We start from the raw sequence: 121,349 nt of genomic DNA, 5'->3' as shown, positions 1-121,349 counted from the left end.
TCCAGTAGTTGCTACTGTAGGCTACTTAACTTTTTTTTATGAATTATGAACATGGCCGTGCAGCTACTGGCTGCATGTCAGGGGGTGTGTGAGGCATAGTGGGTGTGTGAGGCATGGAGTTGAGAGTGAGTGAGGGGCGCTCTTGTCTTGTTATTGTGAAAAAGATGAAATCCCCCCAAGGCAAGAGAGAGAGTAGGGGACTCCCTGTCGGCAGGACATTCCACAGAGCTAGGAGAAGGAAGTTAACCCTTTGTGGAGCTGCCTCTGGTGTTGAAGAACAATAAAACACGTGGCCTTTTCTTTTCCTCACGTTTTTGCCATCCCAAATCAACTTTTAGCTGTCTTTTATTTCTTTTCATTTTTTTCCTGAGATTTGGAAATGTCTTGAACTGGACATGGTTGCCAGTTGGTCAAATGTTTTATTCATTTTGTAAAGCCACCATAAAAACAGCCATGATCCGGAATCAATGGGAGTCATTTTTTTTTATTAAATTATTGTCCTATAGGAATGTGACTAAAACGAAAAAAAATATTATTGAACTCAAGTCTCCATGACATGAGTAATCAATAGAGAAAAAAAGTCATTTTGGGGGTGAACTAGTCCTACTCCTTTAATGCTGTGAATATTTTGAGGGTAAATTTGAACAAGGTAGCCTAATTGTCTATAAAGTCATCTGTGTAGGTTACGTTTATCAGTAGGCTAAGTTGTGTATTAGCCTATTGGTTTATTGTGAAATGTTTTAAAATCAGTGGATTGGATATATAATATGGATTGGGATTTATTCATTCATTAATTTATTCATTCGCATGCATGTTGTCAAGTACATGTTCTTTGACAAGCCATTCTGTTGTGTAATTATGATTATGAATGGAACCGAATGTAGGCTACTGGGGGAAAGTTTGTGGAACCTTTGGTCTCAATGTAGTAAGCCTACCAGCTACCACCACCAGAGGGTAGCATTGGACTGCTTTGAGAAGCTGTGAGTGTCGTCAACCATTTCCAGTATGGTTAAATATTAGGCCTACTGTATACACAGAATACAGTTCAGAGGTTTAGAGAGGCGATCTACTGCACTGGTCCTCAACCTTTTCAGGCCGCGACCCCAAAATAATCATATTTTAACTGGGGACCCCCCCCACCCACCCTGACGAGCACTAAGGGTTGAGGCATTACATTTTGTAGGTCTATATCATGGTTCTATTGTGAAAATAGCAGATCTACACGCGTGTAGAATGTAGATTGGCTATTTTCTCAATTTCTGCCTCTAAATATTTGATAATTTGGCCAATGTTTAATTTGTCATTTTAGAGGCATTATGTGTGCAGGTAAATGTGCAGATACCCCCCATACACTTAAACTTTATGTTGGTTTGTTTACTGTTGAGAGAGAAAACAATGTTACACATTAAGTTAATCGTCTGGGGACCCCCCAAAATAATTTGGCAGCAGTGACTGGCAAGTGTCCTGTTCTCTGGCAGTGGTTCTCAGGCCGCAACCCCAAATAATCCTATTTTAACTGGGGACCCCCCCACCCTGAAGAGCACTAAGAGTTGAGGCATTACATTTTGTATAACATGGTTCTATTGTGAAGATAGCAGATCTACATGCTCAAAACACCTTGTGTTGCGAGGCGTTGTGAGCATGTAGATCTGCTATTTTCATCATTTCTGCCTCGACTAATATTTGACAATTTGGCCAATGTTTAATTTGTCATTTTAGATGTATTAAAACGTCCTTAAATTGTCACTTTAGAAATGGGCATGTAGGTCTGCTCTCTATACACTTATGTTGGCATGTTTACTGTTGAGTGAGAAAACAATGTTGCATGCACATTAAGTTAATCATCTGGGGACCCCCCAAAATAATTTGGGGACCCCCTGGGGGTTCCGACCCACAGGCTGAGAAGAGGCAGCGTGATGGACAAGGATGCTAAGTGGCTGAACAAGCTGGTGAAGAAAGCTGGCTTAGCACTGGGTGAGAGGCTGGACTCACTGGAGTCTGTCGTGGAGAGATGTTCACACAATAAGAGGACAGCCATAATGGAGTCATCCTCTCCACAGCATCCTGGAAATGTGTATACTTACAGCATCTGGCAAGACCCACATTCAGAGTGAACATTTTTAACTTGAATCTTTGCTTCTGGGGGTCCCTGGAACCGTGGCCAAATACACATCATTTAGGGGGTCCTTGACATGAAAACATTTGAGAACCAGTGATATAGCAACATAAGTGTATCAGAAAACTGACGGGATTTAGAAGACATTCGTAGAATCGGCCTATATCAGTGGTTTTCAAACTGTCATGTAAAGGACCCTCCAAATGATGCATTACACTGCAGACCCCCCCCCCATCTCAAAATATTTCGTTCCAGGGACCCCTAGAAGCAAAGATTTGATGCCAGATGCTGGAAGTATATGGTACATGAATCCTGGAAGGCCAGAAAATCAGGCGCAAGGATCTGTTCCGTCCATTGCCTTGCAATAATGAACGGTTTAAGAACACTTATTGTCCCAACAGCTATTAGGCTCTTTAACTCGATGGCCAGCCGCCAGGCCTATGAACTGGACTAATGATTTTAGTCCACTTCATAGACCCAGTTATTTATGGAGCTATGTGCAATAACAAACAACTTATTATCCCCACTGACACCTTTTAAATGCTTTTTTAAGTTTATTCCCTCTCAGTTTTTAACCTGTGTCCCCTACTCCCCTCCTCTTTTTGTGACGTGCATGTATGATCTACGGCAGGGGTCTTCAACGTTTTCAGGCCAAGGACCCCTTAGTTGAGAGAGAGATGAGGCAGGGACCCCCACAACCTTTAGTTTCATTGTTTGACAGTACAATCGTCAGTGTATTTTGGATTCATGTCAGTTTGTGTTTTCAGATATTTAACCACTTGAACCGTCAATACTTAATAAACTTTACCTTTCACCTACGTAGTCTGCTCTTTTTCCCCTCTACACCAAAACTCTTTGCCAAAAATAGCCGATCTACAAGCTCGGCTATACAATCTCTCAACGCCGTTGAGAGCTTGTAGATCTGCTATTTTTGGCTAAAGTTCTCAGAATATGGACACTAAGGTTCAAGTGGTTATTATAAAAAAGAAGAAAAAAAAACGTTTCTATCACTCAAAGATTTGGAGGACCCCCTGTAGTAACTCTGAGGACCCCCTAGGGGTCCCAGACCCCCTGTTGAAAACCCCTGAGCTACAGCATATCTGAATTTCTCCTCTGGGATTAATAAAGTATCTATCTATCTATCTATCTATCTATCTATCTTCTAGACTAGCTCTCTCGCATGACAAAGACACACACAATTGTTGTTAAAAACACTATCAGAAGCTTTACAAAATTGCAAAACTACAGTAGCCCATGCAGACACATTTATCAAGACCGTGGACCTCCTTGAGGAAATGACAGAAAACCCAGGTACCAAAGTACGTAATGATAATGTTGCAATATCAGCAGGCAGGTGTCAAACAGTTGAGCTGACTGACCACAAAAACATTGTTACCGCTTGTCTGGGACCCAAACTAGTGAAAACAGCAGATCTACAAGCTCATAACGTGTTTCTTCACGCTGTGTTATGAGCTTGTCGATCGGCTATTTTAACATTTGTTTTCTAATTTATGGAATTCCTTCGATTTCTATGTTTCTATGTATGTATTATTCGAATTACTGCCAAAAATCATTGCATTTCTATTTGATTTTGCATTTGATTTTGAATTCATGAAAATCTTAGCTTTTTGTGAAATATATTTTGAATTGACAGTGTTTGGGAACCAGTGAACTCTAAGGGGTCTGCAACTCTGCATCGCAGGATGTTGGTTAGACAACTCCAAATTATGGAACCTGACAGCTGGCCACCAATAGGCTGTTCAGATTTGTTGAGGAGGAAATAATTGAACTGTGTGAAAGATTCAGGTTACCAACATCTAGTTGAATTATTGCATGCAGGGCCTTCAAAAAGAGCAATGGGAGAATGGCCTTTATTAAATTGCACATGCACAATAATGCAGCATTTTGCAGAGTGCAAAAGGGGATTCAGCCAGATCAATTTAATCATCACCCCTGTACTTAATAATAATTTACTTCTGTTATATGAGATACTTCAATGGTTTCCTATGGAAATAAGCTTAGTATTTTCCAGGATCTCCTTTTAGTAGACCTTCTGCCAGTGAACTGTACCGTCATGAAACTGTACCTTTTCCTATGCAAACTTCTAATAAAGTCTTCAATCAATCAATCAATCAAACTTTGGGGGGTACCCAGATAATTAACTTAATGTGCAACATTGTTTTCTCACTCAACAGTAAAAAAAAAAAACAACAACAACATGGAGTTTAAGTGTATAGAGGTTATCTGCACATTTCTAAAGTGACAATTTAAGGTCTTTTTAATACCTCTAAAATGACAAATTAAACGTCGGCCAAATTGTACAAATATTAGAGGCAGAAATTAAAGGCAAAAGCCCAAAAAACTCATCTTTAAAAGAAAATAGCCGATCTACATGCTCACAACAACACGAGGCGTTGTGAGCATGTAGATCTGCTATTTTCACAATAGAACAGCGTTATACAAAATGTATGACTCAACTCTTAGTGCTCGTCAGGGTGGGGGGTCCCCAGTTAAAATATGATTATTTTGGGGGTCACGGCCGGAAAAGGTTGAGAAGTTCTGGCTTAGCAGAGGACCCAAGATCAAGAGCTGTACCCGAAAGGGTAACACTTTACTTAAAGATCGCCTCTATAATAAATGATGTAATCGCAAAGGGTTTCCACCGCGCCTCAAGCCAAGTTTAGGCTGGTCTGGTGCATCTCAGGAGCGGGACGGCTTTGTGAATGATACTTTATCAAGCAGAATTCTTTTTGACTTCAATGACTTATCAAATATATTTACAGTATTTGTCTTCAAACAAATTACAAAAAATAGAAAAATAAAAACGTATTTTACATTCAAGTATGTATATATATTTTGCTCAGTAGAGTTTACATTGTGTCAGTAGTAAATAAAGGTGTCAACAGTCACTGGCACAGGATCACACACACAACAAAAATAAACGTGTCAGTGTCTCACTGCATGTGCACAGCTCATGCAGTATGTACTGGGAGACCAGTACATACTTAGCTCAGGCTTGTGAATGATACCAGTGAGGAAATAATATCCCTTTAAAGGGATATTCCACTTTCAACAGGGAGCAGTGGTAGGGCCTCTCTCCACATACACACCCATTGTAACTTCAAACTTCATTTTAACCAAGATAGAATCATTAAAAACACCCATTATTTTTTCTGGTGACTCATTTTACCTTCCTAATGCGTGAGCAGGCCATGTTTTTTCGATAACTTTTTTCATTTATTTTTAATAATTATTTGGGAAAATGGAAACAATGAAATACAAAAGAATAATTCTTAAAAATAAATGAAAAAACACGGCCTGCTCACATATTAGGAGGGTAGTATGAGTCACCAGAAAAAAATAATGGGTGTTTTTAATGAATCTATCATGGTTAAAATGAAGTTTGAAGTTACAATGGGTGTGTGTGGGGAGAGGCCCTGGGCCTGTGGAGGGCCTGGTAACATTTACATCAAATATCTAAATATTGAATCAAGCTAATTAAAAACTGTTCAGGGTGTTCATAAAAGCCTGATTAGATGATAACATTACAAAAAGTTTTTTTGAAAGTGAAATATCCCTTTAATATTTCATTCTAGAATATGGCTTCAACAACAGTTTTAATGCACTGGCACTGCTCTGCATACAAGTTACTCCGATCAACAATATACTGGAGCAGCTCATCAGTAAGGAAAAGCTCAAGAAAGTCAAAAGGTTGATCTGAATCAAGATCAGCAGCACCATTGATAAGTCCAGGATTTGCTGTGAAAGGAATGTCTTTTGGCTTCCAGTTCTTTTCAGACCACTCAGGAGGATCTGCAACTGGAAGGCTTACACCGGGCCTGCAACCACCTGCAAATTATAGAAATACGTAATTACCATAAAATACATATTTTAGTACTGTCCATATGTCTGTCCTACAGTATGTCTGAATGAGGATGGCAACACCAGCAGCAGCTACCCAGCGCCGACGGTGATGTTGATGTTTTTATTTGTAGGCTACTAGAGGGTCGCTTACTAGAAGTTAACTCATCTGGTGCCGATCCCGAACTAGTTCGGCTTTATTTCAATCCAATACAATCTTTTTTTTATTAATTCACTTACCCCGAGCTGCTTGTAGAGTCGTGGGTGGTCCTGGCTCGCTAGCCGCTAGCCAGCTAGCCGTTCTACTCTGTCCGACGATATATTCCATTAAAAATGGTTTAAAATACATTTTTGAGCTCCCCAATGTTCACCCGATGTTCGGCGCCGCTTCCGATGAGTACACGAGTGTGCCGATCCCGAAGTAGTTCGGCTTTATTTAATTAAATGAATAAAATGATAAGAGGCCTTCTGAAGCCTGGCTTGATTTTTGTAGCTACTAGCCGAAAGTTAACAACGTCCCGGCCGGCCGTAATTTGCGAACGCAATCGCCAACCTCCGCCTAATCCAATGAAAGACCGCATCTTTAAAGGCTTATATCTCTTTTTTGTGTTTTAGGAAAGCGGCGCGAGGTTTATTTACGGCGAAATCCCCCAAAAATGATCTTTTAGATGACAAAATGGGAATAGCCATTCTGTTAGCATCTTCATCCGGGACATTTCCATGCCGTGCAAGAACGTGAGAACGTCAGGTCCTGGAAGCTGAAGTCCTGGAAGCTAAAGCGCTCGCCTATGAGAGATGCACTGGCATTCTTTGGCCCCTAGAGGGCGCTGGCGCTCAAAGAGTTAAAAAAAAAAAAAAATGGGGGGGGGGGAACTATTGTGGCGGAACTATTGTGCCGCAGCACACGTTTCCGGTCGGACATATTTGACCACCGGACGCACTTCCGGTTAGGAACTCCGTGTGCCACGTGATCAGTCCTAGCCAATTGGAGTGCTGCATTTGGTCTGTTGGTCCTACCAAACAAAAACCGCTGGCTGCAGTTCTTAAATGTATGTATAGATAACAGATCTCAATCAGATTGAGCAAGCTTTACGCTTCTCCCTACCCCTTTTTTAGGGTCTTGGACAACTGATTATAATTGATTGATATTGATTGCGACAGAAGGTCACAGTTTCGTATGTGAAATGGTACATGCTGACTCCATCTGGACGTGTATCTACACTTTTCTTTTGCGGTTTATGGGTTTGCCTCTCTCTCTCTCTCTCTCTCTCTCTCTCTCTCTCTCTCTCTCTCTCTCTCTCTCTCTCTCTCTCTCTCTCTCTTTTTTTTTTTTAATATATATATATTTGTCCAAGGAAACTGAAAGAAAAACGAAAAAAAAGCACTTAACTGAACAAATTCTTAGCGTTTTAGTACTTACCTTACAATAAAAGTGTTTTCTTCTCCTACCGCCATGTCTTGATTAACTAATCTACTAATCTGGGAGAGGAGAGGAGAGGAGAGGAGAGGAGAGGAGAGGAGAGGAGAGGAGAGGCATTTTTTAAGTTATGTAATTGCACAAAAATGTTTTTCTTTCTTTCACAACTCCTTGGAAATACACTTCATCCACCTTACCCAACATTCCAATCATTTCTACAGTATAAGCTTAGCCATTTTGGATCCTGTTTAGACCAGTGGTTCTCAACCTTTTCAGGCGAGGACCCCCAAAATAATCATATTTGAACTGGTTTAGACCAAGCTAAGCATGCGGTTTCCAGTTTAAAGCCATTCCAAAGGGACATGTTTAGACACATATAATCAAACAGGAATAATCTGTGATGAACTGTGACCAGCTCTTAACCGCTTTAACATTTTGGACAGAGAGACAAACCGACCGACCGTCATTGGCTGCATGGTTGGCTGATTAACCCCTACAACCCCACTCGTTGCGTTCACTCAGATGAGCTATAACACAGGGATGCTGACAGAACCCTTGCTAAAAACCCCAGGACAAAAATCCACTCATCCTAGACAATTCACGCCCCTCCTGGCCCCCAAACTGTGGAATAAACTCCCTGTCGCACTTAGAACGACTGACTCACTCCCTAGCTTCCACCGTGGCCTGAAGACTCACCTCTTCAGACTCCACCTAAACCCATAGCACTTAGTACAGTAATAGCACCCACCTACTCTCAATGACCATATATGAAAGCTAGATAGTATTCTTAGGTTCAGGGCTGGATTAACCATTGGGCCGATGGGGCCGTTGCCAGGGGCCCTTGGCTCTCAGGGGCCCTTCGGGGAACTGGGCCGTGTGGTAATTGAAAATTTGCTAAAATTAAATGTATATTATGTTAATTAAAAATCAAATATGTGGGCCCCTCCTCTGTTGTCTACAGGTGCTTTCTTGGCCCACAGATGATCCTCATGGCTTAAAATCTGAGTTGGATAGTACGCGTTTGGAGGGAGGGGGGTTATGGTGGAGGGTGGGGGGGCCCTAAAACAATTATAGGCCAGGGGCCCTCGCGGGGGTTAATCCGTCCATGCTTAGGTTCAGCAAAAGGTTTACACTCCTTCTCTGATGTTATCATGTTTATAGTTTGTCGACTGTTGAAAGACCTCGATGCTGCTGAAACCTGTACATAATATATTATATTAATCCTGTTGATAGCCTATATACACTATCTATTACAATATATGCTTTGGCAATAGATATATATTGCCATATAGATATAGGTATGTATAGTTTTTTGTGTGTTCTAGTGCTGTGGTATTTAGGAGGAATTGGTGGTTAAGGCGGTTTTGTCTTTTTTGGAATACCATGATTTTTGTCTAGGCTAGATTTACTGTCAGGGCCCACATATGTGAGAATTTCTGCAGGAGGTCGAGTTGCTGCTGTAATCCTTCTTTGGTGGGAGACAGTAGCACCAGATCATCTGCGAATAGTAGACATTTGACTTCTGCATTATAATACAAACTATGTGATGTCTACATCTATGTTGTGATGGCCAAGGAATACAATGATGTCATGTACAGCATCATAACTAATTAATGAATAATAATTAATGATCAATTAATTGATGTGAGAAGGAAATCACAGTATTTTATGTCTGTTGCATACAGTCTTTTGCATACATGTTGTGTAGAGGCCAATTTGTGTTTCTAAGGACGAAGGACCTTTATCTAACATGCCTATGAACCACACACACACACACACACACACACACACACACACACACACACACACACACACACACACACATACACACACACACACAGAAAATAATAATAAATATAGCTGCAAGCAGTGATAAAGTGGCCAAAAACGCCTCAAATCATGAACACAGCCTGCGATGTGCGTGAAATTTTGCACGCACATTCCCACTAGGCCAAGGAACAGATGCCACCCTTCTCACATTGGCCTGTTATAGCGCCACCAGGGGGTCAACTTTTGCATAACACATTTTTGGAACAAAATGCCTCAAATCACGCATGTAGCATCCGATTGCCATGAAAGGCCCAAGAACACGTGGCACCCTTTTCCCTTTGGCCTATTATAGCGCCACCAGGAGGCCAAAAAAACCTACCTGACCTGCCGGAGACCTGTTCTCGGTGCTCAATGCTTCCAGTTTTTCTTTGATTTCTTTTCCCACTTTTCTTGCTTTTCCTGCTTTTTTCCGCAGCTTTTTTCCTTTCCTACTTGTTCTGGCTTAGCCACTTTATCGCTGCTTGCAGCTATATTTGTTTTTTATATTTGGCAGCCTAGGACATACCCACAGGCTGGTTGTTAGAGGGATTCAACAACTTGGAATGCCAAAAAAGGGGACAAAAAAGCTGGCAAAGTATTGTGCCGTCTCCGCTATAATCGGCAGCTGCCACATAAGGCGGAGACGCTGCTACTTATACCCGTAGAGTAGGTACCAAGTGACTTGCTATTGTATCATGTAGACATACAGTATGCCATGATGTTGTAAATGTAACTTTACTGCACCTATAATATTGTATCTCCTTTGTGTGGACATAAATAAATGGTTAAAACGTGTGTGTGTGTGTGTGTGTGTGTGTGTGTGTGTGTGTGTGTGTGTGTGTGTGTGTGTGTGTGCGTGCGCACAAAGGCGCATCATGCTCCTCACCTCCCGTGGTACTCAAAGTAGCAGGGGTACAGACACAAGGGCACGTTTCTGCAGCCTGGGCAGACGAACTGCGTCTCCTTCCGTATTTCCTTACTGTACTTGCAGTGCCTGCATGGTCGGTACGGCCTCGCCTGCTTAGCGTTGGGTTTGATCGGCACCATCAGGTGCCCTGCAAAGTCCACGTCCCTCCTACTCTCAGGGTCTCTGCCGCGGGGTCCCCTAGGGGTATGGGCGGGTTCAGGTGGGGCAGGTGCAGGTGGGGCAGGTGCAGGTCGTGAACTGCCTCGTTCCTTACCCGCTGCTCCCTCAACCTCTGCTTCCTCAACCACAACAGTTCTCCGTCTGGTCCAGGAGTACATCACAGCATGGATGAACTTCCTCATGGTCCTCGGGCGGGCCCGGTTCTTTGCCGTGTAGAGGATGAAGGCGTTGACCAGGGCAATCTGGAACAAGTAGACCACAAACTTGGAACTCCACTTTTCGGTATTCCTGATGCAGGGGTAGTAGGACATCCTATGGTCCAGGCGATCCACCCCGTTCATCCAGGTGTTGTAGTCGACCACGCAGGCTGGCTTCTGCATCTGGACTCTTTCCTTGTGATCTTTCTTTTTCACCATGACAGTCTTCATCTCGTCCTGGTGGAGGGTTGTGATCATCCTGACGATGCGTTTGTCCCGCCATGCCAGGACCATTACGTCGTTGTTGTGACGAGACACCGTTTGCCCTACTGCCAGGTCAGTCTCTTTGACGTATCCGATAGATGGCGGTTCGCCCCTGTGCACGCGAAGTGTGCCGCAACAGTGCACTTTGTGACCGAGGAGGAGTCGACACATTTCCACACTATTGTAGAAGTTGTCCATCCACAAACGATAGCCGTATCCTTCCAAGCCATCAATCAAGAATTTGACTGTGTCCTTCAGATGATAGCTGATACCACAGTAGGGCTTCATAGCGTAACAGTAGCCTGTCGCCGACTCAGACAGGATGTAGCTCTTGATGCCATTATTGATGGGCTTGGCCGGGTTGTACACTCGAAACCTCATGCGCCCACGCCACCGGAGCATGCCCTCATCGATGCTGATGTTTTCTGAAGGCTGATACATTTCCTTGAACTTGGAGAGCAACAGGTCCAAGACGGGGCGGACTTTGAAGAGCGGGTCATTGGCATCTACTTGCCGATTGTCACAGAAATACAGAAACCTCCAGATCAGCTGGTATCTGTTGCGTGACATGGTCTTACTGAAGTATGGGGTAGATGTTGCTTCATCCGTGGACCAGTAAGTCTCCAGGCTTGGCTTCCACACAAGGCCGGTAAGGAACATCAAGCCAAGAAAGTTCTTCAGCTCCACCATCGTAACGGGTCTCCAGGCATTTGCCCTGGAATTTGGGTGCTTCTTCTCCAGAGCCTCGATGCAGCGGTCAGCATAAAGGTTGGTGTGGTCCACGATGTGCTGGAGCAGCTCTTGACACAGGAACAGCTCTGCGAAGTCAACCGGGTCGTCTGACTGGAGGGCCGCTGCGGCGTTACGAGGACCCGGAACTGCACTGAACGCAATCTCGTTGGGGTTCCAGTTCCTCTCGTTACACCAGCCCTCCTCCGACCGTTTGGGCCTGCCAATAACTGTAAATCATAGAAATACATCATTACCATAAAATGCATCGTCACTGTCGGGCAGTATACCGTCTCTGCATTCTATGATCCTATAGTTTACTGAGACACTACACTGTCTCTTTGCATTCTATGATCCTATAGTTTACTGAGACACTACACTCTCTCTTTGCATTCTATGTGATCCTATAGTTAACTGAGACACTAAACTGTCTCTCTGCATTCTTATGTGATCCTATAGTTTACTGAGACACTACACTGTCTCTCTGCATTCTAGGGCAGCCCTGTTGTCATACACTGCACCCCTGAATTTCTTTTTAGAACTGTATGACATATTAGCGTACATACATATGTCAACATTTCCCCATAAGATACAGCATATGTCACTGGCAAAACTTTAGAATATCAGTTGCCATTAGAACAGATTGAAAATAACTTGTTTTGCTTAGCATTCAACTCCAGCATCCCTATTCTGGGAGGGAACATTCACTAACTATAGCCGATCTACAAGCTCACACGTGCAGCGTGACGTGTTGTGAACTTGTAGACCGGCTATTGTTGGTGAACAGAGGTGGTGCACTGTAGTCTGCAAAAAAGAGCACAAAGTACAGTGTAACTCTGGTATAGAGGGCTAGGTGATTCAACTGAAGTGACATTGACACATTCCAAATATCAAAGTATTATGTGGCAGCATGGGATCAAGTGTGATGTGCAGAACAAAGTTCTCACCCCTCTTATTGGATGGAGTAGCAGGAACAGTAGGAACTGTAGGGAGGAGCGCCCTTGACGGTGTGTCTGAAATCCCAGTGAAATAGCAAATGGTAAAATAGCAAATAAAAAAATCATGTAAATGAAATCAATTTTCTATAGATGATCGAGAACAGGGGTCTTTCAACAGGGGGTCTGGGACCCGAGTTACTGGGGGGGGGCACCAAATCTTTGTGTGATAGAAACTTTGTTTTTACATTAACCAATTGAACCCTAGCATCCCTAATCTGAGGAAAACATTCGCCGAAAATAGCAGGTCTACAAGCTCACAACGCCTCGCAGTGCAGGCCATTTTGAGCTTGTAGATCGGCAATTTTCGGCACAGAGGTTTGGTGAAGAGGGGAAATTGAGTGGTTAAATGTCTGAAAATACACATTAATAAAAATCCAACATACGCTGATAGTAAGGGGAACATAAGAAAATCTGCGAAGTAAATCGTTACCAAGAAATTTCTTCACCAATGTGTTTCTAAAGTTGTGTAATAATATGTACTAAAAGGTTGAAATTCAACTCCCGGGGGAAACCTCATAAAAAAAATGATTTGTGTTTGTGTCCCATTAACTCATCTAGTGCCATTCCCGAGATATCTCGTGAAATGTACTCGAGTATCTGTAGTGCCATTCACGAGATATCTCGGGAAAAGTAATATATTACTGTAACGGCGAGTACATTACCGAGAAGAATGGCCGGCGGTCCGGAGACGAAATCCGTCGCTGATTTCGCATCATCACGGCTCCACGAGCACAAAATAGTCCCATCCATAACATTGAGGTGGACGGGGGATCTCATCTTTAATGTCCATTATCTCAAAACTACACTTTAGAAGCTAGGATGGAGGCAGATGCTCGCTTATGTTACACAGTTATAAAAGCTCCCGGTCGGCCATTACACAACTCCACGTGGACACGGATCGGTTCCGGCGCACGACCCGATGACGTCAGACCGGAAGTGATTGCGCTGTGGACTTCTGGCCTTCAAAATAAGATAACGGCGGTGATGCCAGCCTGAAGGTGGCATCGTGGACTTTATAATCCGTTAATTTCATGGGCACTAAATGAGTTAACTTTACTATACAGGAAAACAATACTACCCCTGAGCTAATGCCACCCCCGTAAGTATATACTGTGTGTAGTAACGAGGTGTAGAGACTTTATTATGTAAATTATACAAGCACTGAACAAACAGAAATATATTTTTATCTACAGGTAACTACTACAATGCAAGCTGGCCTGGGTTTATATTACCTTCAACACCGGACACTGAAGCTCCTCCATGCTGAGGCTCACTCTCCTCTGCCACCTCGGCCACCTCCTCTATAGTCACACAGTGAAAGTTTTGTAGTTTGTAAAAATCGGTATAACATGTTATAGGATGACGTAAATGATGTGCACAAAATCAAATCAATAAGAAATAAAGCATGTCAGTCTGGTCCATAACTTTTACACCAGTAAATTGGGAAATAAGCGACCGTCTGGTCGCATACACAAACTTTAGAAGGCAATGGTAGCTTATCAGGAGGGAATATGGGTATTGGGACAGATCCATGTTGATGACATGACTTTAGAGATACTGTGTACCGCTTTGTGTGATTTTAGGGCAAAGTCTGTAGGAGCACTGTAGGACCGATTCTTGCAAAATGTGTTTAGCAAGAATCGGCCTCATGGTGGCGCTAAAAGAGGGCCATGTGAGAAATGAGGGGTGGACACAGGATGGGACACACTGAACAACAGAGATGAGTTTTTTCTAGTAAAATGCAAGCTGGCTTCTGTTGTGGTTTTATTACTTATTATTTTACTATACAGTACCTTCATCACTGGACCCGAGTCGTGCACGCCGACACCCGCGCACCACCTCCCTCTCCTCCTCCTCCTCCTCCTCCTCCTCAGACTCAAACTCCCAATCTGAAAATGTGTAGTTTGTACAGTGCTTTTATTTCTTGTGATGATATATCATTTTGTTATTTTTCATGTTTTATAAATTGAACATATAACTCAAATGGAAACAAGACAGTATAGGGTTTTATTTTTGTGCTTCCTTTTTTAGACTGGAGTGTTTGACTGTAGTGTTACGGTTTGCATTTCTGCCTGATAAAGTATTCAATTCAATAAAACGAAACCAAATTGCAGGGTAGCACCCACCACCTGTAGTAGTAGGCCTGCTGCTAGGCCTACTACTCCCAATGTATTCTATGAATGATGAATGATATATAAAAACAAGAAATCCTTCCTACGATCTAAGTGAGTTATATGTTATAATACATTCATTTGATTTCATAGGCATTTAAGTTTTGAAAAATATTGAACATTTGTTCAAGACTTTGAATATTCTATTATATATTCAATGAATGTCTTCTAAATCTTTCTTCTAAATCATTGGTTCTCAAACTTTTTCATGTCAAGGCCCGCGGACCCCCATCTCAAAATGTGTTGTTCCAGGGACCACCCACAAGGAAATATTTGAGTTACAAATGTTCACTTAAAAAATACCAGATCTACAAGCGAGCTTGTATATCTTCTATTTTTCAATAGTTAAATTTGATTTAATCTCAAACACGATATTTCACGATATAAATTCTTACCAATGGCGGCTTGGGACCGCTTCTTCTTTTCCACTGACATAGGGAGCCAGTCGCCATCAGCAACACCATCATCATCATCATCATCATCATCTTCATCATCCATGTCCATCTGGAGGTTGGAAGACGTCGGGTCCAGGTTATTGTAGCCTCCTGGACGGCTTGCCTTCCTGCCACTACGGCGATGCCCAGCAGGACTCTCATCCACTGCCTTGTCCGTGTTGTCTTGGTCTCGCTGACTCAAGGCTTGACAGACAGCAAAAGACATTAATTCAATATTGGATTTTGATCAGATTGGTTATTTTTGGTTGAGGTTGAAAAAGCTATGTTGATTCGATGTTTAATTACAGATACCATTTCAATAATTGAAATCAATGTAGTATGACTCTATGACAAATGACTCTGGGCCCCAACGTTGTATTGTGTTGTATGCATCTCGGTAGTTACGCCACTGAATCATATTCATTGTAACTTTATTTAGATCAGCAATATGGTATAGTTTACTATGAAAAACAGGTACATCTTGTCCGCATATCTCTGTCTGTCTGTCTGTTGGTCACGCCTGACACTGTGGTTCCCCTGACACATCACTGTGACATCACAGGTGATATCACAGGTAAAATTCCATATACAGGTGTTCCCCAGAATCCCTTGTATGCCCATATATGAAGACCCCTATATCGATATACATCACTGGTCAGATGGCCAAGACATGGCCCATATCTGTGAGGCTGGTTCAGATAGGGATCTCCATGCATGGGCATAAAAGAGATTGTATGTTGTGATGTCATGAGAACCACTCTAACAGAATCCCATTTATGCCCATATATGGAGTTCCCTGATGTCATCAATATTAAGCCCATATCCAAATGCCAGTATATGGAGGAAGACAGCCCATATCTGTGTGGCTGGTACAGACAGGGATCTCCATGTATGGACATAAAAGTGATGTACTATACGTACAGTACATGGATCTCCATATATGGGTACCAGGGGTCTCCATATGGGTAACTGGTCCGATATACTGTACATCACTGGCCAGATGGCCGGGTGAGGTCGCATGTTGCCCTGAGGCGTCTTACTAGTATTACTGTTTGGCAGAGTAATATCTTATACTACTCGTCGTTACTGTGTAAAATAATAATATTACAGTAACTTGTGACTGTCCTAGATCTGACTAGACTGGTTCTGAACGATCTGAATTCCCACAGCTTGAGGACCATGTGCTGTTGCTCTCGTACTAAGACAGAGATGTGCGAGATGCATTTTCAGGTCCAGTCTGTGTATTAACGGCATGGTGAGGATCTCTCTTCTTGTGTAAGCTCACGAAACATTTCTGCGCCCCAAGAAGTGTGTTTGCGCCTCTGAATCTTTGCATCAGTGTAAATAGGCAAACATTTGGTGAAAATAGCCGATCTAAGTATGTGTCGCTAAAGATATAAGGCTATAGGTTCATAGCGTCCATGCTGTGGTGTGTGTGTGTGTGTGTGTGTTTACCTTCCTCTCCTTTCTTTGTATCACTTTGCCATTTTCTCCTTCTGTATTGGCCGACACCGATCCGATACATCGGTCCTTAAAGCAATAAAAAATATATTATTATAATTTTTACAGCTGATACTAACCGATATGACCAGAGGACACTCACTTTCCCATAATTTGACCCCTAACCCTCCCTTATTTCGACAAAGTGCTCCTATTTTGAAATCCACCGACCAGAAGTCAAGGGTTTACGTTCTTCTGACTTGACATGTGCTAAGCTTTGACCGGCAAACCAACCACCCCATTCGAATGATATCAATGCACTGAATGGGAATTTGTCTTATCTTTTCAGAGCATTGAATGGTGCAGTAGCCGAGATACTGAGCTAGCTTGTTGTCACAACATTGATTGGGAGAAAAAGTAGCTATGCCATATGAAGTATGGGGCTGTTAAGCATGACATCATTTTGTAGGCAGAGGAGAATTTCTGCCCCCAGTTTCCATGAATCTTTTTACCATTTTTACTATTTACAATTTTTTCTTCTCTTTGTTGTTGAAAGGAAAGTGTTAGAATTATACTTTAGTCGTTATTTTTGTCTCGGATCTGTTGAAATAGCGAGGGACAGAAAATGCTCTGGGGACAGAGTTCTCCTCTGCCTACAAAATGATGTCACGGCTTAAAAGCCCCATAGTTATTGACCATGACGAGGCCAACCCACTGAGTGATGACAAAAACCTACTTCCATCAACGCATTGAATGGTGACAACGAGTTACTGGTACCTCTACCTCAGTATCTTGGCTACTGCAGCATTCAATCATCAGAAAAGATGTGACAAACTCCCATTCGGTGCGTTGATAGCATTCAAAGCCGTTGACTCAACTGGTCTAGTGGAGGTCAGCGACAGCGTACTCACCGGCGCCGTCGTAGTCATCGTAATCCTCCCGGAAGTAATCTTCCTCTGCATCATCGATCTGCTTCCATGGAAACTCCTGCCATGGATACAACTCCTCTGTCTCACACTCCATGACCAGGGAGTCAGGGTCAATGTTTCTGCACGCATGCACACGCACGCACACGCACACGCACGCACACACACAGATAACATTTAGAACACAGATGGTTACTTTGTATCTTGATTGATTGATTGATTGATTGATTGATTGATTGACTGATTGATTGAAGACTTTATTAGAAGTTTGCATAGGAAAAGGTACAGTTTCATGACGGTTACAGTTCCAGACATGCAAAAAGCCCCAAGGTGAAAAAGGTGACAACCTTTTATGGGGTTAAAATGTGCGAAATTTTGGAACTTTTTTGGGTCGGGTTGGGTGAATTTGCACGATTCTAAGTCGGTTAAACAGTGACTTACTCATACATATCATACATATACATGCAGCAAAATTGGACTTGTTGCCTACCACCGATTGTTCTAGATATAATAAAGAAAATTAAATCTACATAAAAAATATAATATAGCCTACAGATATAGTTATAGGAATATCCTAATATTTAGGGACTTGTCTTTAATAGACAGTCATAGACAGAGACACAATGCGCACAGTGAGCTTGTAGATCGGCTATTTTCACTACTTCTTGAATAGGCCTATTTGTTTTCTGAGATCATTTCTTAGATCATTTGTATTTTATTTATTCATGAAATTAGAAAAAAACATTCACTTATTTTTTTTATCATGAAATGTTTAGCTTCTTTTGGGAGGGAATGTTTTTTGAAAATGTTTTGAAATAATAATTAAAAACGAAATTTAGGAAACCAAAAATTAAGGAACCCATAAAAATGTGTCCACGACCCACACATGGGTTCCGACCCAGTGTTTGGGAAACAGTGTTGTAAATCACATGATTCATTTTAGTGGATTCTCCTGGCTGACTTTTTGCAATCTAGCTTGCCATCGTCAAAGAAAAGGTTGATCCTTTTCACTTATTAGCTCGAGCTCAGTAATATATATAATAGTCTGTTCTTGAGACCAGACTTTTTGTGACTTGTTGTCTCAGCCTCATTCTGTACTGTAGGCAGAAGTCACAACAATGGCACTCTAGCGTTAGCATGTGGCTATCATCGTAAAATCAACAAGGCTAATAACCGATAATATCACGTCACGCATCGATGCAGAATAGCGCACGACCGCGATGCAAGCGAATCAAACAGCCAACAATTGTACCGTACTGATAAAACGGACGGAGCCGAGAATAAGAAATAAACGCTCCTCTTCTCACTTCTGCTCTGACGACACAACCCCCCCACCCCCCTAAACATTTTTTTAACGAATCTGCACGATTCACACAGATGACCAATTTGGATTCAATACGGCGATTTTCACCGAAAAGCTACAAGTTTGCATGCCTGCAGTTCACTGGTACAAGGTCAACTAAGGTCTGCTTATTTGCACATGAAACCATTTAAGTAGCTCATATAACACTGAATGACAGACGAGTAGCTAGAACACAGTACTATGCAGTAGATATTGTCCGAAAAAAAGAAAAACTAAATAACAGTGAAAAAAATATATACTGTAGATATACAAAGTAGGTTCAGGGGGAGGATAAGGCTGGGCTGTTTTTACCAGTTACGAGAGGCTGCCGCCTGTAAGTGGTTTTTCAGGGCGATTTTAAAGGATGTTAGGGATTACTCCTTTAAGGCCTTCGGTAAGGCGTTCCACATTTTGGTGGTATAGCAGGAGAACGAGTTTGACCCTTTGTTTGAATTGACTCTGGGTTGAACGTGATCTGTGGCGATGCCTCTGGTCTGGTGTTGTAATTATGGACATCCTTAAAGTATGTATTTTGTAAGTATTTTGTCAGGTACAAGGGTATCTTAGTGGTGTAGTGTATCTTGTACACCAGGACCATTGCAAGATGCTGTACTCTGTCATCTACTCTGAGCCACCCACCCACCCCACTCTTAACTGGTAGGTAGCGGTGAGGTGAGTCTTGTTTTCCTCGTATTTTCTCAGAATTTAGTCACACACACACACACACACACACACACACACACACACACACACACACACACACACACACACACACACACACACACACACACACACACGCACGCACCTGTAACGGTCCCTCCCATTGGGGTGGGCATTCCTGTCTCCGCCTGTCGACTGGGCGGAGCCTCCAGCTGAGCAGTGAGGTAACTCCGCCCCCATGGCAGCAGTGGTCGCCGCCGCCGCCTCCTGTCCATTCGTGGACTTCTCGTTCCTGTGCTGCTGCAAGGTAAATGATAAAGAAGGTAGTGTCAGCATAGTGGGCGTCAGACGCCATTGATGCGCATGGGAGCCAAAACTGGAACTGGGAGTTGTGTGAAATGCATTGGAGTCTATGGCAGCCAGCTGGACCATGCTTGTGAATACATTATTTCTGAACGATTGTGTCCTTTGTCAGTTAATCAGTCCATGAATATAAAAAAATGCATATCACAGGTTGTTTTCCAATCAATAGTTTATTTTTATTTATTCTTTTATGTGCACACTGTATACATTTATTGAGGCATCTAAACAGCGGCATGTATCATTTCTGTTAGTGTTGCCAGATTCTGAGAAATAAGCAACCAGGTCTAGGAAACAAGCCCAAAAGAACTAACTATAGGGGCCAAGCACTAGGCTATTATGAGAACTTTAAACCTATATACTATTTACTGCATACATTGACAATAGCCATCCACAAGCTCACAACCCGCCGCAATGCGACAAATTGTGATCTTGTAGATCTGCTATTTTCAGAAGATTTGTATACATTTAATAACCAATACTTTTGTACTTTTACTCATGTAGCCTAAATGTTTAATTCCTGAGTTGAACTTATTATTTCTAAATTGCAGTATTAATTGATTGATTACTTGATTTGCAGAGGCAGTACAGAGATGTACAGTACAATACAAGGTCTACTAAAAGTATTTGGAGCTGTGTGCAGCTCCCTATACGTGGCTGTGTGGGTCTGTCTGTGTGTCTGTCTGTCTGTGTGTCTGTGTGTGTGTGTGTATGTAGCCTGACTTCGGCGCGTAACTAGTGCCGCACCATTTACGCCACTCGCGCAATATATACATCAAAATGTGCGGCTCGGCCGGGAATGGTGTTCTATTACCTTTCGTTCCGATCCGCCTTACCATGCCGACGTAATCGGCAAAAAACGACGCTTAATTGTCCCCATTGACTTATAATGGGACAATGCAAGACATCACTTTCAAGTATTTTTCTCTCGTAAACCATAGGAGCTACAGTTTCAAACCTCGGAGAGGAGATTCATAATGATTTTAAGAATGAATCAAAAAATAATTACATCACTCGGCCTCATGGTGGCGCTATAACGGCCCACTTTACGTTTTGCCCCGTAACTCTTGAACCGTGGATCGGAAAATTAAAATTCTTTTTTCCCTGGATTTCTTGGGTCAAGACGCATCTCCCCATATAGGCCACGCCCATTTGCGCCAGGATAGATTTTCCGCCATCTTGAATTTTCTCCAAAACACACCTTTTGCTCCTTTTCCTACATATTTTCTTCAAATGTCACAAAAATCGGTACACATGATCTACACACACACACACACACACACACACACACACACACACACACACACACACACACACACACACACACACACACACACACACACACACACACACACACACACAGCTCCACTTCACACGGGTGTGATTTTTTTTTCAAGAAAGACTAACAATGGCTTGTTTCCATGGGGTCCTTTGTACTCAATTGATCGAAACATTGATAATATTGATACTTGTTGGAGCCAAATTGGCCTTTTGGTTTATTTTGTTTTGATTGAATTTGAATTAATGCTGTGGCCTGGTTAATGACTATGATGTCATGTCAATCACAGTAGATTGGCATTGTTACTCACCATGACAACCATCACAGGGGGTGTTACTGGTTACCCAATTATACCTGTTAGTGGGTGAGTGTGGCAGGTGTGCAATGGGGAAAGCCACACAGTTTTCGACCGTGATCATGATAGCCGTGTGTTGGCTGGTGCGGCATTCAATGTTTGTACTATATGAGATCAAGTGAGTTTATGTTATCTGAAGAATGTGTTAATAAATGGATTGACATATCCAACGATACATCTTTACTCTGGACATTGAATTTATACATGCACGCGTCTGACTTAAGCCTGTACCCAGTTGCCCCTCAGTAGAACCTATTGGAGGCTCTACAATACTTTTACTCAAGTAAACACCTGTCAAAATACTTTATAAACATTAAGGATGTCCATAATTACAACACCAGAGGCAGCGCCACAGATCACTTTCAACCCAGAGTCAAAACCAACAAAGGGTCAAACTCTTTTTTCTGCTATACCACCAAAATGTGGAAAGCCTTACCGAAGGTCATAAAGGAGTGTGGATCACTAGCATCCTTTAAAATTGCCCTGAAAAACCACTTACAGGCAGCAGCCGTTCGCAACTGGTAAAAAGAACTAACCTAGCCCAACCCTACCCTCCCCTGCCCCTTCTTTGTATATACTTACTTACTTACTGTTTTAGACTCTTTTTTTGTTCTCTCATTATTTATTTTCTTTACATATCTACTGCATAGTACTGTGTTCTATTCGTCTGTCATTCAATGTTATATGAGATACTTAAATGGTTTCCTGTGGAAATAAGCTTAGTCTTTTCATGGATCTCCTTTTAGTAGACCTTGTACCAGTGAACTGTACCATCATGAAACTGTACCTTTTCCTATGCAAACTTCTAATAAAGTCTTCAATCAATCAATCAATCAATGTTGGTACCATTACTGAGAACCACTGGTTAAAACATGGTACATGGTTCTGTCTGTCTGTCTGTCTGTCTGTCTGTCTGTCTGTCTGTCTGTCTGTCTGTCTGTCTGTCTGTGTGTTGCTAACCTCTTCATGGTGGTTGCTGACCAGGAGGCCCCCGCCAGAGGCAGACTGTCCGTGTCCGTCCAGCTCCACCCTCCCAGTGGCGACAGCGCTCAGGAGATCCGTGGCTTCTTGTGCAGACGAAAAGAAACCTACAGAAACACACAATCATGGCATGGGGTGCATCACTACACATTAGCTGTCTTTGTTACAAACATAAACCCCTTAGCAACCTTTGACCAGTTCTAATCACTAGTTCAGTGGCTACTTGCCAAAGAAGATTGAGAACGGACTATTTATCGAGCATAGACACAATGTTCTAGTGTTGGGCTGGTGGGAAGTGTTAATTTAAAGGAGCTATAGTCAACTTTTTTCAATGTAGGGCCGACACTTTGTTTACATACTAGTCTATAGACTAGAATGTAAACAAAGTGTCGGTCTGACAATGGCCAAAATGATTATTTTATCATTATTTTACGCTTTTTGTGGTCATTTTTGAATAGAATGTATGAAGCTTATTTTTTATAAAATATATTCGAAACATTATTTTTATTTTAGCATCCGTTTTTCAAGAAAAGGTTGACTATAGCTCCTTCAATGGCCCGGATATTTATAGTATCTGTTGAAGATTGGCACGCCATGTTGGGTGTAGCGTTTACAACCAAGCCAAAGCTATGCATTTTACCACTAAGCAGCCATGGCAAATGTCTCCCTTCACCACAGATCATTCCCCTTTAGCAGACTGGCTGTTTTCTTTCTTTTTTTATCAATCTTTAATCGCACGATTTTTGGATCCCACTCTCCCTCTGCCAACCTGGAGAGAGCCCCGAACTGAGCTCAAGCTTCCTTCAGTGCATGAGGAGTGAACAGGCCACTTCTTATCACCTGACAGGGGGAGCTTCCCCGGTAGGACGTAGCACGTGGAAGGAACACGTTATTCCAAACAGTTCTTCCCCCCTCCATCGGTCACCAGCACTTTCGCCTATGTTTTTTTCGCCTACATGGATTTGGTCTTTTCGCGTGGCACTTTCGCCGTGGAGGAGAGTGTTTTTACCTAACCTGTCTGGCCGTTTCGCCACCGTTGAAGAGCCATTTCGCCTATGCTCAATTCTGCTGTCAGACTGTCTTATGTTTGCATATTATCCCGTTGTCATTTAAATTTAAATATTATAGTGACTGTGACAGTGGTGTCAAAGGGACCGTACCTAAAACTAATGCTGTGATGTGGGGAACATAGAGAGGGGAACATAGAACCTGGGGAACATAGGGTGGACCCCGTGTCAAACAGGGTAACATGTCTGTCCTTAGGTCGAACACCCTTAAAGTTATACCATGTAACTTTTTTTATAAAACAAATCTTAAAATTGTCCTAACTGTTAAATCGCTAAAGTTTTAGAACACCCACTCCGTTATTTTCAGCTTCTGAAGCCTTCTCTTTATATGTTTTCTTCTTAGCAGTGACAGGGGCGGGATTTCGCGGCAAAATGACGTAATCTGCATCATCTGTATACGTTGTGTATACGTTGACCAATCACATCGCAGATCATACACACATGATACACTACCGGCCAATCACAGCTTATCTGCTCTGGTCTTCAGGAAGCGCCTCCGCTCAGCTACAGTGTTTACCATGGTGAAGGATTTTAACCTCTTAATCCCCAAATCCTGGCCAGAAAATTACGTTCTACCATGCGTTCTACCCCTCCACGGTTTACTATCGGTCGCGGTGGTTTGCGGCGCCGCTCCGGTGGTCCGCGGCGGTGGTCCGCGGCGGTGGTCCGCGACGACTCCGGCCGAAAAAAGCAATACCGCTACTGACCACTAGTTTAGCAACTTACACAGTATAACTTTAAATTGCTTTGGTCCGACCACCAAAACCTAACCTTAACCATAACCTCAGTAAAACTATGCCTAAACCTAATCCTAACCCTAACCTCAGTAACTGTGACGCGGGTGATTATCTAATCTGGTGATTATCTAACCTTTTTAATTATTTGGACTCACCTGATTCCAATAGCTCTAATCTGTATTAATGTGATTTCTATGGGGTGTTTAGGATAGCCATGTGTAATGGTCACCGTTTGACAGGTGAGGTAACACCACTGTCATGCAAACATGGACAATCTAAGGCAGGCGAAATGGCTCTTCAACTGCGGTGAATGGGCCAGACAGGATATGTGAAAAGACTCTCCTCCACGGCGAAAGTGCCATGCGAAAGGACCAAATGCATGCAGGTGAAAAAAACATAGGCGAATACGCCTGACACCCCTCCATCAGGCGTCATGGGCCAGGGGACGGGGAGAACATGCAAACTCCACACAGGAAGGCTCTTTCGCCAACCCCACCGGCTGCTTTTTTTTTAATCTCCCACTTTGCATACAGGAGCAATTCAAGTAGAAAGAAATTAAAAAATCACACCCGTGTGAACCGAGCGGTGGTCGTTGAGGCTGTGCAACAGCACTACTGGGTGGGTGCAGCGGGGTTAGTGTGCTTTACAATGCTGTAGTTTCTTCACACACTCTAATTTATTTGACCCTAAAACATTCAGTTTGTTAATAATAATAATAAAATACTTGACCACACATGCTGACCCACCCTTCCCCCTTGTGTGTGTGTGTGTGTGTGTGTGTGTGTGTGTGTGTGTGTGTGTGTGTGTGTGTGTGTGTGTGTGTGTGTGTGTGTGTGTGTGTGTGTGTGTGTGTGTGAGAACAACAGCGCCCCTCCCTTAACATGTGTGGTCAGAAAAGGTACTGCAGGCTTGAGGCTACATACACGGACGGCCGGACGGACGGCCGGACGGATACCCACACACACGGCCACGTATAGGAGACGGTGTGACCACCGCTCAAAAAGAGCAGGATGTACCTGGGAAATTACCAAGCAGGGAGTTGGATGGAGTAGCAGCCGCTGGGGGCTGGTCACCGGCCGGCAGGTCCGGCTGTGTGTAGTCCCAACTCTGGTCGTTGTTGTATTTGACACTGAGGTTGACCTGCTTGGAGGAGGAAATGCGCAGCGTGCAGCACCCGTTGTAGATGTTCTGACCGTCCAGGATCTTGTGGAGAGGGGAGAACATATACAGATACTTGTCTCAGATTTGGTAAAGTTCATTAAAGAATGTATCAATCAGAATGTTATTTTTTATTATTTGACAAGATGTCAGTCACAACATTGATAATTAGTGGTCTAGATCTAAGACTCTCTGAACCCGGCATTGGTCCCAAAGACCTGGCATTGGTCTGGCTCTGGTTCCACAAGACAACACCACAAGACTGAACTGAATGAGGTTGCATTGGTAGCCAGGGTGAAATGTGTCTTACCAGTTTGGACCTTTGGGCGTAGCTGGGATCGCTGTACTGGAGCAGGGCTTGGAACTGATTGTTCTCGGTGAAGGTGATTATTTTCATGACTATGCCAAACTTGGAAAAAATCTGGGAACAAAAAGGATAACAAAATCAAACCCAGTTTGAAGTGAGCGGTGCATTTGAGCAGTACAATACAAAGGTTTCCCCCTTGTGTTTAATGAATTACTACTTCTTCGACGCTGAAATGCATGGAACCAAATGGACCCATATGTGTTGTGTGCGTGCAGCTTTAATTGTCCAGGGCACTGAATGCTTGTTCCACATGAGCGAGAGAGAAGGAAATGAAGGAATTTGCAGGCGACGCTGAAATGCATGGAACCAAATGGACCCGTACGTGTTGTGTGCATGTGCATTGTGTGTTTGTGCATGTGCATTGTGTGTGTGTATGGCAAAACCGGTGTCGTGTCATTTCATCACTCCCATCAGAAATGCTATACATACATACGTTCATACGTTCATACGTACGTACATACACACACACACACACACACACACACACACACACACACACACACACACACACACACACACACACACACACACACACACACACACACACACACACACACACAGTCAAGCATCTGGAGCATTTGCACCGCTCCAAAAACATCATTTCAATCATTTAAACCATAAAAACAGTTAACTGGAAGGTGCGTTACAGAGCTCAACAGTGAGGATTGTGTTACCTCATTCAGTAAGTCCAATGTGACGGGGTGTAACATGTTGTCAATGGTGATGTGGAGCACTGGGCTGGGAGCTGCAGACAGGTCCTGCTGGACATCAGATCTGGGAGAACCACCCGAGTGGACCGTGTTGCCAGCATCAGTGTTGAGCTCTTTGTGGTTGGAGTACTGGATGAGGACGGGGACGTTACGGACGTGAGGTCTCACTGTGTCAGTGGAGTAATAATTCATCATGGTGATGGCTGCCTCCACTGTACCCATCTCCAGAAACGCCTTAGGCGGGGAGAAAACAAAGAGACCAGATGAAAGAAACACAAATGTAAACCATTTCCCTCCATGGTTTGCTTTCCTTGAGTAAACAATGTATATCTAAAAACTCATCAAAATGATACATACTTGGAACGGATTGCAATTATTTATATAAACACAATTGTTTTCATTCATCTGTATGAATGTTATACATATACAGTATATTAACTCTCTCGTTGCTATCAATTAAATCTCTTTGAAGGTCCAAGTTGCCATGGTCCCCATAGACTTCCATGTAATTCATAGTGCACGGATCATGCACGCCCATGCCTAATCATGCACCACGTGTGTGCACGCTGTTCACAGCTTTCAAACAAAAGAATCCGCTTGGAAATCCGTTCAGGCATTCATGAGAAGGCAGCCATTATGTTTTCTTCAAATGTAAACAAACATGGCTGCCATGTTTGAAAGATGGGGTTGGTATGGGGGTTAAACATGCAATTTCGCAATCGCGATCATGCCTAATACATTTTTTGAGGTCCAAATTTTTTTTGTGAAAAAAAAAATGTGTTTGAAAAAAAGGCTCAAACTCGGGAAACTCGGGGTTGGCACAGGGGGGGTACCTATACAAACTCAGGAAACTCAGGATTGGCACCATATGGGTTTAAAAATAATCTCAAACTTTCCTAGTTTCCCTTTAATCATGCATTTTCAATTTTCAACGATCAATTGTGTCAGTCTGTCTCAAGAGACTAGACAATACCTAAACCGATTGTATTTCGGAGCCTTTTTTGGCTCGTCATCTTACCTGATTCTTTCCCTTGAGTGTAAGGATGTTGGTGACCTTGCCAAAGGGCTGCGCCAGGGCTTTGATCTCCGTCTCCGAGGTGTCGTTGGGCAGCTCACTGATGAGTAGGACACGAGACGGAGGGGCCTCCTCCACCCGCAGCTTTTTACTGGCACCGTCGTTGGAGGTTGCATCTGCAGGCAGTGCAATCATCACACATCACTAGCATTATGGTGTCGCTTGATTTTCCCAGATTAGATCGTCCACATTCGGCTCTAGCCTACTTGAACATTTGTGAATGTATACATTTAGACAGTCTATGCTCTATGGTGTGTTTCAATTACTTGTCTTCTTTGTAGATTTCAGTGAATAGGCTTTATTATTGTTATTTGTCATAGCTGGCCTGGGAGATTTTTGTTTACAGAATGTGCATGTTCCACTGTTCAAAGATATATTAGTTTGACAACTAACAAGAATATATTAGTTTGACAACTATCAAGATTTCATGATCATGACAGCCTAGGTATTCATGCAAGGCAGCCCCTCCCTCCCTCCCTCCATTCAGAGTTGGTCGGAACAAACTCACCACTCAAACTGCTCATGCCAGAGTCGGGAAGCTCATCTGATCCTATCTGCAATGAAAATAAGACAAGAGACCCGGTTGTCAAGTGAGATGTCAAGTGCCCTCCCATCTAGTTAACCTTGCAGCTGCAAACAACTTTATTTGAGACGGCCAGAAAGCATGCTAAGTTCACTGTACTACATTTCTGGTGTGAAATGGCACGAGGGACCCGCACAAAAAGACCACCCTAAAAGTCGGCGTGAGCTCTGCGTGCCCTTTTGCGAGGTTGGAGCCGTGAGCACCTGCTGACTCAGTACTCTCCGCACGCCCCTGCAGAATATATGCATTTAATAGGTACAATTAAAGGAGCAATACTCACCGCTTGGGTGACTTGTCTTTTCATCGTCTCACTCAGGATTTCCTCAAACGCAAGCGAGACTCCTAAGCTCTCTGCCTAGAAGAGGAGGACAATAAAGTTGTTTCCTCAAAACAATATTTATTTTGTTGTGACTTGGGGCTGCTCCCCAGGCCAGTGTAATAACTGGATGTAAACTGAGACCTTCGGTCGCTATAAGGTTTCTGTTGAAGCATGAACTGGCACACATTCACAATGAAGACAACTATTCTACTCAGTCAGTTCAGTAATGATATGGGTTATTGTGGAACATCTTCCCTCCATTAGCATAAGACGTGCAACGTACATAAAAAGTAGGAACTAAAAATTCCCAAAAGGTAGCACATCCAAAACTTTAAATCAGTAGAGGACAAAGTACTCACTCATGTACAAACTTTCTGGTGTGAAATTGCTGTAACCTAACTGTAGGCCTAAGCAGCAGTTTTATGGAGGGGGAAAGAAATCTCGATTTTGGTGCTCTGCCTCACTCCTTCAAAAAAAAAAAAAAAAACTACAGTGCTCTTCCGAGATGAGTTTTGCAAAGGCCAATGTGAAAAGGGTGGCATTTGTTCCTTGACCTAGTGGGGATGTGCGTGCAGATTTTCTGGGAAATCACAAGCTGCGTTTATGATTTGAGGCATTTTGTTCAAAATTGACCAATCCTGCAAAGTTTGGAAGCCAATGATAGCCAATCAGGATGGAATGTGGAAAATCGGACAGATCCATGTCGATCACCTGACTGTAGAGATATACTGTCTACTGATTTGCGTGATTTCTGGACAAAGGAGTGCTGTCCAAAAATGAGAGAGATATTCTATGATTGACCGCTAGTTGCGCTGTTTTCCCCCCGTCAGGTACCAAAAAGATTTTTTTCTCCATTGGACCTCATTAATTTTCCCCTTTGATTTTCTAACCTTAATAAACATTGTCTTAAATACATTATGGTTCCTGTCGCTAGTGAAAAACTGCCTTTCAATCACCATTCACCACGATATGCGTTTTGTGCAAATATGGTCTCATTTATGTTAAAATTGATGATAAAGTTGCGGGGGGCGTGGCCAACTAAACTGGCTCTGTCTGAGACGTTCTTCTTCGTGTGCTTTATTTCGGGAGGCTCTACGCCACATTCTCCCATGTAGCCCTGCGGTTGCACGTGACAGTTGGCAGTCAATAGCATTCGAGATGGTACCTTTTCTCAAAATGCTTCATTTGCGCTGCATAGAAACCAATGGCTTCGTACTGTCCATATATTTTTACAGTCTATGGCTCAGACCTACTCTAGATTGGATACTTTTTGGTACCACGTTTAGTACCACTTTCACACCACTCTAGCCAGGTCCTTGTAGTGGAAAACCTGGCACAAGTGGGTGGTGTGGAGTGGTGTGGTGTTGGGCCATGTCAGTGGAAAAGGGGCCTTCGGCCTGGCGGAGACAGTAAATCAAATATTGTCATGGCAACGTGCATACCAAAAAGCCAAGGAACCAGGCAAATAAACATGGCCGTGGCTGCATGTCAGTGGGTGTGTGAGCCTGTGAGGGGAGCTCTTGTTGATACACAACAAAAGGTTAAATCCCACATAAGGCATGAGACATGGAGGCGCAGGACTCCTGCAGGAGAAATGAACAATTATAAAAGAGGTCTCCTGCAATGCAAAATGCACTGGTAGGCATATGACAAAACCATTATTAGTTGGTTAATAAAAGGACTAGCTGACGCTGTGTTTATTTCATTTAACACCAATGAGTGAAGCGTTGTGTTGCACTGTGTTGTTACTAGCCTGCTACTACAGGAGTGAAGGAGTCTGTTGTGCAGGAACCGAGCAATGAAAACAAAACAACCAAAGATAGTAAAAAATGAAAACGCTGCTGCTCACTGACTGGAAGAGACGGGACCTCCGTATCTACTGCATAGTACTGTGTTCTATTTGTCTGTCATTCAATGTTATATGAGATACTTTAATGGTTTCCTGTTGAAATAAGCTTAGTCTTTTCATGGATCTCCTTTTAGTAGACCTTGTACCAGTGAACTGTACCGTCATGAATCTGTACATTTTCCTATGCAAACTTCTAATAAAGCCTTCAATCAATCAATCAATCAATCCGTCTCTGGACGGCGACCGAGTATTTCCCATAGGGTATTTCCCGGTGAATCTGTGCGCAAAGGTGGGAGCCGATGGGCAAGGAGGGTTGCGAGCTTATGAGAAACAACTAAAATAAGACCTTAAAACCTGGCGAAAACAGTTGCGTGCATTAGCGGAAGATGACGATAAAGGAAATCATTTAATGGAAAACATTAAATTAACTTCTGAAAAGCACACACGGCCTTAAAACATGGCAAAAACAGTTGCGTGCATTAGCGCAAGATTAGATGAGGATAAAGGAAATCATTAAATGGAAAACATTAAATTAACTTCTGAAAAGGCTTCACCCACCTCGAGTCTATTTCAGCCTACTAAAAACTAGTGAACCGCGATCTTGCCACACGTGAATAATTGTGGTTGTAAACAATAACACAGACAATATAAATCCTTGTTGTGGGAAGAAAGGATTTCATCATGGCCCCAAATAACTTTTAAATATCTTGCAATTGGCGACGAGTCTCTTACCAAATCGGCAAGATTACATTACATAACAATCAGTGTTGCCGTGGTCTTGGGTCGCGCGCCCCCGGCGACCCATATCTTTTTTCAGCCGGGGTTTGTTTTAACAAAGAAACGAGCCTATATGCATATCAATAGACCTGTATAGTAGGTGTTGAGCGACTTTGCGACCCCCCAAACATTGAATCACCACTGCACCACTGCATAACATAATACATAAAAGCTAAGCTATATAACCTCTCCATCATCAGCAATAGTCAGTGGTTTATGTCCCCCACATTCCCAAGCCCCCACCGTTGCGCACAGATTCACCGGGAAATACTCGGTCGCCTCTGGACGGTCTGGCAGGCTGGCATGACAAAAACATTATTAGTTGGTAAATAAAACAACGACTCACCGTGTTTATTTCATTAAACACCAATGCATGCAGAGTTGTGTTGGACTGTGTTGTTACCATAGAGTATATAGGTTGTTACTAGGAGTCTGCATGCAGGAAGTGGAACGGACGGAGAGCCATGAAAAGGGACCTCCGTATCCGTCCACCGCATGGTCCGCATCATTGGTCGAAACTGAACGTCAATCATTTTGTAGCGCCGTTCCTATTGGATGTCGTAGTGTGGGAAGGCGGGCTGTAGGGAGCTTTAACTTCAAACTGTTGTTATTGTTTAATAACACGTGAATAACAGAGAAGTATATTGACCAGTTGTCAATGTTGTTTGATTGAATAGTATAGTAGTTTGCAAAAAAAAAAGAAAAGAAAAAAAGGAAAGTAGCCTACAGTTCAATATAGCACATACTTTTTGGTTTCAAAGTAGGGAGATTTAGACCATATATTTAGACTCCCTGTCGGCAGGACATTCCACATCTTTTCCAAATGAAAGCTAGATAGCATTTTTAGGTTTTACAAAAAGTGTTTTAACCTACTGGTGCGTGATCTGATATAGGCCTATATTATTGTTTTCTAGATTGATTGCTATGCATTTGTTGTAGCCTATTATTGTTGTTGATGTAGGCATTGACATTATTATCTTTGCTTATTATCTTGCTTATTGTATTGATGTATTACCTGCTTATTGTAAATCGCGCTGGATTAAGAGAGTCTATGCCTAAATATGTAAATAGCAACGAATTTAACCCTATGTGGAACTGTTTGAGATAGTTTCTCTACTGAAGAGGAAAAAAACGTCAATAAATGACCCCAGATCCCCCCCAGAAAACAGCACCACTGTTGTGTATGAATCGAATGGAACAACTAGTTATGCCTGGAGCAACGTTGGAGGAAAGTTTGGCTCAGTGTAGTAGCCTACCACCACCAGAGAGTAGCATTTTACTGCTTTTAGGTGTGTGTGTGTGTGTGTGTGTGTGTGTGTGTGTGTGTGTGTGTGTGTGTGTGTGTGTGTGTGTGTGTGTGTGTGTGTGTGTGTGTGTGTGTGCGTGTGTGTGTCTGTGTGCGCGCGCGCGTGGGTGCGTGAATGTGAGCTGAGGGAAGACTGCATGTCTCCCTGCTGCTGACCATTCTGTATCTCACTCTGTATTCAAAAATGTTGCGATAGACAAATGCATTGTTATCTTTACTCTGAAAGCGAGGTTGCAGGTTTTACCATCTAAACGTAACCTCTCCATCTGGTTTCCAGGCAATCATGCTCCCTACTGTATACATCATGGTCACGAACAAATAGCTGAAACCACGTCCCACATCTTAAATGGGTGCCATGTATTATACAGATGTATTATACAGGGGCCTCTACATAAGTAGTATAGGCATGACAGAATAGTGGATTTGATATCAAAAGATATCTCTTCCATCTTCAGGTCCTACATCATGCTTTATAAGCGCTCTACTGTGAAGCCGAGCATGTTTAGCCTGTGTAATGATGATTCAGTGTTCTCTAACATTTCAGCTAACACCCCTGATGTCATTGTTGTTAATGAAACCCATAGGGAGGTGTTCATTCTCGAGGTCGGCTGTACCTTTGATTACAGCTTAGAGGAAGCTTAACCAAAGTGTTAAAATATCATCAGTTAGAGCAGACCATCGCACAGCTAGGCTACAGATGTAAACTTTTTGGTTTTTATCAAAAACTTGTCTCTCCCTCTCTCCTCTCTCTCTCTCTCATGGCTCTTTAGCCTTTGTAAAGTGTCTTGAGATAACTTGTTATGATTTGACACTTTAATAAAATTGAATTGAATTATCTTTGGGAGCCTAGGACACGTGCACAAGTTGGGAGGGGCCTTCAAATGGCCGGCCTCTCCAAAAGGAGGGCCAAACAATTAGCAAGGTACTACTCTGTATCAGCTGTTATAGGAAGTCGCTCTATTTGGAGGAGGTGTTGTTATCTTTACCCATGATTGTTGTCTGCTGTGCTTGAAATGTATGCCAACAGTATTGTATGTAACAATGTTCTGCCCTACATGCACTTTGTAACTGTCTGTTTTCCTAATGATCTGACTGCACTGATATTGTTGATGTCCTTTGTACGAGGCATTCTTGTACTTCTGCTTAAGTGGACATAAATAAACATTTCAAGTGTGTGTGTGTGTGTGTGTGTGTGTGTGTGTGTGTGTGTGTGTGTGTGTGTGTGTGTGTGTGTGTGCGCGTGTGAATTAAATAATATGACTTTGCATTCCTTGGGCTAAAAATGTTCCCCACAAAACTGTGAAAAGCGATGACTCATCACTAAACCATCATTTTGTGGGGACGTTTTTAGCCCAAGGAATGTTTTGTGCAAAACAAATGCTTGCAATGGATTCAGAATCATGACAAACCCCAAGGTAGACCCCTCACATGCTACTTAAAGCAGATTTAATTCTGGGTATTTTCTTCCTGTAGTAGGCCTATAGTGTATAGAAAGTCAATGGGAGCCCAACTTGCAGCTGCTGTAAAAAAGGGGTCCCCTGTTGATGACTGGGACCCTACAGATTATGGAATAACATGGAATAGATACCATCACTTAGCACAGTGGTTCTCAACCTGTGGGTCGGGACCCCCAGGGAGGTCCCCAAATGATTTTGCGAGGTCCCCAGAAAATGATAAACTTAATGTGCAACATTGTTTTCTCACTCAACAGTAAACAAACCAACTAAAGTGACAATTTAAGGACGTTTTAATACCTCTAAAACGACACCATGACATTGGCCAAATTGTCAAATATTACAGGCAGAAATTGTGATGTGACGCGTTATGAGCATGTAGATCTGCTATTTTCACAATAGAACCGTGTTATACAAAATGTAAAGACTTAACTCTTAGTGCTAGTCAGGGTGGGTTGGTCAGTTAAAATATGATTATTTTGGGGGTCGCAGTCTAAAAAGGTTGAGAACCACTGGCTTAGCAGAGGACCCTAGATCGAGAGCTGTACTCGAAACAGTAACGCTTTACTTAAAGGTCACCTCTATAATAAATTATAGTATGTATAATCGCTAAGGGTTTCGACCACGCCACAAGCCAGGTTTAGGCTGATCTGGTGCATATCAGGAGCGGGACTTGAACATGCCTTTTTGAATGATACTTTATCAAGCAGAAAACCTGATATTTTTATTTTTGACTTCAATGACTTCAAATCAAATAATATTTACAGTATTTGTCTGTCTTCAAACAAATTACAAAAAAATAGAAAAATAAGAACTTTTTTTTTACATTCAAGTATACATGTTTTGCTCAGCACAGTTTACATGTGTCAGTAGTAAATAAAGGTCTCACCAGTCACTGGCACAGGATCACACAAAAAGAAACAGTCAGTGTCTCACTGCACGTGCACAGCTCAGTTTTCATAGTCAAACTCTGTGTGATAGTCAGTTGAATGTCTATGCCTCTATTTCTCCTCAAGGTACCACAAACATGGGTTTTCAGATCAATTAGATGTGCACACTACCCATCTACAATCTATAGCCATGACCTGCTAGGCGATCAAGAAGAGAGTGGGGCAGCATTGGCTCAGGGGTAGAGAAACCGTCATTAGAACACTAGGGTTCCCAGTTCGAATCCGGGCTCCCCCAGAGTTAGTGTCGAAGAGTCCTTGAGCAAGACTCTGAACCCCTAGTTGCTCCCGGAGAGCAGGTCGGCGCCTTGCTTGGTTTCCTCTGCCATCGGTGTATGAATGTGTTTGTGAATGGGTGAGTGTAATGTACAATCTATGTGCGCCTTGGATAAAGGCACTATACAAATTTACCATTTAGAGACAACTGTGTCTCCAAGGGCAACACGTTCTCCACAGTAGGGCTTCATGTTCTAACAGTACCCTGTCTCAGAATCACAAAGGAGGTAGGATTTTATGCCATATTTGACAGGGTTTTTGTGTATGTGTACTTTAAAAGTACACATACTTTAAAAGCTAGGCGCCCACGCGTTTGGTTGATACATTTCACAGAATTTGGAGAGTAAGTAGTCTACGACTGGGCAGACTTTGTACGGCTTAAGACAATCAACAACCGTTTGAATGCACTGCATTCATAGGAGTTAGTCCGAACAGCAATATACTGGAGCAGCTCATCAGTAAGGAATAGCTCAAGAAAGTCAACAGGTTGATCTGAATCAAGAGCAGCAGCACCATTGATAGGTCCAGGAGTTGCTGTGAAAGGAATGTCTTTTGGCTTCCAGTTCTTTTCAGACCACTCAGGAGGATCTGCAGCTGGAAGGCTTACACCGTGCCTGCAACGACCTGCAAATTATAGAAATACGAAGTTACCATAAAATACATATTTTAGTACTGTCCATATGTCCGTATGAGGATGGCAACACCAGCTGCAGCCACCACGCAGTGATGTTGATGTTTTTATTTGTGTATATGTTGTAGAGAGAAACAGATCCCGACAAGCTTTATGCTTCTCCCTAGCCGTTTTTCAGGGTCTTGGACAACTAATTATACTTGATTGATATTGATTGCAACAGAAGGTCGCAATTTAGTATGTGAAACGGCACATGCTGACTCTGTCTGGACGTGTACACTTTTTTACAGTTCATGGGTTTGCTTCTCTGACATCATGTTCTGACATCACTGTTAGAGTGTCAGGGGAACCACTCTAACAGAATCCCTTTTATGCCCATATATCAACAGGACTTCATATGGGAATGCCCATATATGGAGGCCACATCAGCCACATGTACCACACTAACAGAATCCATACATGGCCAAGACAGCCCATACTGTATCTGTGTGGCTGGTTCTACAGACAGGGATCTCCATGTATGGGCATAAAAGGGATTGTATGTATGATGTCAGATGGCATAGACGTCATAGGACTTTTCACTTAATGAATAACTGAGTATGCATGTTTGGGCTCTCACAGCATATCTCCATATACAGTACATGGATCTCCATATATGGGTACCAGGGGTATCCATATATGGGTAACTGGTCCGATATACATCACGGGCCAGATGGCCACGACATGGTGCGACCTCGCCATTTAGGGTGAGGTCGCCCTGAGGCATCTTACTAGTATTTATGAGGATTATGGCTATTATTATTGTAAATAGGCTATGTAAACCACATGAATTGTATGTGTATATATATTTACATATTTTTATATTTGTCCAAGGAAACTGAAAGAAATAAAGAAAAAAGTACTTACCTTTACAGAACAAAGGGGTTTCTTCTCCTACCGCCACGTCTTGATTGCCAATGATAACTAATCTACCAATCTGGGAGAGGAGAGGAGAGGAGAGGAGAGGAGAGGAGAGGAGAGGAGAGGAGAGGAGAGGCATTTTTTAACTTATGTAATTGCACAAAAAGGTTTTTCTTTTATTTCACAACTCCTTGGAAAAGCACTTCATCCACCATACCCAACATTCCAATCATTTCTACAGTGGTTTTCAACCTTTTCAGGTGGCGTCCCCCAAAATAATCATATTTGAACTGGGGACCTGGGATTTTACACTCCTTCTCTGATGTTATCATGTTTATAGTTTGTCGACTGTTGAAAGACCTCCCTCCTACACTCAGGGTCTCTGCCGCGGGGTCCCCTATAGGGGTATGGGCAGGTGCAGGTGGGGCAGGTACAGGTGGGGCAGGTGCAGCTCGATGCTGCTGAAACCTGTTGACACTGTACATAATATACTGTATTATATTAATCCTGTTGATAGTAGGGGTGTGAAAGAATATTCTTTATTCGAATATTCGTTCGAATGTTAACAATAAAAGAATATTCGAAAGTAAAAAATTGAGCTTCTAATTAATTTATATTTAATTAAAACAAATCTACCGCACTTCTCGCGAGATTCTGGGCGCATGGAACGTTAAAAGGTGGCTGGTCTCGCAAGGCAGAAGTCTCCATTCGCTGCTGCAAAAGTGTGCTGATCTACAAGTCCACAATGCGTCGCTGATCCAATACGTTGTGGGCTTGTAAATTAAGGGTGCCTATTTAGCAACACCGTCATACGGCGAAGAATAAACCTCCAGCTGCTTAACTTTCCCTTCACACTGTCACTGGCCGTCCGCCTCGCAGTGCACACTCAGTGCTTTTAAACTTGCTTACGTTGATTCAGAATGATTAACGAGTCAAGCTGAAACGGGCGACTCATTTGGTAGTGACGGGAAGGCAGACAACGAGACTTCTCCACCGAAAACACAAAGCATGGATTTCTTCTCTCACCGAGTCAGTCTCCCTCTCCCCGCACGCAGCCACGGTAACGGTAAAACTCCCTCCGTCACACTCTTGTAGACTAGGCCTACCTAATTTGGTTCAAACCAAAACATAATCCATTGGTGTGATTATAATTGCTCGTTTCATGTCGTGGCTGTTCCAACTCCATCACAGCTGCTGTGACGCTTCGCAACGACGATGCGATGCTGGCAGCTGCTCTTGCTTTTACTAACGCCAGGCACGTGCACACAGACATCAAACGGGGCTTGAGCCCCTGCCCTTTTAAGAGAGAATTGTCCACCAAAATGCCCTTTTAGAAATGTCAGCCCCTGCTTCTCTTAACATTCTTTGCACGTCCCTGACCAACGCAGACCTGCACGACCGCCAGTAAAGCGATAGAAGCGACTGTCTACAGTTTACAGTTTAGGCATTTAGCAGATGCTTTTAATCCAAAGCGATTTACAATAAGCAGATAACACATCACAATAATAAACAAGATAATATGTCTGTACACCAACAGCAATATAACAATGCAAATAAAAGAAATAATTAAAGAAAAAGGTTTCTTAAAAAAGAAAAAAAAAAGATTAGAATAAACAGCTTCGAAGTGCGAATGCTTTGAATTATTAGAATTATTTGAATATTCAAATTTATTCGAATCAACGGTGGATTTTAGAGGGAATATTCGAATGCTATTTTTGGCAAATTTTGACAGCCCTAGTTGATAGCCTATATACACTATACAGTATCTATCAATATATGCTTTGGCAATAGACATATAATCATTCATAAAGTATTGGTATTAACTGGTCGTATACTGTACATGTTAACTCTGTCTCTCCGAGACCAAGTGCAGTTGTCCTGTGTCCTTTTCTTTTTTATTGCATTTTATTATTTTCTTTTTACAAAATAAAATAAAAACACATTTTGTGGGTGTGTGTGTGTGTGTGTGTGTGTGTATGTGTGTGTGTGTGTGTGTGTGTGTGTGTGTGTGTGTGTGTGTGTGTGTGTGTGTGTGTGTGTGTGTGTGTGTGTGTGCGCGTGTGTGTCTACAGGTGCAGACTATTTGTTTATATATTTGGCAGCCTAGGACATACCCACAGGCTGGTTGTTAGAGGGGTTCAACAACTTGGGGTGCCCAAAAAAAGAGGCAAAAAAGCTGTCAAAGTATCATCCGCTATAATCGACAGCCGCCATATAAGGCGGAGACGCTACTACTTATACCTGTAGAGTACCAAGTGACTTGCTATTGTATCATGAAGACATATGCCATGATTTTGTAAATGTAACTTTACTGCACCTTTAATATTTATGTCCTTGTATGCATCTCCTTTGTGTGGACATAAATAAATGGTTAAAATGTGTATGTGTGTGTGTGTGTGTGTGTGTGTGTGTGTGTGTGTGTGTGTGTGTGTGTGTGTGTGTGTGCGCACAAAGGCGCATCATGCTCCTCACCTCCCGTGGTACTCAAAGTAGCAGGGGTACAGACACAAGGGCACGTTTCTGCAGCCTTGGCAGACGAACTGTGTCTCCTTCCGCATTTCCTTATTGTTTTTGCAGTGCTTGCATTTGCGGTACGGCCTCGCCTGCTTAGCATTGGGTTTAATCGGCACCATCAGGTGCCCAGCAAAGTCCACGTCCCTCCTACACTCAGGGTCTCTGCCGCGGGGTCCCCTAGGGGTATGGGCAGGTGCAGGTGGGGCAGGTACAGGTGGGGCAGGTGCAGGTCGTGAACTGCCTCCTTCCTCACAAGCTGCTCCCTCAACCTCTGCTTTCTCAACCACAACAGTTCTCCGTCTGGTCCAGGAGTACATCACAGCATGGATGAACTTCCTCATGGTCCTCGGGCGGGCCCGGTTCTTTGCCGTGTAGAGGATGAAGGCGTTGACCAGGGCAATCTGGAACAAGTAGACTACGAACTTGGAACTCCATTTCTCTGTCATCCTGATGCAGGGGTAGTAGGAGATCCTTTTGTCCAGGCGATCCACCCCGTTCATCCAGGCGTTGTAGTCGACCACGCAGGCTGGCTTCTGCATCTGAACCCTTTCCTTGTGACCTCTCTTTTTCACCATGACAGTCTTCATCTCGTCCTGGTGGAGGGTTGTGATCATCCTGACGAGGCGTTTGTCCCGCCATGCCAGGACCATTACGTCGTCATTGTGACAAGACACTGTTTGCCCTACTGCCAGGTCAGTCTCTCTGACGTCTCCGATGGATGACGGTTCGCCCCTGCGCACGCGAAGTGTGCCGCAACAGTGCATTTTATGACCGAGGAGGAGTCGACACATTTCCACACTATTGTAGAAGTTGTCCATCCACAAACGATAGCCATATCCTTCCAAGCCGTCAATCAAGAATTTGACTGTGTCCTTCAGGTGACAGCTGATACCACAGTAGGGCTTCATGGCGTAACAGTAGCCTGTCGCCGACTCAGACAGGATGTAGCTCTTGATGCCGTATTTGATGGGCTTGGCCGGGTTGTACACTCGAAACCGCAAGCGCCCACGCCACAGGAGCATGCCCTCATCGATGCTGATGTTTTCGGAAGGCTGATACATTTCCTTGAACTTGGAGAGCAACAGGTTCAAGACGGGGCGGACTTTGAAAAGCGGGTCATTGGCATCAACTTCCCGATTGTCACAGAAATACAGAAACCGCCAAATCAGTTGGTATCTGTTGCGCGACATGGTCTTACTGAAGTATGGGATAAATGTTGCTTCATCCGTGGACCAGTAATCCTGCAGGCTTGGCTTCCACACCAGGCCGGTAAGGAACATCAAGCCAAGAAAGTTCTTCAGCTCCACCATCGTAAGGGGTCTCCAGTACTTCGCCCTGGAATGTGGGTGCTTCTTCTCTGCCAGAGCCTCAATGCAGCGGTCAGCATAAAGGTTGGTGTGGTCCACGATGAGCTGGAGCACCTCTTGGCACAGGAACAGCTCCGCAAAGTCAACCGGGTCGTCTGACTGGAGGGCCGCTGCGGCGTTGCGAGGACCCGGAACTGCACTGAACGCAATCTCCTTGGGGCTCCAGTTCCTCTCGTTACACCAGCCCTCCTCCGACCGTATGGGCCTGCCAACAACTGTAAATCATAGAAATACATCATTACTTTCGTAAATGACACACAAAAGTAGTGAAAATAGCAGATCTACAAGCACACAATGCCTCGCGATATGAGGCGTTGTGTGCTTGTAGATCTGCTATTTTCACTATTTTAAATCATTTTTAAAATAGAGGGCTCGGTGATTCAACTGAAGAGACATTGACAAATTCCAAATATCAAAGTGTGATGAGCAGAATAAAGTTCTCACCCCTCTTACGACAACTGGATGGAGTAGTTGGAACAGTAGGCAGGAGCGCCTTCGATGGTGTGTCTGAAATCCCAGTGAAATAGCAAATGGTAAAAATCATGTGCAACAAATCAATTTGTAATAGATGATCTAGATTAGAACGATCTACAAGCTATTTTTGGTGAACAGACGTGGTGCACTGTAGAGTGAAAAAGAGCGCCCCAAGTACAGTGCAACTCAGGTATAGAGGACTAAGTGAAATGCAGCAGTTATCCTACTATAGACTGGGAGCAACTAGGGGTTCAGAGTCGACACTAACTCTGGGGGAGCCCGGATTCAAACTGGGAACCCTTCGGGAACCTCCGTGTTCTAATGGCGGTTTCTCTACCCCTGAGCTAATGCCGCCCCCATAAGTATATAATGTAGTAACGAGGTGTTGCGACTTTATTACGTAAATTATACAAGCACTGAACAAACAGAAATATGTTTTTATCTAACTACTACAATGCAAGCTGGCCTGGGTTTATATTACCTTCAACACCGGACACTGAAGCTCCTCCATGCTGAGGCTCACTCTCCTCTGCCACCTCCTCTATAGTCACACAGTGAAAGGTTTGGAGTTTGTAAAAAATCAATATACATGTCATAGGATCATGTAAGTGATGTGCACAAAATCAAATCAATAAAGAATAAAGCATGTCATTCTGGTCCATAACTTTTATATAAATGATACACGCATTGAACAACAGAAATGTGTTTTTTCGAGTACAATGCAAGCTGGCTTCTGTTGTGTTTGTATTACTTATTATTTTACTAGACAGTACCTTCATCACTGGACTCGAGTCGTGCACGCCGAGACCCGCGCACCACCTCCCTCTCCTCCTCCTCTTCCTCAGACTCCCAATCTGAAAATGAATAGTATGTACTGTGTTTTTATTTCTTGTGATGATATTGAATTTTGTTATTTTTCCTGTCATGTTTTATGAATTGAATACTAGAAAATCGCGGCCGCAGCGCGGCCGCTCATATCTAGAAATTGCGCCCTAACGGGCGCTCATATTTTTTTTTAAAAAGTTAAAAAAAAAAAAAAAAAAAAAAAAGGAAAAAAAAAAAAAAGTTGATGGTCAGCAAAAAAAAAGAAAGAAAAAAAAAAAAAAAGGTGATGGTCAGCAAGGAACATGCGTTGTTGATTTTTGTATTATGTTTTTTAGACAATTGAACAACTGCTGAACGTGGAGTTGCAGATGCAAGACATACAGACATACAGACATACAGACAGACATACACACTACCGCGTGATTACAGGTCCAACTGGGAAAGATGGATAACCACGCCCCGGACTCATTTTTGAAGCTTGTGATTGGCTGAACCGGACGTAGGGAGCGCTCCATTGTAGTCACTTGGACCGCGCGAGGTGCACCAACACCCAATTATCATGGCGTTTATCGTGCGCTTGCCCAGGCCTTACGGCCTGGGCATAAATATAACGATTGCATTCACCACGGCTTCGTAACTCGCGCGGCCGGCGCGGCCCTGGCCCGCTCTTCGCGGCCACTCGCGCCTGCGGCGCTCGGGGGCGAAGAGCAGGACCAAGGTCCGCTGGCCTTCGCGCCGCTTGCAATGTCGTGGACAATAACTGTGAAAACGAGCGCTCTATGCCGTTTCCATCCATCTTTCCCAGTTGGATCCGTAATCACGCCACACTACCCCATTCTGATTAGGTTGTGAGGATATAACCCATACGGAAACAAGACAGCATAGGGATTTATTTGTGCTTCCTTTTTTAGACTGGAGTGTTACTGTTTGCATTTCTGCCTAATAAAGAATTCAATTCAATAAAACTAAACCAAATCAATATAATGGATTGCAGGGTAGCACCCACTACCTGTAGTAGTAGGCCTGCTGCTAGGCCTACTACTGCCAATGTATTCTATGAATGATGAATGATATATAAAAACAAGAAATCCAACTTAGGATCTAAGTGGATCTAAGTTATATGTTATAATACATTTGTACAAGACTTTGAATATCTTTGACACGATTATATGAATGTCTTCTAAATCCTTCTTCTAAATCAGTGGTTCTCAAGCTTTTTCATGTCAAGGACCCCCAGAATTATATGTCTTTGGCCGCGGACCCCATCTCAAAATGTGTTGTTCCAGGGACCACCCACAAGCAAATATTTGAGTTACAAATGTTCACTTTTAAAAAGATATATTCAAAGACTTGAAAAAATAAATCTAGATTTTTCAAAAATAGCAGATCTACAAGCTCTCAGCATGGCACTCGGTGCCACGCTGTGAGCTTGTATATCTGCTATTTTTCAATAGTTAAATTTGATTTAATCTAAAACACGATATTTCACGATATCAATTCTTACCAATGGTGGCTTGGGACCGCTTCTTCTTTTCCACTGACTTTGGGAGCCAGTCGCCATCACCAACACCATCATCATCATCTTCATCATCTTCATCATCCACGTCCATCTGGAGGTTAGGACACTCCAGGTCCAGGTCGTTGGAGTGTCCTGGACGGCTTGCCTTCCTGCCACTACGGCGACGCCCAGCAGGACTCTCATCCACTGCCTTATCGGCGTCTTGGTCTCGAACACGCCGACTAGAGGCTTGACAGACAGTAAAAGACGTTAATTCAATGTTGGATTTTGGTCAGGTTGTTTATTTATGGTTAAGGTTGAAAATGCTATGGTGATTCAAAGTATGACTGTCTGTACCCGCTCTTATGCCTTAACTTAAAGGCCTGTCCATATTGTCTCCGACCACCAAACTTTTCGTCAGAGTTTTTGTAGTTGAACCGGACCTTTCCGACAGAAGGTTTGGTGGTCGGAGACAGTATGGACAGGCCTTTAAGTTAAGACATAAGAGCTGGTACTTGAGACAATCAAAATAAAGCCCTGTGACTCTATGACAAATGGGCCCTAACGCAATTGCGTTGTATGCATCACGGTAGTTACGGCCACCAGGCCGAAAGGCATGGGGAGAGACTATATTTTCGCCTTCGTCCGTCAGCAGTTCGTCCGTCCGTCTGTCACCAGCTAATCTCCGGGGGCCTTGGCCAGGTCTCTGCCAAACTGTGCACACACACTCCCTGGATGCCAATTTCCAATAGGTCAAGGAACAAATGCCACTCTTTTAAAATTGGCCTGCGCCACCATAAGGTCCACTTTTGCCAAACTCATTTTTGGATCATGCATGCAATCATGTCACATTGCCGTTAAAGGCCAAAGAAGACATGGCACCCTTTTCACATTTAGCGCCACCAGGACCTAACTTAACTGGTGGAGACCTGTCCTCGGAAGAGCACTGCTTCTAGTTGTAACTTATTTAGATCAGCAATATGGTATAATATTACTGTTTGGCAGAGTAATACCTTATACTACTCGTTACTGGGTAAAATAATAATATTACAGTAACTTGTGAGAAGTTGTGACTGTCCTAGATCTGACTAGACTGGATCTGAACGATCTGAATTTCATCAGCTTGAAGACCATCTGCTGTTGCTCTTGTACTAAGACAGAGATGTGTTCACCGTTTTCAGGTCCAGTCTGTGTATTACCGGCATGACGAGGATCGCTCTTCTTGTGTAAGCTCACAAAACGTATCAATTCTGCGTGCTTTCACCTATGAATCTTTGCATCAGTGTAAATAGGCAAACATTTGGTGAAAATAGCCTAAACAATATCTAAGTACGAGTCGCTAAAGATAAAAGGCTATAGGTTGATAGCGTCCATGCTGTGGTGTGTGTGTGTGTGTGTTTACCTTCCTCTCCTTTCTTTGTATTGTTTTTCCTTCCCAATCCATATTGGCCGATACCCCTACCGATCCGATACAGTCCTTAAAGCAATAAATAAATATATATTATAATTTTTACAGCTGTATACTAACCAATATGACCAGAGGACACTCACTTTCCCATAATCTGACCCCTAACCCTCCCTTATTTCAACAAAATGCTCTTATTTTGAAGTCCACCGACCAGAGGTCAATGGTTTACGTTCTTCTGACTTGACACGTGCCAAGCTTTGACCGGCAAACTCAACCACCCCATTCGAACGATATCAACGCACTGAATGGGAATTTGTCACGTTGTTTCAGACCATTGAATGGTGCAGTAGCCGAGATACTGAGCTAGCTTGTTGTCACACCATTGATTGGGAGAAAAAGTAGCCACGCCATATAAAGTATAGTTATTGACCAACCCACTGAATGATGACAAAAACCAACTTCCATCAACACATTGAATGGTGACAACGAGTTGCTGGTAGCTCAGTAGCTTGGCTACTGCAGCATTCAATCGTCTGAAAAGACATGACAAACTCCAATTCAGTGCATTGATAGTAGGGGTGTAACGATACATTTTAACAATGGTACGATACGCATCACGATATATGGTTAACGATACGATACATGGACAATTTTGGTTCATTCATGGCAATACGATATGATTAGATTCGATGCTTTAAAAGATATGGTAACTATTTGGCAAAGAAATGAAATCTCTAAAACGTTTAAAAAATCCATTATTATGGAAGTAAACGCTGTGATTATCTAGCAAATACATGGACATTATATTTCACATATGGACAAATCCACCTTGACATGAACACAGATTTATCGATTGACCAAGAGTAGCTACTGTAGCCTATATGGAGTGGAAAACTAATTAGACCCATCTTTTCCATTTTCCCTCTTAAAATTGCCAAATACAAGGCACGAATACTTAGTTTCCAATACAATCAATTATTTGCATTGCAAAACGATTTGATACTGATTACTGCATTTTAAAATGATACGATACGAAGGCCAAAACAGTACGATATTTTGCTTTTGCAAATGATATAGTAGATCGTTGCAAATTAAAATTTGCTCACCGCCGTCGTAGTCATCGTAATCCTCCCGGAAGTAATCTTCCTCCGCGTCATCGATCTGCTTCCATGGAAACTCCTGCCATGGATACAACTCCTCTGTCTCACACTCCATGACCAGGGAGTCAGGGTCAATGTTTCTGCACGCATGCACACGCACGCACACACACAGATAACCTTTAGAACACAGATGGTGACTTTGTATCTTGATACCATGAGTTATTTGTTTTCCTCATATTTTCTCAGAATTTAGTCATACACACACACACACACACACACACACACACACACACACACACACACACACACACACACACACACACACACACACACACACACACACACACACACACACCAGTGTTGTTTTTGACAGAACATTTTGATTTAGTTTTAGTCATTGTCTTTTGAATAAAATGTCATTCAGTTTTAGTCATAATTTAGTCACCTGAAAAGTATTAGTTTTAGTCAAAATTAGTAGACTAAATGTCATATGATTTTAGCCGACTAAATCTACAGTTGATTTAGTCAACTAAAATGTATTTTGGCAAGCCTTGATGACATCGTAATTAGGGATGTCCCGATACCACTTTTTTGCTGACCGAGTACGAGTACAAGTACTTCATTGTGAGTACTCGCCGATACCGAGTACCGATACGAGTACAATTAATAATACAAAACAATGTGTTGTCATCCTCACAAATCTTAAAATTAGGGATGTTCCTAGCGACCGACTAATTTCACTGACATGTACACGACAATTTTGAAACCTATTGGGATAACCGAAAATTAATTGATGCATTTATTTATTGACATTAACAAGCAGAAAATAGCCAAAATCTAGCACATTTCAATCTATTAGGCTAAACCTCATTTGAAAAAGATATCAAGAGTATATGAAAGCCTTTTAATAATGTTTATACTATTGGAATCTGCTCCAAAATAATTGATTACATCACCAGTGAAAGACGTAAAACTAGGGCAAGTAGCCTACCAATTAACTCCCCAGCACAGCGCACAGCAGCGCAGCTGGACTGACAGGACTCCTCGTTAAGCGACATCTCTCATCTCGCTCATCTCTCATCACTGTTAGGCCTACTTTAAACCATTATTTATGGCATTCGCAGCCAACTTATGACTGAGACTACTTTCTCCATGTTCTCAAAATCTCACTCAAAATGGATTATTCTTCAGATGAGCGGATCACACTGATGCAACAGGCTCGAGCCGAGCTGCCGAGGTAATGAGTGAGTGATTCACATCCAGTCGCCTTTTTTGGATTTGAATTCTCCATCTAAGGCAAAGCACTCAGACAAACTTTGCATCGTAGCAAGTTTTAAGATTAATGAATGATGAATGATGCTGCTAAATCACTCAATGTAGGCCTACTCATGTTGAAGCTGCAGAAAGACAGACAGACAGCCTGCTGCCGCTGAATGCCAGCGTTCACTCCGCTCAGCGTGCACCAAGGGTGTCGCACCAAATTCTGGGCCCTGGGTACAAGGATTCACTGCTGGCCCCCCATGAATGTTCTTCATGGGGTATTTAAAAAATAGCAGATCTGCAAGCTTGCAGTGCGGCACTGTGAGCTTGCATATCTGCTATTTTTCAATAGCAAAAGTATAAAATAATTAAGGCCCTGGCTTTCACCTTGAGCCCCAGTAACCCAGTCCCACTTTTCTCCCCCTTGTGACGCCCCTGTTCGGTATCGGCCGCTGCCGGCAGAAATATCGGGCGAGTACGAGTACAGCAAAATAGGGTTGTATCGGCGCGAGTACCGATACCGCGAGTACCGATACCGCATCCCTAATCGTAATGACTGATTTTACACTTGGTTGCATGCTGAAAATAGCCGATCTACAAGCTCACTTGAGACAAGTGAGCTTGACGCGTCGCGCTGTGAGCTTGTAGATCTGCTATTTTCAGCACGCAACACCTGAGAGCAACCAAACAGTCGACAAACATTTTTCGTCATAGTTTTAGTCGACAAAATCAACACACACAAACCTGTAACGGTCCCTCCCATTGGGGCGGTCCTTCCTGTATCCGCCTGTCAACTGGGCGGAGCCTCCAGCTGAGCAGTGAGATGACTCCGTCTCCATGGCAGCAGTGGTCGTCACCTCCTGTCCATTGGTGGACTTCTCATTCCTGTGCTGCTGCAAGGTAAATGATAAAGAAGGTAGTATCAGCACCTTAGGGGTCGTGGACCCCTAGGGTCGTGGGGTCGTGGACCCCCTGTTGAAGACCTCTGCTTTAGAAACCATTTTTGTGCAAATCATTGAATATATTTATATATATATTTAAGTCCCGGAGAAGACGAACTGTGATTGGCCTGTACAGTCACTTTGATTGGCAGTTGTGGCGAATGCTCACCTCATCATTTATGAGATTGTGGTGGCTTCTGTGGGACAACAAAGGCATTGGTGTGTTTCTAATGACAACTAGTAACACATTCATGAAAAAGAAAATCACTTTTGACCGCAAAACAAATAGTGTAAAAGCGATAGGCTTATAGGCTCCACTCTATGCTATGAGGGCGGCTGGGTTCTGCTGGGGTAACTGGACAACAGGGGCATTTCTGCCTCTGCATAGACCCCATGGACAGTCATTTTGGATCAATGTAAGTAGAAAAATTAGCCTATAGTGTGTGCCAGCGGCTACGTCATTGTAGTCCTTAGCGGCCATCTTTTGGGACAAAACACAGGTGTTTCAATTGTTTGATTGCATAGAACTAATGCTTTACTCCAATCAGAACACCTGTGCAAGGCTGTGTTTACCCAAGAAATGGCCGCTCTTAGAACTACATTTGGCACACCCTATAGATGTTATTTAGGGCAGAGTTGTCCTTAAGTTGTTGCCTTACTGTGTTGCCAGCATCAGTGTTGAGCTCTTTGTGGTTGGAGTACTGGATGAGGACGGGGACGTTACGGACGTGAGGTTTCACTGTGTCAGTGGTGTAATAGTTCACCATGGTGATGGCACCCTCCTCTGTACCCATCTCCAGAAATACCTTGGGTGGGGGAAAAACAGATGAGATGAAAGAAGCACAAATAAAACCATTTCCCTTCATGGTTTGCTTTCCTTGAAGCTGTGGTGACAGACAAAAACATGCTAAATCAGGCTATCTGTTTGGCTAATATTGTTGATGACGTCACGCAGCGCCTCTACTGTACTAACTGTATCTACTGTCTGTTGCCGGAGAGAGCTGACTGCAGTACAGTGAGAATGCGAATTGTGATAACAAAAATTAAAACTAGCATTTAGAGGTGTAAAAAATGATAAAGATTCCGCAACTTCATGGCATATGTACAGCTAAAAATGTACATGTGTGTGTGTGTGTGTGTGTGGCTTGTCTTACCTGATTCTTTCCCTTGAGTGTAAGGATCTTGGTGACCTTGCCAAAGGGCTGCACCAGGGCTTTGATCTCCGTCTCCGAGGCGTCGTTGGGCAGCTCACTGATGAGTAGGACACGAGACGGAGGGGCCTCCTCCACCCGCAGCTTTTTACTGGCACCGTCGTTGGAGGTTGCATCTGCAAGCAGTGCAATCATCACACATCACTAGCATTCTTTAAGACAGGAACTCTATTCTGTTTTAAGCCTCATATTCTGTCGCATTGCGGTGTCGCTTGATTTTCTCAGATTAGATTGTCCACATTCGGCTATAGCCTACTTGAACATTTGTGAATGTATACATTTAGGCAGTCTATGCTCTATGGTGTGTTTCTATTACTTGTCTTCTTTGTAGATTTCAGTGAATAGGCTTTATTATTGTTATTTGTCATAGCTGCCCTGGGAAATTTTTGTTTACAGAATGTGCAATGTGCATGTTCCACTGTTCAAAGATATATTAGTTTGACAACTAACAAGAATATATTAGTTTGACAACTATCAAGATTTCATGATCATGACAGCCTAGGTATTCATGCAAGGCAGCCCCCCCCCTCCCTCCCTCCATTCAGAGTTGGTCGGAAAGGAACTCACCACTCAAACTGCTCATGCCAGAGTCGGGAAGCTCATCTGATCCTATCTGCAATGAAAAAAAGACAAGAGACCCGGTTGTGAAGTGAGATGACAAGTGCCCTCCCACCTAGTTAACCTTGCAGCTGCAAACAACTTCATTAGAGACGGCCAGAAAGCATGCTAAGTTCACTGTACTACATTTCTGGTGTGAAATGGCACAAGGGACCCGCACAAAAAGACCACCCTAAAAGTCGGTGTGCGCTCTACGTGCGCAGAAGTGCCCTTTTGCGAGGTTGGAGCAGTGAGCACCTGCCGGCTCAGTACTCTCAGCACGCCCCTGCAGAATATATACATTTAATATATACAATTAAAGGAGCAATACTCGGAGCAACTCACCGCTTGGGTGACTTGTCTTTTCATCTTCTCACTCAGGATTTCCTCAAACGTAAGCGAGACTCCTAAGCTCTCTGCCTAGAAGAGGAGGACAATAAAGTTGTTTCCTCACAACAATATTTATTTTGTTGTGACTTGGGGCTGCTCCCCAGGCCAGTGTAATAACTGGATGTAAACTGAGACCTTCGGTCGCTAGGTTTCTGTTGAAGCATGAACTGGCACACATTCACAATGAAGACAACTATTCTACTCAGTCAGTTCAGTAATGATATGGGTTATTGTGGAACATCTTCCCTCCATTAGCATAAGACGTGCAACGTACATAAAAAGTAGGAACTAAAAATTCCAAAAAGGTAGCAAATCCAAAACTTTAAATCAGTAGAGGTCAAAGTACTCACTCATGTACAAACTTTCTGGTGTGAAATTGCTGTAACCTAACTGTAGGCCTAAGGGGCCCTAAAACAGCAGTTTTTTGGAGGGGGAAGAAATCTAGATTTTGGTGCTCTGCCTCACTCCTTCCAAAAAGTTTTTAAAAATAAACTACAGTGCTCTTCCGAGATTAGTTTTGCGAAGGCCAATGTGAAAAGGGTGGCATTTGTTCTTTGACCTAGTGTGAATGTGCGTGCAGATTTTCTGGGAATTCACAAGCTGCGTTTATGATTTGAGGCATTTTGTTCAAAATTTACCAATCCTGCAAACTTTGGAAGCCAATGATAGCCAATGTTGATCACTAGCCTCGTACCCGCCCTCTTCCGGAAACCAATGGAAGTTGGTCGTTTACTAGGCTAGTCGATCACCTGACTGTAGAGATATACTGTCTACCGATTTGCTTGATTTATGGATAAAAACTATAGATGCCTTAATGGTCCACGTCACATTGATATAAACCAGTATGCGCACGCCGGTTGGCACCAAATGAACCCCACCGTTCATAGGATGCAATGGATGGCACTCGTGTTTAAAAATGCATTCCATCAAACTTTCAGATGCCGTTTTTCTCCCAGTGTGGAGGAAGAATGCGTAGGATTTTTACTGTAAATTCTCACTCTTGAAATATATAATCCTTAGTTTCTGTTGATTGTAAACAATAATAGCGATTCAAAACAGTTGTCCTTCAAACCCCACCTCTATTCACCGTCATCAGAACAGAGGGAGCGCTCCTCTTGATCACCCACCCGATCCACTGGATCACAAGCGTCTACAGCTCACCCAGCTGCAGTCCATGAAGCCTAATTTATGCTCCGTCCTGCGACGGTGTCGCGCGCAGACCTCCAAGCTCAGAAGGGTTGCATTGGTGACGCGATGTGAGTTTGTATATCAGCTACTCTTGACGCGGAACACCGTTGCGCAATGAAGTATATATGTCTCGATAAGGGCGCTCCCATGGGAGCACCTCACTAGCACACAAGAGGAGGTTGAATAACCAGTGCTCCCCAAAACAACAGGTTTGGGGATCTGTTGGGAATTGATTACATGATACAGTCAGCTGTGCATTCAGTCTCAATGTTTGTAAACAAATAATTGGCCTATAGTACTGTCCAAAAATGAGTTTTGCCTTTTAATAGCCCCATATAGAACCTCACCCGTCGCTGCGTACTGTTGTGCTCCGAGATGAGGTCCTAGAAACATGGCTGCTGGAATCGGGCGACAGCCTCCAAATCACAGTTGGGAAACACACAAAACGAAATGTTGTCTAAAAAGTAACGGTAGTTCCGAGCTCCCAGACTGTAAAAACCTCACATCGGTACATAAAACATGAACTGCGGCATGAAACAACCCCTTAAAATCGCTAGTTTTGTCAGCCGGTAATGTTTACAAGCCTGGAAGTTGCAGCTGGAATGGTAGCATTAGCGGCCCCTCTGGTCGAATGTCTGTTCGAATGCAGCGACGGTTGGGGCTACGTTTGACCAGAGAGGCCGCTAATGCTGCCATTCCGGCTGCAACTTCCAGGCTTGTAAACATTACCGGCTGACAAAACTAGCGATTTTAAGGGGTTGTTTCATGCCGCAGTTCATGTTTTATGTACCGATGTGAGATTTTTACAGTCTGGGAGCTCGGAACTACCGTTACTTTTTAGACAAAATTTCGTTTTGTGTGTTTCCCAACTGTGATTTGGAGGCTGTCGCCCGATTCCAGCGGCCATGTTTCTAGGACCTCATCTCGGAGCACAACAGTACGCAGCGACGGGTGAGGTTCTATATGGGGCTAGCCTTTTAACTGTGATTATATTACAATATAAATTTGTATTACTAACTATCCTAATTATAAATTAATACACTATAACGGAATATAACTGTTTATATAATAATATAATATACTATAAAGTATTAATGTATTACTGTGATAACTATAATACAGTATAATAGATTATAATAGTGGTTATAACTAGTTGCGCTGTCCCCATATATTTTTAGGGGAAATCCTGTTTTTCCGACGTAGCGATAAGGCGAAGTGTACTAATAGGGGCAAATGTACTAAGGGGGTCTCCTACCGTACTGATAGGGCGACATGCAAATTTCCATTAATTTCCGTTCAACACACATCACATCATTCAAGTAAATCCTGTCTTTTATACTTCTTCATCGTAGCGTGTTCTGTGACAAAAGTGTCTGACAAGTGTCTGATCTACAAGCTCACATCGCCTCGCAATGGCTCGCATCCATGACACGTTGTGAGCTTGTAGATCTGCTATTTTCCAGGCACAGAAACTTGCAGAATGAATGAGCGAGTCACTGTGTCAGATGTCCAGCGCAGCGCAGCGCTGCGCAGCACAGCGCACGTTATTATTTTTATTATTTAATAATCAACATAGCCTACAATTGAAACTCTTTCACAAGCCACAGTGTGGCTTAATATTCACATTAAGGGTAACAAGCAGGCACGCTGCATCACTGCACATTATTAGAACAAGTTTGCTAGTGAGTGTAAATCAGTGGCTTCCTTAAAGGGGTACTGTCACCTAAAGGTGTTGAGGGGCTGTAGCAACTCATAATGTAATAACGGCTCATAATGTAATAAGGGCTCATAATGTAATAAGAAAAATGTAATAAAAACTCATAATGTAATAATCAGCTCATAATGTAATAAAAAAATGAGCGCATAACGTAATAATGGATTTTTCAATAATGTAATAATGTAATAATGTGTTACATTAAGAACCTCCACATAGGAGGCTCATAATGTAATAAAACTTCATAATGTAATAATGTATTTTTTATTACATTATGAGCTGATTATTACATTATGAGCTTTTATTACATTTTAATTATTACATTATGCGCTTGTTTTTATTACATTATGAGCTGATTATTACATTATGAGTTTTTATTACATTATGAGCCCTCATTACATTAGGAGTTGCTTGCTACACACCTTGCCAACTTTGTTGATGAAGAATGGAGCAACTATCTGCTAAACATGCAGCAAATTAATACATATGGGGATCATTTAGCTGTACAAAGAGCATCCACAATGTTCAACATAGGAGTTCGTGATTGTATCGGCACTGGGTGTTGATGCAACATCGATAATATCCCCATGTGGTCAGTATGACAGTCTGCCATTGCTAGTTCCGGGCCACTTTGCCGAAGGTCATGGGGATCATTATGTAAGCCTTGATGGACCTGTCACACACTTGATTCAAAGAGTCCAGGAAGCAGAGGATGGCGCACACTTCGATATGTCCCTCACTTTGGCCCTAAGTCTAGCCTTCAGCCCTGACTCGGTACCTCACTCTGGCCCTGACTCGGTCCCTCACTCTGAGTCTGGCCCTAAATCTGGCCCTCACTCTCGCCGTAAGGCCCTCACTCTGGCCCTGACCCGATACCTCACTCTGGCCCTAAGTCTGGACAGATCGAAGTGGTGCGCTCTTTGAATCAAGTGTGTGACTGGTCCATCAAGGCTTACATAATGGTCCCCATGACCTTCGGCAGGAGTTGACACTAAGGTCTAATAGGCACTTGCCCGTCGGGCAAGTACAGGTCATGTTCTACTTGCCCAAAGGTCATGTACACTTGCGCAACACTCGTCCATTATAAAATGATAGGTAAGATTTTAATTACCACTCAATTTAACTTGATAGCAATTTTTAATCATACCTCAATACCTCCAAATCCAAATACCTAGGTAGTTATGATTGCTATGGTTTCACACTTTGTATTTTTATATATTTTTTTATGGCCACGTTCAGGTGTTTAGACAGATATCTCGTGTCGTGTTTATAGACGGTCGTGTCCCCTCTCAAATGAGCACTTGCCCGGTTGGGCAACCTGAAAGCAAACTTCACCTGCCCCAAAGTTTTATTTACCGGGGGCAGGTGGGCAAGCCTTAGGGTCGTTTCATACCGTTATAAGGACCCTAACTAATTTCGGTTCGGGAGTGCTCCCCGACCCGAAATTATTTAGGTTCGGGGGGAGTTCATCCATACTTTCTTAACGGCTATAGTGCCGAAGTCGCTTAAATATTGGAGGTCCGTGGCATGACAACGTTTGTGGCCGATGAATGAGCATTGCAGGGCGGATACATATGACTTGCCCTGGCGCTGCACGTTGAATGACTTGAAGTCCAGTGAGTAGCAGGCAGCTCCAGCAGGCAGCAGCACCGGTGACGGGGACACGGGGTCTCTTCCATAGGTCTCTTTCTCTCTCTCTCACTCACTCTCACAAACGTCGAAAACATTTAATCTACAAGCTCACATTATAGACGTGCCGCGGCCGCCTCTCTTGCTGCATGCATCTCATCACGCAGTCACAACTCGTCGTGGACAACACGGAACATTAGCAAAGTTGTGTCTATGCTTTTCTTTTCTCTTTAAAACGGTCGGCGAGTAGCAATAGCAAGACATGCACCAAAGCTGCGTGTGTGTGTGTGTGTGTGTGTGTGTGTGTGTGTGTGTGTGTGTGTGTGTGTGTGTGTGTGTGTCGCGCGCGCGCCTCCCAGTCCACCACTCGTCTCCAGAGCGTGAGGCAGCCGTATGTATCCGCTCTGCGATGCCCAACACACGGCCACACAAGCATTTGGAAGTCGGCGTGTCTCCCTCCCAAACGACCGCTGTTTCCTTGGATTTACAGCCGAGAATATGCACTTGAAGCTGGGCTGAATGAATTAGAATACACCGCTGAGTACCGAAATTAAGTCGGGAGGTCACAACATTTCGTCAGCACCGTAGAGCCGAATTTAGTCGGTTGACGCCCCCCCGAACCGGGAGATGCGAACCATATTTGGGTTCGCCTACTGCCGAACCGAACTTTGTTAGGCTCCTTATAACGGTATGGATCGACCCTTAGTGTCAATGCCTGTTCGGCAAATAGTGGGAGAAATATGTGAAAAAGGTGTTCACTTCAGGCAGAAAGCTTGAAAATTTGCACCTAGGGGTATTTTTGTGCGCTGAATTAAAAAATGTACGGTCCCAAGCACTTTTCTCAAATTCACTTTTCTCTAATTCACTTACCATACAGGGAAAAAAGACCCCCCAAAAATCTTCTTTAAGTAGCATGTGAGGGGTCTATCTAGGGGGTTTTCATGATTCTGAATCCATTCCAAGCATTTGTTTTGCACAAAAAACATTCCTTGGGCAAGAAATGGACCTTATGGTTTAGTGATGAGTCATCACTTTTACAGTTGTGTAGGGTCCATTTTTAGTATATTAGAGCCACCAGATCCCATGGGAAAAGTGCTTGGGACCGTCAATTTTTGAATTCGGCGCACAAAAATACCTCTAGGTGCAAATTTTCACGCTTTCTGCCGGAAGTGAACACATTAGCCTATTTTTGTTACATATTTCTCCCACTAAAAGTGGCCCAGAACTAGCAATGGCAGACTGTCGTCATACTGACCACATGGGGATATTATCGATGTTGCATCAACACCCAATGTCGATACAATCACATTCACAAACTGTATGTTGAAAATTGTGGATGCTCTTTGTACAGTTAAATGATCCCCATATATATTCATTTGCTGCATGTTTAGCAGATAGTTGCTCCATTCTTTTTTTTTTTTTAAGATTTGTTTTTGGGCTTTTTTATGCCTTTATTTGATAGGACAGTAGACTGACAGGAAATGGGGAGAGAGATGGGGAATGACATGTGGCAAAGGTCGTCCGGATCGGGAATCGAACCGGTGACGCCAGCAGGCATCATAGCCTAGTATGTGGTATGCGCCTTGACCACTAGGCCAGCGGGCGCTCCCAGTTGCTCCATTCTTCATCAACAAAGTTGGCAGGGTGTGTAGCAACTCATAATGTAATAGGGGCTTATAATGTAATAAAAACATGTAATAAAAACTCATAATGTAATAATCAGCTCATAATGTAATAAAAAAACAAGCACATAATGTAATAATTAAAATGTAATAAAAGCTCATAATGTAATAATCAGCTCATAATGTAATACAAATACGTTATTACATTATGACGTTTTATTACATTATGAGCCTCCTATGTGGAAGTTCTTAATGTAACACATTATTACATTATTACATTATTGAAAAATCCATTATTACGTTATGCGCTCGTTTTTTTATTACATTATGAGCTGATTATTACATTATGAGTTTTTATTACATTTTTCTTATTACATTATGAGCCCTTATTACATTATGAGCCGTTATTACATTATGAGTTGCTACAGGGGCAGATTACACTGTGACATGAGCTTCTCTGAAAACGGTCTGAAACAGTCTGAAGCTCATGTCACTGAGTCTGCCCCTCGCCCCCCAACAACAGCTGACCAGTACATTAAGTAGTCATACAGTCAGGCTATACATTTGATTGGCTTATTGCGCATCCCCACAATGACATCATAAAAATATTAACTTGTTTTTTAAGATGATTCTTAAAGTGACAGTAACCCTTTAGGTGACAGGCTCCCTTTAAAGAAAAAGAAACGAGGTGAAAAAGCGTTGTTACACTTGTATTTCGCCTTATCGCTACGTTGCCAAAACGGGACGGGCCCTATTTTTACAGTCTATGGCTCAGACCTACTCTAGATAGGATACTTTTTGGTACCACATTTGGTACCACTTTCACACCACTCTACCCAGGTCCTTGTAGTGGAAGACCTGGCACAAGTGGGTGGTGTGTGGAGTGGTGTGGTGTTGGGCCATGTCAGTGGAAAAGGGGCTTAGTCTCCCCATGCCTTCGGCCTGGCGGAGACAATAAATCAAATATTGCCATGGCAACGTGCATACCAAAAAGCCAAGGAAGCAGGCAAATAAACATGGCCGTGGCTGCATGTCAGTGGGTGTGTGAGCATGTGAGGGGAGCTCTTGTTGATACACAACAAAAGGTTAAATCCCACAAGGCATGAGACATGGAGGCGCAGGACTCCTGCAGGAGAAATGAACAATTATAAAAGAGGTCTCCTGCAATGCAAAATGCACTGGTAGGCATATGACAAAACCATTATTAGTTGGTAAATAAAATGACTTGCTGACGCTGTGTTTATTTCATTTAACAGATTTAACACCAATGAGTGAAGAACCGAGCAATGAAAACAAAACAACCAAAGATAGTAAAAATGCTGCTGCTGCTCACTGAGACCTCGGCCGTACCCGTCTCCAGACGGTCTGGCAGGCATGACAAAAACATTATTAGTTGGTAAATAAAACAACGACTCACCGTGTTTATTTCATTAAACACCAATGCATGCAGAGTTGTGTTGGACTGTGTTGTTACTAGGAGTCGGCATGCAAGGAAGGTTAGGCAGGAAGGGACAACACCCGGAAGTTGGCACACCATGGGACCCCGCCTGGATGCCCGCCGCCATGACACTTTTGGGTGGCGGAAGCTATAGCTCTATGGGCGGAAGTGACGAAGTGCTCATAGACGCTAATGTTATTTTGGGTGGCACTTCCGCCACCCAAAGTGTCATGGCGGCGTCCCATGCAGCCTAAAATGACGTTGGTGACTCTTCTTGCTGAGACCTTCTTTGTCGGCATGCAGGAAGTGGAACGGACGGAGAGCCATGAAAAGGGACCTCCGTATCCGTCCACATCATCATTGGTCGAAATCGAACGTCAATCATTTTGTAGCGCCGTCCCTATTGGATGTCGTAGTGTGGGAAGGCGGGCTGTAGGGAGCTTTAACTTCAAACATGTTATTGTTTAATAACACGTGAATAACAGTGAAGTATTGACCACTTCAATCAATGTTGTTTGATTTAATCAATCAGGCTAGCCCTCGTCACGAAAGGGGACCGCCCACTTGTCCTTTTCAGAAGCGTAGCGACTCTGAGGCTGTCTTGAGAGATTAGATTGAATAGTTTAGTAGTTTGCAAAAAAGGGGGGAAAAAAGGATAGTACAGTTCAATATAGCATAATTTTTCAGAGTTGTTTCAAAGTAGGGGGATGATAATTAGACTTATCCTAGATAAAGTACTATGTTCTATCCGTCTGTCTTTCAATGTTATATGAGATACTTAAAGTGTGGTTCCTGTGGAAATAAGCCTCGGCTTTCTAGGATCTCCTTTTAGTTGACCTTGTACCAGTGATTTGTACTGTCATGAAACTGTACTTTTTTCTATTGCAAACTTCTAATAAATTCTTCAATCAATCAATCAAAGACCATATCTATTTAGACGAATACATGAAAGGTCGACCTTTTTCAAACTCACCCTTTTTTCAAATAGGAAATCTCACCACAGGGCATAGAAAAGTCACCACAGGGTTAGGAAAAGTCACCCAAGGAAAACCCACCTGGGAAAACTCACCCCAGGACCGCAGAAAACTCACACCAAGACTGCAGAAATCTCACCCAATTTATTTGAGAACGTTAGTTAATAGTTACTTTGCAGAAATACATTATAATATTAAAAAACCTGCATTAAACACTTTGTCCCTATTTTATACCTAGGCTATTTGAAAATAGTCGATCTACAAGCTCACAGAGTGTCCATGCCACGCGTTGTGAACGGTACGTTATTTTCAAATATTTTGTAGTACTTCTGGCCCTTTGAGTACATTTTAATGCCAACACTTCATCTTTACTGTGTGTGTGTGTGTGTGTGTGTGTGTGTGTGTGTGTGTGTGTGTGTGTGTGTTGTGTGTGTGTGTGTGTGTGTGTGTGTGTGTGTGTGTGTGTGTGTGTGTGTGTGTGTGTGTCCGTTTTTACTGAGAATATGAGGGACAGAATAGATTTTTTTGAATATGCTGGTGATTCGAGTTATCTTCCATGCATTCCCTCTGTATCTGAATATGAAATGACGAGTGTGCACTGTGCAGTGTGAAGAATGAGAGGATGAGAGGACAAAATATGAACTGCCAACAATCATTGTAATTATAATAATTAGTGGACGTTTCATGATGAGACAGAATCACAGTGGCTGTTATATAATCTTCTAGACTGGAGTGAAATTTCAAGGTTCCTAGACTGGGGGTGAGATTTCCAAATTTCAAGTGAAATTTCGAGGTTGGGATTTCCTAGACGGGGGGTGAGATTTCCAAATTTCGAGGTCGGGATTTCCCAGACTGGAGGTCGTCATTTCCCGAGTGGGTTTTCCGCAATTGAGGTCGACTATGAAAAAGGTCGGCTTTTCCTGTTGACCGTATGAGTCACCAGAAAAAATAATGGGTGTTTTTAATGAATCTAACTTTAAAATGAAGTTTGAAGTTACAATAGGGGGGTGTGTGTGGGGAGAGGCCCTGAGCCTGGAGGGCCTGGTAACATTTACATCAAATATCTCAATATTGAATCAAGCAAATTAAAAACTGTTCAGTTATATATATATATATATATCTTTTTAGATTGTCAAGTATAGCCTAATCATAATACCTGATGTTTTAGGGGGGACAAAATCACGGTACCCCATCTTCATTTATTGTGATCATCTAAAACGGTAAGTGGAAGCTTTAACAAGAATCATTTCACCAACTCTTTTACACCTGTATACTTGTGATGTGACAATTAAGTTCAAGAAGTTATATTAGTTGTTCATTTTTGTACTTCAATTTAGACAATGGACTAAAATGTCCAGAATGTCTTTTGAGCGGGTTAAAGTTCTACCACTATGAACATCAACCTTGGTCCAGTTATCAAAGTTCTACCACTATGAACATCAACCTTGGTCCAGTTATCAAAGTTCTACCACTATGAACATCAACCTTGGTCCAGTTATCAAAGTTCGGGCAACTGCTGGCCAAGTCCAAAATCACCCACTGTATATTTTATGTGAGGAGAAGAGGATTGAAGAGAATATTGGTTGGGAGGAGAGGAGGGGAGGGACAGCGAGTGCATTTTCCGGCAGTGGCAGCTGCCGCGGCATTGCCAGAAGTGCCGACAACAGCCGCAGACAGCAATGAATCCTTTGCCGTGGCAATTGCCGCGGCATAGGAATCATTGCCGCGGCTGTTGCCGGCACTTCTGCCGGCCCCGCGGCAGGTGCCGGAAAGTGTATTGGCTCTTTCTGGAGGAGGGGGAGAGAAAAATATTGCAATAAATGTTTCCCTTCTAAATGAGTGGCCTGAAACAAACTTGTAGAACATAACTGAAGAATGATAGAGGATGGTGTGAACAAGACAAAGCCCAGGATGTCACAACGCTACAGGTGGTCAGCATGTCCCCGTTGCTTCCATGGTTCAATTCACCAAGTTGAAGTTAATGGCCTCCGATGTCCGCCTTTCATCATTAGGTAAATCTTAATTCAAGGTGTTACATTCTTCTACAGGTGTACGTTTCTAGCATGTTCTGTTCTATACTTAAAGGAGTAGTTCTCCCCCAAAATGACTTTTTTTCTATCGTTTACTCACTGAGTTCAATAATATATATATTTTTTGTTTTTGTCGCATTCCTAAGCCAATAATTTGATTATAATAAATGTACTCATTGATCCCGGATTTGGGTCTCCATCCGGAATCAATGGGCCTACAAAGAGTCTCCCCAAATGATTGGCTTAGGAATGCGACAAAAAGTAAAATATATTATTTAACTTAAGTCTCCATGGTGTGAGTAATCGATAGAAAAAAAGTCATTTTGGGGGTGAACTACTCCTTTAAAGGCATTTGAATAAAGCTTAACCAATAATAGCCCTCTCGGGAAAGAAACAGGAGAAAAAACACACTTTTGTGAAGCTGATACTCTATCATGCAGAAAACGTTTTTATTTTTGACATCATACTTATCAGATGCAGTATATTTTCTGTAGACCCTATGTATTAAAAAAAATAATGTAAAAAATGCTTTGCTTTGTCGAGTAAATGAAGGTGTCTCAACAGTCACTGGAACAGGATCACAGACTAAAAAGAAACAGTTCAGTTTCTCACTTTGCACCCGCACAGCTCATATTTTCATAATCTAACCCTTTGTGGTACTCTGCGAAACACCCCGTGTGTAATGGCACAACACAAACGGCACATTGTTTCCCCGTCTCACCCCGTATGCCTTTTGCCTTGCAGACCCTGCAAACCAACCGTCGGCGCTGACTACGGGTGGTGGGCGGAAGGTCTTCAGGAACATGGCCACTGCTCAGATGTTCATAGTCAAACTCTGCATGGAACTTTGTGAAACAGATCTTCCTGTGCAATGGCAATAAACATACAGCACATTGGTAACACGTCTCACTCCGCATGCCTATTGCCTTACAGACCGTGCATGTCCTTCTTGCGCTCTCTCTGTTGCGGGTGGGCGGAAGTCTTATAGCAACATGGTGCTCAATAGGCCTTGGTGGGGGGGGGCTGGTCCTCCTGGTCTTCTTATTGGTCCACGCCTTGAGGGCACTTAGAATGAATGACATTTGACTTTTACAGTCGCCCTGTGGGTTTTTAGCTTTGTAAATGGTAAAAGCATTGAAAAAACAGATCTGAAACAGATAGGCTACAAATTTCTTTGACCACATACTGTTCTTCCTAACAAACGCATAGTACCCAATGTTTCGGTCCAATCTATCAAATCCTTTCATTGACTTTTTGTATGCAACGATGCAAGCTGGCGCCTGTCGTGAAACATGAACTCTGCGCCTCCGCTGGTACTTCAGAACCTCTTCCGTCTCGTCCTGGTGGAGTGTTGTAACCATTGTCTCCACTTGTCTGTCCCGCCATGCCAAGATCATCACCGTGTCATTGTGACGCACCATTCTTTCCCCAATTCCCAGGTCAGCTTTTGAAGCCAGTTGAATGTCTAGTGGTCCGCCTCCATTTCTTCTCAAGGTACCACAGACATGGGTTTTCAGATCAATTAGAGCTTCACACAATGCTACGGAGTTGTAAAGGCTATCCATGTACAATCTATAGCCATGACCTGCTAGGCGATCAAGAAGAGAGACAACTGTGTCTCTTAGGGCAACACGTTCTCCACAGAAGGGCTTCATGTTGAAACAGTACCCTGTCTCAGAATCACAAAGGATGTGGGATTTTATGCCATATTCTTTGGCATGTTTTAGTGGCAAAGAATATGGAATAATACCTGCATTAATGCAAATGTTTGCGTTTGGTTGATACATTTCACGGAATTTGGACATTAAGTAGTCTAATACTGGGCGGACTTTGTACAGCTTGTCAGTTGCATCGGCTGATTCAGTACCACTGAAGTGAAGAAATCTCCATATAATTCGAAACCTGTTGCGACCCATGTTCTCGTTGAAGTAGGGGGTAGTCATTATTTCATCTGTAGACCAGTACATGTCTAAATCAGTCTTACGAATGATACCAGTGAGAAACAACAGCCCTAGGAAGCGTTTTAGTTCTGGAACTGTGACTGCTTTCCAGGATGTCTTTCTAGAATATGGCTTAAGACAATCATTGACGATTTGAATGCACTGCTCTGCGTACACGTTAGTCTGAACAACAATATACTCGAGCAGCTCATCAGTAAGGAAAAGCTCAAGAAAGTCAACAGGTTGATCTGAATCAAGTTCAGCAGCACCATTGATAAGTCCAGGATTTGCTGTGAAAGGAATGTCCTTTGGCTTCCAGTTCTTTTTAGACCACCTGCCACCACCTGTAAAGTATAGAAATACGTAATTAGTTTTAGTACTGTAATTACGTTTTAGTACTGTCCATGTCTGACCGTATGTCCGTATGAGGATGGCAAGACCAGCTGCAACCACCCAGCGGTGGGTTTGGGTTTTATTTGTGTGTTGTGCAGAACAAACCCTTACCTCTTTTCTTTGTTTTACTGCCAACAGATGGTAATGTAGAACGAGATGTGGGCTGTACTTCCCTCCACTCTGTGTCTGAAATCACAGTAAAATGTCAAATAGTTTGGTAAATATCAATCAAAATCAATCAATTATTTACACCCCCAGCATGTCTCAGGCTGGTCCATGACTTTGACTTATTGAATGCAGGCTGGCTTCTGTTTTAAGTAACAGTAGAAAAACATTTCTTTGTTGTTCTTACCTCCATTTGTACTTCCAACAGATGGTAATGTGGCACTAGGCGTTGGCTGTGCTGATTCTGTGTCTGAAATCACAGTAAAATGTTGTAGTTTGGTAAATATGATGAACACAAACCAAATCAATTTAAAGTTCAGGCATTTAGCAGATGCTCTTATCCAGAGCGACTTACAATAAGCACCCATGTAATGCATCAGATGCACTTCTACATACAGTAGTTACCATGCATCTATTTTGAGTGACAGGGGCAGGGACGTACAGTACAGTACAATACAAGATCTGCTAAAATGATTTTTCCAAATAGCCTATGGCTTGTTTCCATTGGGGTCCTGTGTACTCAACTCATCGAGACATTAAACGAAAGACAAAAACAATACTATTGAAAAAGATAGAAATAGGATGAATGGGAAAGGACTGTATGAGGTCACTGGTAAAGTAGTATCTGCTTTGATCTAATATGGCAATGCATGGCTGTCGGCCCAATGCTGGTGCTACGTTTGGATATCCTTAACTCATACCTCGCGATCCCCGTAGAGACCGTAGATTTCCCGCTGTACCGCGCTGCCATGCCCGTAGAGCCCGCAAAGTTTAATTAGCTTTAATCATTATGAAAGGATTAAAAGTATTAGCGCAGATTTTCGCTGATTCTGGCTCTTTAGGCCCGCCCCCCTAACTGTATCCGGTCATTTCCGGTCTGGACCGGATCCAGCTTTCCGTATCCAGTCTGAGCCTGGGCCATAGTCCCGCCTCCATTGGTTTACTGTGTAACAGAAGTGGAAGCTACTGGGCGATGGAACGCTCGTTTTTCAATCGGATTCTTGCGTTTGGAAACTTTGATCCAGTCTCTACACGCCTGGATTATGATCCCCGCACATATCGTGCGTTTTGTGCGCGAACGTGTCCACGTGTTACCATAGCGCACAGTTGGCTTTTTTCAATGCTTTTTCATGTAAACACTGGCTGATAAGCAGAGATACAGCGTGGCAACGGATATGTCTTTTTCAATGGGGTTTTTTGTATTCGAAAGCTTGTCACCGAGTCTACACGTCTACTAGATGAGTCGCGCACAGATTGTGCACGATGCGTGCGCGTGCCCACGTTAAAAGGTAAGGACAATTTGGCAGCTGCTTACTACAGCTATGTTTAAAATGGCAGAGAAAAAGTTAAACCTGATAAGGATAGAGGCTCCTTTATTCTTCAAGTGACTGCATGCCTTCAATAATGAAATTCTATTTGGTTCTACTGTGATGGTTGTTAGGTTAAAACCCGTTTTGTTAACCTAGAAGTGGACTAGATAAAATCCTATTGGTAATCTAATCTAATTGGCAATTCTATATCCAAATCTGAGATCCATATAACACTGGTGAATCTGATAAGAAACTAATCTTTGAGAGATTGTCTACAAATCTCTAGGGAACTACTGAGAGATTATACCAATCTCTGGTTAAGTGTGTCAGCAGTGAGATTTATAGATGAATGTGACGTAATGCTGTGACGTTACACATCATGCTCGTTTCCTCGCCAACAACTATGCTAAAACATCATAGAATGAGTAGAAAACAAAAATTATAAACATGTACAGAGGCTGGCCGATATTAGGAAAACCACCTCTGATGTTACAGGTAGGTCAATCGTAATTCTTCACAGGTGTTACTTTCTTCTACGGGTGTAAGTTTCTAGCATGTTCTGTTCTATGCTTAAAGGGCCATGAAACAGAAAATCACTTTTTCTATAAATATATATTATATCAATGAGTCACTTGTGATAGGGAGCAGTGATATGGTTCAATTTGCCCATAGGCTTGGGGATTCAGAGCTTTCTGCTGTCTCTGTAGCTATTTCTGTGTACTTCCAGTTTCTAGGTCGAAAAGAAATATTTTGCGCCACTCATTAAATATTAGCTCACACTGTTCTATTGTGCAATGTGACGTAGTCGTAGGCATATCTAATTAATATTAACGTTTGTTTAATATAGAGTTGTATCAAGGGGGGGCGTGGTTTCATTCTGCCCTCGTTGTGGCGTCTCGTTGTGTTGTTCAGAGCATAGACTGTAGGGCTGTCGCAGTGGGCAGGCACTTGTTGATTAGATTCGGCAACTCCATGTTCTATAACCAGTTAAAATGAGCAAGTATTTTACAAACAAGCTGTCTGAGCTTTTATCCATGGACACACTTTCTCCAGCTCTGGACTGTTTACCACGGAACCGAAGAAGAAGGGACGCTAAGCTATCGCCGATAGCTATTTTCTGTGTAGTGTGTGTGTGTGTGTGTGTGTGTGTGTGTGTGTGTGTGTGTGTGTGTGTATGTGTGTGTGTGTGTGTGTGTGTGTGTGTGTGTGCGCCGTGACAGTGCGCGCACACACACACAACGTCCACACACGAAAAATAGCAGATCTACAAGCTCACAACGCGTCGCGAAAGTGACGCGTTGTGAGCTTGTAGATCTGCTACGTAGCCGAGCCAATAGCCGTAGCAGCAGTAGCTTCTCATGTAAACACGTTGGTTTCGGCTCTACGGCTATTTAGCTCGGCTACATAGCTACGTAGCTGATATACAAGCTCACAACGCGTCACTTTCGCGACGCGTTGTGAGCTTGTAGATCTGCTATTTTTCGTGTGTGGACGTTGTGTGTGTGTGCGCGCACTGTCACGACGCATGCACACGCACACACACACACACACACACACACTACACAGAAAATAGCTATCGGCGATAGCTTAGCGTCCCTTCTTCTTCGGTTCCGTGGTAAACAGTCCAGAGCTGGAGAAAGTGGGTCTCTCTGATAGTTCTAACACAATGATGTGCACGCATTACTCCGCCCCCTCCCCCACAACAGCAGATAACCACGCCTACATTTCAGATTTCTTTTCATGTTCTGAAATCCCATAAAACAAATAAAGAGGCAGGGTTTCTTATCCCTTTAACTCACTTACTGCCAATTAAAAATGCCCTCGAGTGGCATTAGTGCCAGCCCTCTCCATAGACTTCCATGTAATTTGTAGTGCACAGATCATGCACACCCATGCACAGATCATGCACCATGTTTGTGCAGGCTGTTCACAGCTTTCAAACAAAAAAAAAAGATTGGAAATCCGTTCAGGCATTCTTGAGATAATAGCCATTATGTTTTCCTATAATGTAAACAAAGATGGCTGCCATGTTTGATAGATGGGGTTGCTATGGGGGTTAAACATGCAATTTCGCGATTTCTATCATGCCTACTACATTTTTTGGGGTCCAAAAAATCTTTTTGAAAAAAAAATTTTTTTTGTTTTTTTTCTAAGTAAAAGTCGCCCAAAGTCGCTTGGCAGGGAAGCCCATAGTGAGAAAGTTGCTCTAAAAGTCGCCTGGCACTGTATGAGTTAAAGGCATTTGAATAAAGCTTCACCAATAATAGCCCTCTCGGGAAAGAAACAGGAGAATAAAACATGCTTTATTGAATGATACTCTATCAAGCAGAAAACTCACTTGATCTTTTATTTTTCAGATATATTTTCAGTAGACCCTATGTATTCAAACAAATTACAAAAACTAGAAAAGAAAATTTCGAAGAAATTTTAAGTGTGCCTGCAGCTCGCTAAGTGTGTGCAACCTTGTATGTGTTAACATTAGCATATTTGTTAGCATTAGCATTTGTTAGCATTAGCATGTGTTAGCATTAGCATTTGTTAGCATTAGCATTTGTTAGCATTAGCATTAGCGGTTACGTTTTGCGCGTTTGTGGTGCCCCTATGGGTCGAAGTGGAAATGCTTTTGGGTATATGTTCAGTATAGCGCCCCCCACTTGTGGTTAAAATTTGGTGTTGACTGGATGTTTCGTTTGTGATTTATGGCTAATTCTTACAAAACGGGCTCCTCCCGCTAACTTTGGAACCCTGTTACGGAAGAACGGTATGGACTATCAAAATATCGTTTAAATATGTTTATCGCATGAGTCCATAGATCGTGTGTATCGATTTTTGTGACATTTGGAGAAAATATGTAGGAAAAGGAGCAAAAAGTGTGTTTTGAAGAAAATTCAAAATGGCGGAAAATCTATCCTGACGCAAATGGGCGGGGCCTATATGAGGAGATGCGTCATGACCCAAGGAATCCAGGGAAAAAGGAATTTTAATTTTCCGACCCACGGTTCAAGAGTTACAGGCCGAAAGGTAAAGTGGACTGTTATAGCGCCACCATGAGGCCAACTGAGGAAATTATTTTTTATGTAATCCTTGATATCATTATAAATCTCCTCTCCAAGTTTTGAAACTGTAGCCCCTATGGTTTGCGAGGAAAAAAATATTGAATGTGAGTTTTTGCGATTCCCATTATAAGTCAATGGGTAAAATTAATTCACTAATAAATTAATATCAATTAAACGATACAACTTTTCTCTTAGAAAAGTAATAGCACACCATTCCCGGCCGAGCCGCACGTTTTGATGTATATATTGCGGCGGTGGCGTAAATTGTGCGGCAGTTATTAGCGCACCAAATTTGTGGGATCGTCATTAATTAAGTATGGCGGATTACAATAAGTGTTTTGCCATTGCATGGCAGGCACACTTAACTATATAAGTGTGCCCTATATATATATATAATATATATATAATATATATATATATATATATATATATATATATATATATATATATATATATATATATATATGTATATGTATGTATGTATATGTATGTATGTATATATATATAAAATATTTTACCACCTTTAGCTGAGCAGTGAGATGACTCCGCCCCCATGGCAGCAGTGGTCGTCGCCTCCTGTCCATTGGTGGACTTCTCATTCCTGTGCTGCTGCAAGGTAAATGATAAAGAAGGTAGTGTCAGCATAGTGAGATATATGATAAGGAAGGTAGTGTCAGCATAGTGAGATAAATGATAAAGAAGGTAGTGTCAGCATAGTGAGATAAATGATAAAGAAGGTAGTGTCAGCATAGTGGTGGGCAGACACTATTGCTGCATGGGAGCCAAAACTGGAGCCAGAAGTTGTGTGAAATGGCGTTGTAGAGGATATTATATTATCATAATTGATTATGTGTGACGTTATAAGTGATTTTTTTTATTATTTTATATTTCATATTTTTTTCTTTTTTCCCCTTTTTTTTATGAAACATAATGATACTGATATCATGATAGTTAGGAGTCGAGTGGCCTTCACCAGGCCTCAGTAACTATTGTTTTGGTAAAGCCTATCTTGTTATGGTACAGCTCGTCCCAGAGGCCTTGAAGCCTCACAGTATAACTCTGGTGTCTGACCATTCTTCTTGGCAGAACTACCTTAGCACTGACCTGAGTGCTAATGTATTTCTGACCATGATATCATGTACATAAACTTGACCACCACCTTGTCTCCTCATTTTCTCATTGATTAATGATTGATCTGAATTGCTTGTGAATACATTATTTCTGAATGATTGTGTCCTTGTTAATCGGTCCAGGAAAATATATATATAAAAAGAATACATATCACATGTTGTTTTCCAATCAATGTGCACACTGTATCATTTTATTGAGGCATCTAAAACAGCTGCATGTATCATTTCTGGAAGTGTTGCCAGATTCTGAGAAATAAGCAACCAGGTCTAGGAAAACAATTAAGCCCAAAAGAACCAACTAGGGGCCAGGCACTAGGCTATTATGAGCACTTTAACCCATTCACACATTTTAGTGTATGGGAGGGCTTTTTTTATTGATTACTCACGCCATGGAGACTTGAGTTCAATAATAATGTTTTGTTTTTTGTCGCATTCCTAAGACAAAAATTTGAAAACAAGAAATGTACCCCCATTGATTCCGGATGCGGACCCAAATGCATCTGGGTCCCCATCCGGAATCAATGGGGCTAAATTTACTATAATCAAATTTTGTCTTAGGAATGCGACATATAGAAAACACTTTTTATCAAACTCCATGGCTTGAGTAATCAATAGAAAAAAATCATTTTGGGTGTGAACTACTCCTTTTATTTGTTTAATTTTAGATTTTTTTAACACTTTAACCTAATCATTAAACTAATTTTATGCTTTGACTTTTAACAAATAGCAGATTTACAAGTTCCCAACATATCACTTTGTGCCACGCCATGAGATTGTAGATCTGATATTTTTTGTGCAAATCATAAAATATATAAATTATTTTTAAAGTGAATATTTTTAACTCAAATGTTACTTCTGGGGGCTCCCCTGGAACAACATATCACTTTGTGCCACGCCATGAGATTGTAGATCTGATATTTTTTGTGCAAATAATAAAATATATAAATAATTTTTAAAGTGAATATTTTTAACTCAAATGTTACTTCTGGGGGCTCCCCTGGAACAACATATCACTTTGTGCCACGCCATGAGATTGTAGATCTGATATTTTTTGTGCAAATCATAAAATATATAAATTATTTTTAAAGTGAATATTCTTAACTCAAATGTTACTTCTGGGGGGTCCCCTGGAACAACATATTTTGAGATGGGGGTCAGCAGCCAAATAAATATCATTTTGACATGAAAAATGTCTGAGCACCACTGACAAAAACTGTCAGACATTAGTAGAATCAGACTCGGGTCGGTTAAAAATGTCTATAATGTGATAATAACCATTGCTACACAGCAGGGGTCGTTACTGTTTTTCAGGTGTGTGTGTGTGTGTGTGTGCGTGCGTGCGTGCGTGCGTGCGTGCGTGCGTGCGTGCATGTTGGGTTGCTAACCTCTTCATTGTGGTTACTGACCAGGAGACCCCTGCCAGATCCAGACTGTCCCTGCCCGGCCAGTGCCACCCTCCTGATGGCAGCAGCGGATGCAGCAGCAGTGCTCAGTGGTTGCAGTCCTTGAAGGGGGAATAAAATGCAGAAAAACACAATCATCACTACAAACCCGCTGTCAGAAACCCCTCAGCAACCTTGGAGGAGGAATGCATTTGTTTTGCATGAAAAACATTCCTTGGGCTAAAAAACACTGAAAAGTGATGACTCGTCACCGTGATGACCATGAAAAGTGATGACTCGTCACCGTGATGACCGTGAAAAGTGTTATCACAAGACTTATCACTTTTCACAGTTTTGTTGGGCCATTTGTAGCCCAAAGAATGTTTATCGTGCAAAACAAATGCTTGCAATGTGTTCAGAATCACGAATCTAGTAAATTCACGCTCTTTTTAGTGATTTGCCAAAATTATCGTACATTTGGGCATTTTTGGAATTATTGATCGTACACCGTACAGAGGGTCAAATTATCGTACAAATACGATAATTATCGTAATCCAGCAACACTGAAGAGGCCAGCTTGTGTTTTTTTATAATTTTTACTATGCCTTCGTCACTGGACTCGAGTTGTGCACGCCGAGACCCGCGCACCACCTCCCTCTCCTCCTCCTCCTCTGACTCAGACTCCCAATCTGAAAATGTGTAGTTTGTACTGTGCTTTTATTTCCACCACCTGTAGTAGTAGGCCTACTGCCTATGTATTCCATGAATGATGAATGATTAAAAAAAGAAGAAAAAAATCGCACCCGTGCGAAGTGAGCGGTGCAAATATATTTAGGGAGATACATTGTGGACAATTTTCAAGCCTTGTTTTTCTTTAAATAACTAGACCAGGTCAACCTGGTTGTGCCAGACCCCGGTTCTGCCAACCCCCTGTCTGTCATCATCATTTATGACATCATGCTTTTTGTAGGCATGTCATCATCATGTCATCATCATATATACCCTTTATATAGAAAAGGGACAGACCGACATTTGCTTATGTAGGCCTACCCATTTCATGGGTCTGGCAATCATATATGCTTTGTGTGTCTTCAATCAAATGGCCGTCATCAATCAATAACTGTTCTAACCATGAATTAGCCGAATTCAACATGAGCAGTTTAGTATTCACAATCGCCAAGTCAGCATTTATCAGCATCGTCAAGCTAGCATTCACAATCACTAGGTTAATAATTAATATTCACAATATACATCATCAATATAAACCAATTCCATTCAATGATTTACATGATGTCATTTCTACATCACAATAGATGATATATAGGAAACATGATCAGACTTCCAACAATTAGGAAGTCTCTGAAAGGTCATGTTCAGATAATTTGAAGACAAAGTCATTCGAAAAGACAAGTCTGGCATGTAGAGTGTTATTTCTGTTGGGACGATATTTGATGTCTTCTTGCAAATGATGGCTGAGAAGCCCAAGACCAAAGAGCATGAAGAGCAGCTGGAATGTCATGCACAGTTTCTATTGCTTTACTTTAACCACAATGACAAAAGGATCTGTAGAGTTGCAGACAAATACTGGACTTGTTTGGTCGAGACTTTCCCACATCTGCTGTGGAGTGGTTCTAGACATTCTAGACATCTTGCAAACATTCTCTCTGTCACTCAGTGCTGACATCCGCAAGGATCTGCCAAACATGACATTATTATAGGTATCACCTTCATGATCACTGTCCCAGTTTAGCCAGAAGGCCGGCAAGATGAGAGACCGATTGTACAAAATTCAACAGTAGTTGCAGATCCAAAGAGGAGAAGGAGGTTCTACTGTATTTTCGCTCCCATGAAGTGTCCAGGATATGGGGTTGGTTAGGCGTGGTAAAGCTCGTACTTCGATCTACATGATAATCATAAGCTGTTTATTTATATTCTTTGAATTTCAAAATTGTCTTGAGCTGGATATCTCTATAATACATGAAAACAAACCACACTTTTAGACAGGGCCCTGTGATTAAAGCGCTCTGTCTAAAAGTGTGGTTTGTTTTCATGTATTATAGATAATACATGACTCATACAATTGAGAAATTCAAATGAACTATTTTGAAATTCAAGGTTAGCACCGCTCAATAATTTTTTATGACGTAATTAGGCGGCCTAAACGCGTTCTAAATCAGAGTTAACCAATCGGGTGCCTATGTGACTATGACATCATGGACAGATCAACAGAATCGAAGTGTTTCATTGGTCTAACGGACTTGTGTCATCATCATTTCTGACATCATGGTTTTGGTAAAAAAGCGGTCTATAGGAGCGGTTAGCACCGCTCAAAAAGAAATCATACGTAGGATCTAAGTGACTTGATGTTATAGTACGTTCATTTGATTTCATATGCAGCATAGGGATTTTTTTACTTAAAGTTATACCATGTAACCTTTTTTATAAAACAAATCTTAAAATTGTCCTAACTGTTAAATCGCTAAAGTTTTAAAACACCCACTCCGTTATTTTCAGCTTCAAAAGCCTTCTCTTTATATGTTTTCTATGAGCCGTGAGGGGGGGAGAATTTCGCGGCAAAATGACGTCATCATACACTACCGGCCAATCACAGCGAGGGTTATACACTGCCGGCCAATCACAGCGCATCTTGAAGTGGGGTCGCTAGGGCGGCCATGTTTGTAGTCTCCCGTGTGTCTCTATACTCGGGTGAACGGTGAAGCATGGGTGAAGGAGTCTGTTTCTCCGTAATGCCTGAACGCACAGGAACCAGGGACCCCTCTAAAGATAGATCTCGGCGAGGTGGAGGCAGACGCGGGGGTGTCCGCGGCGAAAAACGGCCAAAAGACGCGGACGCGACCGAGGTTTGCTATAGAGCTACTGACCACTAGTTGAGCAACTTACACAGTATATCTTTAACTGGAGTGTTTGACTGTAGTGTTAAGGCCTCTCCATACTTCGACCGAAACCGCCGTTTTCGGTCAAAAGGTCCTTTTCTACCATAACATTATATCCCTCGGGACTTCTGAAAAGCATTGGACCGAACGAGAGTTCGGAAATTTTCACGTCGGAAAACACAACTCACCGAACATTTCGGTCGAAGTATGGAGAGGCGTTTAATGTTTGCATTTCTGCCTAATAAAGCCATAAAACAAGAAATAAAGTAATACACTCATTTGATTTAATCTCAAACACAATATTTCACAATATCAATTCTTACCAATGTCGGCTTGGGCCCGCTTCTTCTCTTCCACTGACTTTGGGAGCCAGTCGCCATCAGCAACACCATCATCATCATCATCATCTTCATCATCCACGTCCATCTGGAGGTTAGGAGACTCTGGGTCCAGGTCGTTGGAGCGTCCTGGACGTCTTGCCTTCCTGCCACTACGGCGACGCCCAGCAGGACTCTCATCCACTGCCTTGTCGGCGTCTTGGTCTCGAACACGCCGACTAGAGGCTTGACAGACAGCAGAAGACGTTAATTCAATGTTGGATTTTGGTCAGATTGGTTATTTTTGGTTGAGGTTGAAAAAGCTTTGTTGATTCAATGTTTAATTGCAGATACCATTTCAATAATTGAATGTAGTATGACTCTATGACAAATGACTCTGGGCCCCAACGTTGTATTGCGTTGTATGCATCACGGTAGTTACGCCCCTGAATCACATTCATTGTAACTTATTTAGATCAGTAATATGGTATAATTGCGATTGTAGGTTGCAAGTTTACTATGAAAACCGGCACATCTTGTCCGCGTATCTCTGTCTGTCACGCATGACGCTGTGGTTCCCCTGACACATTAGTCCATGGGCTAGACGAGATGTCGGTACCATCAAAAGGGACAAAACATAATGTGGTATCATTTTGTTCGTATGACATCCAGGAGTGAGAAAATGTATGATAGCAGTTTCAGAAGGGTAGCTGAATAACATTTTAGGGGAATAATCGGAATATATCCCATCAACGTTCTATACAGGAGGAAAATACCCAGAAAGAAAATCTGCTTTAAGTAGGATGTGAGGGGTCTAACTAGGGATTTGTCATGATTCTGAATCCATTGCAAGCATTTGTTTTGCACAAAAAAACATTCCTTGGGCAAAATATGGCCCCACAAAACGATGGTTTAGTGATGAGTCATCACTTTTCACAGTTTTGTGGGTGTTTTTGGGGGCCATTTTCTAGCCCAAGGAAAGTTATGCTTGCAATGGATTCAGCATCATGACAAACCCCTAGTTAGACCCCTCACATGATCCTACTTAAAGCAGATTTTTTTCTGGGTATTTTCCTCCTGTATAGAAAGTCATCAGATGTCAGACATAATGTGGTGTGTGTTTACCTTCCTCTCCTTCCTTTGTATCACTTTGCCATTTTTTCCTTCCCAATCTGTATTGGCCGATACCGATACCATTCCGATACAGTCCTTAAAGCAATAAAAAATATTAAAAAATTAAAATATATATATATATTATAATTTTTACAGCTGTATACTAACCGATATGACCAGAGGACACTCACTTTCCCATAATTTGACCCCTAACCCTCCCTCATTTCAAAAAAGTGCAAGTCCACCGACCATAAGTCAAGGGTTTACGTTCTTCTGACTTGACACGTGCTAAGCTTTGACCGGCAAACTCAACCACCCCATTCGAACGATATCAACGCACCAAATGTGAATTTGTCACGTTGTTTCAGACCATTGAATGGTGCAGTAGCCGAGATACTGAGCTAGCTTGTTGTCACACCATTGATTGGGAGAAAAAGTAGCTGCGCCATATAAAGTATAGTTATTGACCATGATGGAGGCCAACCCACTGAGTGATGACAAAAACCTACTTCCACGTATTGAATGGTGACAACGAGTTACTGGTAGCTCAGTATCTTGGCTACCGCAGCATGCTATAGAGCAGTGGTTCTCAAACTGTTTTGGCTGCAGTACCCCCTAATACAGATCTTTCAAGCCAAGTACCCCCTTCCCTGAATAAAGCATTTTGCTTATCAAAAGCTCATCAAAAGCCCAGTTCATGGCTTTCCATGGCTTTCTATTCAATAACAGTTGTACTAGTCAAGTTATTGATGTAATTTGGGTTTACAATTTACAGATTAGTAGGTTCATACAAAGACTGTCAATATTTTGTCATTACCCATAACAGTAAAATACATCCCATTTTCTCCTGTACCCCCTGCAGTACCCCCGCGTACCCTATACAAAAATAAAGTGATTGTGGCAAAAATAATTGCGGCCAACGATATCATCGCGGTAATCAAAATATGCTCGAAACTTAGGATAGCATCTGGAGCAAGCCATCCTTGCTCCAGCTGCCACGCTCTACTGGCATAGCGACCGACGGTCAGCGACAGCGCGTACTCACCACCCTCGTAGTCACCATCGAAGTCCCAGTCATCTTCATCCTCGTCTTCAATCTGCTTCCATGGAACCTCCTGCCATGGATCGATCTCCTCTGTCTCACACTCCATGACCAGGTCAGGGTCCTTGTTGCTGCACACACACACACACACACACACACGCACGCACACGCACACGCACACACACGCACACACACACTCTTAACATTTTGAACACAGGTGGTGACATTGTACTGTAACTGTATGTTGATATCATGAGTTATTCATTGTTCTCCTATTTTCTCAGAATGTATTCACACACACACACACACTAGGGCTGCGAATCTTTGGGTATCCCACGATTCGATTCAGAATCGATTCTTGGTGTCACGATTCACGATTTTTTTTCGATTCTTTCAAATCCAAACGATTCGAATTCAGAAACGATTATTTTCCGATTTAAAAACAATTCTCGATTCAAAACGATTCTCTATTCAATTCATATCAGGATCTACTCAAGTCTGCTGGCATGAAAGCAGAGTGCATTTACGTAGCTTTTATAATTGTAAAACAAACAAAGGTAAATCCAAGACAACATGCTTGATTTATTCATGCTTGCACAAATTCTTTTAACTTGTAGAAACACAACATAATATCTAATAAATTATCGTAATAAAATAGATTTTTGGAAAATGAGAATCGATTCTGAATCTTACCATGTTAGAAACACGATTCGAATTCAAATCGATTTTTTCCAGCACCCCTAACACATACCTGTGGCGGGGCTTCTTGCCTTTGCCTTTCTTCTTGGCGGAGCCTCCAGCAGCCTCGGCCTCGGCCGTCTTCCGTGCACTTCTGGTCCCGTGCTTATGCTTATTGGCTGCCTTGGAGGGCGTGGCCACATCCATGCTGCTTGACTCCTCCCTCTCGTCATTCCACAGCCTGCGTCTAAAAGCCTTGGAAGGACCAATCATACATTTAAAGACTGACTCCGGACAAATCATGTTTTTTTTTAGTTTTTAACATGTTTTTGAAGCTTACCTATGGTGTATGGGTATCCTGGTGGTTTGTTAGCACTCTACTCTTCTCTAAAGCAGTGGTTCTCAAGCTTTTCAGGCCGCGACCCCCAAAATAATAATATTTTAACTGGGGTTCCCCCCCACCCACCCTGGCTAGCACGAAGAGTTCAGGCATTACATTTTGTAACACGGTTTTATTGTGAAAATAGTCTATTTTCACAATTTCTGCCTCTAATATTTGGCCAATGTTTCATTTGCCATTGTAGAGGTATTCAAAAAAGTCCTTCAATTGTCACTTTATAAATGTGCATACACCCTCTATACACTTAAACTTTATGTTGATTTGTTTACTGTTGAGTGAGAAAACAATGTTGCACATTAAGTTAATCATCTGGGGACCCCCCAAAATCCCGAAACCCAGAGTTTGAGAACCACTGCTCTAAAGCATCTGCTAGATGTTTACCCCCAAAAAATGGCCCCTTTGTGTGTGAAAGCGTATTGTCATCCTGTACAGCCAGGGACAGGCCAATCACGTCTCTTCAAATAGATGTGTACCTGCCCAGTTCACACGTTTATGCATGCGTAAGTCACCCTCTGATTGGGCAACATTATACCAGGAAGAGATCAGAAAGTAAATATAACACACAGAACCACCACGCTGGCCCAATTCCAATGTCCTCCCTAAGCTATATGCAGAATAGATATTCCAAATCTAGAGTGAACATTTTGAACTAAAATCTTTGCTTCTGGGGGTCCCTTCAACATATTTCGTTCCAGGGACCCCCAGACACAAAGATTTGAGTTAAAAATGTTCACTCTAGATTTGGGTCTTGGAATATCTATTCTGCATCTAGCTTAGGGGCACAGACTTGTTGGCAAAAGCTAAGTTGCAAGCCCTCAAGCCCTGCACCCACAATGACTTATGTGACGTCAGCTGGTAAGTGCTTAAGGGTGCATCCCCCTAGTGGCGAGAGAATGAACTTCTTGGCACTCATTTTGTATTTATTTTGCACATTTCTCATCCCCTTATTTTTTACTAAATATTAGGGATGTCTGATATTATCGGCCGTCTGATTTTATAGGCCGATATTAGCATAAAAGTTTATATCGGAAAATATCTGTATCGGTAAAAAATTACTGTATGGCAGTTAGGGGTGTGCCAAAAACCCCAAAGTGGAGTTTGGTCCCCAGCTAATGTTAGATAGTTAGCAACATGGGGCCATTTGGTTAAGCCTTAAACTGGTTTAAATCAAGGTTTATCTTTTAATCAGCTTGCACCAAACCTTAAATCTAGTTTTCATTAATCAGGTTTAGTTTTAAACGATCATTTTAATCTTGGTTTGAATTTTCACTGTAAACCTGGATTACTGTTAATCCTGTTGCACCACTACTTTAAACTTTGATTTAAACATCAGTAAGGGATTAATTTTAAACCTGCTGTAGAGGTGGTTTAAATGCAAACATGCCATTGACATGAATAGGGGTCCCCCTCCTGTGAGGGAAGCCCCACAGCAAGTAAGCTGCAGACAGCGTTTCACAGCTGAAAACAAACACCTCATCACATCCTTGTAGTACTGTACATCGGCTATTTTAAATTAGCGAACATTTAAATATTTACAGGGTCATACAGACATTTGTCATGGAAGCTTGTGGACTTCCCAATCAACATGGAGACGTTTTAATTTTCGAAATCGCTTCATAATTGACTCAAATGTGAATGTGATCAAAACTGTGGTCTTTTCTTGCTTCTAGCCACGCATCACCGCGCCGCACCGCACTGTAGCGTCCGAGCGTCACCGTCGTATGACGGGGAGCGTTATATTTTTGTTTTGTTTTGTTTTGGCTGCAGGCGCTCTTCTTAACATAGGCCTGCCCACATTCTCCTAGAAGTGAATACAAGAGTAACGCTAATGATATTAGGCTCAAGAGAATAGCATATTCCAGTTTGTTCCTCTATCGAAATCCAAGATGGAGGACATTTAATCCATGAATTAATGGCAGGTTATAGTTTTAATCACAGGCTAAGGGTTTAATCACAGATTTGTTAAGCAATGCTTAAATTTAAGTGGTGCAACACACCTCGATTTAAAATAAATCATAGATCAACAAAACCATGATTAACCCTAAACTAAGATTTATTTAATCCCTCATGGTGCAAGCCGCCCTGAGTGTACAAATGGAACCAAATGGAGCCATTCCATTTGTACACTCTCAATATGATTTTATAATATAAATTGGGGTCCAAGCGAGTCCTTGAAATTCAAATGGTTGAGAATCACTGCTAAATATTATATTAGCATATATCGTATCGGTATCGGAAATTAAGAGTTGGATATTATCGGTTATCGGTAAAAAAGTCAATATCGGACATCCCTACTAAATATATACGTATCTTCCATTCCGTCTCCCTTTGAGAACAGTGAGAAAGTACTACTGTTTGTTGACGTTCTAACAGCGATTCATGACCTATCTGCATATTTAAATGATTGACATTTGGAAGATTCCTCTAGTAACACTATTATATGAACTGTGGGTAATTCCTTTGCCAAAGCCTGCATAGGTGCGCACTTACGGAAACGGTGCATAAAAGGGCGGGGCCCGAGCCCTCACTGACTTCTACCCATTTCAATTGGAACAGTCCTCAAGCTAGAGGTCTTCACGGGGGCCCCGACCCCGAAATTACCCGAGGACCCGAGAGACCCGTAACGGGTTCGGTCAGTGTTTTATCATAATCAAACGGACCCGGGTCGGAAACGGCCGCATTTCCCTCGGAACACCTCGGAACCGGGACTGTAATCATCATGTGTATTACCCGAGTGGACCAGAGAGGACCCGTAATGATTGTACTGTTTGTATTTTATTTTTTATTTGTTGCAATTTTGCAAACTGTTAATACAGTATTCTATCATTCACTGTGTGTTTTTTTGTGTGCGGCGGCTGTGTGTGTGCGTGCGTGCGCTCCTGCAGCCAGCTGCATTCACTTCACTCAAGCCCGCCGGAGATTGGGGGAGGCGGACTGGCGGAGAAAAAGCAATTCGATTCAGGCTGACCTAGGATCAGTTAGTGCTGTAGGCTAGCGACTTTGCCTGGCTCCAGCCAATAGACCCGCCCACCCTCTGAGTGGACTGCGCTGGTCTGAAATCAGGCTAGTAGCGACTTGTCTCTATGTAGCCATGATCATGGAAAAAAAAGGTCTGTTTCATTTATTCCTCCAGTCCACATCTATTTACAAAGAAAACCTTTATGCATAGGCCTACGCACGCATATTAGCACGGCTGTTGCTGCGCTAATTTGTTTATTTAGCCTGGCTGTTCTGTTGTTTATTTCCTATGCGCTTTTTTGAAGGGATGTGTCTGTGTCGGGTCTCGGAATCATGGAAATAATCGAAATTCGGGACAAATTTCAACGGTACAATTAGGGTACGGGTCCTTAAAAAAGAATACAACTCGGAACGGGTCGGAATCGGAGGTAATGGTTACGGGGACACTCGGGTTTGGTTTTGTCAATTGATTATTATTTCGGACCCGGTCGGAATTGGTCAAAATGTGACTGTAAAAGCCACAGCACTGCTTTTCTTTGTTAGTTTATAGTTATTATTTGTATTATTATATTTGTGATTATTTGGTATTATTTGGCATGTTAGTCTATTAGTTTATGAGTTAATTGTTTATTGGATTATTGGTTTGGGCACCAGGGGCATGCCACTCCCAGGCCTGATTGATTGACAGGCTATATATAGGCCTGGGTGATTGGGGAAGGGCATGCACCTGGTGGACAAACGGTTTTTTACCAGTGCCACAGTGAAGAGCCTCAGAACTAGCCTGGAGAACGTGTTTGTATGACTTTATTTTGAGAATTAAACCTGCAACCAAACGGCAAGTCGCTTTGTGGACATTGTGTGCTTGTGTGCCTGCGTACAGCCTGAAACTGGGTGCATCAGTGAGTTTGTTTAGGAGGTTCATTTGGAACCAACAAGCTGCACTTTCAAAGTAAAAAACCCTGTCCTTTGAGAAGCTGGACAAGGAAAGAGCTTGAGAAGTGTTGGATTGATTTGGCATTGGAAAGCCACAACACTTAAAAGGGAGAAAACAAAAGGATATTGCGGTATGTAACTGAAACGGACACTGAAAAGCTGTACAGGAAAACGGCATAACTTTTGGAGTTATTCATTTTTGTGTTTGTCACTGCTAAAGCTCTTATTGGTGACCCGTTTGCTGCACTGCCGTCCGTTTTTATCCTTTTGTCACCGCTGGACTTTTATTGGTGATTTTTCTACAGTCCATTATTAGTATTTTTGTATGTCACTGTCGGACTTTTATCTGTGACATTATTGTTGTTTAGCCACTGCCACTGCCATTTTATTTTTGATACGTTTTTCTACTGGACCCTGTGAGCTCTGCACCGCACTTTAGGTGGGCAACATGTCAGACTGGTGGGGTTCTGATGAACCTCCTGAGCTCAGTCCAGAAGTTATTGACAAAATGTCAGACTGGTGGTATGCTGATGAACAGAGTCCAGAACCCGGTGACTGGTCGGATGATGACCCGCCTCCAGAACTAAGTCAGAAGGTCATTGACGAAATGGTGAAAAGATATGTTGCTAACATTCAGGAGGAGGACACGGTGAACACACCGCTTGCTTCCTTGTGTGAATGTGCAGCTCCAAGCCAGATGCAGGGTCTGGGGGAGCGCAGAGGGAGTTTTACCGCAAGTGTGGAGGGGAAGACACCTCCAGGAGAGGACAAAGAGACGTGGCAGGGAGAGGAGGCAAGTGTCTCACTCTCACAGTCCGGGCTGAAGGACCCACAGGCTCTGGAAAAGGTTCTGGAGCTGAAGGAGATCCGGTGGGAACAGCCGACCAGCCCTGCTGAAGAGGACATGGACGATGGTGAAATGGCGGCGGAGACGGGCGGCTCCTCTGCTGTCGGCGGCGCCCCATCCGAAACTGAAGAGGAGGACATGGACAACGGTGAGATGGCCGTGGAGACGGGCAGCTCCTCTGCTGTCGGCGACGCCCCATCCGAAACTGAAGAGGAGGACATGGACAACGGTGAGATGGCCGTGGAGACGGGCAGCTCCTCTGCTGTCGGCGGCGCCCCATCCGAAACTGAAGAGGAGGACATGGACAACGGTGAGATGGCCGTGGAGACGGGCAGCTCCTCTGCTGTCGGCGACGCCCCATCCGAAACTCAAGAGGACAGTGAGATGGCTGTGGAGACAGGCGGCTCCTCGGCTGTCAGTGATGTCACATCTGACGATGGACAGTGGTCCAAAAAGGATGGAGGCCGCAAGCGGCTGAACCAAAAGAAAATGAACAAAAAGCAGCGTGCCCAGGAGAAGAGGAAGCAGACGGAGCAGAAGGAGAGTGGGAAGGGTGAGGAGAAAGATGTGCCAGAAGAAAGGGGCCTACACGTACCTTTCTTTCTGTGGTGGCTTGAGGCCTTCATGAAGCCTTTAGCTGTCTGCTGCAAGACCTGAGCCACCTGCATCGACTACAACAGAGCTTGACTTTTCTCTCCTCCATCTTTCTCTTTCATTTCTTTCTTTTGCAGTGTCATCAAAGAAGAATCAGTCAAGACTAAATACAATACACATACCACATACCCTTGATTAATGATTCTAATGTTTATGGCTTCTTTAATGTTTTGTTTGTAATTGGTCATATAATTCCCAATTGGGGGGGAGTGTAAAAGCCACAGCACTGCTTTTCTTTGTTAGTTTATAGTTATTATTTGTATTATTATATTTGTGATTATTTGGTATTATTTGGCATGTTAGTCTATTAGTTTATGAGTTAATTGTTTATTGGATTATTGGTTTGGGCACCAGGGGCATGCCACTCCCAGGCCTGATTGATTGACAGGCTATATATAGGCCTGGGTGATTGGGGAAGGGCATGCACCTGGTGGACAAACGGTTTTTTACCAGTGCCACAGTGAAGAGCCTCAGAACTAGCCTGGAGAACGTGTTTGTATGACTTTATTTTGAGAATTAAACCTGCAACCAAACTTCAAGTCGCTTTGTGGACATTGTGTGCTTGTGTGCCTGCGTACAGCCTGAAACTGGGTGCATCAGTGAGTTTGTTTAGGAGGTTCGTTTGGAACCAACAAGCTGCACTTTCAGTGACGGTACTTTTCGATTTCGGTTCGCTTTTTTGGACCCGTGAAGACCTCTACCTCAAGCCCTCACTGACTTCATGTGAACGCGTGCCTAGTGTAAGTCAGTGAGTCAGTCAGCGAATTGGAATTGGGCCACTGTAAGCTTGTAGATCAGATCAAAACATAATGTGGCAGATTTTCAACACATGCTGTTGTCATTTTCCCTTAGCTGAGAGAGAGATGAAGCATGGACCCCTTAGCAGAGAAATCAACGTGGGCCTTGTAAAAACGGACTCCCGTGAAACAGATAACAATGAGAGGCAAAATAAAGAAAAAAATCTGATAATGACTGGTAGGAAGGAAGTCCAGGCAGGCTGTTTCTGTGTGTGTGTGTGTGTGTGTGTGTGTGTGTGTGTGTGTGTGTGTGTGTGTGTGTGTGTGTGTGTGTGTGTGTGTGTGTGTGTGTGTGTGTGTGTTAGAGCAGGGATACCCGACCGAAAACCCGTGGGGCCCGACAAGCCAGACGGGCTCGGGCCGGAAGCATTTTCATAATTAATTGTCGGACGTCGATTCGCCTCTGCCTACCTATGACATGCATCATGCACTCTCTCTGATGCTGCTCGCGCTAAACACTGCTGCAGCAACGGAGACATAACTGAGCATGGAGAAAAGTCCCACGCTGAGGTAAACACGTTGTTTTGGTTCGATTGGAAGTGGCGTGCCGCTGAATGGAACTCCTAGCTTGTGTTTCCAGTACTGTTCTTGCACTGGATGTTTATTTTCGGCGCTGAAACATAAGGTTCAAAAAACTGTCGGACACGGGTTCGGAACGGACAGAAAAAATGGGCCCGTTCCCAGCTCTAGTGCGTGTGTGTGTGTGTGTGTGTGTTGTGTTGTGTTGTGTTGCTAACCTCTTCATTGTGTTGTGTGTGTGTCGTGTTGCTAACTTCTTCATTGCGATTGCTGACCAGGAGGCCCCCGCCAGATCCAGACTGTCCCTGCCCGGCCAGTGCCACCCTCCTGATGGCAGCAGCGGTTGCAGCAGCAGTGCTCAGTGGTTGCAGTCCTTGAAGGGGAAACAACACAGAAACACACAATCATGGCATGGGGTACATCACTACAAACCAGCTGTCACTTGTTACAAACAGAAACCCCTTAACACATCGGACGCCCACGTGGTTTTGATGTCTTAATTTGCTGGTGCCCATGGCAACGCGTCATTTTACCTACCGGCGAGAGTACTGGCGAGAAAAGTAATCCGAGTAAATGTAATCCGAGTATGTCCTGTTTATTTCGCGAAAATCTTTTCTTTCAGTCAGGACCGTTTTTTTATAATTTCTAAGCCACAGTGTTTGTGTTACGGCATGTAGAAGAGGCTGCCGTTTTTAGAAAAAAATGAAAAAAGGAAGAGAATCCGGAGAAAACAGCATTTTTGTGCAGCCGCTAAACAGGAAGTCAACGAGACACACAGCACGTCCGGGTGACGTAATTGCGCGCTGCATGTTGGGAAATGGAGTTTGTTTCATCACCGCGGTAGCCAAGTGCAGTAGCTACAGTACAGTATAGTTTACTGTACAACGCGTCAAACGCGTCGTGGGCCTCCAGCGACATCAAAGAAATTGACTTGTAGACACCACGTGGGCATCCGATGTGTTAACAACCATTGACTACTACTAGTTCTAATCATTGGTTCGGTGGCTACTTGCCAAAGAAGATTGAGAACAGAGATTTATCGAGCATAGACACAATGTTCTAGTGTTGGGCTGGTGGGGAGTGTTAATATCCCCCCCCCCCCCCCCCCCCCACACACACACACACACACTTTTCCTTTTGAAGTAGAAAGAATTAAAAAGGAGCGGGATGTACCTGGGAAATTACCCAGCAGGGAGTTGGATGGAGTAGCAGCGGCTGGGGGCTGGTCACCGGCCGGCAGGTCCGGCTGTGTGTAGTCCCAACTCTTGTCGTTGTTGTATTTGACACTGAGGTTGACCTGCTTGGAGGAGGAAATGCGCAGCGTGCAGCACGCGTTGTAGATGTTCTGACCGTCCAGGGCCTTGGGGAGAGGAGAGGACATACACAGATACATGTCTCAGATGTAATATACCGTAGTTCTTTTTTGACAAGATGTCAGTCACAACATTGATAATTGGTGGTCTAGGTCTAATGCTCTCCGAAACGGGCATTGGTCCCAAAGACCTGGCATTGGTCTGGCTTTAGTCCCACAAGACAACACCACAAGACTGAACTGGAAAGACACCAAATGAGGTTGCATTGGTAGACAGGGTGAAATGGGTCTTACCAGTTTGGACCTTTGGGCGTTACTGGGATCGCTGTACTGGAGCAGGGCTTGGAACTGATTGTTCTTGGTGGAGGTGATTATCTTCGAGACTATGCCATACTTGGAGAAAATCTAAAAAAAAAAAAAAATAATAACAAAATCAAACCCAGTTTGAAGTGAGCAGTTTCTCGGCTGCTCAACAGCACCACTTGCTCTCCCAGGCTGGCCACTTGGTCACCCAGCGGTATTGCAGCTGTTTCCAGTACACTCATACATAGTTATAGTTGGAGTCTGTGAAAAGTGATGAATCATCACTAAACCATAGTTTTGTGGGGGACGTTTTTTGCCCAAAGAATGTTTTTTGTGGAAAACAAATGCTTGATTTGATTCAGAATCATGAAAAAACCCTAGTTTGACCCTTCACATTCTACTTAAAGCAGATTTATTATTATTTTCCTGTATATTAAACCCTCTCACAGCCAAATCGCCTTCCATCGCCATTTTGCTGAAGGCTGAGGTAGCCAGATCACCTTCCATCGCCTTTTTGATCATTTTTTGAATTTTTTGATATTTCTTTGACATTTTTAGAGCAAAAACTGACCATTCTAGGTTCATATGAGTCCAAGCATTGGATTTGCGATGGAAATGACGTCATCGCCGGAAACCGGAAATGGATCGTCTCTCCAACGTAAACAACATGTTATTTTCCCAATGGAAGCCATTACAGCAACGCTGCTATATCTCAGCGTCAATACGTCTATTGTGTGCCCCAGGCGATAGTCGCTAGGTTTTTTACACCATCAAGCGAGTGTGTGGCGCACAGGGTCCCACGCTCTTCCATCCCAACGCTAGCTCCGGTCCAATGTAAAGTGGATGGGCAGCCTAATATCATGAGGCCTAATAGCAAAGGCCGGAGACCTAATCGTTGGTGCTATCTAGTGGTACATTAAATCCACTACAGCCTACAATTATTTCATGCCGGCTAGAATGATGTACTGTATAACTGAAAAGTTTACAATATTCCTGGCTTATAAGCGCACAAGCATATTGTAAGTTGGCTGTGTATGAGTTAAAGTCAATGAGACCCCAACTTTGATTGGCTCCCACAAAGTTTCCCAAGGGAGTTGGGTTAGAAAATGTTCAGAGGTGATAGTAGACACCTTTATGAACATATCTGTGAAGAAAGCTATTAGTAAGCATTTAGTTCCCAGATTGGTCAAAGACTCGGCTAACTTTCCCTAACCATTACATATGCTACATTCATACATACAGTACATACATAGTTACATACACACTCAGTCAAGCATTGGGAGCGCTTGCACCTCTCCAAAAACTGTCATTTAAACCAGTGTTTCTCAAATAGAGGAGGTACTGCAGGGGGTACTCAAGATAATGCCCCCAAAAAAGTAAAATAGAAGTATAAATCATGATACTATCATTCATAGTTAGACAATTAACTACAATTGAATTAGGAAGAGAAACAACATGTTACAGTATGTTTAATGATGACACTTGGAGAAACTTGTGAGCCTGATAGTTGCCAACCCAAATTACATGGTACCAGGCAACTGGGATGTGTTTGAATGTTGTTTGAATGTAAGTTATTGACACGAAAACTGGACAGAAATGTTATGGCCACAGTGTTGAAACTCTCACTCCCTTTTTTATTTGTTGTGAAAAGGGGGGTTATCATATACCGCTAGTTATGTTAGTTACGCGGTTGGGAAATGTTGTCGGGTACAGGGGGTACTTGGATTTAAAAAAATCAGCAAAAAGGGGTACTCAAGCCAAAAAAGATTGAGAAACACTGATTTAAACCATAAAAAACAATTAACTGGAAGGAGCCACCTGACGACTTTGTGTTACAGAGCTCAACAGTGAGGATTTTGTAGTTACCTGATGCAGTGTGTCCAGTGTGACGGGGAATGACATGTTGTCAATGGTGATGTGGAGCACGGGGCTGGGAGATGCTGCCAGGGCCTGCTGAACATCAGAGCTGGGAGAACCACCCGAGTGGACCGCAGACACCTGGGCTCGCTGGGGAGGCCACAGACATTCCATTAACAGCGGAACACACCAGCATTAACAGATTAAACCCAGTATATCTTATCCTACGACAGTTTTACACAGTGAATATACGTGTATATGTATATTCTAACCTCTCTGCCTAGGAGAGGAGGACCATACAGTTGAGCTTCTTGCCTCCTCCAAACACTTTAATTCTTTTCTATTTTGGTGGAATATTTTTATTGTATTGTTTTTTTTAAAAGGTGCTGAATAAAAATCTAATCAAATCAAAGTTATTTCCTCCCAACAATATTAATTATTTTGTTTCTCAATGACAGTGAGACTGAGTTCTTGTTGTCCTAGTCTGTGTTTTTCCTCTTTCTTGGGGCTGCGCCCCATGCCAATGTAATAACTGGATGGGAGCTAAATGTCTCACCTGGGTGAAGTAGCCTGAATCGAAGCTCTCAAACTGAGTGTTGGAGACCTCCTGGTTCATCATGTTTGGTCTGGAAGCTACTGGATGAACTGGTGTTCTGCTGTAATGAGACATGCTGGGAGCCTGGAGAGGATAACTGCCATCAGGCTGCATAGCAGCAGGGAGAGAGGGGAGACAGGTCTGGGGGGTCTGTGTAGAAAGGTCCCTGTAGAAGGGTCCTTGTAGAACGGGGAGGGTCCTTGGGGGGATGGCGGGGTCATCAGTACCCATCAGGGACTCTCCTCCAGGGATGGGAATCATCTAGAACAACAAATACATATATTAGATTACAATTAAAGGACAACTTTAGTTTTTTACAACAAGGATTCATATTTTAGATTGTAATTAAAGAATATAAAAGATGAGTGTTAAAATTATTTAATTGACTTCTTTCTACTGTTTTAGAGATTCTTATTTCAGTGGTTGGGGGCATGCGTAGTGGCTAAAAATGTCATTTTCCACACAATAAGCCCGTTCCCAAGATACAACGCAACCTTTCATGGTTGGATGTGACTTATGGGGGCTAGAAGTGTTACTGTAAATAGCAATAAAGAAACTGCTGGCTTATTGTGTCTAAAATGACATATTTAGCCACTTATATATTTAGCCCCAATGCGTACGCATGCCCCACATTTTAGCACGGTAAACGTGATAAAACAATAGAACGAAGCAAATGAAAACATTTTAACACTCACTTTTTCTTTTCTCTAATTACAATCTAAAATATGAACCCTTGTTGTAAAAAAACAAAGTTGTCCTTTAAGGCTGGGACTTTAACTGATTAATTGCGATGAATTAATTACAGACAATTAACGCGATTAAAAGAATTAACGCATTTTAATCGCACTTTGTTTTTGCACCACAGAACCTTCTGTTTCGGGCATACCGATCATAGCGATGCACCAACCAAGAAGAGACAACAAACGCGAAGGGAGAAGTAGCCGATCAGAGCGCTTTGCTTGGCCCAAAGGATGCGAAATTTAGATTTAAAAAACTCACTCGTTGATTCACTCGTACAACAAAATGTGCTTTACTTGAGAAAAAAATGCTTCTCAGGTCAAATATCGATGTGCGATTAAAATGTGATTAGCCCAGCCCTAATTATAATACTAGTAAGACGTCTCAGGGCGACATGCAAGGCCATCTGGCCAGTGATGTACAGTATATCGGACCATTTACCCATATATGGAGACCCCTGGTACCCATATATGGAGATCCCTGTACTGTATATGGAGGTATGCCTTGAAAGCTCAAACATGCTCACTCAGTTATTTGTTATGTGAAAGTCCTATGATGTCTATGACATCTGACATCTGACATCATACCCTTTTATGCCCATACATGGAGATCCCTGTCTGTAGAACCAGCCGTTAGTGTGGTATGTGGCCGATGTGGCCTCCATATGGGCATTCCCATATGAAGTCCTGTTAGATATGGATTTAATATTGATGACATTAGGGAACTCCATACAGTATATGGGCATAAAAGGGATTCTGTTAGTGTGACATCACAGTGAAGCCAGAGCATGATGTCAGAGCGGCAAACCCATTCTGTTAAGAGTGGTTCCCCTGACATCACAGTGACGTCAGAGCATGGTTGTCCGAGAGACAAACCCATAGAACCACAGTGTCAGGCATGATACACACACACACACACACACACACACACACACACACACACACACACACACACACACACACACACACACACACACACACACACACACACACACACACACACACACACACACACACACACACACACACACACACACACACACACACACACACACACACACACACACACACACACACACATACGGACAAGCTGTGACCGTTTACATACTAAACTTGCGACCTATGGTGGCAATTAGACAGGTTTAAAGAACTGACCACTTGAGAAGGACTGCAGTCATCTTCATCAGTGGTCTTCTTCAACATGGGGCCCCTGTCATCTTCATGAGTAGTCTTCCTCGTCATGAGGGCCCGGTCAACGTCAGTGGTCTTCCTCACCTTGGGGGCGGGCTCGGCACCTCCTGATTGGAACAACATGCAATTAAATTGAATGCACTAGTTAATTAATTACACTCATTGATAATACACTTGTTAAATTAAGAGATTGGTTCTTAATCCTTTTAATTTCAAAGACTCTCCTAACTCTGAGAAAATAAAATGGATCCTTGTGGGTTCACTTGGTTCCATTTGTACACTCTCAGAGTTACAGTGACAGTTAAAACAGTGACTTATTCATATACAATACATGCAGCAAAATTGGACTTGTTGCGGGGGGGGGGGGGGGGTGTTTTGTGAAAGTTTTTGAATGATACAAAACTAAATGTAGGAAACCAAACATTAAGGGACCCATAAAAAAAGATTCGCGACCCACAAATGGGTCCCAACCCAGTGCTTGGGAAACAGTGTTGTAAAATCACAGATGATTATTGTATTCTCCGCTTTGAGAACTCTCTGTGACTCTCTGCATCATTCTTCTCTCTCTCTCTCTCTCTCTCTCCCCCTCCCCCTCTCCCTCTCCCTCTCTCTCTCTCTCTCTCTCTCTCTCTCTCTCATATCACGGTCTTCAGTGACGTCAGATTGAGAAGAGTGTGGAGAGAGGAGCCACTAGTTGGTTGTGATGTTCCACAGTCCTCTACATCAGCTTGTGTTTTCATGTGTTCAGTTGAGGTGCTGGCTACAGCCTCTGTCTCTCTGTCTGCATCATCACCTTCACTTCTCACTGCTAGTAATGTCAACGTGTATCCATCAGCCTCCTCTTGTAGCAGCTCCTCCTGTTCCTCTTTAATCTGTGGATGTTGTGGTGGTTCCTCTTGGTCCAGCTCCTCTTTACACACAGGGAGGGGCAGGACAGCTATGGGGGATGAAATGTGAGAAAAACCATTAAATGTTTGAACTGTACATTATTTCATGTTTTATAGCTTTGGTAGTTGGAAGACCTTCAACTCTAAAGTCTATTCTCATTCATTAAAAAAAAAATCCATTTGCTGCAAACATCCTAATTTCAAACAAATGCTTGGAGCATATTCCAGTTTGGATGTGTGTCTCTTTGTAACTAATTAACCCTATTACCAAAAAAAGAGGGGGAGAGAGCATGAAACGTACTGATGTCCAGAGAGAGAGAGAGAGAAAGAGAGAGAGAGAGAGCATGAAACGTACTGATGTCCAGAGAGAGAGAGAGAGAGAGAGAGAGAGAGAGAGAGAGAGAGAGAGAGAGAGAGCATGAAACGTACTGATGTCCAGAGAGAGAGAGAGAGAGAGAGAGAGAGAGAGAGAGAGAGAGAGAGAGAGAGAGAGAGAGAGAGAGAGCATGAAACGTACTGATGTCCAGGTGGTTTTCAGGTTCCTGTTTAACAGAAACACTCCAACTCATCTTCACCTTCAGGCTGGACTCTGCACACTGGTCTGCAATGAAGGAATACAATAAGGACTTTAATAATAAGGACTTTGATATGACATGAATAAGGACTTACCACTGACGATTACATTACTGACGATGGTTTTCACACCCATCCTTGCATATTTATATGAAAAACAAAATGGGTTGGCCGTCTCTCACAGTTCGTAGAGCACAACATTGTATCTTATTTATTAATAAATGCCTAAATCTCTGTTCTGTCTAATAAGAGGCAGATGGAACGGCATGAGCATGTAGCTAAGCTATCGGATCACCGTTGAGGAAAATCAACAAACGTAGGCTATTAATCGATTGTCACGCCACCGCATCGATGCAGAATAGCGACTGCATCGCAATGCAAGCTAATTAAAAAGTCCAATCCACAACTACACCACACTATCAATGACAACCTAGCCAAGTGTATTTACTATGTGCTCCATTTGAGCTCTCCGCTCCGTCTGTGGCTGTGTGCTGACTGGCTGCTGAGCGCTCTGCTCAGCGCTGCACGGCTGCAGGGCACTGGACAGATCAAGCATGGGTGACTGTTGACGTCACAGGCAAGAGAAAGCGAGTGCTTGATTTGTTCAAAAATAAAATGACCATATTCCCCATCCACCTTCACCACTACTGCACTGACAAAACGGACGGAGCCAAGAAGAGAAAAAAAGTGCTCCTCTTCTCACTGCTGCTCAACGCAGCCTTGATGAATAAACATCCAATGCAAGGTGAAGTAGTGGGAACACAAGCAGGGAGCTCCATTCAGCGGCACGCCACTTCCAATGAAACCACACCATTGCGTTTACCTCAGCGTGGGACTTTTCTCCATGCTCAGAGTTATGTCTCCGGCTGCAACATTAGCGCGAGCAGCCACACACACAGTGCAACACACATGGGCACACAGGAGTTGCACGCTGCGTGTATCATCAGAGAGAGTGCATGATGCATGTCATAGGAAGGCAGAGCCAGAGGCTATAGCAAAAATCTGTCCGACCCGAATCGACGTCCGACAATTTATTATGAAAATGCGTCCGACCCGAGCCCGTACCCTCGGGTACTGACGGGCCCCTAGGGTTTTCGGTCGGGTATCCCAGCTCTAACACACACACACACACACACACACACACACACACACACACACACACACACACACACACACACACACACACACACACACACACACACACACACACACACACACACACACACACACACACACACACACACACACCTTTAGGTGAAGTTAGCAACCGGAGGCTGGAGTCAGAGGTTATCCATGAGGTCATCCATTCTGGTAAATATCTTCTCTTCTTCTGTTCAGGAGAACAGGCAGCTCTTCTGTCTCCTGGGGTTGTCTAGAAACAAAAACAACAAATAGATGTTATAGCGAACAGTTCCATCTCGTGTAAACAAAAATTGGAATCAGTCTCACTGGAAAACACATGAAATGACATCAATGAAAAATGAGATCCGCAACCTGTCTATTTTTTTACCATGCTTGACCGAGTGTGTAGCTATGTACAGTATGTTTTGGGTGAGGCATACGAGTAGCAACAGCTGCTGCCATGGACGATTAAAGAGGTTAGAGGGTGACCTCTAGTGGACAGAAGGGACTTCATGTTCTGGGAGCAACATCATGGAACAAGAATTCATATATACTGTATAGCTTAATGGAATGAACTGCTCAAATGCACCGCTCACTTCAAACTGGGTTTTATTTCTTTGAGGAAACAACTTTATCTCTGCTCATTTGTTTGTACTGCATGTGAGAGTGAGACAAACTGTTTCAACAGGCCATCATTTGAGAACTGCTGGGCGAAATGACTTGCTTTTTCTTTTTTTCTTTTTTCTTTTTTTGCAGAAGCACAGAGAGAACCTCCGACATTACCAATGATCCAGGGATCGAGCTTACTGGAGATATTCGATATGAAAGATATTCGATCATTCCATCATTAAGTTAATTTGCTATTTACTGCCTTGTGCAACTTATTGTTTAAAAAGCTGATGACGCCAAACAGAAATAGTCATTTTTATGTTCCAATCATGTACAACGGAAAAACAACACGAAATCTGGAATCAGCAATTATTTGAGTGACAATTTAATGGTCAAATAAAATGCCAGGATGGCGACAGGCAGCCCTATCATACCTTAGAGACAGCGATCTGGTCCTCGGAGAGGGAGACAGGGTGTTTGTTCGTTCTATTGTTTTATTGCGTTTACCATACTAAAATGTGGGGCATTTATGCGCATCGGGGCCAGGGTTTCCGCTAGGCATTTTTGGGGCCGGCCACCGTGGCCGGCAGGATTATAGTTTACCGGCCAATCAATTAATTTATCGGCCATATTATATTGAACGTCACACGTGTTTGCAGATGAGATACTGTATGTGCATGGTGCACATAATAATTACCCCATTTTATGTGCTGGGCTTCCTTAATTGCTCTTTATCACAGATGCAATTGAAATCTGTTCCTGAGTTAACAAAATAATATCCTTACTACTTATGTTATGTAGTAGTATAAAGAAGTGAATATGTTAAAGTGGGCGCGCAACACAAGCGAACCGTTTGCGCGCCCTGCCACACAGTAGACTACGTGGCCTACAAATTAATAAGTTAATTGTATTCTATATGATTTTGGCTTCACCGTCTCATGAAACCTTTATATGCAAACACACAACATTTGTTTTGTTTTGTTAATGTTATGTTGGTGCAAGGAAGGTTACTAACTTGCCTCTGTTGCTTTGACCACGATGGGATCACATCCATGCGATCAGAAAGTCATTATAATATCCACGATTCCACAGAGTTCGGGTCCCTTTTTCATTATCGTCTACTCTGGGTCCAGCTTGGTCTAGAACCCCAGTTCTGTTCTGATTATAACACTAGCGCATTAATGTAAGGCTATCAACTTGACGGAGCTGTGAAACGTGATGTGTGCTTCTCCGTAAGGCCGTGTGCTTGTCTAAAATAGCAGACATACAAGCTCACAGCGATGCGCGTTTCGACTTGTTGTGAGCTTGAAGCTCCTATATTTCCAATGCACGTAACATAGAGATGGGATTTATGGCTATTTGAAGTGAGCCGGATCTCTGGGATCCGTTCCTTTCAAAGAGCCGTTCAAAAGACTAGCGTGCTTTTCCCACCACTGTTCAGGAACGGCTCCCTACTGTGAACCGTTCATTTCAAAGAGCCGTTCAAAAGACTTGATTCGTTCGCGAAAGTCCCACCTCTAACAGCGCAGCATGAAGCAGCTCCGCTGTCGTCAGACTCACAGAAGACAGAACATGATACAAATTTAAAATTATGATAGGTTTTAATGGTTGTAGCTTACTACTTTAGACAAATAATTATGTGAATAATAAGATTAAATGATAAAATAGCCTAAGAGGCATTTTCCCAGCCGGCCACGGTGGCCGGTGGACTTTATAATTACCGGCCAATGAAACATTTAACCGGCCAATGGCCGGTAAATACCGGCTAACGGAATCTCTGATCGGGGCATGCGTACAAATGGCTAAATATGTCTTTTTAGACACAATAAGCCAGCAGTTTCTTTATTGCTATTTACAGTAACACTTCTAGCCCCCATAAGTCACATACAACCATGAAAGGTTGCGTTGTATCTTGGGAATGGGCTTATTCTGTGTAAAATTACATATTTAGCCTCTTGTACGCATGCCCCCAGCCACTGAAATAAGAATCTCTAAAACAATAGAATGAAGTAAATGAAATCATTTTAACACTCATCTTTCATATTCTTTAATTACAATCTAAAATATGAACCCTTGTTGTAAAAAAACAAAGTTGTCCTTTAAACCCCAGCTCACAACGTGACACAGTGTGAGCTTGTAGATCTGCTATTTGTGGTGAAGAGAGTTGGTGCAGATGGAAAAAGCACTCATCAAGTCCAATGCAACTCAGGTCTGTTTCATTAAATCTAGGTTTAAGTGGTGAAACTGAAGTGATGTTGATGAATTCCAAATATTATCACAGTATTCTGAGGCATCCCCTGGACGTCCAGGGTTAAGAGCTATTCACTTCACTGCGGTGTAGTTTTCTAGCTATCACCCTTTAAAAATACATAACAAAGCCTAGGTGATAGCTAGGAAACTACGAGGTGAAATGAATAGCTCTTCACCCTGGACTCTGTTAGAGCCTTAAGAAACCCTGGTGTAAAGAGAGACTCACCGCCCCAAAAGGTCTTCTCTTCACCTCCATCCGTCCATCAGGCAGGTTGATGAAAGCCCCTCCCTCTGGGGGAACCAGCTCCAACCGCGACATCACACTGCACGCAGTGCACGGCACACACACACACGCACGCACACACACACACACACACACACACACACACGCGCATGCACACACACACACACACACACACACACACACACACACACACACACACACACACACACACACACACACACACACACACACACACACACACACACACACACACACACACACACACACACACACACACACACACACACACACACACAGATTGAATACATTATGGGTAGTGTTTGCATAGCAAAAGCACAGCACAGGACAAATACAGTTCAGATACACAGTCTTTAAAACTGTAAACCAAAATGTAAAACTTTGGCTACTCACAGACTACATACAAATTATGAAAAGAAAAGAAAAAAAATGATTGACTGATATGATATATTCCATGGTAAGTTTGCATAGGAAAAAGTACAGGACAGTAGAGTTCACTGATACAAGGTCAACTAAAATGATTTAAACCACAAGAAAGCTCAATGGCTTTTTTAAATTGGGGTACTTTTGTACTCAAGTCATATAATTATTATAAATAATTGTTATAATTATCATCATTATTATTGTTTGTCTTTGGTCAGGTCAGTGCATACAGTAGAATCAACATAACCATTTCCTCAATATGAAATTGATTTACTAAAGCACAAAATGACACACATTCACAATGAAGACAAGTATTCTACTCATTTCAATAATGATATGGGTTACTGTGGAATATCTTCATTAGCATAAGACTTGCAATGTAGTACTATGTAGAACCTTTCTGGTGTGAAATTGCTGTAACCTAAATGTAGGCCTAATGGGCCCTAAAACAGCAGTTTTTTGCAGGGGGAAAGAAATCTAGATTTTGGTTAAATTACGCCTCTGCCTCACTCCTTCCAAATTAAAAAAAAAAAAAAATCTTCTGAGATGAGTTTTGCAAAAGTCGCCCTACTGGTGGTGCTATAACCAATGTGGGCAAATGTGAAAAGGGTGGCATTTGTTCCTTGACCTAGTGGGAATGTGCGTGCAGAATTTGGGGGAAATCACGCATTTTGTTCAAAATGTCTCAATCCTGCAAACTTTGGAAGCCAAAGTTAGTCAATTAGGATGAAATATGGGACAGACCCGTCATGATCACATGACTATAGAGATATTGTGTGCTGATTGGCGTGATTTTTGGATAAAATCATAAGGAGTAATATAAGAAAAGGTGTTACTTAAAGCTATACTGTGTAAGATGCTCAACTAGTGGTCAGTAGCCCTATAGCAAACCGCGGTCACGTTCGCGTCTTTCGCCCGTTTTTCGTACCTTCACACCCCCGCGTCTGCCTCCACAACGCCGAGAGCTATCTTTAGAGGGGTCCCTGGTTCCTGTGCGTTCAGGCATTCCGGAGAAACGGACTACTTCACCCTGCCTGGTAGGCGAGATTACCTTTTGAGTAAAGAGACACACGGGCGACTACAAATATGGCGACCCCACTTCAAGATGCGCTGTGATTGGCCGGTAGTGTACCATGTGTGCATGATCGGCGATGTGATTGGGCAACGTATACACAACGTATACAGATGATGCAGATTACGTCATTTTGGCGCGAAATCCGGTCCACGGCCAGGATCATAGAAAACATATAAAGAGAAGGCTTCAGAAGCTGAAAATAACGGAGTGGGTGTTCTAAAACTTTAGCGATTTAACAGTTAGGACAATTTTAAGATTTGTTTTATAAAAAAAGTTACATGGTACAACTTTAAGTCTGCCTCCTGGTGGCGCTATAAAAGGCTGATGTGAAGAATGCAGGGCAAAGTTCTTTTCCTTGGCCTCTCGGGAGTGTTCATACAAAGTTATACACTGATTAGTGGAGTTATAGCCTATAACTCCATCAGGTAAAAACACAAATCGGCTTGTTATAGCGCCACCATGAGGCTGATTTGGAAGTGGTATTTCTTCCTTTGCCCAGTGAGAATGTGCGTGCACAATTTCACCAAAATTGCACTCTGTGTTCATGATTTGAGACATTTTGTTCAAAATGGACCATTCCTGCAAACTTTGGAAGGCAATCTTAGCCAATCAAGATGGAATGTGGAAAATCTGACAGATCCATTGATAACTAGGTTTTTACTCTAAACCTTAACTAAATATTGAGCGGAAAATATAGTCCATGAAGATGAGAAGTAGTTGTCCAGCTTTATTTAGAAGACCCATATACAGCATGTCCCAACATAAGAAAAGTCCCTTGTCTGCCCTCACGACAGCCCCACGGTCTCACGCCTTGTGTGAGTGGAGTTCTCCAGAATACAGCGAAGACACAGTTTATGTAGGCTATTAGAATTAAGTCACTCCTCATCAAGACACACCTCCAAGGTTCAAGGTACAGGCAGGAAGTTACTCAACAAGCAGTCATGGGATAATCCAAAGTATCAGCTTTTGATTGGATTAATCGGTTCACATCCTTTGACTTTAACTTAACAGTTAAAATGAGACAGCAAGTCATTGTATGTTTAAGTACATCCAGTGATGTTACTAGGTTTTCAATGTAATGGCTCCCGGGACCCACAGGTGGTCATTCAAATAGGTCTCAGAAAAGTTTTATGAGTCCTCAATATAAAGTTTACGCGCGCAAAATGGTGTCGGACGTCGGTGGAATCAAAACAATGACGTTTCTATCGCCTGTTTAAGACTTTCTACGTGGATTTTATTTGTGTTAACGTAGGGTAAAGTAGGATGCTTTCACCCATGAACAATGGTGTCTGTGGAATTTCTTTTTTTTTTCTTTTACCGCGACGCGGTAAATTATTTTAACATGGACTCCAATGGAGGCGCATCCCCGGGACCCCAGGACCATGACATGAATGAGTCCCTGGGTGACTTGAATGAGTTTTTGATGCGGGATGCGCACGTAATGACATCACTGTCATCACAGGCTAAGCAAATTGGAGTTAACCAGACACAGTCACTGGGTTTTAAGTTAATCATAAAGGCTAGCATGTCGCAAACACTGGGTCACAGTCTATATTTAATGACACAGCTCATGCATATTAATATGAGCAAAATACATTATGTTTAAAATAAAAGCACACTATAAAATTCTCTTTATCATCCATGTCAATCATATAGTGTTTAGCGATTTGCCTGATTTATGGACAAAATCTGTAGGGGTACTGTCCAAAAATTAGTTTAGCAAAAATCGGCCTCATGGTGGCACTATAACAGGCCCATGTGAAAAATGTGGCGCAGAGGTTATGAATTGGTATCCAGAGAGTGTGTGTGCAGTTTGGCAGCGACCGGGCCAACGGACAGGGTGCAAAACATAGTGTCCCTCCCATGCCTTCGGCCTGGAGGAGACAACAAGTAAGATGCCTCAGGGCGACATGCCACCTAAAGGGCGAGGTCGCGCCAATTCTTGGCTATCTGACCAGTTATGTATATCGGACCAGTTACCCAATGAGATTGGCAGGACATGCCCAAATGGGCATTACCAAATATTAATATTGATGACATCGGCGCAGGGATCTCCATATATGGACATAGAACGAACGGACAAGAACATAATTAATTTGGAAGTGTGATCTGGGAATAGATATGCCCTTAATATTGTTGACATTGGGACAAGGCTCTCCATATATGCGTATAAAACTCTCCATATATGCGTATAAAACTCTCCATATATGCGTATAAAACGGACAAGGATGTAATTCATTTGCAAGTGTGATCTGGGAATGCCCATATATAAGCATGTTCTGACATGACATTGTCGGCTATAGGCCTATATGGGCATAAAATATATGGGCATAGAAAGGACATCAACCCAGAGTGTGCATGATGTCAGAGCAGCAAACCCATTCTGTTAAGTGGTTCCCCTGACATCACAGTGACATCAGAGCATGATGTCAGAGTGATGTCAGGGGAAGGTAAAAATGTGTACTGAGTACTGACTGACTGACACGGAGTCAAGCTGCGACATTTCTCATGGTATACTGCGACCTTAGCTGCGACATTTCTCATGGTATACTGCGACCTTGGGTCGCAATAAATCAAATATTGCCATGGCGACTTGCATATCAAAAAGCCAAGGAAGCACGCAAATGGCTACATGGGGCTAAAACCCACATGGCATGAGAAATGGAGGCGCAGGACTCGACTCGTGCAGGAGAAATTAACAAATAAAAGTAGTCTCCTGCAATGAAAAATGCAAGCACTGAGATATGACACAAAACCATTATTTAGTTGGTAAATAAAACTACTTAACACCAATGAATGAATGCATGAAGAGTTGTGTTGGACTGTGTTGTTACTAGCCTACTAGGAGTCTGCTCTGCAGGAACACAATGAGAACAAAACAACCAAAGATAGTAAAAAATAAAACGCTGCTGCTCACTGACCGGAAGTGACGGTACCTCCGTATCCGTCTCTGGACGGTCTGACAGGCATGACAAAAACATTATTAGTTGGTAAATAAAACAACGACTCACCGTGTTTATTTCATTAAACACCAATGCATGAAGATCGTGTTGGACTGTTGGCGAGTTTAGAAACTCTAGGCTTGCAAAGGGAAACCACGCCCCGCACTCATTTTTGAAGCTTGTGATTGGCTGAACCGGAGGTTGGGAGCGCTCCGTTGTAGTCACTTGGACCGCGCGAGGTGCACCAAAACCCAATTATCATTGCGTTTATCGTGCGCAATGATAATTGCGCACGATAAATGATAAATAGAACGATTGCATTCACCACGGCTTCGTAACTCGCGCGGCGCTCCGCCGGCCGCGCGGCCCTGGCCCGCTCTTCGCGGCCACTCGCGCCTGCGGCGCTCGGGGGCGAAGAGCAGGAACAAGGTCCGCTGGCCTTCGCGCCGCTTGCAATGTCGTGGACAATAACTGAAAACGAGCGCTCCTTCCCTTTGCAAGCCTAGAGTTTCTAAACTCGCGGACTGTTGAGCCATCAGCCATGAAAAGTGAAAACCAGAGCAGTATAATCAGAGAGTGGTGTCACCGCTGGGTCAGAAACAGCGCTGGTCACGTGGTTCATTGTCACTTTACACCTCATAGACTTCAATGCATTTTGTAAACTTCCGGTTCGCCGTTTGTCACTATACGCCAATAGATGTGTGCGTAGAAGACCTGGCCCCATGAAGTGAACGGGAGTGACGCAACTCTCCATTCTAGGGCTCTGGTGAAAACAACCATAGACAGGACCTCCGTATCCGCCCACCGCATCTCTGCGTTCATTGGTCGAAACAGAACGCACGTTACGTCAATCATTTTGTAGCGCCGTCCCTATTGGATGTCGTAGTGTGGGAAGGCGGGCTGTAGGGAGCTTTAACTTCAAACTGTTATTATTGTTTAATAACACCGAATTAAATAACAGAGGATTATTGACCATTTCAATCAATGTTTCAATGTTTGATTGAATAGTTTATTAGCAGTTTGCAAAAAAAAGAAAAGTACAGTTTTTTTTTCTTTTTTTTTAAAGGATAGGCCTATGGGGGATTTAGCAATAGATTTAGACTCCCCGTCGGCAGGGCATTCCACATCTTTTCCCCATACACCATACTAGTATTTTTTTTCTAGATTGAGTTTCCTATGCATTTGTTTGTTGTATATTGTTGTTGCTGTATTATTGACGTATTTCGTATCATCTTGCTTATTGTTTGTAGCCTACTGATGTATTAATACCTGTTTATTGTAAGTGCTAAATGCTTAAACTGTGAATTGTTTGTGCATAGTTTAGTGGGACAAGCACATTAAAAACTGTTCAGGGTGTTCATAAAAGCCTGATTAGACAATAAAATTACCAAATGTTTTTGGGAAAGTGAAATATCCCTTTAATAAAATATGGGAATGAATTCCTTACCAAGACATTTCTTCACCAATGTGTGTGTAAAGGAAAACGTTTGAAATTAAAAATGTACAGCTGCTGAAAGTTGGGCTCCCATTGGCTTTCCATACACAATAATACTTAAAGAGGTGATGCCATGATTTTTTCCCCCCCTCTAAAACATGATTATCAGGTATTATGATTATACTAGGAGGAAGATTTTTTTCCAAAAAAGTTTACAGAAAGAGTTAAAATTGGGTTTTTATGTGGCCACACCCCCAGTTCATTAAGTATGCATGGATGTCATGGTGGGTGGTGACCCAGCTGAAGTTAGCCACACCCCACAGTGTTGGGTGAATGGTAATTAGGGGAGGAGTTGATTCTGTGATGTAATAAGTATGTGTGTTTTTTAACTGACACTTTTGACCACAAGGTGGCAGCCTCCAAGAGAAAACAAACAAATATCAAGAGAATACATAATTGCTCATAAACACCACACCAGGGGGTCTAATGAAGTACTTTCAACCTCCTAGACACATGAAAAACAGAAAAAGTACAAAACTAAGGCACCACCTCTTTAAGTAGCATGTGGGGGTATAACTAAGGGTTTGTCATGATTCTGAATCCATTGCAAGTATTTGTTTTGCACAAACAACATCACGGCACCCCATCTTGATTTATTGAGATCATCTAAAACGGTAAGTGGAAGCTTTAACAAGAATCATTTCACCAACTCTTTTACACCTGTATACTTGTGATGTGACAATTAAGTTCAAGAAGTTATATTCGTTGTTCATTTTTGTACTTCAATTTAGACAATGGACTAAAATGTCCAGAATGTCTTTTGAGCGGGTTAAAGTTCTAATTGAACCACTATGAACATCAACCTTGGTCCAGTTATCAAAGTTCGGGCAACTGCTGGCCAAGTCCAAAATCACCCACTGTACAGGTATATTTTATGTGAGGAGAAGAGGATTGAAGAGAATATAGGTTGGGAGGAGAGGAGGGGGAGGAGGAGAGGAAGATATTGCAATAAATGTTTTCCTTCTCAATCCTGCTGACTGAAATAAACTTGTAGAACATAACTGAAGAATGATAGAGGATGGTGTGAACAAGACAAAGCCCAGGATGTCACAACACTATACCATGAGTCTTCATCCGTTGTATTATTAGTTGGTAATACTGATTGATGTGGACGAATCTTTACTCAATTGATGCTCCATATGCAACAGGTGTCCATCATGTCCCTGTTGCTTCCCTGGTTAAAAACCTAACCAAGTTGAAGTTAATGGCCTCCGATGGCCGCCTTTCATCATTAGGTAAATCTTAATTCTTCACAGGTGTTACTTTCTTCTACGGGTGTACGTTTCTAGCATGTTCCGTTCTATACTTAAACGAGTAGGCTAGTTCACCCCCAAAATGATTTTTTTTTCTATTGTCTACACACTGAGTTCAATAATATATATATTTTTTGTTTTTGTCGCATTCCTAAGCCAATAATTTGATTATAATAAATGTACTCATTGATCCCGGAGTTGGGTCTCCATCCAGAATCAATGGGCCTACAAAGAGTCTCCCCAAATTATTGGCTTAGGAATGCAACAAAAATTAAAATATTATTGAACAGAAGTCTCCATGGGGTGAGTAATCGATAGAAAAAAACAATCATTTTGGGAGTGAACCTTTAAAGGCATTTGAATAAACCTTAACCAAAAATAGCCCTATCGGGAAAGAAACAGGAGAAAAACATGCTTTTGTGAAACTGATACTCTATCATGCAGAAAACTCTGCAGAAAACCTTTTATTTTTGACATCAAATTACTTATCAGCTATATTTTCTGTAAACCCTATGTATTCAAAAAAGTATATAAAAAAATGCTTTGCTTTGTCGAGTAAATGAAGGTGTCTCAACAGTCACTGGATAACAGACTAAAAAGAAACAGTTCAGTGTCTCACTTTGCACCCGAACAACTCATATTTTCATAGTCAAACCCTTTGTGGTACTCTGCGAAACACTTCCTGTGTAATGGCACAACACAAACGGCACATTGGTGCCCCGTCTCACTCCGCTTGCCTTTTGCCTTGCAGACCCTGCATTCCTTCTTTGGGTGCTGACTACGAGAGGTGGGCGGAATTTCTTCAGCAACATGGCCCCTGCTCAGATGTTCATAGTCAAACTCTGCATGGAACTTTGCGAAACAAATCTTCTTGTGCATTGGCAATAAACATACAGCACATTGGTACCGCGTCTCACTCCGCATGCCTATTGCCTTACAGACCGTGCATTCCCTACTTGCGCTCACTCTGTTGCGGGTGGGCGGATGTCTTATAGCAACATGGTGCTCAATAGGCCTTGGTGGGGGGGGGCTGGTCCTCTTCTTGGTCCTCCTGATCTTCTTATTGGTCCACGCCTTGAGGGCACTTAGAATGAATGACATTTGTCTTTTACAGTCGCCCTGTGGGTTTTTAGCTTTGTAAATGGTAAAAGCATTGAAAAAACAGATCTGAAACAGATAGGCTACAAATTTCTTTGACCACATACTGTTCTTCCTAACAAACGGATAGTACACAATGTTTTTGTCCAATCTATCAAATCCTTTCATTGACTTTTTGTATGCAACGATGCAAGCTGGCGCCTGTCGTGAAAAATGAACTCTGGGCCTCCGCTGGTACTTCAGAACCTCTTCCGTCTCGTCCTGGTGGAGTGTTGTAACCATTGTCTCCACTTGTTCGTCCCGCCATGCCAAGATCATCACTGTGTCATTGTGACGCACCATTCTTTCCCCAATTCCCAGGTCAGCTTTTGAAGCCAGTTGAATGTCTAGTGGTCCGCCTCTATTTCTTCTCAAGGTACCACAGACATGGGTTTTCAGATCAATTAGATCTTCACACAATGCTACGGAGTTGTAAAGGCTATCCATGTACAATCTATAGCCATGACCTGCTAGGCGATCAAGAAGAGAAACAACTGTGTCTCCTAGGGCAACACGTTCTCCACAGAAGGGCTTCATGTTGAAACAGTACCCTGTCTCAGAATCACAAAGGATGTGGGATTTTATGCCATATTCTTTGGCATGTTTTAGTGGCAAAGAATATGGAATAATACCTGCATTAATGCAAATGTTTGCGTTTGGTTGATACATTTCACGGAATTTGGACATTAAGTAGTCTAATACTGGGCGGACTTTGTACAGCTTGTCAGTTGCATCGGCTGATTCAGTACCACTGAAGTGAAGAAATCTCCATATAATTCGAAACCTGTTGCGACCCATGTTCTCGTTGAAGTAGGGGGTAGTCATTATTTCATCTGTAGACCAGTACATTTCTATATCAGTCTTACGAATGATACCAGTGAGAAACAACAGCCCTAGGAAGCGTTTTAGTTCTGGAACTGTGACTGCTTTCCAGGATGTCTTTCTAGAATATGGCTTAAGACAATCATTGACGATTTGAATGCACTGCTCTGCGTACACGTTAGTCTGAACAACAATATACTCGAGCAGCTCATCAGTAAGGAATATCTCAAGAAAGTCAACAGGTTGATCTGAATCAAGTTCAGCAGCACCATTGATAAGTCCAGGATTTGCTGTGAAAGGAATATCCTTTGGCTTCCAGTTCTTTTTAGACCACCTGCCACCACCTGTAAAGTATAGAAATACGTAATTAGTTTTAGTACTGTAATTACGTTTTAGTACTGTCCATGTCTGACCGTATGTCCGTATGAGGATGGCAAGACCAGCTGCAACCACCCAGCGGTGGGTTTGGGTTTTATTTGTGTGTTGTGCAGAACAAACCCTTACCTCTTTTCTTTGTTTTACTGCCAACAGATGGTAATGTAGAACGAGATGTGGGCTGTACTTCCCTCGACTCTGTGTCTGAAATCACAGTAAAATGTCAAATAGTTTGGTAAATATCAATCAAAATCAATCAATTATTTACACCCCCAGCATGTCTCAGGCTGGTCCATGACTTTGACACCTAGAATGAATGAGAAAAGACATTTACAGTTGTTGACTTATTGAGCGGTGGTCACAACGCTCCTATACGTGGCCGTGTGTGTGGGTCTGTCTCCGTCCGTGTCTGTATGTAGCCTAAACTTCGGCGCGTAACTAGTGCCGCACCATTTACGCCACTCGCGCAATATATACATCAAAATGTGCGGCTCGGCCGGGAATGGTGTGCTATTACCTTTCGTTCCGATCCGCCTTACCATGCCGACGTAATCGGCAAAAAAACGACGCTTAATTGTCCCCATTGACTTATAATGGGACACTGCAAGAAATCACTTTCAAGTATTTTTCTCTCGTAAACCATAGGAGCTACAGTTTCAAACCTCGGAGAGGAGATTCATAATGATTTTAAGAATGAATCGAAAAATAATTACATCACTCGGCCTCATGGTGGCGCTATAACGGCCCACTTTACGTTTTGCCCCGTAACTCTTGAACCGTAGATCGGAGAATTAAAATTCTTTTTTCCCTGGATTCCTTGGGTCAAGACGCATCTCCCCATATAGGCCACGCCCATTTGCGCCAGGATAGATTTTCCACCATCTTGAATTTTCTCCAAAACACACTTTTTGCTCCTTTTCCTACATATTTTCTTCAAATGTCACAAAAATCGGTACACATGATCTATGAGGTGGGTAAACCACCGCTCAGTTCACACTGGTGTGATTTTTGAATGCAGGCTGGCTTCTGTTTTAATTAACAGTAGAAAGACATGTCTTTGTTGTTCTTACCTCCATTTGTACTTCCAACAGATGGTAATGTGGCACTAGGCGTTGGCTGTGCTGATTCTGTGTCTGAAATCATAGTAAAATGTTGTAGTTTGGTAAATATGATGAACACAAACCAAATCAATTTAAATTTCAGGCATTTAGCAGATGCTCTTATCCAGAGCGACTTACAATAAGCACCCATGTAATGCATCAGATGCACTTCTACATACAGTAGTTACCATGCATCTATTTTGAGTGACAGGGGCAGGGACGTACAGTACAGTACAGTACAATACAAGATCTGCTAAAATGATTTTTCCAAATAGCCTATGGCTTGTTTCCATTGGGGTCCTGTGTACTCAACTCATCGAAACATTAAACGAAAGACAAAAACAATACTATTATTATTATTATTAAGAATCCTTTATTCTTCAAGTGACTGCATGCCTTCAATAATGAAATTCTATTTGGTTCTACTGTGATGGTTGTTAGGTTAAAACCCGTTTTGTTAACCTAGAAGTGGACTAGATAAAATCCTATTGGTAATCTAATCTAATTGGCAATTCTATATCTAAATCTGAGATCCATATAACACTGGTGAATCTGATAAGAAACTAATCTTTGAGAGATTGTCTACAAATCTCTAAGGAACTACTGAGAGATTATACCAATCTCTGGTTAAGTGTGTCAGCAGTGAGATTTATAGACGAATGTGACGTCATGCTGTGACGTTATGCATCATGCTCGTTTCCTCGACAACAACTATGCTAAAACATCATAGAACGAGTAGAAAACAAAAATTATGTACAGAGGCTGGGCGATATTAGGAAAACCACCTCTGATGTTACAGGTAGGTCAATCGTAATTCTTCACAGGTGTTACTTTCTTCTACGGGTGTAAGTTTCTAGCATGTTCTGTTCTATGCTTAAAGGCATTTGAATAAAGCTTCACCAATAATAGCCCTCTCGGGAAAGAAACAGGAGAAAAAAACATGCTTTAATGAATGATACTCTATCAAGCAGAAAACTCACTTGATCTATATGTATATATATCTGTATGTATATATAAAACATTTTTACCACCTTTAGCTGAGCAGTGAGATGACTCCGCCCCCATGGCAGCAGTGGTCGTCGCCTCCTGTCCATTGGTGGACTTTTCATTCCTGTGCTGCTGCAAGGTAAATGATAAAGAAGGTAGTGTCAGCATAGTGAGATATATGATAAGGAAGGTAGTGTCAGCATAGTGAGATAAATGATAAAGAAGGTAGTGTCAGCATAATGAGATAAATGATAAAGAAGGTAGTGTCAGCATAGTGAGATAAATAATAAAGAAGGTAGTGTCAGCAGAGTGGTGGGCAGACACTATTGCTGCATGGGAGCCAAAACTGGAGCCGGAAGTTGTGTGAAATGGCGTTGTAGAGGATATTATATTATCATAATTGATTATGTGTGACGTTATAAGTGATTTTTTTTATTTTATATTTCATTTTTTCCCCTTTTTTTTATGAAACATAATGATACTGATATCATGATAGTTAGGAGTCGGGTGGCCTTCTCCAGGCCTCAGTATCTATTGTTTTGGTAAAGCCTATCTTGTTATGGTACAGCTCGTCCCAGAGGCCTTGAAGCCTCACAGTATAACTCTGGTGTCTGACCATTCTTCTTGGCAGAACTACCTTAGCACTGACCTGAGTGCTAATGTATTTCTGACCATGATATCATGTACATAAACTTGACCACCACCTTGTCTCCTCATTTTCTCATTGATTAATGATTGATCTGAATTGCTTGTGAATACATTATTTCTGAATTGATTGATTGAAGAATTTATTAGAAGTTTGCAATAGAAAAAAGTACAGTTTCATGACAGTACAAATCACTGGTACAAGGTCAACTAAAAGGAGATCCTAGAAAGCCGAGGCTTATTTCCACAGAATGATTGTGTCCTTGTTAATGGGTCCAGGAATATATATATATATATATATATATATATATATATATATATATATATATATATATATATAAAATACATAGCACATGTTGTTTTCCAATTAATGTGCACACTGTATCATTTTATTGAGGCATCTAAACAGCGGCATGTATCATTTCTGGTAGTGTTGCCAGATTCTGAGAAGTAAGCAACCAGGTCTAGGAAAACAATTAAGCCCAAAAGAACCAACTAGGGGCCAGGCACTAGGCTATTATGAGCACTTTAACCCATTCACACATTTTAGTGTATGGGAGGGGCTTTTTTTATTGATTACTCACGCCATGGAGTTCAATAATATGTTTTTTTTTTTTTTGTCGCATTCCTAAGACAAAAAATTGAAAACAAGAAATGTACCCCCATTGATTCCGGATGCGGTCCCAAATGCATCTGGGAACAACATATTTTGAGATGGGGGTCAGTAGCCAAATAAATATCATTTTGACATGAAAAAGTCTGAGCACCACTGACAAAAACTGTCAGACATTAGTAGAATCAGACTCAGGTCTTATTCAGTTAAAAATGTCTATAATGTGATAATAACCATTGCTACACAGCAGGGGTGTGTGTGTGTGTGTGTGTGTGTCTGTGTCTGTGTCTGTGTGTGTGTGTGTGTGTGTGTGTGTGTGTGTGTGTGTGTGTGTGTGTGTGTGTGTGTGTGTGTGTGTGTGTGTGTGTTGCTAACCTCTTCATTGTGGTTGCTGACCAGGAGGCCCCTGCCAGATCCAGACTGTCCCTGCCCGGCCAGTGCCACCCTCCTGATGGCAGCAGCGGTTGCAGCAGCAGTGCTCAGTGGTTGCAGTCCTTGTAGGGGGGAAAGAAAATGCAGAAAAACACAATCATCACTACAAACCAGCTGTCACCTGTTACAAACAGAAACCCCTTAGCAACCTTGGAGGAGGAATGCATTTGTTTTGCATGAAAAACATTCCTTGGGCTAAAAAACACTGAAAAGTGATGACTCGTCACTGTGATGATCGTGAAAAGTGATGACTTATCAATTTTCACAGTTTTGTTGGGTCATTTCTAGCGCAAAGAATGTTTATCGTGCAAAACAAATGCTTGCAATGTGTTCAGAATCAAGAATCTAGTAAATTCACACTCTTTTTGGTGATTTGCCAAAATTATCGTACATTTGGGCATTTTTGGAATTATTGGGCTGCATTCATCAAGCACTTTACGACCAAAATAAGATCATATTTTGTTCTTACCGGCATTTAGGACCATTCTCAAGTTCGGGGTCAAATTCATCAATGTGTTTTGGTCTTGGATTTATGCTGGAAATACAATGGAAAATACACCACCTCTGACCATGGTGTAAATCTTTGCTTATATTTAGGATGCTTTTTTCGGTCGGGAAATAACCCATCCGCCTACTAGAATGCTTTTTTCTTCATGCTAAATCAATTTTAAATTGTGCCAAACATCAAATAAAATATGTATGAGTCCATTCTGCCCAACATGTGCCAACACATGTATTTAAAAAATAAAAGAATATGTCAAACAATTACACATTCAGTCGTGGATTAGCTGTCACTGAGTTTGTAACCAAATGGACCCTTATCGTCTTGCGCAGCCTCTGCAAAATAGGCATGCAATTCCACCGATTTGTATTATATAGTTTCTACAGTTGCATTTAAAATGCAGTTGGCATTTTACAGCACTTAATGATGAAAATAGACAATCACGTGCGCACTGCAGTCGCGCGTGTAGAAGACCGCACAGACGGCACAGTCACTGCCAGGCCGCAGTTTCTCTTCCCCGGGCGACCAGGCCGTACAGACCCGCCGATGGGGGACCACTCACGCACCGCATGAGATGACTGCCCGCGCTCGATCATTTGGTTTCAGAGTTAAGGATCTATAAAGGCCTAAGGGTCTGTTTGGTTACCAACTCTCCTTCATTTAGCAGGAGACCACCAGACCACTTGTAACCCCCAGCACAGCACTGGTGGTCCCTGGACCACTGGTTGAGACCCACTGCTGTACTACCTAGGCCTACTGTATTTGCCACTAGCCTATATTCTTACCTCTGATGAAGAATAGCAGCGTTTCACTTCGTTTCATAATTTTTTAGTGTATTATTCTGTGATGGATTGAACCTTGTAAACCACTTTATTCTATTATACATGGGAGCATTACGTTCAGCATCTATTTTGCAATCTGTGGGATCAGAACAGTTTTAATTCATATCCTACGTTGTCATTGTGACGCCGATATGTTTTTCTTTCCTTTTTTTCCTCTGTTTTTTGACGAGACAAGTTGAAGTTTTTATATGCAGCAAGTCCAAGTTCAAGTTCCTCTGCCAGGAGAAGGTGGGGGGGCGTTGCGACCCTCACTGATTACTGATTAGGCTTTAATTTATAATAGACTAGGCTACTGTAGGCCTATTGATCACATAAACACATAACGCTACACACAAAAAAAAAAAAAGTCTTACCTTCGGTCTGATAAGGATACATGTGGCTTTACAGGACAGTGTTGAAATATTAATCCAAAAAAAGAATTTCCTCTCAGTATAGGATAAATAATCAATAAAGCTCACAACCTGGTCTGGTCCATAACGGAAAGCAGTGTGTCACAGCTCATATATTCCTTCAACATTATCTTTTTGGCAATGTTCAGTAGAAAAGGCTTATAATATCCATCCCATGTTTATTATTTTGTGGTGGGTTAAAATGTATTTATGGAAGCAATGTAGATGATGATCCATTGCAGCCCAGGACTAATCGTAGCCTATTATTATTATTATTTTTCTTTCTCTCTCTCTCTCTCTCTCTCTCTCTTTTTGACAAGACACAATTAAGTTCAACAGCATAGCCAAGTTTAAGTTGTGATTAATTTCAAGTAGCCCATGGTGTGAATGGGTTCCCAGAGCAGGCTACAGAGTGCTTAGTCATGCTCTCTACCATATATGGTCCTGCCATAAGTACTATGGAAGCTGCGCTCTCGTTTTTACACTTGTTTTTGCACTCAAATTTACGTCCAAATTCATCATGACATACACCTGTGGATAGGCACAAAATGGGATATACACACTGCTTGATGAATTTGACTGACGTTTGGACTTACTGAAATTTAAGATGAAATTTAAGGAAAAAAATACACCCTATTTACGACCAGATTGATGGGGCCCAATTGAGGCCCAATTGATCGTACATCGTACAGAGGGTCAAATTATCGTACAAATACGATAATTATCGTAATCCGGCAACACTGAAGCTGGCCTCTGTTGTGTTTTTATAATTTTTACTATGCCTTCATCACTGGACTCGAGTCGTGCACGCCGAGATCCATGCACGACTCCCAATCTGAAAATGTGTAGTTTGTACTGTGCTTTTATTTCCACCACCTGTAGTAGTAGGCCTACTGCCTATGTATTCCATGAATGATGAATGATTAAAAAAAGAAGAAAAAAAGAAATCATACATAGGATCTAAGTGACTTGATGTTATAGTACGTTCATTTGATTTCATATGCAGCATAGGGATTTTTTTTACTTAACTGGAGTGTTTGACTGTAGTGTTAATGTTCGCATTTCTGCCTAATAAAGCCATAAAACAAGAAATAAAGTGAGTGATATGTTTTAATACACTCACTTAATACACACACTTTTGATTTCATCTCAAACACAATATTTCACGATATCAATTCTTACCAATGTCGGCTTGGGCCCGCTTCTTCTCTTCCACTGACTTTGGGAGCCAGTCGCCATCAGCAACTCCACCACCATCATCATCATCTTCATCATCCACGTCCATCTGGAGGTCCAGGTCGTTGTAGCGTCCTGGACGTCTTGCCTTCCTGCCACTACGGTGACGCCCAGCAGGACTCTCATCCACTGCCTTGTCGCCGTCTCTGTCTCGAACACGCCGACTAGAGGCTTGACAGACAGCAGAAGACGTTAATTCAATGTTGGATTTTGGTCAGATTGGTTATTTTTGGTTGAGGTTGAAAAAGCTCTGTTGATTCAATGTTTAATTGCAGATACCATTTCAATAATTGAAATCAATATAGTATGACTCTATGACAAATGACTCTGGGCCCCAACGTTGTATTGCGTTGTATGCATCACGGTAGTTACGCCCCTGAATCACATTCATTGTAACTTATTTAGATCAGTAATATGGTATAATTGCGATTGTAGGTTGCAAGTTTACTATGAAAACCGGCACATCTTGTCCGCGTATCTCTGTCTGTCACGCATGACGCTGTGGTTCCCCTGACACATTAGTCCATGGGCTAGACGAGATTTCAGTACCATCAAAAGGGACAAAACATATGTGGTATCATTTTGTTCGTATGACATCCAGGAGTGAGAAAATGTATGATAGCAGTTTCAGAAGGGTAGCTGAATAACATTTTAGGGGTATAATCGGAATATATCCCATCAACATTCTATACAGGAGGAAAATACCCAGAAAGAAACTCTGCTTTAAGTAGGATGTGAGGGGTCTAACTAGGGATTTGTGATGATTCTGAATCCATTGCAAGCATTTGTTTTGCACAAAAAAACATTCCTTGGGCAAAATATGGCCCCACAAAACGATGGTTTAGTGATGAGTCATCACTTTTCACAGTTTTGTGGGTGTTTTTGGGGGCCATTTTCTAGCCCAAGGAAAGTTATGCTTGCAATGGATTCAGCATCATGACAAACCCCTAGTTAGACCCCTCACATGATCCTACTTAAAGCAGATTTTTTTCTGGGTATTTTCCTCCTGTATAGAAAGTCATCAGATGTCAGACATAATGTGGTGTGTGTTTACCTTCCTCTCCTTCCTTTGTATCACTTTGCCATTTTTTCCTTCCCAATCTGTATTGGCCGATACCGATACCATTCCGATACAGTCCTTAAAGCAATAAAAAATATTAAAAAATTAAAAAATATATATTATAATTTTTACAGCTGTATACTAACCGATATGACCAGAGGACACTCACTTTCCCATAATTTGACCCCTAACCCTCCCTCATTTCAAAAAAGTGCAAGTCCACCGACCATAAGTCAAGGGTTTACGTTCTTCTGACTTGACACGTTCTAAGCTTTGACCGGCAAACTCAACCACCCCATTCGAACGATATCAACGCACCAAATGTGAATTTGTCACGTTGTTTCAGACCATTGAATGGTGCAGTAGCCGAGATACTGAGCTAGCTTGTTGTCACACCATTGATTGGGAGAAAAAGTAGCTGCGCCATATAAAGTATAGTTATTGACCATGATGGAGGCCAACCCACTGAGTGATGACAAAAACCTACTTCCACGTATTGAATGGTGACAACGAGTTACTGGTAGCTCAGTATCTTGGCTACCGCAGCATGCTATAGAGCAGTGGTTCTCAAACTGTTTTGGCTGCAGTACCCCCTAATACAGATCTTTCAAGCCAAGTACCCCCTTCCCCTGAATAAAGCATTTTGCTTATCAAAAGCTCATCAAAAGCCCAGTTCATGGCTTTCCATGGCTTTCTATTCAATAACAGTTGTACTAGTCAAGTTATTGATGTCATTTGGGTTTACAATTTACAGATTAGTAGGTTCACACAAAGACTGTCAATATTTTGTCATTACCCATAACAGTAAAATACATCCCATTTTCTCCTGTACCCCCTGCAGTACCCCCGCGCACCCCTAGGGGTACACGTACCCCCATTTGAGGAAAAACTGCTATAGAGCATCGCTTGAAGGAAGCCCCACCACGTCTTCACTCTGGTGTCGAAAGTGTTTCCCCCCCAAGTATTTATTTAACGTCTTTTAAGCCTCTGACAAAGCCACCCTGGCTTGTGAGGAATCATGATAATATTCTTTTTTTTTATTCTTTTTTTATGCAACAATTATTTAGAAAGCTGAAAAAAGGGCAGGGTACAAGACTGTGTACATCATTATTTTCAAAATTGCGGAAACTACACTCCCAGAATGCATTGCGAATGACACTTGTTTCCTGAAATATATCCCTTTTATCACGCTCAGTTTAGTTATCCAGGCCAGCATATGGCCTGACATGTTGTGATTTTCATCTCTGTGGTCGCTCTTATCGTCATCTTTAACATAGTGCATCATATTTGTAAAAGAAAGACACTCGCTCACGGATTTCTGCTGAAGAGCAATAATCGTCCGGGGGCAGTAGCTACTTCCGCGGTAACCACAAGATAAATGAAAGAAGCTAGACCAATCACAGACGTCGATTTCACCGTATGTACATTTTTTGCAGTATGGGTAATGCAGTTCTTCTCCGTGCGATCTTGATTAAAACATGTTCTTACTAAAACTAGAGTGATTGCTTGGGGTTCTACAGGAGCATATAGAACAATTTTAGAACCACAAGCCTACTGTGTGTTCACTGAATTGTTACGATTGTATGGCTGATAATGAAATCCCCTATGGGGTAAATTAATGGGCAGTTAACTTACGACACCTCACTGCGATGCTCTATGGTCTGAAAAGACATGACAAATTCCCATTCAGTGCGTTGATAGCATTCGAAGCCGCTGACTCAACTGGCATAGCGACGGTCAGTGACAGCGTACTCACCGCCGTCGTAGTCATCGTAATCTTCCTGGAAGTCATCTTCCTCCGCATCATCGATCTGCTCCCATGGAAACTCCTGCCATGGATACAACTCCTCTATCTCACACTCCATGACCAGGGAGTCAGGGTCAATGTTTCTGCACACACAGACACACGCACGCACGCACGCACGCACGCACGCACACACGCACGCACGCACGCACGCACGCACGCACACACACACACATTTAGAACAAAGATGGTGACTTTATATCTTGATTGATTGAAGACTATTAGAAGCTTGCATGGGAAAGGTACAGTTTCATGATGGTACAGTTCACTAGTACAAGGTCAACTAAAAGGAGATCCTAGTAAGCATTTCTGCTTATTTGCACAAGAAACCATTTAAGTATCTCATATAACATTGAATGACAAACGGATAGAACATAGTACTACTATGCAGTAGGTAATGTCAGAAAAAAAGAAAAAGAAAATGTATTTTAGTCTCTCACACACACACACACACACACACACACACACACACACACACACACACACTAGAGCTGGGATACCCGACCGAAATCCGACGGGACCCGACAAGCCCGACGGGCTCGGGCTCGGGTCGGACGCATTTTCACAATTAATTGTCGGACGTCGATTCGGGTCGGACATAATTTTGATTCATAGAAAATTAAGTGTAAAACGATACAACTATCGTCTCTGTGTGTGCTATTTCCTTGTCTTTCTGGTGCACTGCACGTGGCTACGCTCAGTGCGTTGTCTTGACAACCATGCACACATGTTCATGGGGAAAAGGAAGTGGGAGACGGAGTGTCATATGTGACAGAGAACAAACAAACAAACAAACAGATACACGAAAAGAAAAAGCGAATGAGTGAGAGATAATGTTGCCGCCAGCCGAGATAAAAGTTAACTTGTCTACGGTAAAGTTTAAAGCAATTGAAAACGAAAGAGGGAAATCAGCGCCACGGTATGGACGCATTTCAACGTAGTTGTCAACGCAGACATAATTAAAAAGTCCGATGTTGAATGTAGCCTTAGCCTAAAACCCATAAACCATAATGGTTGGATTAATAATAGTTTTTGATTAAGAAAGACGGCCAACTGGCCGTGGACTGGCCGTTTGTGGACGCTGGATATTAAAAGCAGATGTCAGATTCGTCTATGCTGGTAAGAGTGAATACATTTTGATATTGATTGAACATGTGGAAAAGGTTTGTGTGTGAATACTTTATTAACAGTTTGTAAAAGAGGATTTTAAGTGTGTGACTGCAGCGAGTCACTGACTGCAGTCAGACAAGAGTCACCAGACGCGCAGTGCACGTTATAGCCTATTATTTAATAATCTAACGTAGCCTACTTGTGTAATTATTTAAAACACTTTCACAAGCCACAATGTGGCTTAATATTATTAAGGGTAACAAACAGGCACGCTGCATGCACTCACTGCACATTATAACACGTTTGCTAGTGAGTGTAAATCAGTGGCTTCCTCAAAGAAAAAGAAACAAGGCGAAAAAGCGTTGAAAACATAAGGTTCGGGCCTCGGCTCGGGTCGGACGCTTTTTCATGATTAATGCTCGGACGTCGACTCGGGTCGGACAGAAAACTGTCGGACACAGGTTCGGGTCGGACAGAAAAAATGGGCCCGATCCCAGCTCTAACACACACACACACACACACACACACACACACACACACACACACACACACACACACACACACACACACACACACACACACACACACACACACACACACACACACACACACACACACACACACACACACCTGTAACGGTCCCTCTCATTGGGGCGGGCCTTCCTGTCTCCGCTTGTCGCCTGGGCGGAGCCTCCAGCTGAGCAGTGAGATGACTCCGCCTCTGCAGCAGTGGCCGCCGTCGCCTCCTGTCCATTAGTGGACTTCTTGTTCCTGTGCTGCTGCACAAAGATAAACAATAAAGAAGGTAGTGTCAGCATAGTGGGCGTCAGACGCCATCGACGCGCATGGGAGCCAAAAGGAGACAAAACTGGAACTGGAAGTTGTGTGAAATGCATTGGAGTCTATGGCAGCCAGCTGGACCATGCTTGTGAATACATTATTCCTGAACGATTGCCTCCTTTGTCAGTTAATCGGTCCAGGAATATAAAAAATAAAAAATAAAAATACATATCACAGGTTGTTTTCCAATCAATAGTTTATTTTTATTTTTATGTGCACACTGTATAATTTTATTGAGGCATCTAAACATAATTTCTGGTAGTGTTGCCAGATTCTGAGAAATAACCAACCAGGTCTAGGAAAACAAGCCCAAAAGAACCAACTATAGGGGCCAAGCTCTAGGCTAATCTGGAGATAAGCAACCGTTAGGTCGCATACACAAACTTTGGAAGGCAATCGTAGCCAATCAGGAGGGAATATGGGAAATTGGACAGATTCACTCACCTATTGCTGCTTTCAAATGATGTGCATTGTTTAGCATGGTTTTCATATCATAAATATGAACTAAACTTTAGATTAGTCAAAAGCATGTGTATAATCCAGGTGATTCCTGTTTACATCTTGTAGGCTGCAACAAGTAGCCAATAACAACACGCTGAAGCATTTCCTGTTAAAACGGTGGATTTCAAAATAAGACCCTCCAGTAACATGATTATAGACAGCTGGACTAAATTAGAATGACATGACACGGACACACCAGCGAGCGTCTCTTGACTTTCAAGGGACGCTCTAGACATTCTTGGCTGCGAGCAGGGAAAGACGCTTGGTGCGCATTTTATATATTATTTGGACCGCCTCAACCTGCCCCGCCAATAAAGTGTACATTTCTTGGCCCTGCTCAACCCAGCCTGCGGGCTGACCGCGGGGGACCGTGGGTTCGAGCCGGCCCACACATCACTAGTGTGCGCGCGTGTGTTGTGTTGCTAACCTCTTCATTGTGGTCGTTGACCAGGAGATCCCCGCCAGAGGCAGACTGTCCGTGTCCGGCCAGCTCCACCCTCCCAGCCGCAGCAGCTGGGGCCGCAGCAGCGTCCAGGAGATTCAAGGCTCCTTGTGCGGAAGAAAAGAAACCTACAGAAACACACAATCATGGCATGGGGTGCATCAATACAAACATAGCTGTTACAAACCGACACCGCTAAGCAACCTTTGACCAGTTCTAATTACTAGTTCAGTGGCTACTTGCCAAAGACGATTGAGAACAGAGATTTATCGAGCATAGACACAATCTTCTAAATAGTGTTGGGCTGGTGGGGAGTGTTAATTTAATGCCCCGGATATTTATAGTCTTTGTTGGAGATGGGTGTGCCATGTTGGGTGTAGCGCTTACAACCAAGCCAAAGCTATGCAGACTGGCTGCTGTTTTTCTTTTCTTTTTTGTATAAATCTTCCACGAATTGTGTAATCCGCCAATGCCTAATGCTTAGGCATTGGCACCCGGTGTCAATGCCTAGGCTGTAATCCTGGGCTCTGCTCTCCCTCTGCCAACTTGGAGAGAGTCGGAAATGAGCTCATGATTCCTTCAGTGCATGAGGAGTGAACAGGTCACTTCTTATCACCTGACAAGTTTCCCCCTCCATCCAGTATAGAGATCAGGGTTACTGCATGTTTTAACATGCAAACTCCACACAGAAAGGCTCTTTCGCTAATCCCACCGGCTGCTGTTTTTCTAATCTCCCGCTTTGCATACAGGAGCAATTCAAAATACAAAGTAGAAAGAATTTAAAATGTACCTGGGAAATTACCCAGCAGGGAGTTGGATGGAGTAGCAGCCGCTGGGGGCTGGTCACCGGCCGGCAGGTCCGGCTGTGTGTAGTCCCAACTCTGGTCGTTGTTGTATTTGACACTGAGGTTGACCTGCTTGGAGGAGGAAATGTGCAGCGTGCAGCACCCGTTGTAGATGTTCTGACCGTCCAGGACCTTGCGGAGAGGAGAGGAAATACACAGATACTTGTCTCAGATTTGATATAGTTCATAAAAGAATATATCAATCAGAATGTTATTTTTGATTATTTGACAAGATGTCAGTCACAACATTGATAATTGGTGGTCTAGGTCTTGGGTTCTCCAAAAACGGCATTGGTCCCAGATCTGGCATATTGGTCTGGCTCTAGTCCCACAAGACAACACTCTAGTCCCACAAGACAACACTCTAGTCCCACAAGACAACACCACAAGACTGAACTGGAAATACACCAAATGAGGTTGCATTGGTAGCCAGGGTGAAATGTGTCTTACCAGTTTGGACCTTTGGGCGTAGCTGGGATCGCTGTACTGGAGCAGGGCTTGGAACTGATTGTTCTCGGTGAAGGTGATTATTTTCACGACTATGCCATACTTGGAGAAAATCTGGGAACAAAAAGGATAACAAAATGAGACCCAGTTTGAAGTAAGCGGTGCATTTGAGCAGTACAATAAAAAGGTTTCCCCCTTGTGTTCAAAGGACAACTTTGTTTTTTTACAACAAGGGTTCATGTTTTAGATTGTAATTAGAGAAAAGAAAAAGTGAGTGTTAAAATGTTTTCATTTGCTTCGTTCTATTGTTTTATTGCGTTTACTGTGCTCAAATGTGGGGCATGTGTACGCATGGGGGCATGCTTACAAGTGGCTAAATATGTATTTTTAGACACAATAAGCCAGCAGTTTCTTTATTGCTATTTACAGTAACACTACTAGCCCCCATAAGTCACATCCAACCATGAAAGGTTGCGTTGTATCTTGGGAATGGGCTTATTCTCTGTAAAATGACATATTTAGCCACTTGTACGCCCCCAACCACTGAAATATGAATCTCTAAAACAATAGAAAGAAGTAAAATAAATCAATTTAACACTCATCTTTTGTATTCTTTAATTACAATCTAAAATATGAACCCTTGTTGTAAAAAAACTAAAGTTGTCCTTTGATGAATTACTACTTTCTTCGACGCTGAAATGCATGAAACCAAATGGACCCATAAGTGTTGCGTGCGTGCGACTATAATTGTCCAGGGCACTGAATGCTTGTTCCACACGAGCAAGAGAAAAGGAAATTAAGGAATTTGCCTACAGGCGACGCTGAAATGCATGGAACCAAATGGACCTGTATATGTTGTGTGCATGTGCATTGTGTGTGTGTGTGTGTGTGTGTGTGTGTGTGTGTGTGTGTGTGTGTGTGTGTGTGTGTGTGTGTGTGTGTGTGCGTGCGTGCGTGCGTGCGTGCGTGCGTGCGTGCCTGCGTGCGTGCGTGCGTGCGTGTGTGGCAACACCGGATCAGAAATGCTACATACATAGGTACATACCTGTACACACTCAGTCAAGCAACAGGAGCATTTGTGCCGCTCCAAAAACTGTCATCTAAACCACAAAAACAGTTAACTGGAAGGTGCGTTACAGAGCTCAATTTTCTTACCTCATTCAGTGTGTCCAGTGTGACGGGGTGTAACATGTTGTCAATGGTGATGTGGAGCACAGGACTGGGAGATGCTGCCAGGGCCTGCTGAACATCAGAGCTGGGAGATCCACCCGAGTGGACCGCAGACACCTGGGCTCGCTGGGGAGGCCACAGACATTCCATTAACAGCGGAACACACCAGCATTAACTGTTGAAACCCAACTTTATATCTTATCCTACGACAGTGTTACACAGTGAATATACGTGTATGTGTCAGGGTTTCCTGCAGGAAAAAGTCTTGACCAGGGGGGAAGCATATTCCGGAAGCATCGCGCGCGAGCCGGACATTTTTTCTTAATTAATTAATTTGCTTAATTAAAATGCATTTCTTGATTATTTTGTATTATATTAATGCTTATGTTTGCCCTCAAAATATTAAGTGAAGTTAAATAAGAGAGAGAAGTTGCTCGTAACAAACAAATCAAAACATATTTCGATTTTTGATTAAATCAGTTATCATTTTTGCCCTCAAAATATTAATGAGTTGGTGTGATTTTCTTGTCAATATGCCTTTTGTCGAGATTCTGAAATCTTAACTCCCCCGAGTCCCCATCTTTAAACCAATCCAGTAACGTTGATTGGTGCAGGGCTGAGTGAGCATGGATCAGATTGTTGTTTCAATGGAATAAAATCTTGTTTTATTTGACGGCCTTCCTGCCCTGGCATTTGGCCTTTGTGCCCTCAGAAAATGGACAACACCAAAGGCCAAAGTGGCCCTGTCCCTAAAATGACGAAATTCCAGGCCCGAATCCAACTATTACTTATTCTAAGATTTAAACTGCACTCTGTCAAGGTGCCAACTTGTGCCTAGTTCACTCAGTCACTTTCCGATAAAACCGCGTAAAAAGCATAAATCAGGCTTGAGGCGCTGCGCTGCAGTCAGAGATGGACAGTACTCGACCCGAGTAGCCTACTTGAGTAAGAGTACAGAGTACTCCTGGTCACATTTACTCCAATCCACAGTAAACTCAGTCAAAATGTTACAAGTAAGAGTAAAAAAGTACTTTTAAATAAACTTATGTATTCAAGAGTACATAGTATGCTTTTAAGCTACTTGAAGTACAAATAAAAGTAAAAGTACTCAAGTACATTTACTAAGTTACTGTCCACCGCTGGCTGCAGCTTATCAGCTGTTTCGACAGCACACAAGTCAGTGCACTTTTTTTCCACAGCTAACTAATGACAGTGAAGTGGCAATTTAAGGACCTTTTAGACATTTTTAATACCTAAAAAATATAAATAAAAGACCAAAACTGCATCAAAAGTTATCAACTATAAAAAACTGGTCAAACATTGGCCAAATTGACAATATAGTAAAAGAGGCACAAATTGTGAAAATGGCAGATCTACAAGCTCGAAATGCCTTGTGTTTTGAGGCCTTGTGAGCTTGTAGATCTGCTATTTTCACAAAATGTATTGGTGGAACAGAAATGTGAAACTAAATGTAACTAGAAGCAGTGCTCTTCCGAGCACAGGTCTCCACCAGGCCGTGTGTCCTGGTGGTGTTACTGTATAATAGGCCAATGTAAAAAGGGTGGCATATGTTCTTCACCATAGATCTTTCATGGAAATCGGACGCTGCATGCATGATTTGAAGCATTGTGTTCCAAAAATGTGTTTTGCTAAAGTCTACCTGCTGGTGGCGCTATAACAGGCCAATGTGAAAAAAGGTAGCATTTGTTCCTTGACCTAGTGGGAATATGTGTGGCAAATTTCACGGTAATCGCAAGCTGCGTTGATGATTTGAAGCATTTTTTTCAAAAACTGAGCAATCCTGCAAACTTTGGAAGCTAATATTAGCCAATCAGGATGGAATATGAAATATCAGACGGATCGGACTTGATCAC

At 42.6% G+C, this 121,349-nt stretch overlaps 3 protein-coding genes across 3 annotated transcripts in view; all 3 read right to left on the bottom strand.

Annotated features, from left to right (window-relative positions):
* Positions 1–5,459: 5,459 nt before the first annotated feature.
* Positions 5,460–51,343, bottom strand: LOC308300257 (uncharacterized protein; the record flags this gene model as incomplete). Its single annotated transcript, XM_080744077.1, has 29 exons — positions 5,460–5,965; positions 7,398–7,456; positions 10,090–11,710; positions 12,428–12,493; positions 13,711–13,779; positions 14,272–14,367; positions 15,045–15,287; positions 16,539–16,613; positions 17,435–17,571; positions 19,597–19,751; positions 22,406–22,533; positions 25,247–25,433; positions 25,699–25,809; positions 26,430–26,699; positions 27,484–27,656; positions 28,049–28,094; positions 28,404–28,478; positions 36,655–36,658; positions 39,055–40,678; positions 41,419–41,478; positions 41,711–41,791; positions 43,267–43,509; positions 45,775–45,908; positions 47,773–47,921; positions 48,629–48,775; positions 49,124–49,296; positions 49,748–49,793; positions 50,123–50,197; positions 51,329–51,343. The coding sequence occupies 28 exons, from the start codon at positions 51,341–51,343 to the stop codon at positions 7,444–7,446; spliced, it is 6,216 nt and encodes a 2,071-aa protein (XP_080600203.1). The 3' UTR covers positions 5,460–5,965; positions 7,398–7,443.
* A 9,846-nt stretch (positions 51,344–61,189) lies between these two features.
* LOC308295226 (uncharacterized protein) lies at positions 61,190–95,082 on the bottom strand. Its single transcript, XM_080738235.1, has 19 exons — positions 94,953–95,082; positions 91,994–92,117; positions 90,690–90,773; positions 90,079–90,222; positions 89,250–89,392; positions 87,319–87,618; positions 86,772–86,912; positions 84,897–85,007; positions 84,464–84,650; positions 83,509–83,663; positions 76,256–76,437; positions 75,508–75,635; positions 74,475–74,558; positions 73,356–73,595; positions 70,142–70,260; positions 68,148–68,235; positions 63,448–63,510; positions 63,207–63,281; positions 61,190–63,046 (listed from the first exon to the last, which is right to left on the bottom strand). Exons 1-19 carry the CDS (start codon positions 95,043–95,045, stop codon positions 61,371–61,373), a joined length of 4,137 nt encoding a protein of 1,378 aa, XP_080594361.1. The 5' UTR covers positions 95,046–95,082; the 3' UTR covers positions 61,190–61,370.
* Positions 95,083–106,544: 11,462 nt separating this feature from the next.
* The window catches only part of LOC308295236 (uncharacterized protein), a 44,940-nt gene continuing 30,135 nt past the window's right edge, over positions 106,545–121,349 (bottom strand). Inside the window, exons 10-16 of the mRNA XM_080738247.1 lie at positions 116,999–117,141; positions 115,861–116,009; positions 114,073–114,206; positions 112,311–112,394; positions 111,203–111,427; positions 108,231–108,349; positions 106,545–106,729 (exon numbers count right to left, since the gene is read on the bottom strand). Coding sequence (XP_080594373.1) covers positions 106,574–106,729; positions 108,231–108,349; positions 111,203–111,427; positions 112,311–112,394; positions 114,073–114,206; positions 115,861–116,009; positions 116,999–117,141 — 1,010 coding nt within the window. The 3' untranslated portion in view covers positions 106,545–106,573. The remainder of the gene's footprint in view (positions 106,730–108,230; positions 108,350–111,202; positions 111,428–112,310; positions 112,395–114,072; positions 114,207–115,860; positions 116,010–116,998; positions 117,142–121,349) is intronic.

The sequence above is a fragment of the Nannobrachium achirus genome, assembly GCF_963921795.1.
Source record: "Nannobrachium achirus genome assembly, chromosome: 2".
Lineage (NCBI taxonomy): Eukaryota > Metazoa > Chordata > Actinopteri > Myctophiformes > Myctophidae > Nannobrachium > Nannobrachium achirus.
This window is presented reverse-complemented; position numbering and strand designations above follow the sequence as displayed.

What these genes read in the sequence shown, in the direction of transcription:
- LOC308295226 (XM_080738235.1), bottom strand. Translation starts at nt 95,045, where the DNA reads ATGTCGCGGTTGGAGCTGGTTCCCCCAGAGGGAGGGGCTTTCATCAAC. An exon ending in CCTGCTGGGTAATTTCCCAG is followed by an intron (nt 83,664 to 84,463) that starts GTACATCCCGCT and finishes TTCCCCTTCAAG; the next exon opens with GACTGCAACCACTGAGCACT. An exon ending in TACAAAGGAAGGAGAGGAAG is followed by an intron (nt 73,596 to 74,474) that starts GTAAACACACAC and finishes CTGTCTGTCAAG; the next exon opens with CCTCTAGTCGGCGTGTTCGA.